This window comes from Bombyx mandarina, chromosome 10, assembly GCF_030267445.1.
Source record: "Bombyx mandarina strain Sakado chromosome 10, ASM3026744v2".
Lineage (NCBI taxonomy): Eukaryota > Metazoa > Arthropoda > Insecta > Lepidoptera > Bombycidae > Bombyx > Bombyx mandarina.
The window spans coordinates 8,165,640-8,282,599 of record NC_143217.1 but is presented as its reverse complement, the minus strand read 5'-3'; the positions used below and the strand labels follow the sequence as shown (position 1 = coordinate 8,282,599).

General features: G+C 37.8%; 1 protein-coding gene across 1 annotated transcript; it reads right to left on the bottom strand.

Moving 5' to 3' along the window:
* Positions 1–1,243: 1,243 nt before the first annotated feature.
* LOC114239609 (fibrillin-like protein dumpy) lies at positions 1,244–112,704 on the bottom strand. Its single transcript, XM_089730535.1, is given in 139 exon segments — positions 1,244–1,967; positions 2,082–2,326; positions 2,406–2,676; positions 2,783–2,965; positions 3,086–3,465; positions 3,540–5,642; positions 5,753–5,947; positions 6,032–6,229; positions 6,314–7,078; positions 7,183–7,371; positions 7,520–7,702; positions 9,320–9,523; positions 9,610–9,966; positions 10,051–10,521; positions 10,666–10,965; positions 11,210–11,524; positions 11,798–12,112; positions 12,780–13,082; positions 13,164–13,472; positions 13,964–14,581; positions 14,768–15,088; positions 15,432–15,743; positions 15,821–16,132; positions 16,219–16,524; positions 16,643–16,963; positions 17,080–17,388; positions 17,502–18,155; positions 18,365–18,661; positions 18,816–19,118; positions 19,463–20,095; positions 20,237–20,878; positions 20,969–21,277; positions 21,632–21,925; positions 22,025–22,357; positions 22,432–22,731; positions 22,822–23,142; positions 23,259–23,576; positions 23,663–23,965; positions 24,169–24,468; positions 24,632–24,958; positions 25,037–25,348; positions 25,918–26,547; positions 26,860–27,165; positions 27,250–27,549; positions 27,665–27,997; positions 28,071–28,385; positions 28,552–29,481; positions 29,595–29,903; positions 29,989–30,624; positions 30,705–31,337; positions 31,412–31,717; positions 31,809–32,108; positions 32,190–32,519; positions 33,998–34,312; positions 34,706–35,332; positions 35,434–35,742; positions 35,837–36,139; positions 36,218–36,541; positions 36,629–36,946; positions 37,125–37,757; positions 37,840–38,145; positions 38,229–38,522; positions 38,641–38,970; positions 39,110–39,424; positions 39,512–40,150; positions 40,235–40,540; positions 40,644–40,943; positions 41,039–41,368; positions 41,458–41,769; positions 41,853–42,479; positions 42,705–43,310; positions 43,441–43,776; positions 43,878–44,189; positions 44,326–44,781; positions 44,784–44,963; positions 45,050–45,352; positions 45,602–45,910; positions 45,993–46,322; positions 46,515–46,829; positions 46,903–47,223; positions 48,000–48,314; positions 48,393–48,701; positions 49,078–49,389; positions 49,777–50,712; positions 50,803–51,744; positions 51,930–52,253; positions 52,397–52,696; positions 52,771–53,103; positions 53,191–53,505; positions 53,635–53,958; positions 54,040–54,354; positions 54,609–54,929; positions 55,123–55,434; positions 55,516–55,842; positions 55,927–56,241; positions 56,406–56,720; positions 56,801–57,112; positions 57,193–57,504; positions 57,586–57,897; positions 57,994–58,311; positions 58,423–58,737; positions 59,378–59,683; positions 59,837–61,099; positions 61,188–61,523; positions 61,655–62,815; positions 62,892–63,182; positions 63,549–63,749; positions 63,841–64,023; positions 64,337–64,552; positions 64,958–73,537; positions 74,387–74,464; positions 75,093–75,167; positions 75,305–75,448; positions 76,482–77,255; positions 77,753–77,890; positions 77,977–78,885; positions 79,649–79,824; positions 79,977–80,697; positions 80,803–80,934; positions 81,238–81,420; positions 81,747–81,938; positions 82,031–82,741; positions 83,094–83,762; positions 84,002–86,806; positions 86,809–86,988; positions 87,101–87,394; positions 87,612–87,821; positions 88,027–89,199; positions 89,277–89,837; positions 89,840–90,011; positions 90,651–90,916; positions 91,377–91,626; positions 91,890–92,005; positions 92,417–92,548; positions 93,180–93,296; positions 94,097–94,201; positions 94,303–94,504; positions 95,202–95,263; positions 112,375–112,704. Coding segments are annotated over 138 exon segments (63,165 nt in total). The 5' UTR covers positions 95,259–95,263; positions 112,375–112,704; the 3' UTR covers positions 1,244–1,580.
* Positions 112,705–116,960: the final 4,256 nt, after the last annotated feature.

Sequence of the window (116,960 nt, the reverse complement as noted above, 5' to 3'; positions counted from 1 at the left end):
CTCTCTTGAGTATGTTTTAACACTTTGACTGCCATGTAAGTCACCGATGCCCTAAGTGGTGCACTGAAGTAATTATGTCGATATCTGTTACTAAGGCCCCAGAGTATCTTTTACACTCTGGGAAAGATGAATACGAACGATACTGAGAATTAACCTATTTCTAAGAGACCTAAAAGACTAAAACTTGCATTACAAACCAAAAGAAGGCACACTCGAACTCGAATTCTCGCTAACTTTGATCTCATAAATAGGTTAGTTTGAAACCTGTAGAAGGGATTATCCTTTTCTTTGTAATCTTTAACCGTATGTTCGTTGAGGAGTGATATTATGATTTTTTACGATGACCCGTAATATACTCCTATACCATTACGTCATTCACTTCTTATTTTCTAGAGCCACAGCGGTCATTCGTTGTGTGTCGTCAAAGACCGTTTCGGTCATAGGTCCGGCTTTAAAATTAATATCCCTTCTCGGTGTCCCTTTGACCTTATAACATTTCCTTCTTTAAGTGAAGTATGACGAGGTCAAAGTCAATAGTCAGGGGTGTGGCTTCGCCCCTACAATTATTGATATCCGTGATGGTGAAGATTCAACATCAGGTGAGCCAGAATTGTCTCCAAAGGCAATAAAAAATAAATCTTACAGTAGCTCTGTTAGATTTATTGTTCTCATTCTAAATTAAGATGGGTCGACGAGCTTACACCCCACCTGGTGTTAAGTGTTTACTGGGGTCCATAGACATCTACCACTCAAATGCGCCACCCACCTTGAGATATAAGTTCTAAGGTCTCAAGTTAGTTACAACGGTTGCCTATGGTCTAAGGACTCCGGTAACCACTTAACACCAAACACCAGGTGGGCCGCGAGTCTGGCTACCCATCTTAAAAAGCCATCATAAAAAAAAAACTTATACTTTATTAAACGATAGCATTGCTTTTAGTTTTATTTATTTATGTTTGAGAAATTACTGGCAGCCCGGAGGCCTTTCCAGTTTCACCAGGACAGATGGGCGAGCACGGGCTCTGCCAGGAGGGATGGGATTTGTCCGATTGCCCGAGCGCCACCGGAAAAGACCTAACTATTCAAGTGCAGCTGCTTCGCGAATGAATCCGTTTAATTATCTAACTAGATTGTTAGTTACTAGTCGAGTTATTAGGCTCACGTACGAGTCAGTATGGATGTAAGGAATTTATGACTAACACCGTAACCGTGTTCCGTGGTTTTAATGAGATAAAGAAAAATATTTTTATTTTTATTAATTGCTTATATTTAGAAAATATTCGATTTTATATTACAAAAATTATGGTGATTTCGAACATTTTTATCATGAATATCACAAAATTCAGAGGAGGCGATATAAAATTATATTCTTAGAATAATTACTATATTATTTTAAATGGAGGGCGTCGTGAGCGCGAGCGAGGGGCCACCCGAAGGTGTGCAGCGCTCGCGACGTCCTCGCCCGGCGGTCCTCCGACAGCACGCAATGATTAAAGCTGAGGATTAAGAAGAAAAGAGCCGACACCGCCCGGCGCCGACGGAGGAGCGGGGTACGGGACTAGGAAGGTGCGTGGCGTACTTCAACGCTGGAACAGCGGATTGGGGAAGTCCGGCGGATGTGGAAGCGGTGCTGGAGGAGGACGTGCACGTCTCCAGGCTACGAGCCAACAAGCGACCGCAGCCGCCACGGCTACTAACGCCAGTAATGCGGTCAGCGCCAATGCGACCGCGAGTCCGGCTGCTGACACGCACACTTCTCCACTGCTCTGACTGGCACCTTCTGCACCAGTACCATCACGCTGCCGAGCCACTTGTGACGGTTCGCGTCGCTGCGTCGTTAGTATTTGGTTCGATTCGACGGTCACCTCCTCTCGAAGTTGACCTACCGGCATCGTCAAAGCGGTGCTTTCGTCGGTCACTTCTCGTTTTCTTCGTTTACCGTATGCGTCCGAACCGCGACAGTTAACCTATAAGAATGTCAATATATTATATTTGCACAATACAATTTATGTAGGAACTATGGCTAATTCACATTATTTGTTTACGGAAAGTTAAAATAGGTACATATATGGATATCTTACCGGTACGCATTTTCCAAAGCAGACGCGAATGTTGCATTGGAATCGTATATTGTCACTACTGGGGAACTTGAAAGCATTGAAAGCGGCACGCAACGCGCTGCCGTCCTCGCTTCGTTCCCATTCACCGAAAATAGCGGGGTCCTTAGCACAGCCGTCCTCGTCTGTTACGAGATACTCATTTTCTACGTTAGTTGATACTTCACTTGTTTTTGCAACGCAGCTGCGTGCAAAACCTCCGTAGATACCTACGAATGGAAAATGTGGATATTAATCGCTATTAACAAAGAATTTACTTCAAAGACTCATAAAAGCCCTTAGACTTACTGGATGGTTGGACATCGACTTGTAAAACTAGGTTCTCTCCTATTTCTGCGGAACTGACTTGGTCTCCAGAACGTGATATTATTCTCATGGAGCAAGTAGGCGGAGGGCCGGTATTGGCGATTGTGCCTGCTGTTGTTAACATGGACACATTGAATGCAAGAGTTACGTTTTGTTCACCAGTTTTATATATGCATTTGATGTGGAATGCTTTTGTGGTTGATGTCACCAGTTTCAGATGAGTTTGCATTACTAGAACGAAGCTTGCTAAGCCCTGCGAATAATGAAAATATTAAAAATAATAATTAACCACAACAAAATTTACATTTTAGACTTTTAAGTTTAAACTGTTGTTGTAAAAGTAAAACTGTTGAGCTCACATTGACATGAACAAGGCCGCAATCTCCGAAATGTACAGTGAAGAAAACAAAACTTTCTTCGTCTTTAGGCATCTCTACAACTTTCCTGCATCTCTCATCCTTACTGTAACTTTTTACGTACAAAAGGCCGTTGAAATCTTTGATCTTAAGTCGTACTCTAACTCCGTCAGCCAAACATTCGACCTAAAGAAAACAAAAGTATTAAATCAAAAACGTAAATTAAGCATGATGACATGATATGATTTTCTTAACATCCGATTGAAATTAATTAATAGTAATATAAATCAATGCATCTTGATTTACCTGAATATCTGGTGTTGGGAAATCGGTTCGGTACATTGTTGTTGTTGCATTACACTGAATTCTAGGATTTCCAGTGTAGCCGGCAATGCAAGTGCAATGAGAGCGATGCCCCACCGCATCACAGGTTGCGTTAATACCACAAGGCTCAGCTTTGCAGGCATCTACACATTGACCGCGGATGCATCGCGAATTATCTGCGCAATTGTCATCAGTGCGGCAGCCGCCAGCGACGCATTTATCTCCTTGAATTATAAAACCACGTTCCGAGTCACAAACGCATCGACCCCTAGAATCTATAATACGTCCTTCTGCTGGTCGACAAGGAATACATTCACCATACAAGTCTAATCCTTGACCTTCGACGCATTTAGCAACAGTTTCTGAAAATGGAAATATATTATGAAAACATAAATACTATTAAATATAAATTATTTTAAATATATTTTACACTTACGATATGGCTTGCATTCTTGTAATGCATTTCCTTTGTATCCGGGTAAACATTCACAAACCATGGTTTTTACAGGCATGGTGTCTACAATCTTGCACTGCGCATTTTCACTACATGGGTTTGATACCAGGCATGGGTTGACACATCTATAATTAAGACATCCTGTTCCCGAAGGGCAGTCTATATCACTTATACATTGTGGTCCTTCAGTTTTTCTACATTCTTTCCCTGTATTGGTGAATCCTGGAGGACATGTGCAATGAGCTTGATGTAAATGTACCTTGCACTGAGCTGGTTCCTGGCAAATATCTGCATTGCAGGGCGTATCACATTTGGAATTGATACATGATTTATCAGATGGACAATCTGTGTCAGTTCTGCAGCCAATGGGAGTGCAAGCTATAGATGGGTTTCCAACTGTACCGATCTTACAGCGACAGGATGCACGATGTTCTAATCCATAACATTCAGCCGATTGCCCGCACGTATTAGCATTTACCGAACAAGCAGGGACACAACGCCTATTTATACACGTTTCGTCGTCAGCACAATGAGAATCAGATTGGCATTGTATTTCATAGCAACCTGACGAAGCATCCCCGATAAATCCTTGTCGACAAGCACAAACAGGCTTGTGATCTTTCATAATACAGTCAGTGTTTGGTCCACAATCACAAGGATTTTTACATACAGATGATATACAAGCATGGTTCGATGTACAGTTGCTATCAATTTCACAAATCGATTCAAAGAATTCAATGACTGGGCGACATATGCCTCCGCCGTTGCTCACAAAACCTGGTGGGCAAGTACATAGCATTGTACGCACTGGCAATGTCGGTGAGACCTCACACGTAGCAGGATTAGCGCACGGTTTTAATGTCGTGCAAGGGTTAACGCATCTGGAAGACAAACAGGCTGCTCTGGACGGACAATCAGCATCGACGTAGCATTCTTGAGCAAATTGCGGCTTACATTCAATGTATGGATTTCCGCCATATCCTTGGTCGCATTTACAGACTGCTAAATGATTACGAACTAGACAATTAGAGTGCGTACCGCATATATTGTCAATGAAGCAAGGATTAATACATCTGTGAGCTTTACATTGCTTATCACGTGGACAATCTCCGTTTGATCTACATTCTATCGCATTACAACCTAAATAGGCGTCTCCTTCAAATCCAACACGACAACGACACAGCGGTTGATTCTTTTGAACGAAGCATTCGGCATTTGGTCCACATGTGCTGTTTGTTAAACAAGGATTTATACAATTTCCATTTATACAAGCTTCTCGGGTGTCACACTCTGAATTTGTACGGCAACCCACAACGCGACAAGTGCGGTAAGGATCTCCTTCGTATCCATTACGGCATGAACAAATAGGTCTATGATCTTTAACAAAACAATCCGCGTTATCACCACAGTTACATGGATTTCTGCAATTTCTGTTAACACAAGACTCTTGGTCTGTGCAGTCATTATCCGAAGAGCAACCAAGGGGTGGTAAATTGGCCGGCTTGCAGCTACCATCTTCAGAAGGTACAAAGCCTTCTGGGCAACGACAAATCAGAGTTCGGAACGGTATACTGTCTGACACTGAACAACGGGAATTTCCTTTGCACGGCTTAAGTTCGGAACAAGCTTCACGGCATTCATCCTTGAGACAAGCATAACCGCTGGGGCAATCGCCGTCCATTATACACTCAGGTTCGTTTAATACCGTCGCTTTTTGGCAATGAACAGAAGGATCTCCGATCGGGAAAGCTGGTGGACATCTACACGATGCCGCATGGTTACGCGAGAAACATTCGGCATTATCTGCACAAGAGCTAATGCCGTTGACAGAACAAGCATTGTAACACGTTCCCTTCGCACAAACACTATCATCATTGCAATCATTATCTGTTTCGCATTCAGCTGCTATACATCTCGTGAATGGATTTCCAACAGTGCCAGATGGGCAACGACAACTTGCACGGTGGTTAACGCCATAACATTCAGCACTAATAGCACACGGGGTATCTATTAGGCAAGGATTAAGGCAAGCTCCGTTGTAACATAAATCGCTGTCCGAGCATTCAGAATCTGAGTCGCACCCAACTGAAAATTTAGATAATATGGTGTTAGATTTAAACAAATGTACATTTACTGGTATTTATAATTTTCTAATTATTAAAAAAAACACTTTTAATTACTATTATATTAGTTACCTTTAGTGCATCCAATATAGGGATTTCCAGAATAGCCTTGTTTACAGTAACAAACTGGATGATGTCTCACAATTGAGCAATCAGCTTGTGCGCCACAAGCACATGGGTCGGCACAAGCACCATTAATACAGGCTTGAGATAATGGGCATTCTGAATTAGCTTTGCAACCAAGTGGAATAAAAGACTTCTCTGATGCTGAAATTAAAAAAAAAGTATAATAATCCCATACTATATAAGATTATGATGTAAATTAATTTCGGATACATTATATTCACTTACGTGGTAAGCATCGAATGTATGCATCGCCCGAAAAACCGTTTGGACAAGAGCACTGTGGCTTATGATCAATCACCCGACATAGAGCTCCAATACCACAACCATCAATACACGGATTGACACATGATCGTTTGATACAGGCGCGTTCAGGTCCACACTCATTGTCTTCATAGCATTCCCAAACTATTGGTTCTTGTGGCACTACAAGAGAAAACAACATACAGATAATAGAACCACAACAGGCTAAAAAACTATTATCGAATTATAAAAATTACGATATTATACCTGTGTTACATTCAAATCTTGGGTTTCCGTTGTATCCAGGTGGACAAACGCAACGTGATGCATGATCAATCGAATCGCATAGCGCGTTCTGTCCACATGGATCAGCTTTACAGGCTTCGACGCAACTACCACGGAAGCACATTTGGCTAGTAGCGCAATCCGAGTCCACGGAGCATTCTACTTCTGGTGGTATGCGACAGCCACTATCCGGTGCAGCTCGACCTCCATCAGGGCATACACAAGCAACTGCTCGTAAAGGAAGCACATCAACTGTTCTACATATGAGACCGCTATCGCACGGGTTATTCAGGCAGAGATCGATACAACGTGCGTCCACACAGGCTAAAGGCGCTGAGCAATCAGCATCCGTTGTACATTCAGTGGTATCTTGCGCAAATGTACATCCACGTTGATATGGATCACCAATATATCCAGGAATACACTTGCAGGTGGGGCGGTGATTCTTTCCTGTACACAAAGCACCAGGAGCGCAAGAGTTGTCTGTACACGCTGATTGGCAGACGCGGTTGAGACGATTACAGAGTTGTGAATCATCGCAGTCTTCATTATAATGACAGGCCGCTGAGATACAGGCGCGACGAGGGTCACCCTGCGTACCGGGTGGACAGCGACAGGTAGCGACGTGAGCTACGACCTCACAGCTTGCATCGCGTCCGCACGGAGAGCCCACACCACAAGGATCCTTACAGTATCCATTGAAACACGTTTTATCGAATGGGCAGTTGTCATCAGATGTACACTCAGCTGTAAAACAAAAAAGAGTGGCAAGTGTTCAATTATAAAGGGTGTTCTATTAATGATTAGGATGTATTTTTTATTTTGGATAGATGAATATATATAATACATACGTGTATAGCATATTCTTGCAGGATCTCCAGCAGTCCCCGGTGGACAGTGACAGCGTGCTCTATGCTGCGCAGCGTCACACAATGCACCCGTTCCGCAAGCTCCAATACATGCCGAAACACATCGTCGTGATACACATGCCTCGGCGCTACCACAATCTGAATCTACGACGCATTCTGCAGTCGGGGTACCTATTTCGAAAATTATTTAAAAAAATATATTTTTGTTTGTAAATGTTTAGAATGAATAGATAAAAAAAAAGAAGAAATTAGAAACAAGAAATAAGAAAGAAGAAAGAAGAAAGAAGAAGAATGAATAGAATAACACAAGTTTACTTACTAGGCATACAAGCTACACGTGGGTCACCCTGTAATGGTGGTACGCAGACACAGTTAGCTCTATGAGACTGAGCGCGGCATTCAGCACCTACACCGCAGGCGCCGTTGCTACAAACATTCACGCAGCGCTTGTTTATGCAGCTCTCTTCTGAACTACAATCGTCATTTGACGTACATTCTCCTCCTGAAATGTATTAGTGCCATTTAAATGTATTGTCAAGATTTAAACGATCAGACAGTTTTAAATTATTAAAAAAAGTAACAATTAAGCTTTACAATAAACTTATATTTTGTACAAATAAATTACTTGGTGTATAGTAACCGGCAAACATCGTGAGCAAATGACCTTGACTGCGCAGAACCGAATTTTAGATCACTTTGGTGGTGAGGGTGAGGCGCGACGGCAGGGGAAATCGTATCGAGCGCGTTATTGGTAGATCAGTCGAACCTTGCATCCCGCACCGCATTCCGCATTCCGCTTGCTCCCAAAAGTACGCTTGCGTACAGTGAAAAGTCTATCGTTATTAATCGTTAAGTTATATTTTGTTATAATTGCTTGTTGACTTTGTTGCCATTGCTATTTGTTGAGTGTTTGTTGATTTTTTATAAAAAATACACTATGCCGCGACAAACTGGTGTAGGATTCAAAAGAAAGGGTAGAAAAATTGTGTACGACGTATATTGCTTCATTATAAAACAGGGGAAGAATGATATTATGGAAAAAGTAAAACAGACTTCGGAAGCAACAAAAACATCAGTGAGTACTGTTAGGTGCATTATTAACGAAGCTAAAGGCTCTGGCTTGCTCATCGTGCTTGGGACTCCGGGTAAGAAAAGATCAGGGAAGAAGAAAGTTACCGGAATGGATAGTTTCGTTCAATCTGTTATAAAAAGATGTAATCATAATAACTACATAACAAGCAGCGAAACTCCGTACCGTAGAAAGGCTTCGAAAATTTTAAAGAACATATACATTTTAATGGCTCGGAATGAAGTTTACGACGAATTATGAAAGAGCTAGGCTTCAGATGGAAAAAAAAAACAGAAAATAATCGGAAGCTGGTAATTGAAAAAAGTAACATTCGATTACTACGAATCGAATATCTTCAAAAAATAATTAATTATAGACAAAAAAGAAGATCGAACCGACCGAGTCGTAAACTACACCGATGAGCCCTATGTCGACTTATCATGATGATGGCGACTCGGGTGATGATAACAGTGAAGATGATAATGGTCAAGATTATGATAACGAAAAAAAATTACAAATACCAGCTTCGCTTCAACTAAACGAAGACCTGGCAACAGCTCTAGTTTTGACTTAATAGAAGGAATATCTATTTTACCCATGATTAAATTATTATAATTATTAACCTATATTTTTTGTTGATGTTCTAATAAATATATAAATAAATACATATGTTGATTTTAATAATTTAATTGCATTATGACGCAGAGTAAATAATGTTTTTGCACGTGAGTGTACCATGCGCAAACTTACCCCCACTACGTCAACAAATGCTCAAGAAGTTTGCCGGCTATTATACCTATGATTCAAGTACTAGGCTAATTGTTTTATGTACAAATTTACAAATGGTGATTTTATTTAACATGTGCTATATAAACTATTGAAAGTTTACCTTACCTAGTTGTTTGACAGTTTAGCAACAGAGGAATTGCTAGAAATAATGAGACTCATTTGAAAAAAAGTAATCTACGAATCTTGTACTTTTTGTAAAGCTAAGTTATTCTTCAATTATTTTATGAAATTTTTTTTTTTTTACTGAAACCGAATAGTTACTTGGATTGCATTGTAGAGATGCGTCCCCAGTGAGTGGTTTCGGACATTCGCAAACCAGGGTGCGGAAAGGTAGAGTATTAGCAACGCGACAGACGGCTCGTGTTCCACACGAGGTTGGTTCGCAAGGATTTTTGCAGTTTCCTTGTAGACATGCCAGACCTGGTCCACACTCAGCATCGTATTGGCATTCCTCTTCGTTTGCCACTGAAATTAAAAATTATTAATTTTAGGAGCATAGAGAAAATTAAAAATTTACACGAAATCTACAAAATAAGTAGACAAAATCAAACCTTGTCGACATTCTATTTTAGGATTGCCATTTGTTCCTCGAGGACATTCACACGTTGGTTGATGTCGTAGTACTGTGCAAACTGCTCCAGGCGCACAAGCTCCAGGACAAGGATCCTTACACTTATTCGCTTTACAGGCTAACCATAATGGGCAATCTTCATTTGCATTACATTCGGCTATGTGACATTCGGTCCAAGGGTTTCCTCTTGCGCTAGGGTTACATTCACATGATGCGGTGTGACCTCTTGCGACGCATCGCGCTTCGATTCCGCAACGAACGCGTGAACAAACCTTCACACATGAAGCGCCTTCACAACTTTCGTCTTCTGGACAATCGTTGTTGCTGTGACATTGCACTGCAGATATAAAAAGGAAAATGAAAAAAAAGTTTATTAATTTACCATATAAATGTATAAATTTGGTATGTAATAAATACTTACCCGAGTAGCATCCAGTGTAAGCATCACCTTCATAGCCCGGTAAACATGTACAACGAGCTCTGTGTTGTTTAGCCAAGCAACGGGCATTAATGCCACAATTGTTGGATCCGCAGACTGGTGAGCATCGTGAATCAACGCAAGCGGCATCATCAGCACATTGATTATCATTTACACATTCAGGTGTCGGTGGACTTGGTTGGTCAATAATTATACGTTCGCATCGTACAAACGCAGACCCCGTATATCCAGATGGACAAGAGCATACCGCTGTATGTCTGATGCCCGTACAAATGGCGTTTATACCGCAAGCATTGACACACGGATCGGCACATTTCCTGTTGATACACGCACGGTCACCAGGACAATCATCATTTACGATGCACTCTGGATATATGCATTGTCCGTCGCGGCAAGTTCCATGAATTCCACAAGGGTTAGGATCGCAAGGGTCAAAAGTAGGTGGAGTGACATCTGAAAATAATTAGAAGTAAAGCTAGAAGCTAAACAATACTTTTTGCTAATGGACACTTAAATTCTTGTATGTAACTTGAAACGTTGATTGAAGCGAACAAAAGGAAAGATGAAGATCGAGACGAATACTCATTATTTCTGTACCTTTTAAAGTGCATTCTGTAAATGGATTCCCGGTAGTAGTCGGTGGACAAGAGCAAATTGGTGCGTGATCAAATACCCGGCACATCGCGCCATTTCCACATGTTCCAATACATGGGTCAATGCATTTGTTGCGCACACATGCTCTATCACGTGGACATTCAGAGCTAACAACACATTCCGGTCTGCATCCTGTCGATTTGGCATCTCCATAAGTTCCACTAGGACATGAACATATGGCACTGCTTCCTGATGTAGTGCACACAGCACCTGGTCCACACGGCGAAGGGTTGCAAGGTGGTGCTGATGACAAAATAAGTAACACTAAATGATTTTGTTTTCTTTACATATGATTAAAGAGATTTTTTGAATACACAAAATACAAGATATTCAACAGTTATGAGTTGAAAAACTTAAGTTCGTAATACAATCATATTTTACGAGACAATTTCCAATTGAATAAATTTCTACTAATCATCGTTAAATAATAAATTGTTATTAATACGACTGACGCAAAAATAAATCTTAAGACTGTGTCATACTATACCTGTAATAATCTTTTCACACTTTTCAAAAGCATTTCCTCTAGTTCCTGTTGGACAAGAACATAAAGGAATGTGGTTGACGGTTTCGCAGTCAGCTCCTATACCACAAGTTCCTTGACAGGGATCCCGGCAATGAGAACGCATGCACGCACGAGAAGGTGAACAGTCCGAATCTGATACACATTCTGGGCGGCAGCCACTGTATGGGTCACCGAAGAGTCCAGGCTCACATTCACATGATGCACTCGCTCCCCTAGCGCTACATAAAGCACCAGGACCACATGGTGATGGGTTGCAAGGGTCATTCGGAGTTTTCTCTGAAAATTTGTCAAGAAATGATGAAACAAACGTCTGCGAATATTAAAACTCAGCATAACAAGCACTTTAATAGCGAAACAAATTATCTTAACACCGCGAAATCATATAGGCTCACCAGGTTTCGCCAATAAAACCCATGCCTAAGCTTTAAGAGCGAGAACCTGATTCACCATAAATATTTGAAAATAATATTTTGAAAATAAATCTTTATTTGAAATTTATTGTGGCATCGTAGAATAAGCAAACGCATTTTCCTGTTTAATTTATCTTACGGGTTGTAACGATGGGCCGACATTCGAAGAACGGATTTCCAGTAGTGGAGGGAGGACAAGTACAATGAGGCTCATGAGCAAGAGATTCGCAAAGAGCGCCTTGTCCACAGGCTCCCCGGCATGGGTCTACACAACGCAGATTCAAACACATAAGGTGCCATTCGCAGTCGCTGGAACTGAGACACTCATGGCGGCAATAGGGTGGCGCTCCAACGTAGCCCGATTTGCAGCTACAGAGCCCATTTATACAGTCTGAATTTGGTCCACAGTTTGTGCAAGATTGAGGTGCTTGAGTCGAAGGCTCTGCTTCAATAGCTGTGGAAGAGAATTAATGAAGAAAAATGTGAATAGGTAACTATTTAATATTTTTTTTTGTTATAATAGCTTCGCTGAGAATAATTTCAAATTTAATTATTCATACGTTGATTTGATAATCTAATAATATATCTTAAGTCATTAATATTTTTTTTAAATATTTTTTTTTTTTAATAAAAACCAATTGGTTCTTTTTCTTGCTTAGACGGGTGACGAGCTCACAGTCTACCTGGTATTAAGTGGATACCGGATCCCCCCAGACGTGAATTCCGCCATCCACCCACAGACGTGAGGTCTAAGTCTCAATTGATTCGTATATCGGTAACCCTACCCTTCAAATCGGGGATCGCATGAGTACTTGGTAGCAGAAATAGGGAAGGTGGTGGTGGTGGTGCACTACCACCGGTAATTATGCAAATTAATTTTGTAGATCTGATTTTTATCATACAATGTTATATACTTTCATCGTGGAAGTCATTCGAAAACATATATAAATGTATGTAATGTACGTGTTACATTTTTTTTTTACCTGCCTGCGGTATTCGAACCCCGGCATAGTAGCATCACTCGTTACGAGTACACCGGAGGTCTTGTCCTTTAGGTAACGACCACTAGGAATAATTCAATACGACATGGCACAACGAAAAATTTAACATTAATAAAATACCTGGGAGACAATGAATAAACGGATCTCCAACGTAGTTTGCTGGGCATGCACATATAGGTGAGTGTGATCTAATGTGGCAAATTGCAGAAGCACCACATGAGCCTGGACACGGGTCGCGACATTTGTTGTTTCTACAAGCACGGTTAGGTGGACATTCTGAATCTACGCGACATTCTGGTCGGCAGCTTGGAGGATCTTCGAACATTGGAGGCCGACATGAACAGTGCGCTACGATTCCTTCAGCACGACAAATACTATTTGGTCCGCAAGGGTTAGGCGTACATGGATCTGATATTGATGGCTCTGTGTAAAAAATACAAAAACTCTTAATTAGAAACCCAAACACAGTTACTGTAAAAACATTTACAAAAAATAGACACATACCAATCGCGTGATGACAGGATATAAAAGCGTCTCCTTGAAGTGGCGTAGGACATTCACAAATTGCAATATGATTGTAAACATTACAGACCGCATTAATCCCGCAAGCATTTTTACAAGGATTAATACATTTATAGTTGACACATGCTAGTTGTTTTTGGCAATCATTGTCACTAGTGCACTCCGGCCTACATTCTATATACGGATTGCCATGATAGTCACTAATGCAAGTGCACGTTCCATTGTCACACGCCGCGTTAATACCACACGGTGATTGAATACATGCGTCGAATGACACCGGTGGCTGAATGTCTGAAAAAAAAACATTATTTTTACTAGCTAAACCGGAACTCATACATTGTCATATTAATGCCACTATCTTGAGACATAAGGTAAGATATAAAAATTGCATCGGTACAACCCTGACTGCACATGATAATCTAAATTTTCTCTTGAGTGTCACAAAAGGCTACTAAAGGTTTCACATAAAAAGTAATCGCATCGTTCAGCTTTCAGAGTATTATACAAACATACTGTGATCGCCAACCGGCATTTTCTGGCGGTGAATCCTATTGTGGCCTCTGGAGAAGGATGATTGGGACCTTGAGGCATAGGATTGTATTGTATAAAGGCTGTCCTACTCTTCAGAAAACAAAAAAACGCAAAATTTGTTCGTTGCAAAAATAGGCAGGATGGTATCACTCACCCATCCGTGTTTTTACTTTTATTAGAAACTATTCATTGTAAATCTAGTCAGATTAATTTAATTAAATTATATTTCATTAAGGTGTAAATTTTTTTACCTTGGTATGAACAACCAATAAACGGATCGCCTCGATATCCGGAAAGACAAGTACAAATAGCTACGTGGTTCATTGCTCGACAGTCGGTATGAGTACCGCAAGATCCAAGGCATGGATCTACACATTTTTCACGAACACACGCTTTGTTGTTAGGGCAATCTTCATTTATAGTACACTCTGGTGCACAGCGAGGTGGAGCACCGATATATCCTGGCTTGCAGCTGCATATTGGGGAACCATTTATGTCTCTGCATGTTGCGAATGGCCCACACGGACTCGGTTCACAAGGCGAGGCAACAGGTGGAGTGGATAAAATTTCTTTAGAGCATCTTATAAAGGGATCGCCTTCATAGCCTGGCAGACAAGTACAATAAGGACTGTGTTGATGTACGCGACATTCTGAATTTTCTCCGCATGTTCCTATGCATGGATCTACACATTTCTTACGAACGCATGCTTTATTCAAGGGACACTCCGAACTAATGATACATTCTGGTCGACAACTTGGCGGATTTCCAACGTAATCTGGCAAGCACGTACAAACTGCCTGGTTGCTTATAGTTTTACAAGTACTGTATGCTCCACAAGGCGACGGTGAGCATGGGTTTGTCGGTTTTTCTAAAAGAAAAGATTAAATTAATATTTTATATAATATTAATTTTATATAATAATTCTATTTCTATAAAATGAATCTTCTATTTATAAAGATATTTTTTGTCACATTCCAGAAATAAATACATTTCTATATTTTTTTAAGTACCTAAAGAGAGACTATAAATATTTACATAGGCATATACAACCTACCTTCTCTGAGTATACAGCTTTCGTAAGCATTTCCCACATATCCATGTATACAAGTACATGATGGAACGTGGTTAGTTGTTTGGCAATGAGCGTTTACTCCACAAAGTCCTGGGCAAGGATCTTGGCATTTTTTGTTTATACAAGCTCTGCTTTCGGCACAGTCCGAATTAACAATACATTCAGGTCTGCAACCTTCGTAAGGATCACCGAAGAAACCATTCGCACAAGTACAACTGCCGATATTATAACGTTCTTGACATATAGCATTCGGACCGCAGGGATTTGGAACACAAGGTTCGGAAGGTGTGACTGGTTCGTGGTCTAAAAATACAAAAAACAATAATTAAAGTTAGTAATGGAGACAGAAATTCATGACGATTGAAATTTTGTATTCAAGTTTTAGTTTTTTCATCATATTTAGAAATAGATATTTAAAAAATAGGTACTAAATATACTGGTAGCGGAAATAACATTTCTCTTTTTCTCTCTATAGACACATATAAGTATCTCTATATACAAATGCATAACATAAACCAAAGCAAAACCCTTTCATATATTAAGAGGTATTCCGGCTGTGCCTTTGATTTCGCCACCATATATTCACCTCTTTTAAACTATTCATCTCGAGTATTTTAGTAATCACACAAAAAAATATAAAAAATACCTCGTTTAGGGTGGCACAAATTGAATGCATCTCCTTCATAGCCAGATTGGCAAGTGCATTGTGGTGAATGACTGATAACTCGACATTCAGCGTTAGGATCGCATGCTCCAAGACAGGGATCGTCGCACTTATTGTTGATGCACGCCTTATTGAAGCTGCATTCGCTATTAGAAATACACTCTGGACGACAGTATGGAGGGGTCCCAATAAATCCAGTTTGACATAGGCACTGTGGCTCTTCGCCGTTTGATTTACAAACAGAGTTTGGTCCACATGGCGATGGTTCACATGGTGCGGTTTTTGGTGGTTCTTCTAAAATGATAATTTAGTTAAAGTTTGTAGTTATATCATAACGAACTTTAAAATGTTTAAATAATTTTTTAACTTACTTTGAATAATTCTACAGTAAGAGAAAGGATCACCAGTAAGTCCATTCCTACAGTAGCATATTGGTTTGTGGTTGTGAACTCTACACTCAGCGTTCATTCCACATGAACCTTGACATGGGTCTACACATTTTTGATTCGAACAAGACAAAAGAATCGTGCAATCAGAATCCACTAAACATTCTGGTCTACAAGATGGTGGCGTACCGATGTAACCAGTTATACAAGAGCACATTACTTGTCCTGAAAGTGCACGGCATACGCTGTTTGGACCACAAGGAGATGGTTGGCAAGGGTTCGTATCCTGGATTACTACTGAAACAATGCAATCAATTGTTAATAATAAAATTAATTTCATGTTCATCTGAAAGTAACTTAAAGTAATCACAATAATATCCTACCTTTAATCGGTGTACACGAGAAAAATGCATTCCCAGTTGTATTTGGAGGGCAACTACACATAGGCATATGATTGTATACTTCACACAAGGCATTTTCACCACATATATTAATACATGGATTTGTACATTTGTTGTTAATACATGTTAAAGATTTTGCGCATTCCGAACTGTGAGTACATTCTGGTCGGCAGCTAAGATAGGGATTACCGAAGTAATTATTTCTACATTTACAAACTCCATCATTGCAATCAGCATTTGCGCCACATGGATTTGGATTACAATTATCATATGTACTTGGAACAGGTTCTGAAAAAATTACAAAATGTCATCATACTTTTTTCGATTTGATAACTCCATCAGCATAAATGTCTGAAACATCAGAAACATTTGAAACATTAGTTGTAGGAGTAATAATGCTTCTTACCAATATTTTGCTTTATTTGACAGCTCTGGAAAGGATTTCCGGTGTACCCTTCTTTGCAACTACATATGGCTGAATGTTGATAAACGTGACATTCTGTGTAAAGACCACAAGAGCCAGGGCATGGATCTCGACATTTCTGGTTAATGCAAGCTTCAGTGCTTGGACAGTCAGAATTAATGACACATTCCGCTCTGCAGTTCGGCGGCGAACCAATATATTTTTCGACACACGAACACATCGGTATTTCATTTACAGCTTGACAAATAGAATTGGGTCCACAAGGAGATGGTATACAAGGATTGGTGATTGGCGTAGGTGTTTCTAAAATTTAAATAAACCAATTTAATATAAATGATTTTTGTGATCTATTTGATTATATAATAAAATAAAAATAGCAGAAATTCATTAACAAATTTATGATGTTTTAATTTACTTACTTTCCTTCTCCATGCACCTAATAAACGGATCACCTTCAAATCCAAGCCTACACGAGCAGATAGGTGCGTGGTTAATAACTCTACATTCTGCATTTTGTCCGCACACTCCAATGCAAGGATCAATACATTTTTGTCTTATGCAACTTTTCGATTTATCACATTCAGCATTGACAGTACATTCTGGACGACAATTCGGTGGTGAGCCGTAGAACTCAGGCATACATGAGCACGATACTTGGCCATTAGAGTAGTTACATATAGTATTACTGCCACAGGGGTTCGGTAAACAAGGATTTATCGGTTTCGGTACTGAAAAAATATTAGTAAATCAAAATGTGTTTCGCGCGTCATTTTAATGGCGTTGTGAATTTTGTTATATAATTAAATAACAATAAACAAAATTTACTATTCAATTCAATTACCTGGTTCATTAATGATGATATGACAGTACGTGTACGGATTTCCGGTGTAACCTGGCGCGCACGTGCAAGATGGTACATGATTAATAACTTCACAATTTGCTGTAGAGCCGCAAACACCGGGACACGGATCATCACACTTGTTTCTTAGGCACGCTTTGTTAAATGGGCAATCAGTATTAACCACACACTCTGGTCGGCAAGATTCGTAAGGATTTCCGAAATATCCAGTTTCACAAATACAAGCAACTGCGCCGCTACTTGTTTCTCTGCATTGAGCATTGGCACCACAAGGTGAAGGATTGCAAGGATCAACTGGTTCATGTACTGGTTGCATCAGATAGCATGATAAAAATGGATCTCCAGTGTACCCGTTTTCACATGAGCACATAGGTGTGTGCAGTCGAACGACGCAAAGCGTGTTCAAACCGCAGGAGCCAGGGCAAGGATCCGAACATTTGTAATTAATGCAAGCTTTGTCAGACGAACAATCATCACTTGTTGTACATTCGCGACGACATAGAGGTGGAGTTCCTTCAAAAGATGGTTGGCATGTGCACACATAAGATTTCCCGTCAGCTGTTGGTTTACATAGACTATTTGGCCCACAAGGCGATGGTACGCATGGATTAGACTGTGGCTCTTCTTCTAATTGAACTAAAAATAAACAAAATTTCGTTGTTAAAAAGATTAAAATTGCTATGTTTTCTTATTTTTATTAGTGTGTATTTTTTATAACAGTAGTTATAATACTAGTTATTGAATATTGAGCTGGTAAGTATCTGCATTTTATTGTGGACTTATTTGAAAATACTTTTAATATTCTGATTATTTAAACGCACTTTAAAGAATAAAAACATATTTACCGTAGCAATAAGTGAATGGAGATCCTGTGTGCTTTGCGGGACAGCTGCATATAGGATTATGCTTGTTAACAATGCATATAGCGTTTCGACCACACGATCCTGGACATGGATCTTGGCACTTTCTATTTATACAAGCTTTTGAGGGAGAGCAATCTGTACTTTGAATACACTCAGGTCGGCAGTTTGGCGGATTACCAATAAAAGATTCGATGCAAGCGCAGATTGCCTGTCCATTTACTTCTCTGCAAACACTGTTAGGTCCACAAGGCGAAGGCTCACAAGGTTTATTGGCTGGTTCTGTAATAAAACATTTCATTATAACAAAGTTATGGATTTTAAGGTATTAAATGCTGTAGATGAGATAAGGTTCTGTAGATACAGATTCTATTAACATTAGAACGTGATTACTACCAAAATTGAATAAAATGAATAGATTTCATGTCTTACTTACTTTCAATGATTTTACAATGAGTAAATGCATCTCCGGTGTGTCCCATTGGGCAACTACATATAGCGACATGGTTGTAGACATTACATTCTGCATTGACTCCGCACATGTCACGACAAGGATCAACACACTTTGAACGGAAACAAGCCTTATCTAGAGGACAATCGGTGCTCAATACACATTCAGGCCGACAGCCAAAATAGGGGTCCCCTTGATACTCTGGTAAGCAGGAACATACGCCATTGTGGCATACAGCATTGGGTCCACACGGAGTTGGCTGACATGGATCTACTGATTGTGGTAATTCTAAAAGTAAAGAAAATAAAGTTTCAGTAGATTCGTAAATCAAAATTAAATAAAACTATAACTTGGCTTGAATTCAAAGAAAACTTTTTTTTAGTGAATTAAGTTAATTTAATCTAATGCCAAATTAAACTATTATATTGACTGCTTGTTGGGTCTTTAGCTCTTTCGGGCAGCATGCAAAAACGACTGAACAGATTGATGAACAAAACCGACAGAAGAAAACTTATTTTAGAATTGGCATAAATACATCTCTCTGGTTATAGAGCGATCGGTTTCGATTCTTCTCGTAGTTAGTTAGATTAAAACATGTTTACTAAAGTTGCAAAATATTGTATGATTATTACCTGGAGGCTTGATGTGACAGATGGAAAATGGATCTCCTTCGTAACCAATAGGACAAGAACAAACAGGAACGTGTTTCACAACATTGCACAAAGCGTCTAGCCCGCATGAACCAATGCATGGATTTTGACATTTCATATTTATGCACGATTTGTCATTACTACAATCCGAATTGAGTATGCATTCTGGTTTACAGTTAGGTGGACTTCCGAAAAATCCATTCAAACAGGAACAAGACGGAACTCCACCGATTTCCCGACACTCCGCATTTAATCCACACGGTGAAGGAACACACGGATCTGTTGGTTCCATTAAGGGTGGCTGTTGCTCAGGTAATGCATAACATATTGTGAATGGATCTCCTGTGTATTTTGGTTTACACACACATATAGGATTGTGGTTTATCACTTTACATTCTGTATTTAATCCACAAGCTCTTTCACAGGGCGATTTGCATTTAAAGTTCTCACAGACTTTATCTAGAGAGCACTCTGAACTAGTGATACATTCTGGGCGACAAGAAGGTGGTGTTCCTTGATAGCCAAGCATGCAAGTACATATCGCCAAGCCGTTTTGAGATTTACATTGGCTGTTAGGTCCACACGGCGAAGGTTCGCAAGGGTCTAAAATTTCCGCTGGAAGTGAAAAAAACAGGATTGCAAATTTGGAAATAAAATAATAAAGCGCTAGTGTAAACAGAATGATAAAACAATAGTAGCATATTTTATTTTATTTATTGAAATGGAGCTATTTTATTTTATTCAAGTTATACTTACATTCAGCTTTAAATGCGCACATCTTGTATGGATCTCCATGATATTTCTCAATACACGAACACGAAGGATTGTGATTAACGACATTACACAAAGCGTTAATTCCACAAGTGCCCGGGCATGGATCTTTGCATTTGTTATTGTAGCATGCAAGGTTCGAAGGGCAGTCAGAATTTTGAATGCATTCTGGCTTACACGCTTCGTATGGGTTTCCGAAATAGTCAGGTAAACAAATACAAGATCCAACACTATTCCGTTCTCTGCATTCAGCATTAACACCACATGGTGATGGTATACAAGGTGTCGGACGTTCCACTACTGCGGATGATACTATTATATTACAGCTAAAGAATGGATCTCCTGAGTATCCATTTTCACACAAGCATATGGGAGTATGGCTTACTACCCTGCATTCCGCGTTTATACCACATGCCCCTGCGCAGGGGTTTTGACATTTTCTGTTAATACAAGCCATATTTTGAGAACATTCAGTGTTACTTGTACACTCCGGTCGACAATTAGGAGGTGACCCAATATATTCTAATGAACATTTGCATTCTGCATTTTCACCATTCTCTGTACATTCTGAATTTGGACCACACGGTGAAGGTAGGCACGGAGTGACCTTCGCAGGCGGTGTGGCAGCTAAAAGATAAGTGAGGTATTTGTAAACTTTCCAATCTATTTTGTCAATCGTTTGTAATAATACCGTGCACATAGATTTGTAATACTTACGGATAATTTGGCATGATGAGAATGGATCTCCAGAAAATCCAGGCGAACATGTGCATATGGGGTTATGATTGACAACAATGCATTGTGTATTGCGACCACATGCTCCAGGACACGGGTCTATGCATTTTTGGTTGGAACAGGCTTCATTTAATTTACAATCAGAGCTCAATATGCACTCCGGGCGACAATTTGGAGGACTTCCGAGATAGCCACTTACACAAACACACACGGCATGTGCATTCAATTCTCTGCATTGACTGTTTGGTCCGCAAGGTGACGGTACACAAAGATTGACAGGCGTGGGTAGCTCTGAAAACGTTTTAATGATTATAAAAATGATAAAATGTAATCTACTAACTTTTAGAAAATAAACACGACTATGATACGTATCCAGATATTTAGAAAAAATACACATATGCCACTTCAATATGAGTTGTTTCTTTTAAACTTAGGAATGTCAGTAGGGAGATCAGGTAGGTATGTAATCCTTAAGAGAATGCTGCTGTTACAGATGAATAGTAAGATTTATATGGAAGTACAACCTAGAGCCACAAACCACGGCTCTTCAAAAACTCGATCGACTTTAATCATGCAAGATCCTTCAATCTTCAAATCCTTCATTTTCAAATTTAAATACATATGCTATTATCTGTTATTCCTTACCTAAAATTTGTGTGCAATAACTGAAAGGCGAACCAGTAAAACCTGATGGACATGAGCACATGGGAATGTGATTAATAGTTTCACAAATTGCGTCTGTTCCACAAGTTCCAATACATGGATCTTTGCATTTACTATTAATACATGCCTTGTCCCTAGCACAGTCCGAATTTAGGACACATTCTGGCTTACATCCGAAATATGGATCACCATGATATTCTGGTATACAAGTGCACAGTCCATCTTCGCAAATAGCATTTGAACCGCACGGTGAGGGAGAACATAGGTCAACATGCTCTGAAATAAAGTATATTAAAACACGATTAATTTCATATAGATGTACATTTAAATTAATTTGTAAGCTAATCTCAGCTTTAAATTAGATTTTTTAATTACCTTCTTGTTTCAGGAAACAGCTACTGAATGGATTTCCTGTATATCCTGGCAAACACGAACATATTGGCAAATGGTTGTTTACAATACACTGAGCATTATTTCCACATGCCCCAGGACAGGGGTCCAAGCACATGTTGTTAATGCAAGCCGTTGCTGCATTGCATTCGGAGTTTATTGTGCACTCGGGTCTGCACCGGGGAGGAGAACCTTTGTAATTAGGTACACAAGTACAACGGGCATTTCCATTTACTTCTTGACAAATGGAATTAGGTCCACAGGGTGATGGAATACACGGGTTAACTTCAGGATACGTTTCGAGACTCGATATGGCAACTAAAATGTTAGAAAATAAGGACATTAATTCCACAATATAAAATTAAGAAAATACCGTATTTGTAAACACTTACTTGGGACGCAATTAGTGAACGGATCTCCTGTAAATCGATCTTGACAAGAACAAATCGGATTGTGAGAAATAGCTCTACAATTTGCATTTCTACCACATTGTCCTATGCATGGATCAACACATTTTCGGTTAATACATGATTTCACAACAGAGCATTCACTGTTGATGGTGCACTCGGGGCGACAGTTTGGAGGAGTTCCCATAAAATCAGCTTGACAACTACATACGGCTTGTGAGTTGACTTCGCGACACTCACTGTTGGGACCGCATGGCGATGGGCTACACGGTGTTGGTTTAACGTCTAGAAAAAGAGGTCATTGAATTATTAGTAATGACAATTTCGTTCAAATTTTATTTATTTCTATTTTAATAAATTTAAGTAAATTCTTACCTTCAACTTTAGTAACACAGTATTGATACGCATTACCCGCTAAGCCAGGTGGACAGTGACATGATGGCAGATGATTAACCACTTGACAAATTGCGTTTGGCGCACACACTCCGGGACAAGGATTTTTACATTTGTTTTGAATACAAGCCAACATAGGAGCGCAGTCACTATTAATAACACACTCTGGCCTACATCCTTCGTATGGATTTCCCATATAGCCATCAATGCATTTACAGGAGCCAGCGTTATTTTTCTGTGTACATTCTGCGTTTAGACCGCAAGGTGAAGGCTCACACGGCGTGCTGTATTCAATGAAGGTTTCTAAAATAATAATAAAAATTAAGTAAGTATTCACGAAGAACAGAAAGTAAATAGTATGAACATTAAATTACTAAAACATAGCTACGTAGTGACCGGCTATTAAAATCATAACTTACCCCGTATTGGACTGCATGAAATAAGTGGATCTCCTGTTTGACCATTTGGACAAGAACAAATTAATGCATGACTTATAACTTTGCAGTCAGCATTATAACCACAGCTACCTGGACACGGATCTTTACATTTCTGATTGATACAAGCCTGACTGCTTGGGCACTCTGAGTTACTGACACACTCTGGACGGCAATTTGGTGGCGTTCCCGAGAAATCCGGCTGACAGGTGCAAGAAGGTGATTCTGCGATTACTTTACATATAGAATATGGACCGCAGGGTGATGGCGTGCAAGGATCAACAGGAGGTAATTGCGCTGTCACTGTAAATAATCAATTGCAACATTTATTATCTAATTTAATTCAATATTTAGAGTATACATTTCGAAATTTAAAATTTTAAGTTTACCTATCGGCTGGCAGTTTGTAAACGGATCACCCGTATACTGTGGTGGACAAGAACATATGGGATTGTGGTTTACAACTTCACATTTAGCTCCATATCCGCAGCTACCTTGACAGGGATTTATGCATTTATGGTTGTTACACGCTTCATTTCTAGGACATTCAGCGCTAATTATGCATTCTGGTCGACAAGATGGAGGAGTTCCAATGAATGATGGCAAGCACGAGCATACTGCTTGGTTATTCACAGACCGACACTGACTGCTCGGTCCGCACGGACTCGGATTGCATGGTTCCTCGTGGACAACTATAAATGTGGTTTGTAAATTATAGATTGATTATATTGAAAATGTGACGTCTCTTCTTGAATTGCAAAGGTTAAGACACAATGACAAACCATTGTGTGTGATCGCTCTAATAAAATTATCAGTTTATAGGAAAACAATCTTAACGTATATTTCATAAGCAACTAGGTTGTTAAAAATATTTCATTTACGTATAAATAAATACCTTGTATAGTATGGCATTCCACAAAAGCATTGCCCGTTGTACCGTCGGGACAAGTACAAATTGGTATGTGGTTATAAACACTGCACTGGGCAGTAGGTGCACATGTTCCGGGACAAGGATTCATACATTTGTTCTTTGAACATACTTTGTTCAGGGGACAATCTGAATTTATCACGCATTCGGGCTTGCAACCTAAGTAAGGATCACCGAAGTACTCTTCTAAACATGTACAAATTCCATCATTGCATTGGGCATTGAATCCGCACGGAGACGGATAGCAAGGATCTTTTGGTATTTCATCTGAAATATGCAAAGACATTAGTTGCAGCGTTATCCTATTTTTAGTAATCTAAAAAGTCCAATCAATCAATCAATCTGTCTCACTGATTTAGTTCAATGGTGAGAATAAAAGTCACGTAAGCTTATGTTATATATACGTAATTTATTAATTGCAATACTTTACCTTGAATAGGTTTCATCAGGAAACAAGCCGAAAATGGATTTCCGGTATATCCTTGGATACAAGCACAGGATGGAACATGATTGAACACTGAGCACTCAGCGTTTTGGCCACAGCTTCCGGGACAGGGATCTCCACATTTCATATTGAAACAGGCTTTGTCAGAAGGACAGTCTTCATTTATAGCACATTCTGGTCGACAATTTGGTGGAATTCCTAGGAAATTCGGTATGCATGCACAAGACGGTGACCCGTTTATTTCTTTACAAATAGCGTTATCACCGCAAGGGTTTGGCAAACACGGATTCTTAGTAACTGGTATATCTTCAGCTGTAATAATGAAGTATGTAAATTAGTTAACTGTGACTTATCAGTTTTACATCTTATAAGGATATGTACACTACTTACGTTGAGGATAACATCTGGTGAATGGGTCTCCGAGGAATCCTAGTTTACAAGTACAAATAGGACTATGGTTTATGACTTTACATTGAGAATTTATTCCACAATGACTTGGACAAGGGTCTGTGCATTTTAAATTGATACATGCTCTATTCTGTGGACATTCCGAGCTAACTGTACATTCTGGCCTGCAACCAGGCGGTGATCCCACGTATTCAGGCATACATGAACATGCGCTCTGATTATTAACTGTGTGGCAGATACTGTTCGGGCCACATGGATTAGGCACGCACGGTGTGATCGATATAGCTGTTGGAACTGAAATAAGTGAAGATATATTTAAGATTAGATTTATGACCTATAAACATCATAAATGTGGCTTAAAATTTAAATTAAAACAAATGAAGATAAATTTTAAGAAGTCGTCGTGGTATTAGACCACGGCTAAGACGTCCCGATGTATTCGTATCTAGCGATGCACCGGTGTTCGATTCCCGCAGGCACGTACCAATTTTGTTAATGAAATACGTACATAACAAATGTTCACAATTGATTTCCACGGTGAAGGAATAACATCGTGTAATAAAAATTAAATCCGCAAAATTATAATTTGCGTAGGACGTCTTGTGAGTGCGCACGAGTACGTACCACTACACTACCTATTTCTGTAGCGAAGCAGTAATGCATTGCGGTTTGAAGAGTGGGGCAGCCGTTGTACTATAAAAACGGAGACCTTAGAACTACCATATCTCAAGGTAGGTAGCGGCATTTACGTTGTAGATGTTTATGGGCTTCGGTAACCAATTAACAACAGGTGGGCCGTGAGCTCGTCCACCCACCTAAGCTATAAATAAATAAAAAATATATATAAAGTTTTTTAAATATACCTTGCATAATATCACATCTTCTATACGGATCTCCGGTGTAACCTTCCAGACACGAGCAAGTTGGTAAATGATTTACAACCGCACACGTTGCTAATGCTCCACATGTTCCTGGACATGGGTCTTGGCATTTGTTGCGAATACAACTCTTACTAGGTTCACAGTCAGTATTGATGGTACATTCTGGTCTGCAACCTTCATACGGATTGCCAATATAATCGGGTAAACAAACACACGATCCGGCTGAATTATGTTCTTTGCATAAAGCATTAGGTCCGCACGGCGAGGGTTCGCATGGTGACGAATGTTCGTATAAAATTTCTTCAATAAAGCATCTCGTAAATGGATCACCAGTATAACCGTTATCACAAAAACAGGTCGGCGTATGACTTATTGTCCTACATAGAGCATTAAGTCCACATGCGCTGGTACAAGGATCAGCACATTTTTGATTTATGCAAGCTTTGTTAACGGGACATTCATTGTTACTAGTGCATTCAGGTTTGCAATATGGCGGTGTACCAAAGAAATCTGGCATACACGTGCAAGATGGAGCTCCAGATACTTCTTTGCAAATTGAATTTTGACCACATGGAGATGGCGTACAAGGCGTCACGTCCGCTGTAGGTACTCCTAAAATAAGTTGTTGTAGAAATTACATATTAGACGACAGCAATTACGGTTTAAAGGATAGAGAGAGGTATTTGAAGAACTTAGTAGATAAAGTATTTCATATTATATTACTTCAGAGCTTTAGAAATTGGTTTGTTTTAAAAAAAATTTTTAGTACACCTTGGATGCTACTAATATGTCGATAATGTATTGATTTTTTCGAACTAACTACATTTACGAACTAAACTACTACGAAACTATCTACATTTTGAAGATTGGAGGATAGTGAATTTCAACACTATCGTCCAATCATTAAATTATGAATATACTCACTGAATGGCACGCATCTTGTAAACGGATCTCCAGTGTATTTATTTGGACAGGTACAAATTGGGTTGTGTTTAACTACCATGCATTTTGCTTCTATTCCGCAAGATCCATCGCATGGGTTAATACATTTTTGGTTGCTGCACGCTTTGTCAGAAGGACAGTCTGAACTCACAACACATTCTGGCCTACATAAAGGAGGACTGCCAATATAACCTTGAATGCAGGTACATACAGCCTGCCCATTTATTTCACGACATTGACTGTTCGGACCACAAGGTGATGGAAGGCAAGGATTTGTCACAACAGGCACTACGAAATGACATAAAATTTAGTACATGTAAATTGTGAAGTAAATTGTATATTTAATGATTATTTACTGATATGATATTATACCTTTTATGAAATCACAAGAGTAGAAAGCATTTCCAGTCATGCCTTGAGGACAACTGCACATTGGTGTGTGGTTTATCACGTCACATATGGCATTAGAAGCACATGTGTCTATGCATGGATTTATGCATTTATTTTTAACACAAGCTTTATCTCTAGGACAATCAGTACTAAGAACACATTCAGGTCTGCATCCAATATATGGATCTCCTTGGTGTTCTTCTATGCAACTACAAACACCATCAGAACAAATGGCATTTGAACCGCATGGTGAAGGATTGCATTTATCAACAATATCTGCTTCTAAAAATTAAAAAAAAAGATTGTAATTATAATTTCGTTTAGAATTTTTTTGCGATTGCTCCAATAACATATATTTTAAGGGTAGCACTTTATAAGTTTTTTATATTATAATTACCTGCTGGTTTTGGCTGGCATATGGTAAAGGCATCTCCAATATAGCCATCAGGACACACACAAATCGGTGTATGACGAGAAACTGTACAAATGGCACCTAATCCGCATGATCCTTTACAGGGGTCTTTACATTTTTGTTGTATACAAGCTAATGATGTTGGACATTCCGAATTTACTATACACTCTGGCCTACAGTTCGGTGGATTTCCTATATAATTATCCATACAAGCGCAGGAGGGAATGTTTCCTATTTCCTGACATATGGAATTTGGCCCACAGGGTGACGGTACGCAGGGATTTCTGTATGGTTCTAAATCAGCATTAGCAACTGGAGCTAAAAGGACAACGTGGAATAATTAACAAATATTGAAAATTGATTAAATTAACAACAAAAAAATTAAACTTACGGGGTATAGGATTACATCTTGTGAATGGATCTCCAGTATAATGCATTGTGCATTGGCAGATTGGATTATGATTTATAACTCTGCATTCTGCATTGATTCCACAGGCATCCAGGCAGGGGTTACCGCATTTCTGATTAATGCAAGCCATGTCTCTAGGACATTCTCCATTAGTTACACATTCGGGGTGACAACCAGGAGGAGACCCAACGTAATTTGGTAGACAAGAACATACAGCTTGTTTGTTGACTTCTTGACATCTACTATTCGGCCCGCACGGTGAGGGCTGACATACGTTATTTGGCGTTTCCAAAATTTCTGTAATTTAATAATCGAATATTCCAGTTGCAATCTATGGTACTTTACAAAATTTAATAGGTAAAACATAAAATTGTAAATTTATGTTCATCAATGTAATCATCATAATCATGTGAATAATTTTAATGGCATTTATAAAGTAATGGGTGTGTTTTAAATAACTTACGTTCTGGTGTACAGTATCGGAAGGGATCTCCAGTATATCCTCGTTCGCACGAGCAAGATGGGTTATGGTTCACTACTTGGCATACTGCATTCGGTGCGCATGCACTTGGACAAGGGTCTTGGCATTTGTTTTGCAGACAAGCTTTGTTTGATGGACAATCCGTATTAATTATGCATTCTGGTTTACAACCTTCATAAGGATTTCCAAAATATTCTTCCAAACACACACATGAACCAGCACCATTGAATTCTTTACAAATAGTATTTGCACCACAGGGTGAAGGTTGACATGGAGTTGTTGCTTCAGATATTATTTGTATGCGGTGACATTCTATGAATGGATTTCCTGTATATTCTAAATCACAAGAACAGGTTGGAGAGTGACTTACTACATGACATTGCGTATTTAATCCGCAAGAACCTGGGCAAGGGTCTTTACACTTCTGGTTAATGCAAGCCAAGTGTAGTGGACATTCAGTATTACTGATACATTCAGGTTTACAGTAAGGTGGTTTTCCAATATATTCAACAAGACAGGAACATGACGGTGCTCCAGAAATTTCTTGGCACATAGAGTTTGGTCCACAAGGTGATGGTGTGCACGGATCACTATACTCAGGCTTAAACTCTTGCACAAAGCATCTTACAAATGGATTTCCAGTCAGAGAAGATGGACATGAGCAAATAGGGTTATGATTAATAACTTGGCATTGTGCATTCACTCCACAAGTTCCTTGGCATGGATTGATACATTTTTGATTGCTGCAGGCTTCGTTAGGAGAACAATCAGTGCTCACTGTACATTCAGGCCTACAAGATGGAGGACTTCCAACAAATCCAATGAAACAAGCACATATAGCTTGCCCATTAATTTCACGGCATTGACTGTTAGGACCACAAGGACTTGGTTGACATGGCTGTGGTTTGACAACTGAAATAAAGCCAAAAAATAATCATCAGTTTCATACCATACACTTAAAAGAATTAAATCATTTAAATTTTGTGATTATTTTACAGTCTATTTTTACAATAAAATCAATGTACCTTCCAGGTGTGAGCATAGAACAAATGCGTTTCCTGTCATACGTTCTGGGCATCTACACATGGCAACATGATTGAAAACTTCGCATATCGCATTAGCGGCACAAGCGTTGCTTAAACATGGGTTTGTACATTTATTCTTTTGGCAAGCTTTGTCTTGGGGACAATCGGTATTCAGTACACATTCAGGCCTGCATTCAAAGAACGGATCTCCTTGGTATTCAGGAAGGCATGTACACTCTCCGTTATTACAAATGGCATTAGGACCACAGGGTGATGGATTACACAAATCTATTTCATCATTAATTTGTTCTGTGGAAATAAAATTCAAAGAGTTAAAATATATTACTTTTTTATAATAATGGCAAATTGACGAAAGGACAAAATGTATAGATACCTTGAAGTTTACATTCAGTAAATGCATCTCCTTCATAATTGTCAAGACAAGTGCAAATCGGCATGTGCTTCTTGACAAAACATTGAGCGTTTAAACCACAAGAGCCTGGACAAGGATCTTTGCATCTCTGGTTCATACAAGCCAAATTACTAGGACAATCAGCATTAATTGTACACTCTGGGCGACAATTTGGAGGAGCCCCAATGTAATTAGGCAAACAAATACATGAGGATATACCTCCGATATCTCTGCATTCACTAAATGGTCCACAAGGCGATGGTAAGCATGGATTCTTTGGTTGTTCCTCGTGCGTAGGTGGGCTAGATACTAAAGCAAAACATCGGCTAAAAGGATCACCTGTAAACCTTTCTATACATGAACATATAGGACTATGATTTATAACTTGACATTTTGTGTTAAGACCACACTGTCCTATGCATGGATCTTGACATTTCAAGGAGACACAAGCTTTATTTGTTGGACATTCAGCACTGACTACACATTCTGGCCTACAATTTGGAGGAGCGCCGCGATAATCTGCCAAACATGTGCAAACTGCTTGTTCGTTAACTTCTTTACATATACTATTTGGTCCGCATGGATTTGGTGAGCAAGGGTTCGTTTCAATTTCAATGTCTGAAATCAAAAGACATATTAATGAAAATATAAAAAAAATTTATAATGCAGTTTTACGTTGAAAAGAATATCATACTTACTTTGAATGATAATACAGCTTTGGAAAGGATTTCCAGTGAAGCCAGGTAAACAAGTGCATATCGGAGCGTGGTTCACTGTGTTGCACTGAGCATTTGCAGCGCATGTTCCTGGACATGGATCTTGACATTTATTTTGTTGACAAATTCTATTCGAAGGACAGTCAGTATTTACTATGCATTCGGGTCTGCATCCTTCATATGGATTCCCGAAATATCCAGGTAAACAAACACACGAACCAGCATTGTTACGTTCTTTACATAAAGCATTGCTTCCACAAGGCGACGGGACACACGGAGTGATATTTTCATGTAAAATTTGTTGTACTGAACATTGTATAAATGGATCTCCAATAAAGCCTGACGGGCAGACACAGTTCGGCGTGTGGCTGACTACTCGGCATTCAGCATTTTGTCCACAAGCGCCGACACAAGGGTCTCCACATTTATTGTTGATACACGCCAAATGGTTTCCACATTCACTATTACTTGTACATTCCGGACGGCAATTCGGGGGTACTCCAGTATATTCCGGTAGGCAGGAACATGAGGGAGAATCATTATTATTTTGGCATATTGAATTTGGTCCACAAGGCGAAGGTGAGCACGGATTAACTTGCGGTTGTATTTCTGCAGCTAAAATATTTATAAAGTTAATGTTTTATTTATTGTTCATTTATCTTTCGTTAATCTAGTGAGCCTATACTTACGTTTCAGTACACATCTAGTAAATGGATCTCCCGTATATTCGTTTGGACACGAACATATTGGATTGTGATTTACCACTTGACAAAATGCTCCAATGCCACAAGCACCATTACATGGGTTGATGCATTTATAGTTATTGCAAGCTTTATCTAAAGAGCACTCTGCACTTGTGGTACACTCAGGCCTGCAAGTAGGTGGGTTTCCTGAAAAGCCTGGTATACAAGAGCATACAGCGACATTCTTAATTTCTTTGCACTGGCTGTTCGGTCCACAAGGACTTGGATTGCAAGGATTAACCGCTATGGGTACTAGAAAAAATAATAATAATTTAGCGTCTTCATTGTTAATACTAATACTTATGATAACACGTTAAAATTAACAATGGGCTTTAATATATACCTTGAATAGCATTGCAAGTAACAAAAGAGTTTCCAGTAAATCCTGCAGGGCAACTGCACATAGGCACGTGATTAATGACTTCACAAATGGCATTCTGACCACACGTGTCAGGACACGGATTGAAACACTTCTTTTTAGCACATATTTGATTCCTTTGACAATCTGAACTGATCGTGCATTCAGGTCGACATCCCAGATAGGGATCACCTCTGTAATCGGGTAAACATGAGCATTCCCCGTTATTGCATTCGGCATTTGATCCGCAAGGAGATGGATTACAAAGATCAGCTGGAACCAGGTCTGTGAAAATATGGAATTTAATGATATATTAAGTACATTTAAAAATAATTTAATTTTAAACAATCTTTTCAAAGTACCTACCTTCTATTGGTCGCGGTGCACATGAAGTAAACGGATCACCCTTATAGCCTTCCAGACAGGTGCAAATAGATACGTGTTCTATAACTGAACATTTCGCATTTTGACCACAAGAACCTGGACAAGGATCTTTGCACTTTTCGTTGATGCAAGCCAGTGAACTTTGACATTCTTGATTTGTAACACATTCAGGGCGACAATTTGGAGGACTACCGATGTAGCCGGGAGCACACGAACAGGAAGGTTGATCACCGACATTTCTACATATTGAGAGTGGACCACAAGGCGAAGGTACGCATGGGTCGTTTCTTTCCTCGTATATGGTTTGTATTACTAAAACAATTCACCGTAAAAATGAAAAGGTATCAATATAAAAGCATTAAAGTAAAACCAAAAGATCAGAGGCAATGATATTTATAAAATTACCATCGTACCGCTAAACTATAAGGAATCTAAGGTGCTATAATAACCGGCAAACTTCTTGAGCATTTGTTGACGTAGTGGGGGTAAGTTTGCGCATGGTACACTCACGTGCAAAAACATTACTTACTCTGCGTCATAATGCTATTAAATTATTAAAATCAACATATGTATTTATTTATATATTTATTAGAACATCAACAAAACATATAGGTTAATAATTGTAATAATTTAATCTTGGGGTAAAATAGATATTCCTTCTATTAAGTCAAAACTAGAGCTGTTGCCAGGTCTTGGTTCAGTTGAAGCGAAGCTGGTATTTGTAATTTTTTTTCGTTATCATTATCTTGACCATCATCATCATCACTGTTTTCATCACCCGAGTCGCTATCATCGTGATGAGTCCACATAGGGCTCATCGGCGTAGTTTACAACTCGGTCGGTTCGATCTTCTTTTTTGTCTATAATTAATTATTTTTTGAAGATATTCGATTCAAAGTAATCGAATGTTACTTTTTTCATTTACCAGCTTCCGATTATTTTCTGTTCTTTTCTTCCATCTGAAGCCTAGCTCTTTCATAATTCGTCGTAAGCTTCATTCCGAGCCATTAAAATTTATATCTTCTTTAAATTTTTCGAAGCCTTTCTACGGTACGGAGTTTCGCTGCTTGTTATGTAGTTATTATGATTACATATTTTTATTACAGATTGAACGAAACTATCCATTCCGGTAATTTTCTTCTTCCCTGATCTTTTCTTACCCGGAGTCCGAAACACGGCGAGCAAGCCAGAGCCTTTAGCTTCGTTAATAATGCACCTAACAGTACTCACTGATGTTTTTGTTGCTTCCGAAGTCTGTTTTAATTTTTCCATATCATTCTTCCCCTGTTTTATAATGAAGCAATATACATCGTACACAATTTTTCTACCCTTTCTTTTAAGTACTACACCAGTTTGTCACGGCATAGTGTATGTTTTATAAAAAATCAACAAACACTCAACAAATAGCAATGGCAACAAAGTCCACAAGCAATTATAACAAATAACTTAACGATTAATAACGATAGACTTTCCACTGTACGCAAGCGTACTTTTGGGAGCAAGCGGAATGAGGGCGCGGTGCGGGACGCAAGGCTCGACTGATCTACCAATAACGCGCTCGATACGATTTCCCCTGCCGTTGCGCCTCACCCTCACCACCAAAATGATCTAAAATTCGGTTCTGCGCAGTCAAGGTCATTTGCTCAAGAAGTTTGCCGATTACTATAATCAAATGTTAATAATGTGAATAGTTCACTGTCATTATGTTTACGTGTTGACAGATGACAGCTGTGTAGAAGCCGTTGGCTCATCAGCCAGCGTAGCATAATATAAATCAGCCCCAAGCTTACCTGGTTTTGGATAGCATCGCGTGAAAGGATCTCCTGTGAAACCTGAATGACAGCTGCAGATAGGATTATGATTAAACACTTTGCATTCAGCTTTTTCACCACATGGTCCCGGACAAGGATTAATACATTTATGATTAACGCAGGCCTTGTTTGAGTTACAATCTGAATTTAAAATGCATTCAGGTTTGCATGAGGGGGGCTCTCCAATATAATTGGACAAACAGCTACAAACCGCCTGACCGTTAATTTCTCGACACTGACTATGTGGTCCACATGGATTTGGAATACAAAGGTTTTCTTGAATATTTTCTTGAGCTAAAAACATATATAACTATATAAATTATCTAAAAAAAATATACAAAAAAGTGCCTAGTTTTGCTATTTGTATCCTATGGCTATATACTGACTATCGTGATTACATGTATACATCAATATAGCGCCAGAAACTTTCCAAGAAGTACCAATAATAATGGTTAAAGTTTCAATCTGATCAATTATGCCTAAATAGGCAAAAATTAAATATTATATACAATTTTCTTTTGTTTCACAACCGATTTTATAAAGCTTAACGACCTTAATTAAATAAAAATATTTAGAAACGTTCACTTATGAAACAGAACAGAAAATACTGAAAATGTATAAATCAGGAAATATGGTCGAATTTTCATAACCGGGCAAAAACTAAATGAAAAAAGAAATTAAACTTACGCAAAATAGGATTACAGCGACGGAGAGCATCTCCAGTGTAACCCTGAATACATGTGCAAGTTGGTGAATGATATACTGTTGTGCATTCAGAGTTAATACCACACGTTCCTGGACATGGATCTTGACATTTGTTACCGATACAAGCTCTGTCGCCTGGGCAGTCGGAGTTAGAAATACATTCAGGACGACATCCTTCATAAGGATTGCCGAAGTAGCCGTCATTGCAAATGCACGCACCAATGTTGTGATGTTCACGGCAAATCGCATTAGGTCCACAAGGTGATGGAGAACATGGAGCAAGAATTTCATCTTCAATTTTAACAGAACATTGAATGAAGGGGTCACCTAAATATCCTTGTGGACAAATACACATAGCCGAATGGCTGACAACACGACACTCTGCGTTTGTTCCGCACGCTTTTATACAAGGATCTCTACATTTTTGTTTGATGCATGCAAGATGTGGTGCACATTCGCTGTTACTTATACATTCTGGTTTACAGTATGGAGGTTGTCCATTGTATTCTTCTTTGCATGTACAGGATGGATTATTATTTTTGACTTCACAAATCGAATTAGGTCCGCAGGGTGATGGTTGACATGGGTCAATAACAACAGGCGGTGTATCTGTATAAAAAATAAAAAGTTAGATTCACTGAAACACTTAGACTAGACTTAGACTTAGATCGCACAAATTTAAATAAGAGTATAGCCAATATTATACTTACTGTATAAAACTTTGCATTCTACAAATGGATCCCCAGAATAACCAGCAGGACAAGTACAAATGGGGTTATGATTGATGACATCGCACGATGCTCTCGAACCGCATGTACCAGCGCATGGGTTAATACATTTTTGTTTCATACAAGCCTGATTTTGTGGGCATTCGGCATTAACAACACATTCGGGCCTGCAAGCGGGCGGTGTGCCCAAATACGATGGTAAACAAGAACAAACTGCTTGATCGTGTACCTCTCGGCATTGGCTATTTGGACCACATACCGCTGCACTGCAAGGATGTTTGATAGTCGGTTCTAAAAAAACAATTTTTTTGTTTATTTACATTATGCATGTAATTATTGATACAAAAATTTAATTTCAACGTGATATGTAAAAACAAAATATTACCTCTGACTGCATTGCACCTGACAAACGCATTACCAGTGAAGCCATTATTACAACTACACATCGGAATGTGATTGAAAACTTGACAAATAGCATTCTGTCCGCAAGCTCCAATGCAAGGATCCACACATTTCTTTAGTATACAGGCTTTGGTTTCATCACAGTCGCTGCTAAACACACATTCTGGTCGACAACTAAAGTAAGGATCACCGTGGTATTCCGGGAAGCATTGACATTGACCGTTAATGCATTCAGCATTGGAACCGCATCTTATGTTTGTACAAGCATCTGTCACACTTGGTTCAACTGAAATTAAAATTAAAATGAAAACAAGCAGAAGAGAATTACATATATATGTCATAATTGAATGGTTTAAGTTTTTACCTTCTAAGGGTTTAGGTTTACAATCGGTGAATGGATCACCTATGTATCCCTCAATGCACGTACAAATTGGTATGTGATTTTGAACGTTACAGGTAGCTGAAATACCACATGATCCTGGACAAGGATCTAGGCATTTGGAACCAATACATGCTCGATCACCAGGGCAATCAGAATGTATAATACATTCTGGTCTACAGTTAGGTGGACTGCCTGTATACGTTGGAAGGCAAGAACATGACGGATTGTTTCCAATGTTTCGACACTGCGAATATGGTCCACATGGGGAGGGTACGCAAGGATCGCTCGTATCTGGTACAGGTTCATCTGAAAAATATTTTTTTAATATTAAATGTGTTAACGATGATAAATATTTTTGAAGTATCTGTTGTAGGCAATCACTTTTTAACTCACGTTTTATTGCCGTGCAAACAGTAAATGGATCTCCAGTGTAAGCATTTTTACATGAACAAATTGGACTGTGATTAATCATTTTACAGTCAGCATTGACACCGCATGGTTTAGGACAAGGATTTACACACTTATTGTTGACGCATGCTTTGTCGTGCGAACACTCAGAACTGACTATGCATTCTGGCCGACAATTAGGTGGAGATCCAACATATTCTATCAAACAGGAACACACAGCTTGGCCGTTAATAGTTCTACATCGGCTGTTAGGTCCACACGGCGAAGGGTTACATACGTCAACCGGAGCTAGTACTGGAGAATCTGAAAATATTCGAAAATCATTAAGTTCATAGTTTTTTTTAATCGACCTAATTAGGTACATCTGCGTAGTTTTAGGTCACTGGAGCTAGTAGACAATAGAGCTGTCCGACATGAGGTCGATATCTCACTTTGGTTACAGCGGCTGTAAATAAATACTAATACAAAATACATTGCTTACCTTGATAAACACAGTATCTAAATGGATCACCAGTATAACCATTAATACAAGTACATAAGGGCACATGATTAACAGTCTGACATTCCGAATTGGTACCACAACTTCCTGGACACGGATCATTGCATTTATAATTAACACAGGCTCTGTTTGACGGGCAATCAGTATTAACTACACATTCAGGTCTACATCCCTCATATGGATTACCCATGTAACCATCGATACATGAACAGGACCCTGCGTTGTCACGTTCTTTACAAATAGCATTAGCTCCACAAGGTGATGGCGAACAGGGAGATGTGATAGGTTCTGTATATAAGGGTTCTTGAATACATTCGAAGAATGGGTCGCCAGTAAAACCATATTGGCACACGCAAACCGGCGAATGGCTCACAACTTTACATTCAGCGTTTACAGCGCATACATTTTCACAGGGATTTTTACATTTATTGTGAATACAAGACAAGTGTGGAGAACATTCTTCATTGCTACTACATTCGGGCTTGCAATAGGGAGGTTGACCCTTGAATCCTTCTAAACAAATACATGATGGCGCCCCGTTTACTTCTCGACAAACCGAGTTTGGACCACATGGTGACGGTGCGCACGGATTCGTCGGTTCAGGAAGTCGTTCAGCTGGAAGTTTAAAAATTAATTGAATAAACAGCAAAATATAACTATGTTTATTTACATTTATATGTAAAACTGGATTACTCACGTTGCCTCATACATCTTGAGAATGGGTCTCCTGTGTAAAATGTTGGACACGAACAAATTGGATTATGATTTACAACTTTGCATTCTGCATTAACACCACATGAACCGACGCAAGGATCCACACAACGTTGATTACTGCAGGCCTGATTGAGAGGACATTCAGAACTAATTGTACATTCAGGACGACACGACGGCGGAGAACCTATGTTATTTGGTGCACATGAACAAACAGCTTGATTATTCACATCTCTGCAGCGACTATTAGGCCCGCAAGGTGATGGTTCACAAGGATTTGTTATAACTGCTTCTGTGAAAGATATTCATAAATAGTATTATATTTTATATAAATAAAGAGTAAATTAGTGTTCGAACTCAAAGTTATTGTTATACCTATTATTGGACGGCACTCTACAAATGCATTGCCAGTCATTCGTTCAGGACAGCTACACATAGGTATGTGATTGATGACATTACATTCAGCATTCGACGCGCAGGTTCCTGGACACGGATCTTTACATTTATTTTTAATGCAAGCTTTATCCCGTTCACATTCTGAACTTTCCAAGCACTCCGGTCGGCAACCAGTGTATGGATCACCTTGGTACTCCTCAAAGCAGGTACATTTTCCGTTTGAGCACTCAGCATTTATACCACATGGAGATGGATTACAGGGATCACTTTCTTCTGCAAGAAAACACGTGTTGTTGTTGTTTTTTATAATAAATTAAAATTCATCTCATCTCAAATCAATAGGTGTATAATCTGAACATGAATTTAAAAAAAAAAAGTTGATAAAACTCACCTATAAATGGTATTGGTTTGCATTGCGTGAAAGCATCTCCGGTAAAGCTTTCGATACATGAACAGATCGCTATATGATTTTGAGTCTGACAGTTAGCATTAATACCACATGAACCAGGGCATGGATCTTTACATTTTTGATTTATGCACGCTAAATTACTGGCACAGTCTTCATTGATAGTACACTCAGGTCTGCAGTTAGGCGGATTCCCTTCAAAGTTGGGTAAACAAGAACACGAGGGAATACCTCTTAGGTCTTGACAATAGGAGTTCGGCCCACAAGGGGAAGGCACACAAGGGTCTCTTTGTTGTTGAGGTGGAAGTTCCGTGACTGAAAATGAAACGAGACATTTATTATATACTGGTAAATAATTGTTGATAAGTGAGAAGAGTACACATATTATTATGTATTATAGTAAATTATCAGGAAAATACACAATCAACGACTTATTGTTTCAAAATATACTTACTAGTTACACGGTAACAACGTGAGAATGGGTCTCCAGTGTATCCGCTTTGGCAAGAGCATATTGGACTGTGATTAATAACTTTGCAGTTCGTGTTTTGACCGCAAGGGTCGGGACATGGTGACACACATTTTTTGTTTCTGCATGTTTTTTCTGAAGGACATTCTGCGCTCACAACACATTCTGGTCTACAATTTGGAGGCGATCCGCTGTACTCTGGTAAACATGAGCAAATGCTCAGGCCATTCGAAACCTTGCATTGACTGTTTGGTCCACAAGGAGATGGCTGACACGGATTAACTGGTAAATCGAGTTGAGCTGCAATTATGTAATTAATTTTAATAATGAAAATAAACAAAATACCAATAAACAATTGCTCTTGATATTATAAATATTACAACTTACGTTCGAGTTTGCATGCGGTGAATGGATCTCCAATGTATCCCGTTTTACATGTACAAAGAGGCGAATGGTTAACAACTTGACAATTAGCGTTCGATGCACATGTACCAGGACATGGATCTATACACTTATTTCTTGTGCAAGCCTTGTTACTCGGACAGTCCGAACTTACAACACATTCTGTATGACAGCCGTCATATGGATTTCCGATATATCCTTTTCGGCAAATGCAAGCACCTGCACTAGCCCGTTCTTTACACTCTGCGTTTGCTCCACAAGGCGAAGGTTCACAAGCTGAAAGTGTTTCGAATGGAACAACAGCATTTTGTGAACACTGAATTGCTGCATCACCGCTATATCCTTCTGGACAAATGCAGACCGCTGTATGACTCACAACTCGACACTCAGCGTTTGTACCACATGCTTTTTCACATGGATTTTGGCATTTTTTATTGATACAGGCTAAATGAGGAGCACATTCACTGTTTGCGAGACATTCAGGACGACAATTCGGCGGTGCACCAATGTATTCGGGCATACACTGACAAGAAGGTATTTGGCTGCCGTTTTCTTGACAAATTGAATTAGGACCACACGGTGATGGTTGACAAGGATTTATAGGGGCCGTAGGTAACTCGAGAGCTAAAATAAGAAAACATCAACTTCAACTACACTTATTCTTCATTATTCAATTTAATGAAAACTTAAAAAAAATTAACTACTTACGCGTAGCAGTACATCGTGTAAATGGATCTCCCGTAAAACCTGTAGAACACGTACAAATGGGGTTGTGATGTATTACTTGACATTGGGCTGCAACACCACAAGTTCCCTGGCATGGGTTAATACATTTCTGATTGCTACAGGCTTTGTCCGATGGGCAGTCAGAGCTTGCCACACATTCTGGGCGACAATAAGGCGCAGTACCCCGATATCCCGGTAAGCATGTACATATTGCTTGACCATTTAATTCTCGGCATTGACTATTTGCTCCACACGGGCTTGGTTGACATGGGTTTACAATGGAAAATTCTGAAAAATATGTTTTTTTTTAACACATGTTAAAAGACTTACAATTCTGTTATATCTTACACGACACTACTAAGTGTGGAATTGTAATAACTATTATTTTTACCTTTTATAGGGTTGCATTGTATAAATGCGTTGCCAGACATCCCTGCCGGACATGTACACACTGCCATGTGATTTATTGCTTGACAAATGGCATTAGTACCACATGTATTCGGACATGGATCCACGCAATGATTTTTAACACAAGCTTTATCCATCGGACATTCTGAACTTATCGTGCACTCTGGACGACATTCAAAGTACGGGTCACCTTGAAATTCAGGTAGACAAGAACATATCCCGTCATTGCAAATGGCATTTGGTCCACAAGGTGATGGATTACAAAGATCAGAAGGAACAGGATCTGTTTAAATAAAAAACAATAAATTGAAATATTCAACAAATTTTTTAGAAAATTAAGTTAAAAACAAGAAAAGGTATATAGAATCAAACACTTGCCTTTTTGTGGTTTCAGTACACATGCATTAAAGGGATCTCCTGTGTAACCCTCAAGACATGTGCAGATTGAAACGTGATTTTGAACTCTGCATTCTGCGTAGATTCCACACGACCCAGGGCACGGATCTACGCATCTTTCATTGATGCACGATTTATCGCTAGGACAATCGGTTTTGATAGTACATTCTGGTCTACAATTTGGAGGTTGGCCAATATAGAGAGGTAAACAAGAACATGAAGGTGATCCACCTATATCACGACATTGTGCAAATGGACCACACGGAGATGGTAGACATGGATTTGTTGGCAGAGGAATAATCTCAGCAGCAACTAAAATAAATAAATAAAATTGTCGTGAATATTTAACCTATCAACTATAGTTACATTTGTTTTCTATATTATAGTAAAATAACACATACCAATTTTAGAACAACCATTAAATGGATCGCCGGTGTAATGTACACGACATGTGCAAATGGGACTATGATTGATAACTTTGCACTCAGAGTTCTGTCCGCAAACACCTTCACAAGGATTTCTGCATTTTTTTTTAATACAAGCTTGTTGTTGCGAGCATTCAGAGCTGACCACGCATTCGGGTTTACATGATGGTGGTGTTCCAATGAAATCTTGTTGACAAGTGCACACAGCCTGTTCATTATTAATCTTGCATATACTGTTGGGACCACACGGCGAAGGCGTACAAGGATTTTTCGTAACCGAAGGAGTATCTGTGTCAAGAAAACATTGTTTTAATAATCTCTACTTAAATGGAATACGATTCATCAAATACGAAAAATCAATTAACACAAACCTGCGCTTTGCTCATAGCAGTTTTGGTATGGATTTCCAGTTAATCCCGGCAAACACTCACATTTTGGTGAATGATTTATGACATTACATATCGCGTTGAGGCCACAAGCGCTGTTACATGGATTTTTACATTTGTTTTGAATACATGCTAGATTGGTTGCACAGTCAGAATTAACTATACATTCTGGACGACAGCCCTCGTATGGATTTCCTAAATATTCTGGTAAACATACACAAGCGCCGGCATTTCCTTGCTGCTTACATATTGCATTCGGACCACAAGGTGAAGGTTGACATGGCGTCAAAGGTATGTCTTGCACTATACAAGCTATGAATGGATCTCCTGTATAACCAGGGGAACAAATACACTGCGGCGCGTGACTCACAACCTTACATTCTGCATTAGATCCGCAAGAACCGGGGCATGGATCTTTGCATTTTTGATTCATACATGCCATACTATTAGGACATTCTGAATTTGCGATACATTCTGGTCGACAATTTGGTGGATGGCCTAAGTATGTTTCCAAGCAAGCGCAAGATGGCGAGTTACCAACTTCTTTGCAAATTGAGTTCGGTCCACAAGGTGATGGCTCACAAGGATTTACATATTGAGGTATTTCTTCTTCTGTAATGCGACAAAAAAAAATGTTATATTATGACAAGATCAATAAATAAATAAATATTGGAACAAATGAGCTATTGGATGCGGTTACACGGTTAGATATTTGCCGAATTACAATCCATGGCATTGCAGTGTTACACCATGATGACGCAATGATCTTGAGGTATAAATTTGAAGCGTTTATTGGTGATTCAAACTCTAAAAATATTGTTGATAAACAAAGGCTACCTTGAACAGAACATCTCGAAAATGGATCGCCAGTGAATCCTCGTGGACACGAGCATATAGGATTGTGGTTAATAACTTGACATGTGGCCGCTGTACCACAATTTCCTTTGCAAGGATCAATACAACGTTGATTAGAACAAGCTTTGTTTAATGCACATTCAGCACTCGATATGCATTCTGGTCTGCAAGTTGGAGGAGCTCCGAAAAATCCGGGGAAACAGGAGCAAATCGCTTGTCCGTTAACTTCTCGGCACTGACTATTTGGACCACAAGGCGAAGGACTGCATGGGTTTATTTCTTCAATATTCTTTATAGGTCGACATTGTAGAAAAGCATTTCCTGTAAATCCATTTGGACACGAGCACATTGGCAAGTGATTATACACGTTGCAAATTGCGTCTGTGCCACACGTATTAAAGCATGGGTCCACACATTTTTTCTTCACACAAGCCTTTTCTTGAGGACAGTCGTTGTTGAGCAAACATTCAGGCCTGCATCCAAAATACGGGTCACCTTGGTAATCAGGCAAACATGTACAAATTCCATTATTGCATTCTGTGTTTGCTCCACAGGGCGATGGGTTGCATGGGTCAGGTTCCGAGAATTCTAGAAAAAATATTCAGCAATACAATTATTTTGTTTGATATTGCAAAATTAACGAACATGCTTCATTTTATAACATTTCAAAATTTCACATTTTGTATTTTAACGGTTTCATATTAAAAAAAACACCCACCGTCTTGTTCTATTGCAGGTGAGCAACGAGTAAAAGGATCTCCAGTGTGTTGTTCAATGCAACTACATTGTGCGACATGATTAAATACAGAGCATTGAGCATTAATTCCACAGGCACCAAGACACGGGTCGCGGCACTTTTCATTAATACACGCTTGGTTACTAGAGCATTCAGAGTTTATAGTGCACTCCGGTCTACAGTTAGGTGGAGTTCCAACATAATTCAATTTACAAGCGCAAGATGGAGCATTTTCTATATTTCTACATTCTGCGTATGGTCCACATGGCGAAGAGATGCACGGATCTTGTATTGGTATATTTTGAGGCGGTTTAGAAACTGTAAGAAAATAACATAAACTTAAACTTCAAACAAAAATGGAACAAGAATTTGATCCTGTTATAACAATTTCATAATTTTTATAATAAATTGATACATGCCTGTTATTGGATAGCATCTTGTAAAAGGATTTCCAGTTAATCCTTGCTTGCATACACAAATAGGACTGTGATTAATTACATTACAGCGAGCGTTTTCTCCACATGCGCCTTCGCAGGGATTAATGCATTTTTGTGAACTGCAAGACAAATCCGGTGGGCATTCCGAGCTTACAACACATTCTGGTCGGCAGTTCGGTGGGGAACCACTAAATGAAGGTAAACAGGAACATACAGCTTGTCCATTTATTTCTTTGCACTGACTGTTGGCACCACAGGGCGTAGGGTTACAAGGATTTGTTTCCACTACTTGAGCTGAAAATAATAGGGTATAAATCAAAAAATTTTCAGAATTTTAAGGATACTAAAACTACATGTTTTAAATTTTATATTTACAAAAGAAGCGTTAAGTCAGAAAAAATATGAGGAATATAAAAAAAATGGTACTTACGTTCTTGCATAATAGTACAATATCCGAACGGATTTCCGGTATATCCCGGCTGACAAATGCATGTTGGCATATGATTGTTAACTAGGCATAAAGCATTTGAACCACATACTCCTGGACAAGGATCGACGCACTTCATCCTCGAACAAGCTTTATTAAGAGGACAATCGGAATTGACGACACATTCTGGTCGACAACCTTCATAGGGATTGCCCGAATAACCGTCCAAACATTGACATGATCCAACTCCTTTTTGTTCCCTACAAATAGCGTTAGCGCCACATGGGCTAGGACTGCACGGTGTCAGAATTTCTGTGTAATCCATTACTGCTAACATACTACAGTAAGCAAAAGGGTCTCCAGTATATCCTACTTGACAGATACAATTTGGGGCATGACTAACTACTCTACATTCTGCGTTAGACCCGCAGGTACCAAGACACGGATCAATGCATTTTTATTTTGACAGGCTAGATGGTACTCGCATTCACTGTTACTGATACACTCTGGACGACAATTTGGAGGAGTCCCTTTGTAATCTTGTAAACAAGCACAAATTGGATTCTCTCCACTTATTTTACAAATAGAGTTAGGTCCACAAGGTGACGGCTCACACGGGTTTACCGTTGGTTCTACCGCAACTGAAAATAACCAAAAGAAACTAATAAAGTGATCAACCAAATTATGCCGAGAGTAAATGAATTACGTTCGTAAAAAATATGATTACCTATGACTGAACATCTAACAAATGGGTCTCCAGTAAACGAAGGTGGACAGGTGCATATTGGGTTGTGATTAATTACATCACAGACAGCTCCAGCGCCACAAGCTCCAATGCAAGGATTAAGACATTTTTGGTTGTTGCAAGCTTGATTAAGAGGACATTCCAGGCTGACTACGCATTCAGGTCTACAAGTAGGCGGACTGCCTTTATATCCAGGTACACATGAACATACTGCTTGTCCATTACTTTGCTGACATTGACTATTAGGTCCACAAGGAGATGGACTACACGGGCTTGTAGCTGTCACTGAAATAATATAGGGACATATTAATGTTAAGATTAAATATTGCCAACTTATTAAATAAAATATTGTTAGCATGTCATCAACAGAAACATACGAAAACACGTATCTCATAATAACACCCACTATCGTAGGCTGAGAAAAAAATTAAAATGATAATTTTCGATCCAGCGACTTCTCATTTGATGATAACAAGTAATAATTTTAATTTAAAAAGAAACAATAATATTAAGTCATAATAATGTGTACTTTACCTGCAACAGCTCTACACTCCACAAATGCATTTCCGACCATTCCTTTGGGGCAAGAGCACATTGGAATATGGTTCATCACATCACAAATAGCATTCACTCCGCAGGTGCCAATACATGGATTGATACATTTATTTTTCTGGCAACCTTTATCGGAGGGGCAGTCGGCATTATAGACGCATTCAGGTCGGCAACCTAAATTAGGATCTCCGTGATACCCATTTATACACGAACAAACGCCATTCCTACACTCAGTATTGGGTCCACAAGGACTTGGTTGACATGGGTCTAATTGAAGAGTTGGAGTTATTTCTGTTAAAAATACATACATTATATGAACTGATTTCAATAAAAAAAATTGTTACGAATAGAAAGGTGTGAGTTAAAGACTCACCTTTCACAGGCTTTTCCACACATTGACTGAATGGATCTCCCGTAAAACCTTCCGGGCATAAACAAACCGGTACGTGGTTATTTACGAAGCATTTCGCAAATAAGCCGCATGAGCCCTCACAAGGATCTCTACATTTTTCTGAAATGCATCCCAAGTTACTCGGACAATCCGAGTTAACAACACATTCTGGTTTGCAAAACGGTGGAGACCCAATGTAGGTTGATAAGCAAGAACAGCTTGCTAATCCGTTGTTGTTACGGCATTCAGAGTATGGGCCGCATGGCGACGGTGAGCATGGATTGGACGTTTCAACTACACTTGGTAAGGTCTCTGTGAAAATAATGAAAACTAGCATCATTGTTTTGCGTAATTTTATTTAATGCACATTTACAACAGGTATAAAATTAAGTAATTAAGACATGGAAAATTATTTTGAATTGTATTATTTTACGTTGAAAACAGTAAAAATTATAATAATATGTGAATCAGATATTTACGTTTATATGATAAAAGTATACTTACGAAGAACTAGGTTGCACATTGTGAATGGGTTCCCACTGTAGCCTTGGCGGCAGCTGCATATGGGACTGTGGTTGATTACCTTACATTCACTGTTCTTTCCGCACGGTTTTGGACAAGGATTGATGCACCTCTGATTTATACAAGCTTTACTAGGTTTGCATTCCGAATTAACAATACATTCTGGTCGACAATTTGGCGGAGATCCAATGAAATTCGCCAAACAGGAACACACAGGCTGTTCGTTTATATTTTTACAAATTGCATTGTTACCGCACGGTGAAGGATTACAAACATTTTCAATGTAAACATCATTTTCTGAAAATTGCCACATTTGATATCACGAAACGTATACAAAATAGTATTCCTCAAATTTTTGTGTGAAACTCACCTCTTAGTGCGGAACATATAGTCATTGGATTTCCTGTGAAACCACTCTTACAATTGCACATCGGTTTGTGGTTGTTAACGAAACATTCAGTATTAACACCACATGCACCGAGACAAGGATTTATGCATTTGTTTCTGCTGCAAGATGATACCAGTGGACAATCAGAATCTGTTAAGCATTCTGGTCTACATCCTTGATATGGATCACCAAAATATTCAGGCAAACAAGTGCACGAACCGGCATTTCCTTGGATTTTACACACTGCATTCGCGCCACAAGGCGAAGGTTCACAAGGATTTAAATATTCAATCTTTGGCGGAGCTGAAAAGTAAATCAAAATTCACTTACCAGATTTTTAACCACCGTGGAAGCACTTCCTTTATCCGAAGCGTTAGTTGAAGCTGGGCTGGGCTCGGCGTCATTTAATAACTTCCTTATCCAAGTCCGGGAACAGCGTCACTATCTCTAGCGGCACTGTCCAAAGCGACCATCACGACGAATGGATCAAGCTTACTGTAAGTGCTAGGTTATCTCCGCGTGCTCCGATCTCAAGCATAGGCATTATTTTGTCATATAATTAAAAATGTGTTACAACCCGTTTGAATTCTTCGAAGAAAATATCGTTTTTATTATCGTAACAAAACCGTAATTATTTTTCCAAAAATCCTTATGTTTGAAGCACATAAATAGGCACAACATTCATGAAATCACCACTGGGCCCTGCGGCTGGCATGGTCGTCACAAAGCCCTAAAGTAATAACATTCATGGAGGCCTATTAAAATTAGTAACCAGGTGAGGCATGATTTTACAATTTAATTTTGTTTAACAAAAGCACATGTTTCAAGCCTGATTTTCCTGTATCACGCTTTGCAAAGCTAAGTGTTAAATGCGATTCTTTTTTTGTAACATGTTTTAGGATTAATGTCACATTTATTTTTTGTTTACCTTCATTGTACATTTTTACATTTAAAATAAGTTCTTGCAAATATCATATTAATTTAACTGTCCTCTCCTTGTTTTGAAATTCTGTTTTTTATCTGTAGGTCTTAAATCTCGAAAAAATATTAAATCATATTTTCACATTTTAATATCTTACCTCGTGCTGGAGAACAACCCTGGAATGGGTCACCTTCTAATCCGGGTTCACAAGCGCAGGTTGCACGATGATCAACCACCGAACAGAGAGCACGTGGACCGCAAGCTTGTTCACACGGGTTTTTACATTTTTGTCCAACACACGCCAGAGTGGCAGGGCATTCTGCACTAATTGTACACTCAGGTCGACAGTTTGGAGGCGTTCCTATAAATCCTGGATGACAACTGCACGCAGGTGTTTCACCAGAATTAACGCACATCGAATTGGGTCCACATGGTGATGGTTGGCAAGGGTCAATAGGTGTGGGTGGGGTGGCTAAAAATCACATTTTTATTTATTTAAAGTATGCAACGAATTTTGTTTTATTTAACTTAAACATTTTTGGTACAATACCTGGTGCCGGGTAACAATATGAGAATGGGTCTCCGGTAAAACCATCATTACAGGTACATATCGGGGAATGTGCGATTACTTGGCAGCGCGCACCACGGCCACAAGCACCTTCACAAGGGTCACGGCAACGGCGATCGATACAAGCTTGTTGAAGTTTGCATTCCGCACTAACGAGGCATTCAGGTCTACAAGATGGAGGCGACCCAACATGACCTGATTTACAGGAGCAGGCAGCAGCACCGTTTGCGCTTACGGAACATTCACTGTATGGACCACATGGCGAAGGAGAACACGCCGAAGTAGGTGTATCTGAAAATTAATGGAATATGATAGTTTTCAGAAATATATCATCTCGGTAGCAGCATTTAGTAACGGATACCGTTGAGCAATTAACATTAGGAGAAACTCTGGTCATCTTAAAAATGAGGGAGGTGTCAAATGTGTATTCGTTCTACGGTATTTCTCCGAAGTTTCTATCAGATATTACACTGGAGCTCCAAATCACCATTGGTCTTGTGATGTTGGCGACTCCAATGTCATCAGGATGTTATTATAACTTATATCCGGTGGTGGATTCAGTGAAGCACTGCACTTGCTAGGGCTAGTGCTAACAATTTTTCTTCGAGTGTACTAGCATTTGGTAAGGAAAAAAATACAGAAGTTGATAAAATTGCAAAATACCAACCTTGGTGAACGACTTCAGTACAGAAAGTGAACGGGTCTCCGGAAGTATTCGGTGGGCAAGTACAAGACGGGATATGATTGTTGATTGAGCAGATAGCATTAGTACCGCAAGCTCCCGGGCATGGATCAACACATTTTCCTCCTTGACAAGTACGCGTAGGTGAACATTCACCATTGGTCGAGCATTCAAGCCTACAACCGACGTATGGATCTCCGAAATAACCATGTGCACATGTACAGAGACCAGCATTACATAAAGCATTACTTCCGCAAGGTGATGGGTTGCAAGGCTCTGGGGAAGGTGTTGGTGTAACTGCAAAAACATTTAACACTTAAATCTGAACAGGTAGCGTTTTCAGGTAACTTTATGATCGTAAGGATGTATAATAAACAGATGGCCTATTCCAACCGCGAAGCAGTCAGGCAGCTATTATACAGTAAAATGAAACTACGACCTCATATCTCAAGATGGGTGTTGGCATTGACGCTGCGATTTCTGTGGGTTCCGGTAACCACTTTCCATCAGATGGGCCATTGATGCAATAAAAGAAATTGAACTGTTCACCCATTTATGCAATAATAAAAAATCCTAACAGCTTCACTTATTTTCCAAGTATGAATAAAGTAAATTTATTAAACTTCAAATAGCTTTAAAAATGAGTTCTTTTTTAAAATGTCAAGTATATTTTAGTTTTCTTACCTATAACTTCAGAACATTGGATGAATGGATCACCGGAATATCCAACTGAGCAACTACAAATCGGAATATGGTCTTGCACTCGGCATTCTGCTTTAAATCCGCATGATCCTTCACAAGGATTTGTGCACTTTTCAGCGATGCACGCTTGATGAGAAGGACAGTCCGTATTCACAAGACATTCCGGGTGACAGTTTGGAGGTACACCTGCATATCCTTGCATACAAGAGCATGATGGATTTTCATTAAGAGCACGACACTCACTGTATGGGCCACAAGGATTTGGTTGACATGGTTGCACCGGCTGTCCTGGTTCATAAAGTACAGTTTCAAAGCATCTCTTGAAGGGATCACCAGAAGTACCAGCTGGGCAGCTGCATAATGGACTATGATTAACAACTTGACAATGTGCACCTATACCGCATGTACCTCTGCAAGGATCCGCACATTTCAGTTTATGACATGCGCGATCTGATGGACATTCGTTACTAACGGTACATTCTGGTCGACAGTCTGGAGGTGCACCAATATATTCTGGTAGACATTCACAAGATGCTAATCCTCCATTTTCTCTGCAGACACTATTAGGCCCACATGGTGATGGTTGACATGGTCGACTAAATTCTATAGGTTCATCTTTAGAGCATTGGGTAAATGGATTTCCAGAGTATCCTTTAAGACATGCGCAGCTTGGTACATGATTGATGACGTTACATTCTGCATTAGTACCACAAATTCCTGGGCATGGGTCTGCACACTTATTTCTAATACATGATTTATCAGCTGGACAATCTGAGCTGAGCACACACTCGGGACGGCAGCCTTCGTAAGGATTTCCTTGATAACCTTCCAAACATGAACAGGAACCAGCTCCTTCTCTTTGGGTACACAGAGCATTAGCACCACAAGGTGAGGGATCGCAAGGCTTCGTGACAATTTCTAGAAAAAAAGTTGAGTTATTTAAAAAATATATTAATGACTATGTATATTTTTTATTATTATTTATGTCAACCGATATTTCATATTTACCTTCTTGTGGAACACATTGCATAAAGGGATTTCCAGTATATTTTTCTCTACAGATACATGAAACTGTGTGACTTACTATCACACAATCAGCATTAATACCACAAGAACCTGGACACGGGTCAATGCATTTATTTCTTACGCATGCTTGATTAGATGGACAGTCGGGATTGATAACACATTCGGGTCTACAATTAGGAGGCTGGCCAATGTAATTCTCCAAACATCTACAATTGGCTTTTTCGTTACGTTGGATGCACTGAGCATTTGGTCCGCAAGGAGAAGGATTACATGCATCGATTGGTTCAGGTGGTGTGTTTACAACATCGTAACAGCTCTTGAAAGGATCTCCTGTTTGTTCAGGACTGCAACTGCATATAGGGCTATGATTTATAACTTCACAGCGTGCTGACACGCCGCAAGCGTTTATACAAGGATTTATACATTTTTGATTAACACAAGCTTTGGTTGATGGACATTCTGAACTAACAATACATTCAGGTCTACAAGCTGGCGGTGTTCCTTGGAAAGATTCTAAACAGGCGCACACTGCAGCGTTATCAACAGTTTTACAGATACTGTTGGGTCCACAAGGCGAAGGATGGCAGGGGTCTCTTGGTTTATCAGTTTGTTTTCCTTCTATTCTGTTACAGTGTGTAAATGGATTTCCAGTAAAGTCTGATATACATGAACAAGTCGGAATGTGGTTTATAACATCACATTTAGCATTAAGCCCGCACACTCCAGGGCAGGGGTCCCGACATTTGTTTCTAAAGCAGGCCTTATCCCTAGGACATTCTTGACTGCCGGTACATTCAGGTCGGCATGATTCATAAGGGTTTCCACTATAGTCTGGTAAACATGTACAGAATCCGTTATCACAACGAGCATTTGGCCCGCATGGTGAGGGATTACATGGATCTGATGGTTCTGGCGTTGTAGGTGCTGAAACAATACTTGATATTGTAAAAAATGTATCATTTATTTTACGATATGCCATGAAATTTACTTTAATCTACATTACACTACATCAATACAGAAAAACATGATTTATTCCTAAAATCAAATGATTAAGTGTATGATAAATGTGTAATATGTCTAAATTTTCCAATTATATTTGGAATACTCACTTCCACTTATTGGTAGACATCTTGAAAATGGATCACCGGTGAAACCTTCATTGCAAACACATATGGCAACGTGATTTAGAACATGGCAATTTGCATCTACTCCACATGAGCCAGGGCATGGATCTTCACATTTCTGACGCACACAAGCTAATGAAGCAGGACATTCAGAATTAATGGTACATTCGGGACGACACGAAGGTGGTGAACCCACATATCCTGGTAAACAAGAGCAGGCTGGTCCACTGGCTAGCAACTGACATCGAGAATGTGGTCCGCATGGAGATGGAGTACATGTTGGAGGTCGTTCAGTTGTAAGCGGAATCTCTGAAAATATAATAAAAGTAACAAGTTACATCAAATTTAAGTGCTAAGGGCAAAAAAATATTGATTATATTGTCCTACTAAGTAGTCCGATAAAGTATGGATAGAATATAAAATAGTGAATTCTAAACAATTAATATACTCACGATAACATTGTGTAAATGGATCCCCTGTCATTCCCACTGGACAAGTACAAATCGGATTGTGGTTTTTAACCAAACAATGAGCTCTAAGTCCACACGTGTTTGGACAAGGATCGTCACACTTTTGATTAATGCAAGCTTTCGATGTGTCACATTCGCTGTTTACAACACATTGTGGTCTACATGATGGTGGAGATCCAATATAATTTGGAAGACAAGAACATACAGCTTGCATGTTTACTTGTCTACATTGACTGTTGGGGCCGCAAGGCGTTGGTTCACAAGGGTTCTTCGGAGGGGATGCTAGAATAGACAAAACTCTATTAAATGAATTCTAAAATAAAATCACGTTAAATTTTTGTTTGAAAGACACTTACGGTCCATTAATATTTGTTTGCACTGGAAGAATGGATCTCCAGTATAACCACGAGGACAACTGCAAACTGGTGCATGATTTTCTACTATACATTGCGCCAACTGTCCACATGTTCTTGGACATGGGTCAATGCACTTATATCGGGTGCAAGCTAGATTAGGTGCACATTCATCATTACTCTCGCATTCCCTTCGACATCCTTGTGGACTATACGGATCTCCTTCATAGCCTTCGGAGCAAACACATGCTCCGGCTCCGTTATGTTCTCTGCATTCAGCATTAGGCCCGCAGGGTGATGGAGTACATGGACTTGATGTCGGCGTCATTTCGGTTGCTAAAATACAGAGAACATTAGCTTAGTATGAATTCTATTGTTACTAAACCATCTCATCATCATTCAAATTTGTTTATTGATACCTACATGATATGATAAGTTGATCACAACTTATAGATGCGTCACCTGTAAAACCTTGCTGGCAAGAACAAATCGGTTTGTGATTTACAGTTAAGCACATGGCATTTACACCACATGCACGCTCGCAAGGATCTTTACAACGCTCATTGATACAAGCCGCGTTGCTAGGACATTCAGCATCTATCGTACATTCGGGTCTACAGTTTGGTACTCTTCCAATATAATTCGGTAAACAAGAACAAGCTGCTTGATCACCGATTACTCGACATTCTGCGTTCGGTCCGCATGGTGATGGTTGACATGGATTTGATTGTACCATTCCTGAAAATATGGTAAATCCATAACAATATTGTTGCTTATTAGTATCAATACATATATGCAATATATAACTAGTGCACAAAAATGATCAATGACCAGTTTTAGTGTTTTTGTAACTAAAAATAAACTTACGTTCTTCAGGATTACACTTAGTGAACGGATCTCCCGTAAATCCAGGCGTACAGCTGCATACAGGATTGTGATTGATTACTTGACAACGAGCATTGAGGCCACATGTATTGGGACACGGATCCAGACATTTTTTCCCTATACATGCTTTATCTTGGGAACATTCCACACTCACAAGACATTCTGGACGACAAGAGGGTGGTGTGCCAATATAACCAGTATCACAAGTGCAAACGCTATGACCGTTCACAACTTTACAAAGACTGTTGGGGCCGCAAGGCGATGGTTTGCATGGATTCTGAACTGGTTCATTTTTTTCCGTTATAGCTGAAGATTTTAAGTAATATTTAATTAATTCACATTTTAATAAAAAGGAAAACACAAAGTAACTTAAGTTTATGGTCTTACTTTCAAAGTCACACTTCACTAAAGGATCTCCGGTGTATCCCGTTAAGCAAGAGCAGGTTGGAGAATGGTTTACTGTTCTACATTCAGCGTTAATACCACAAGTACCAGGGCAAGGATCTTTACATCTGTTATTTGAACAAGCCTTATTACGGTCGCAGTCAGAATTAGAAACACATTCTGGACGACAACCAGTGTATGGATCTCCGAAATATTCTGGTAAACAAGTACAAGAGCCTACTCCATTCCTTTCCTTGCAAATAGCATTAGCTCCACATGGAGAAGGACTGCATGGATTGGGTGGGGGTTCTGGTATATCTGTAAAAGTAAAATAAGATTTGTAAAATCAAAATAGCACAAAAAAACATGTAAAAAGTCCCGTGAATGCAGCAAGAACATTTTTATTGGAACTTAAATGAATAAAGTATGTCCTTGCTTTGTTTGTAGAATCGATTTCAATTTTTTCATTTCATAAACATAAGAAAAGTTTCTTCCAATTTTTAAATGCCATACACATAAATTTTTAAGATTCTATTAAATTGAAAATTTAATATACATCTGACAAAACTTACGTTGAAATAATGAACATCCACTGAATGGATCACCAGAGTATCCGGGTATACAGTTACATAATGCTACGTGATTTGCTACGGAGCATTCAGCGTTAAAACCACAAGACCCAGGACATGGGTCCACACATTTTTCATTTTGACATGCAAGACTACCCGGACATTCAGCATTTATCGAGCATTCAGGTCTACAGTTTGGTGCAACACCAAGATAATTGGGCAAGCATGAACATGCAGGCGCATCTGCGATTATTTTACATTGAGAATATGGACCGCATGGCGAAGGAATGCATGGGTTTCCTTTAGGCCCCTCTATGATAGGTTCTAAGAAAGAAAGAAAAACAATAAAGTTCAGAAAATACATATATACAAATAAAAGAAAATAATAAATGAATCAGGCAAGATAGATTGAAATAATGAAACATAAGCAAAATTGAAATAGTATTTGTAAAATCAAATAAATCAAATAAATTTTTATTCAAATTTTTATTTTTGCGTGTGTGGTGGTGTTTCTTACTTTGTTCTAATTGACAGAAATTGAACGGATCTCCAGTAAAACCAGGTTTGCACGTACAAATTGGATTATGGTTTATCACTAAGCATCGTGCATTTGTGCCGCAAGTTCCAGGACATGGATCCTTACACTTTTGTCGAATGCATGCCTGATTTTGCGGACAATCTGTACTTGTTACACACTCCGGTCTACATGCAGGAGGCGATCCAATATATCCCTCTTGGCATGAACACACTCCGTGGTCATCGACCACTTTACAATGACTATAAGGTCCACAAGGCGAAGGTATGCAAGGATTTGTATCCGCAAGTGGAGCTAAAATAGAAGATCAATCACATAATTAAACTGTTACTTCAATTTAATAATTTAAACTTCAAATCATATCGAATAACCTACGTTTACGCTGTGGATGACAAGATACCGCAGGATTGCCTTCATAACCATCTACGCAAAGACAAACTGGATTATGGTGTGCTACTGTACATTGCGAGTTTATGCCACAAGCTCCTTGACACGGGTCTACACACTTGTTATTCGAACAGGCTTTGTCGAAGGTGCAGTCGTTATTAGTGACACATTCGGGTCTACATCCTAAGTACGGATCTCCAAAGTAATCAGGTATACAAGTACATGATCCAGCAGAATTTCGTTCTTTACATAGAGCGTTTGGACCACATGGTGACGGATTACATGGATTTGTTTCTTCTTCACTCGGTACGGTTACTGGATAAACAGATTATTATAATTACAGAATGAAACCTAATTACGAATATATTTTTTTCAATATTTTCTCTACAAGGAACTCACCTATAAAGTAACATCCACTGAAAGGATCGCCAGTATAGCTCTCACGACAATGACAGACTGCTTTATGATTGATGACAACACAATTAGTGTTTGACCCACATGAACCTTCGCAAGGGTTAGCACACTTTTCTCGGACACACGCTAGATTACTAGGACATTCTTCATCGAATATACATTCAGGCCGACAGTTAGGAGCACGACCAATAAATCCGAGTTGGCAAGAACAAGCGGCCGTCTCTCCTATTACACGACATTGCGAGTGAGGTCCGCAAGGGGAAGGAATACACGGATTTCCTGACGGTTTTGGTTCTGGTCCTAAAATGTGTGTTTGAAAATTGTATTGTTCCAAAATCTGGAGTACATCTAGTTAAAGTGGAAGCTTTTGTAATTGTTACTAAGCATTATTTCATTAAATCTCACAGTTATGTTTTATTAAACGATTATTTTGTTATTTTTATCAAGATCATTTAAAAACTCACTTGTTTCATAAGAACAGTGTACAAACGGATCGCCTGTGTAATCTTTGGGGCAGCTACATAACGGATTATGATTTACGACTGTACATTTAGCGTTGTTGCCACATGCACCTGAGCATGGATCCACGCATTTTTTATTAATGCAAGCTTTATTTGGCATACAATCGCTGCTGACCATACATTCGGGGCGGCAAAAAGGCGGTGAACCAAAGTAATGTTCCTGACAAGAGCATATTGCGTGTCCGTTATTTTCACGACATAAACTGTAAGGACCACAAGGTGACGGTACACAAGGATTTACTGGATCTTCGAAGGTACCTAAAATTTAAATTTTGTATGTACTCAACCGACTCGATTCAATAGATTCAATTGACAACTATATTAATTAAATGTCTTACTTATGTAACATGAAGAAAATGGGTTTCCTTCGTACCCAGGTAGACATGCACACGAAGGCGCGTGATTATTTACGCGACATTCGGCGTTCATACCACAAACACCAGGGCATGGATCTTTACACTTGTTGTTAATACAAGCCTTGTCTTTAGTACAGTCTGAGTTCAAAACACACTCAGGGCGACATTCAATATATGGGTCTCCGTAATAATCAGGTAAACATGAACATGATCCAACTCCGTTCCTTTCCTTACATATTGCGTTAGCTCCACACGGTGAACGAGAACAAAGACTTTGCAGTTGAGGTTCTATTGCTAAAATTTTAAATTTGTTTCAGTAAGCGAGCTGTTTTTCATTGTAATTTAATATCGAATTGCTTTGAAATATAACTCACAAGGAATAGATGAACATCCAGAGAAGGGGTCACCTGTGTACCCATGATCACAAGTACACGTCGGCACATGATTCACAACAGTACAAATCGCATGGAACCCACAAGAACCAGGACAAGGATCGCTGCATCTTTCCGCTATACATGCTAAATTCCCCGAACACTCAACATTCATGACGCATTCTGGTCTACAATTAGGGGGACGACCCACATAATTTTCAATGCATGAGCAAACTGCTACTCCGTCTACTTCCTTACATTGTGAATTTGGACCACAAGGGCTTGGAACACAATTATTTATCGGCGTCATTTGGCCTATCAAAAACATGATCATTAGGAAAAAAATATTAAATAAAAACGAATTTAATCACGGAATTAAATAAGTAAAAGACTTACGGTCATCAATATAACACCGGACAAACGGATCGCCAGTATATTCACTTAAGCAACTGCAAATTGGATTGTGATTCACCACTTGGCATTTCGCGTTAATGCCACAAATGCCAGAACAAGGGTCCTGACATTTCTGATTTATACAAGCTTTATCTGAGCGGCAATCAGAACTAACAATACATTCCGGATGACAATTAGGCGGAGAACCGATACACATGTCAAGACATGTGCATACAGCATGACCGTTTGATATTCGGCATTTACTATATGGTCCACAAGGCGAAGGGTGACAAGGATCCAGATTATCCGGAAAAGCTACATAAGAAATAAAAGGTAAAAAGATTATAGAATATAAAGATAGAAAAATAATATAAAAATGTACATAAATAAAGAAGAGAAAAATATTCTTACGTTTAACAGGAACACATGCGTGAAGAGGATTTCCCGTAAATCCAGATAAGCAGTAACATGAAGGAGCATGATTTACAACTCTACATTGAGTGTTTTGTCCACAAGTTCCAGAACAAGGGTCTATACATCTGTTATTAAAACAAGATTTTTCCCTAGCACAGTCTGTATTCATAAGGCACTCAGGGCGACAACCACTATATGGGTCACCGTAAAAATCATCTAAGCATGTACAAGAACCAGCACCATCCTTTTCTCGACATATCGCATTAGCACCGCAAGGTGAAGGATGACAAGGTTGACGAGGTGCTTCTTTAGAAACTGAAATAATATTTGAGCATGCATTTTATATGTACAAAAAGATTTACAGACAAAAAGGCAAGCAGTTTGATATAACACAAATAATTTAAACATGCTGCTAAATGTACTTACTTTCAATTGGGTTGCATCCTGCGAATGGGTCACCAGAGAATCCGTCGTCGCATGAACACACTGGACGATGATTTTGCACAGAACATCGGGCATTAAATCCGCATGAACCAATGCACGGATTTACACAATTACCGCCGAGGCAAGCCAGCGCTAAAGGACAATCTTGGTTAATAACACATTGTGGCCGGCAGGATGGTGGTGCTCCAAGAGTTCCAGGTTCACATGCGCATATGGCACGTCCATCTTCATTTCTACATGCTGCGTAAGGTCCACACGGTGACATCAAGCACGGATCAGTATGTGTCGGCATAATGGCTAAAAAAAACGTCTAGTATTAAGACGCATTAAGAAATGTCGATCTAACAACACGGCTCACTTTCATGGTTATTTATCTATATGTTTACCGTAACCCATAGGCAACACGTTAATACCTTCACTGTCTGTGAGCTGTTAGACCCAAATTTGTATTACATTGAATAACGGCTGTCCTATCTTTCATACCAAAACGCGTAACTGCTTCGCGGCAAAAATAGTTGGTATGGTACCAGGCTAGCTCAACAAAATGAAATATGCTTTACCATCAATAATTACGCAAATTTATAAATATTTACGGCTTTTACTTTTTACAAGATGCTATTTCTTCATCGTAGAAGTAATTCGTGTGATCTCGTGTTTAATAGGTATTTCGGCCTTCGGATATTGGACTTAATATTTATTCGGAATATTGTAGTAAATGTCTAGTGACTCAAAATATCTAGAATCGTATATTCGAATCTTATAATTAATAGCAAAGAATAGGACAATAAAGCCGCGAATGTTAAATTATTATGAACATTAGTTTTAGTTTCTTGAGTTTTTGCTATTATTTTCTGGCTTAACAGTAAGCAGATCAAAATCACTTCATTGCTGAAATTGATTCAAATTATCATGAAATTAAGGCATAATAAGGACTCACATTTTCTGGTGCACTTAATGAATGGATCACCTTCCGAGAGATTTTCGGGACACGTACAAATAGGATTGTGTCCAACAACATGGCAACGAGCGTCAATACCGCAACTATTTATGCATGGATCTTTGCATTTGTGATTAATACACGCTCTAGTAGCAGGACAATCTGAGTTGACTGCACACTCAGGACGACAAGCTGGTGGCGCGCCCAAGTAGCCCGGACGACAAGAACATGCCGCTCGATCGCTCACTATATGGCAGTCACTGTTCGCTCCGCACGGAGAAGGCTCACAAGGACTCTCTGGATTTTCTGTGATACGAAAAATGTCTTCATTAATTAAATTTGGACTGAATAATGTTCCTTGCTATTCTAAGATTAAATTGAAATTCAAAGTTATCGAATGGAACTCCATTTGAAAAATTATCATAGTTTAAAATAAGTTACGCTTTCAATTAGACTTACGTGGTTTTTGTTCTTGACGATTGCATGCAATAAAAGGGTCTCCTTCGTGGCCTCTAAAGCATGTACATACAGGTACATGATTAGTCACTATACATTCCGCATTAACACCACATAGATCCTTACATGGATCCCTGCAGTGGTTTGACAGACAAGCCAAATGATTCGGACAATCTGAGTTTAATGAACACTCTGGTCGACATCCCCCCGCATACGGGTTTCCTATGTTGGGCGGAATACATGAGCAGCGTGCAATATTGTTTATTACATTGCAGATTGTGTTCTCTCCGCATGGTGAAGGATTACAAAGAGTCTCGGTATCGTCCTTTGAAATTGCATTGCATCCTACGAATGCGTCGCCTTTATATCCATCTAAACAGCTACATAACGGCGTGTGATTAATTACAACACATTTGGCATTATTACCACAAGCCCCTGTGCATGGGTCTAAACATTTTTCATTGATGCAAGCTTTGTTAGAAGGACATTCTTGACTTATGACACACTCAGGTCTACAGTACGGTGGAGTACCAGAGTAGTTAGGTCGACATGAACATACTGGATGATTCGACTTAATTTCACAAACGGAGTTCGGCCCACATGGAGAAGGTACACATGGATTTGTTTCGGAAGGCACCACTTCTGTTATATCAGTACAGGCTACAAAGGGGTCACCAGATTTTCCTCGACTACAGGTACATATTGGGTTGTGATTAACAACAACACAATCAGCGTTAACACCACAACTACCGAGGCAAGGGTTTATGCATCGTTGATTAACACATGTTTCCATCTGTTGACAATCTGCATTACTGACACATTCTGGTTGACACATAGGGGCTATCCCTTTATGTCCTGGTAAACAGGAACACATTGCAAAACCGTTAGATGAAACAAGACAACGACTGTAAGGCCCACAAGGAGATGGATCACATACAGATAAAGAAGGAGGCAACGCTGGTGCGTTTTGACATCTAACATAAGGATCTCCAATTTGTCCAGATTCACAATAGCACACGGCATGATGATTGACTGTTTTACACAAAGCTCCTATGCCACACACATTTGTACAAGGGTCTTCGCATTTATTGTGGAAACAAGCCAATTCCGGTGAACAGTCGCTGTTAACAACACATTGCGGTCGGCACGAAATATAAGGATTTCCATAAAAGTCGGGCAGACAATGGCAAGCTAAAGCACCATTGAAGTCTCTACAAATTGCATTTGCACCGCATTGCACATTGTTGCAAGTTTCATGTGTGATAGCTGCAAACATAAATTTATTAGTTTAATATGGCTGCAAGTTGTATGAATAATTAGCTAAGAAATAATAAGCTATAAAATATGTACTTACGCCGGACACTTGGCTTACAATGTTCGTATGGATTCCCTTCGAAACCATTCACGCACTGGCAAACCGGATCATGATTGTAAACTGTGCATTCTGCATTTATACCACAAGAACCAGGGCAAGGATTCAAGCACTTGTTCCTTAAGCAAGATTTATCAAAACTACAATCCGAATTCAAAACGCACTCCGGTCTACACGAAGGGTTATTTAAAGAATTCAGTCCAACACATGCGTCGCAAATTGCAAACTGGTTACCATAAGTATCACAAGGCGCATTTTGATCACATGGATTTGGTGAACAAGGTTGCGCTGTAGAATTATCTGGTACAATTATTATAGCTGAAAAAAGAAAACTTAATTAAATATGTGTTTATCCATAGTAAAGATTTTGAGTATAATATCACGTCAGACAATTATAATCTATTTTATAAAACACCTTCAAAAGTTAATGGTAGGAAAAATTTACTTACGTTTGTATATACATTGAGTTAACGGATCTCCTATATAACCATCGGGACACAGACAAGAAACAGTATGATCTGAACATAGGCAAACAGCATTTATTCCACAGATGTTGGCAGATGCACAAGGATCAATACATTTTTTGTTAATGCAAGCTTCGTTCGAGGAACAATCGGAGTTCATCATACATTCCGGCTTACATTCTATTGTTGGATCACCAATGAAATCAAGTGGACAAGAGCAAACGGCTCTATCTCCGACTTCTTGACAGATTGCGTTAATTCCACATTGTATTTTGTTACATGGTGATATTGATTTCTGATCTTCGGGTGGAAGACAACATATTAATGGATTTCCGATGAAACCTTCTTCACAGAAACATACTGGTCGATGAGCCTCTACGTGACATTTGGTATTCAACCCACATACTCCAGGACAGGGATCTTGGCAACTATATCCAATGCATGCTTTATTTGTGGGACAGCCATCATCGACCTCACATTCCCGTAAAATACAGCCTTCAATGCTATAAGCATCACCCACACTTCCTTCAGGACACACACAGAAGGCTTGCCCATCAAACTTTACTTGACAGATTGCTCGTGGTCCACAAGTGTTGGGAGCACAAGGACTTATTTGATTTTGGCAACCCAGATATGGGTCACCACTAAAACCAGTTTTGCAATAGCACACTTCTCTATTGCTACTAACAAAACAATCCGCATTTGGTCCACATGGTCCTGGCTGACAGAGAACATTTGCAACTGGTGGAAGATATCCACGGTTACTGTCGCATGATTTGTATGGATTTCCAACAGTATTTTCTGGACAGAAACAAGATGGAGTTTTGTTTGGATCACATCGAGCGCCGACTCCGCAGGGACTCGGTTCGCAAGGGTTTCGTGCTTCAATACATCCACGAACAGTATTCGGGCTTTCGACATAACCAGGTAAACAAGAACATTTTGAAAATCCATTAGACAGTACTGTACATTGAGTGTTAGGACCGCAAGGTGATGGATTACAGGGATTGTTTGGTAATTTGCATGGCATTCTTGGCGGACTCCCTTCGTAATTTGGTAGACAGAAACAGGCTGGCTTATCATCTATTAGTCGACATCCTGAGTTTGGTCCACATGGATTTGGTTCACATTCGTTTCCTTCTGGGACTAAAATATTTCAACGAAATAAATACATATTTCAAATAAAATTATGAATTTAACATCATAAATTATTTATACTTACTGCAATTCTTGAAAGGATTTCCGGTTAAGCCTTTTGGACAGTAACAAATTGGATTCCCGTTGTCGATTTCACATAATGCATTTATTCCACAAGGGTTCGGACTACATGGATTTGTTGGTGGTTCACAACCAATTTGTGGATTACCGGTATATCCTTGTAGACATTTACAAGATGCTCGATGGTTAATCACGTCACAGACAGCGTTTATACCACAACGGCATGGAGAACCACATTTACCATTTATACACGCTTCGGAATTGGCACACTCGTTATCTGAACGACAGCCTTGAACTGAAACATACGAAAATTCAATGTACCGTGCATTACGCCTGAATAGTTCGCAATATAATTCTCCTTATAAAAACATAGAGGAGACTTTGCCTTTTAATAAATAAAAACATATTTAAATAAACTGTAGCGGTAGCCCAAATTACGCCAACGACATTTACAAGTAAGCTGGCAGGTATAACAAGTACCAAGGAATGATACCCCATCGGTACCCCTAAAAAATGATACTCTTTACATGGCCGGAGGTAGGCCATGAGTCACTACCTTTAACAAGACTAAAGCATGACACAAAAAAAACTGTTTAAATTCTATCACTGCTTTTTACTGAATCATTGAAATTACATATTTTTTTCCAAAAACAATAGTTACCTTGATAGCATTCCAGGAAGGCATTACCAGTAAAACCAGGGGCACATTTACATTGTATACCATGATTTGAAGGTAAACATTCAGCATTATCTCCACATTTGTTAATTGCACAAGGACTAATGCATTTTCTATTTAATCTATCGCATAGTAATTCAGGCGGACAATCCTCGTTATATTGACATACTGATGTAGATTCCACAACTAGAAAATTAAATGAATTATTTCCAATTCGTAGTTTGTTACTTTCGATTAGATCGATCCATGACACATTTTTGTATGTTTTTATATTTACCTGGTACACAACCAACGTATCCGTTGCCTTGAAAACCTTCCACACAGCTACAGTCAGACCCATGGTTTGTGTTTATACATACAGCATTAGGTGCGCATGGGTTGTGTATGGCACAAGGGTGTTGACATGCATTATTTATACAAGCCTCTGTAGATTGACAGTCGTCGTTTCGCGTGCATCCAACTACGTAAAACAAATATTCTATAGTGCATTTACTCATACTATTCAAAAGCTTATAAACATTTGCTACATACAGTAAATAATGGTTTACTTTTAAAATTAAATGAAATGAAAGCGCAAATTTATGTTTGAAATAACGTAATTTAATGTTTGAAGTAAATGAATATCATATTTTTAATATTTTCGTCTGATAGTAGTATTTACAACGACTTCTTACTTACAATTTAATCGTTATTATTTTGTTAAGATTATTTCTAGACATATGACACATAAAATGAATAAGTAATTGCTTAAATTAGTATGAGTTAAAGCTTACATATTTTAGGTGAACATTTAATTGCAGGGTCTCCATCGTAGCCCGCAGGGCAGGAACACATAGGCCTGTGTTTTACGCGCTGGCAGTTTGCTTGTATCCCACAAACATTATCAAACTCACATGGATCTTGACATAGTCCCATAAAACAGGCTTCAATTTCTATACAATCTCGATCGGAATGACACGGCTCTGGTACTTTTGGCGTTCCAGATGATTCTAGTGCGTTAGATGTTAATGAAATTTAGTATGTTACAGTGCTATTTACAGTAAAAACTCGTTACATATTATTTACAAATTACTACTTTTGTATTTACACATTTGTCCGATAAGATGGCCACTTTTGAATAAAATTTACCCATCACAATTTTTATATTTTTGTTTAAATACCGTACATTTTATGGATCGACAAGCTCGCGGTCCTTCTAATGTGAAGCAGTTACCGGAACCTATAACGCGAAAATATTAATACTGTTGCCCACCGAGAGACATAAGTTAGAAGTTTCAATTTGTAAAAATTCGAGTTCAAATAATGCTTTGAACTAGATCACAATTGACTCTTACTCAACTAATTATAACAGAAGTCTGGTAAAACGTGGTATGCAAAACATCTCAAAAGCATACCTCTTACACAGTTGTTTCCAGCTGAGTCACAAACACAAACAGCAGCGTGGTTGACAACTTTACAGGAAGTATTCTGGGCACACTTCATCTCAGGCAAATCACATGGGTTCTGGCATGTTCCCTCTTGACACGTCATGTTTAACGGACAATGTGAATTTACTCTACATTTAAGATTAAAAGGTATGTCAGTAGTAGTCGTCATTTCAGTCAAAGTTGACTCCGTCGTAGTTGTTATATCTGTTATAGTTGATAAGTCAGTCCAAGCTGGAATGTCAACGTTTTTTCTTCGCGATGACAAGCTCTCTGTCGAAGTACTCAAACTACTCGAAGTTTGTTTACTACTTTTTGCCGTACTCAAAGAACTTGTATGGGTTGAAGACACTTTTTCTTTATTGAAATTCAACATGGAAGATGTTACCGTATTTTGACCGTATTCCGAATTTTTCAAAATCGTACTATGTTTTGCTGTCGGAGGTGGAATAGTACTTAGAGGATTATTTTTTTCATAATTTACGTTCAGATAATCAATCGTTGACGGTTCTGTTGTAGTAGATATTTCCTGTGTTAAATAATCATCATCTTTATCTGCATTAAAGTCATTTTCAACTGTCTTAATATTATGAAACACTGTAGTGAAATCGACTTCAGAATACGGTTTAAAGGTGGTTTCATCTTGTGCTGTTAATATAGTTGTAGAATGTTGACTCTCCGAAAACTTGTTAACGTTTTCGTCGATCAAAGTGGCTAAATTTGTTACTGCAGTAGATGTGAATGAATCAACAACGTTTTCTGTTGATAATGATTCTGTAGCATCAACTGTTGTCTGATAATGATCCTGATTAGATTCTATATTTGTGTCTTTTCCAGTAGCTATTCTTTGCGTAGCTAAAGACTCTGTCCGGGAAAGGTCAGATTCGCTGTTATAATATAACGTGGTGAAAGCAGTAGTCAATGGCAATTCATATTTACTGTCATACGATTCTGTATACGTTGTATCAGAACTTTGTGTATTATGTGATTCTCTTTGGGAACCTTTAATTTCGGTGTTGTGGTACGACTCAACGATCGGGGTGTTCAATGGTATTCTAGTTTCATTAGTTTGTATGCTTGAATGTTGATTAGCAGCTGTACTATGGATACTTTGTGATCCTGTTTTAAACTCATCAGATTCATTGTTATAAGGTACCGTAGTGACAGATGCGGTTGAGGGTAATTTGTTTTCATTGTCATTAGCATATATGCTAGTGGCTTGGTTAGTGATTGTACTTTGCGGAGTTTGTGATTCTAAATTGGAATTCTCAGTTTCACTGTCATAATGTGACGTAGCGATAGAGGCAGTTGATGGTAATTTGTTTTCGTTTTCATTAGCATATATGCTAGTGGCTTGATCAGTGGTTACGCTGTGTGTACTTTGTGATTCCGAATTATAATCCTGCGTTTCAGTGTCATAATGTACCGTAGTGACAGAGGCGGTTGATGGTAATATGTTTTCATTGTCATTATTTTGTACGCTAGTGGCTTGGTTAGTGATTGTACTTTGCGGAGTTTGTGATCCTGAATTGGAATCCTCAGTTTCACTGTCATAATGTGATGCAGTGACAAAGGCGGTTGATGGTAAATTATTTTCATTGTCATTAGCATATATGCTAGTGGCTTGGTTAGTGATTGTACTTTGAGTACTTTGTGATTTTGAATTATAGTCTTGCGTTTCAGTGTCATAATGTACCGTAGTGACAGAGGCGGTTGATGGTAAATTATTTTCATTGTCATTAGCATATATGCTAGTGGCTTGGTTAGTGATTGTACTTTGAGTACTTTGTGATTCTGAATTATAGTCTTGCGTTTCAGTGTCATAATGTACCGTAGTGACAGAGGCGGTTGATGGTAATTTGTTTTCATTGTCATTAGTTTGTATGCTAGTGGCTTGGTTAGTGATTGTACTTTGAGTACTTTGTGATTCTGAATTATAGTCTTGCGTTTCAGTGTCATAATGTACCGTAGTGACAGAGGCGGTTGATGGTAATTTGTTTTCATTGTCATTAGTTTGTATGCTAGTGGCTTGGTTAGTGATTGTACTCTGCGTAGTTTGTGATTCTGAATTATAGTCTTGCGTTTCAGTGTCATAATGTACCGTAGTGACAGAGGCGGTTGATGGTAATATGTTTTCATTGTCATTAGTTTGTACGCTAGTGGCTTGGTTAGTGCTTGTACTTTGCGGAGTTTGTGATTCTGAATTGGAATCCTCAGTTTCACTGTCATAATGTGACGCAGTGACAGAGGCAGTTGATAGTAATTTATTTTCATTGTCATTAGCATATGTGCCAGTGGCTTGGTTAGTGATTGTATTTTGAATAATTTGTAATTCTGAATCGAAATCCTCCGTTTCAGTGTCGTATTGTGACGTAGTGACAGAAGCGGTTGATGGTAATTTGTTTTCATAGTCATTAGAATATATGCTAGTGGCTTTATCAGTGGTTATACTGTGCGTCCTTTTTGATTCTGAAATAGAATCCTCAGTTGAACTGTCATAATGTGACGTAGTACCAGAAGCAGTTGATGGTAATTTGTTTTCATTGTCATTAGTTTGTATGCTAGTGGCTTGGTTAGTGATTGTACTCTGCGTAGTTTGTGATTCCGAATTATAATCCTGCGTTTCAGTGTCATAATGTACCGTAGTGACAGAGGCGGTTGATGTTAATTTGTTTTCATTGTCATTCGTTTGTATGCTAGTGTCTTGGTTAGTGATTGTACTCTGCGTAGTTTGTGATGTTGAATTATAGTCTTGCGTTTCAGTGTCATAATGTACCGTAGTGACAGAGGCGGTTGATGGTAATTTGTTTTCATTGTCATTAGCATATGTAATAGTGGCTTGGTTAGTGATTGTACTTGGCGGAGTTTGTGATTCTAAATTGGAATCCTCAGTTTCACTGTCATAATGTGACGCATTGGCAGAGGCAGTTGATGTTAAATTATTTTCATTGTCATTAGCATATGTGTTAGTGGCTTGGTTAGTGATTGTACTTGGAGGAGTTTGTGATTCTAAATTGGAATCCTCAGTTTCACTGTCATAATGTGACGTAGCGATAGAGGCAGTTGATGGTAATTTGTTTTCGTTTTCATTAGCATATATGCTAGTGGCTTGATCAGTGGTTACGCTGTGTGTACTTTGTGATTCCGAATTATAATCCTGCGTTTCAGTGTCATAATGTGACGTAGTAGTAGAGGCGGTTGATGGTAATTTGTTTTCATTGTCATTGGCATACATGCTAGTGGCTTGGTTAGTGGTTCTGCTGTGCGTTGTTTGTGATTCTGAATCAGAATCCTCGGTTTCACTATCATAATGTGATGTAGTGACAGAGGCGGTTGATGGTAATTTATTTTCATTGTCATTAGCATAAGTGCTAGTGGCTTGGTTAATGATTGTACTTTGAGTACTTTTTGATTCTGAAATAGAATCCTCAGTTTCACTGTTATAATGTGACGTAGTACCAGAAGCGGTTGATGGTAATATGTTTTCATTGTCATTAGCATGTATGTTAGTGACTTGGTTAGAGATTGTACGTTGCGTAGTTTTTGATTCTGAATTGGAATCCTCAGTTTCACTATCATAATGTGACGCAGTGACAAAGGCGGTTGATGGTAAATTATTTTCATTGTCATTAGTATATATGCTAGTGGCTTGGTTAGTGATTGTACTCTGCGTAGTTTGTGATTTCGAATTATAATCCTGCGTTTCAGTGTCATAATGTACCGTAGTGACAGAGGCGGTTGATGGTAATTTGTTTTCATTGTCATTAGTTTGTATGCTAGTGGCTTGGTTAGTGATTGTACTCTGCGTAGTTTGTGATTCTGAATTATAGTCTTGCGTTTCAGTGTCATAATGTACCGTAGTGACAGAGGCGGTTGATGTTAAATTATTTTCATTGTCAATAGCATATGTGTTAGTGGCTTGGTTAGTGATTGTACTTTGCGGAGTTTGTGATTCTAAATTGAAATCCTCAGTTTCACTGTCATAGTGTGACGTAGCGATAGAGGCAGTTGATGGTAATTTGTTTTCGTTTTCATTAGCATATATGCTAGTGGCTTGATCAGTGGTTACGCTGTGTGTACTTTGTGATTCCGAATTATAATCCTGTGTTTCAGTGTCATAATGTGACGTAGTAGGAGAGGCGGTTGATGGTAATTTGTTTTCATTGTCATCGGCATACATGCTAGTGGCTTGGTTAGTGGTTCTGCTGTGCGTTGTTTGTGATTCTGAATCAGAATCCTCGGTTTCACTGTCATAATGTGATGTAGTGACAGAGGCGGTTGATGGTAATTTATTTTCATTGTCATTAGCATATGTGTTAGTGGCTTGTTTAGTGATTGTACTTTGCGTAGTTTGTGATTCTAAATTGAAATCCTCAGTTTCACTGTCATAGTGTGACGTAGCGATAGAGGCAGTTGATGATAATTTGTTTTCGTTTTCATTAGCATATATGCTAGTGGCTTGATCAGTGGTTACGCTGTGTGTACTTTGTGATTCCGAATTATAATCCTGCGTTTCAGTGTCATAATGTGAGGTAGTAGGAGAGGCGGTTGATGGTAATTTGTTTTCTTTGTCATTGGCATACATTCTAGTGGCTTGGTTAGTGGTTCTGCTGTGCGTTGTTTGTGATTCTGAATCAGAATCCTCGGTTTCACTGTCATAATGTGATGTAGTGACAGAGGCGGTTGATGGTAATTTATTTTCATTGTCATTAGCATATGTGTTAGTGGCTTGTTTAGTGATTGTACTTTGCGGAGTTTGTGATTCTAAATTGAAATCCTCAGTTTCACTGTCATAGTGTGACGTAGCGATAGAGGCAGTTGATGATAATTTGTTTTCGTTTTCATTAGCATATATGCTAGTGGCTTGATCAGTGGTTACGCTGTGTGTACTTTGTGATTCCGAATTATAATCCTGCGTTTCAGTGTCATAATGTGAGGTAGTAGGAGAGGCGGTTGATGGTAATTTGTTTTCATTGTCATTGGCATACATTCTAGTGGCTTGGTTAGTGGTTCTGCTGTGCGTTGTTTGTGATTCTGAATCAGAATCCTCAGTTTCACTGTCATAATGTGATGTAGTGACAGACGGGGTTGATGGTAATTTATTTTCATTGTCATTAGCATATGTGTTAGTGGCTTGTTTAGTGATTGTACTTTGCGGAGTTTGTGATTCTAAATTGAAATCCTCAGTTTCACTGTCATAGTGTGACGTAGCGATAGAGGCAGTTGATGGTAATTTGTTTTCGTTTTCATTAGCATATATGCTAGTGGCTTGATCAGTGGTTACGCTGTGTGTACTTTGTGATTCCGAATTATAATCCTGTGTTTCAGTGTCATAATGTGACGTAGTAGGAGAGGCGGTTAATGGTAATTTGTTTTCATTGTCATTGGCATACATTCTAGTGGCTTGGTTAGTGGTTCTGCTGTGCGTTGTTTGTGATTCTGAATCAGAATCCTCAGTTTCACTGTCATAATGTGATTTAGTGACAGAGGCGGTTGATGGTAATTTATTTTTATTGTCATTAGCATAATTGCTAGAGGCTTGGTTAGTGATTGTACTTTGAGTACTTTGTGATTCTGAAATAGAATCCTCAGTTTCACTGTCATAATGTGACGTAGTACCATAAGCGGTTGATGGTAATTTGTTTACATTATCATTAGTTTGTATGCCAGTGGCTTGGTTAGTGATTGTACTCTGCGGAGTTTGTGATTCTGAATTATAATCCTCCGTTTCAGTGCCATAATGCACCGTAGTGACAGAGGCGGTTGATGGTAACTTGTTTTCATTGTCATTGGCATACATGCTAGTGGCTTGGTTAGTGGTTCTGCTGTGTGTTGTTTGTGATTCTGAATCAGAATCCTCAGTTTCACTGTCATCATGTGATGTAGTGATAAAAGTGGTTGATGGTAATTTATTTTCATTGTCATTAGGTTGTATGCTAGTGGCTTGGGTAGTAGTTGTACTTTGTGTTATTTGTGACTCTGAGTTGGAATCCTCAGTTTCGCTGTCATAATGTGACGTAGTGATAGAGGTGGTTGATGGTAAATTATTTTCATTGTCATTGGCATACATGCTGGTGGCTCGGTTAACGTTTGTACTTTGCCCACTTTGTGACTCTGAAACGGAATTCTCAGTTTCGCCGTCATAACGTGACGTAGTGATAGAGACGGTTGATGGTAATTTATTGTCGTTGTCATTCATTTGTACGCTAGTGAGTTGGTCAGTGGTTGCACTCTGCGTACTTTGTGATTTTGAATTGGAATCCTCAGTTTCACTGTCATAATGTGACGTAGTGATAGATGTGGTTGATGGTAATTTATTTTCATTTTCATTTGTTTGTATGTTAATGGGTTGGTCAGTGGTTGCACTCTGCATACTTTGTGACTCTGAATTGGAATCCTCAGTTTCGCTGTCATACTGTGACGTAGTGACACCTCTATAGGTGGTTGAAAGTAAATTATTTTCATTGCCATTCGTGACTTTATTAATATCCGAACTGTGCATATGTTGTGATTCTGCCGGTTCTGATTTTCCAGTATTGTCATATGTAACCGTAGAGGTTAGAGGAAATTCGTTTTCGTTGTCATTGTATTGTGAGGTCGTCTCTTGATTATCATTTTTATCAGTCGCCTTATAGTTGATTGTGGCTATATTGGGGTGTAAAAATAAATTATCCTGATCTAAAATGACGTCAGAGTTCGTTGTCGAGAAAACTTGTGGTATTGATGAAGTGAATTCATAGCTTCCAGATTGTGTAGATAGACCTAAATTGGGTATTGTTTCATGTATATCAAGAGTTGATATTGTTGATTTCGACATTGTCGTTAGTGAAGAAGTAATCTCAACACCTTCGGCGTCTGTTTGAGAAGCCAGTGAACTACCAGTAGTTATTCTTTCATTTAAAATATTAAACTGTTCTTTAGGATATTCAGAAAGCTGTTTGATATCATAATTTGATGATTGCGTAAATTCAGTAGTCGTCTCATATTTTATAAATTGAGTGGGTTTCTGTTTGTTTAGTGGTTGAACAGGTTTATGTGTTGTTTCTTCATTAGAATTGAATATTGTATAGGGTTCAGTTGAAATAGTAACAATAGTATCATCTGATTTTGTTGCTTTATGTGTTAAAAATTCTACTATACCTCCGGTAGGTATTGTTGTAGTATCGTTTTGTTTGTTTAAGTCATTTATGTCTGTTAATTTAAATTCATAATTTGTTTGTTTAAGCTGAGCTTCTGTAGTAGTTTCAATTAAATCATTTTCCGAACTATCCCATTTTTCTTCCATTGTGATGACAGTATGATAATAGTTTGTTGTAGTTGGGTTTAAGCTAGGTGCGTTTTTTGTTGTCTGATAGGCATTTTTTTCTGAATAATTGATCTGATCTGATTGATTGTCAATGATGTGAACTGTAGGTGATGTTGTGGTAGCAACTTTAAAGTCAGTTGAAACAGTTTCATGGCTATCAGACATGTCATTCTGAGTACTATATTGTATTGTGCTAGTATAAAAATTAGTACTTTTGTTATTCTCTTCCGCATTGACACCTGTATCCATTTCTATACCTGAAGTTAATGTTTTCATACTTGTAGCTGCAGTGTCTTGATTTGTCAACGTAATTTCTTCACTAAGAGTACTCTCAACGCTACTACCTTCTGTTGTATAATAATTGATCGTAATTTCAGAAGCCGTTAATGGTAGGTCCGATGGATTTGTTGGTTTAGTTTTTGGTAGTGGAGTTGTCATTTTCGTTGCTGATTTCTCATTAACCGAGTGTGATACAGGACCGTATCCATCGGCAATGTTTGTGTAATTACCATTCAGTTTTCTTTGATTTTCAGGAGTTTTAGTGTTCTTATTTTCAATTGATATTGGTTTTTCAGCAACTTGTGTTGTCTGTTTAACGTTGGGTTTAAGGGTACTTTCTTCATGAATTGTACTGCTACTCTGTACAGGTTCATCACTTTTATCTAAATAAAGTGGTTTACTAATCGGCTCCTTAACTAAAGAGGAGAATATTGTTGTTTTCTCATTAATTGTAGTGTCTATATATTTTTGTGTAGTAAACGCAGGTTTTTCACTGTCGTATATTTTTTCGGTATTTATTGGTATTGTTGCGTAGCTCTTTTGATCAGCTTCGGTAACATTTTGAAAATCGTAGATGTCAGTTAACAAACTATCAGTAGTATGGAACTTTGTGGATGTGTAATTGAATAAGGAAATGTTAGTATCAGCCGTAGCGTTTAATCCTGACCGTGTTATACTTTTTGTGAGATAAGTTTCATCAAACGAATCCGTTGTAGATAAATCATCGGCGAGTGTACTTTTGGTTGCTATATTATCAATATGTAATGTAGATGGTTTTTCAGTAATAATATTGTGATAGTCCGTAGACAGTTTTAAGTCGGATGATGTCGTATCAATTTGTTCGTCGTCAATATTAGTCGAGTACGTAAGATAATTTAAAGAATCATCTTTTGTAGAGGTTTCGGTGTCTTCGCTCGTTGTAGTACTTGTGACATCAGTTAGTGGGACATTTTTAGGTTGATCATCTGTTAATTGGAATGGAATAATAACATGGTTAATAATTCAACGTTTCTATATTCTTCCTAATAATTTAAATAGTTAAACATTACGCTTTTTCATCAAAATTAAATTAAATTCCAATTTGAAGTTGAACTATTACTAATAATCTGAAGCATTCTTATATGATATATATATGATATTATAATAAATAAATAAATTAAATGATATAAACATTTGAGTAGGACATCAATCTACTTCAAGTGTGTCAGAATAGAATATAAAAGCCGACACCAGAGTATAAAACTAAAAGATAGGTAAACTAAATGCTATGTACAAATAATAGGATAGTCCAGCTGAAGTCTATAGAATATAGATATTTTTTTATAATTTTATTTTATTTCTGTTTTAAATAAGCCATTTTAACTAAATATGTTTTGCATACCGTAAAAGAAATAGTAACTTACACTGTCTCAAAGTGTTTCAATGTAGAAAGGTACCATGAAATGTTTTCCATGTAATGTAAAACAAGTGTGTACGTAGTTCGGGTCTGCCAGAAATTCAGAGCCAGTATTTTGTGGCGTTTTATCGGACAAATGGTATATACACTAAGTAATAGCAACGCCCAGTTCATCTGGAGTTAGTTTTGCTAGTTGCACAATACATTTAATATGTATGATATATAAAACACCGATTTGTAGGTGTATTAAACAAGGCTGCAACTTTATAAAAGTATACAATTTACATATTCTTTACAAATTATACTTATTACATTTACCGACGATTGTTATGTTTGTTTAGTTTTCATTATATAAAAACAAATTTAATTAATAGTGAATGAATTATTCATTAGAACTGTATTATTTGTGGTTACTCACTTTCCATACAAGCTCCAGAGAAGGGATCGCAAGGAACACCTGGTCTGCAATGAGCGCAGTTCGTCTTTGGTTTATCGCCTGTTAAAAATGTAGCGGTCAGATGTTGTGATCTCGTGTGGTAACGGCAGTTATTCAATTCCTATATATTAAGTTACTCCAAAGTGAATACGGAGTTAGCTCCGTATGTCCAGGAATGTAACAGAGTTCGAATTTTGATCAAGTCAATTATTTTGCTAAAATATTGCATATTATGCATTAAATTTATCGATAATTCAAAAACTTCATCAAAAGATTTAACACGTCGCTTTGTAGTAAAAGATTAACTTCATGAAAAAAATAGTGTACACGTAAGATGACATATTTAAGAAAAACACGAGATTAAACTGTAATATATTTATTAACTCCGCTTTTTTACTCTAAAAAATTTGATTGATTCGCTGGTATTGTAATTAGCGATTTTAATTACTGAGTCTAGATCGTGAAGTCGATTCCCACATCAGAAGTTAACTATATTGTATATGAAAATGGATATTATATTAGAACGAATAAGTTTATTGGAAGTAAAAATCCGTTGAGGCAGAGACTGATTTTGACTATCGAGTGGGAGTAGGAGGTATACTAGTTGCCCATGTGTCCTACATAGTTTTGTGTGATTATTTATTTACTGTAATTATTTTGATTTCTGTTTAATTTATTTTATGCTTACCCAGAACACAATTACAGCCATCGCAGACAGAATTTGAATAGCTGGCACAATCCGATGAGGATTGACACTGACAAACTAAACAATAAAAAATGTTAATTAGTATGATTCCATCTGCTAAGTCAATTGCAATATCTCTAGAAATTTAACGAAACGTTTTCAGAATTATTATTTTTTATCTTCGATAAAAGCCATGACACTGAGTTTTCATTTACCTTTAGAACATACTGGCTGATGATTTAAAACAGTGCAAGACTGCCCAGGAGTGCAAGGTCCACCTTGAGAACAAGGGTCGGCGCAACGATCAGCCATGCACGCCATATTGCTGGGACACTGCTCGTGATCGCTGCATTCTACAGCTGTATTGAAAAAGAATGTCACTACAAATCTTAACAACACATAAAACTTAATCTCGTTATTAAAAACGTCGAAACTTAACTTCGGTCATCACAAAACTACATTGTTTTAACATTATCAACTAAACCTTTTTAAAATTGTAATACTTTTATGACATTAATTAAATTTACTTTCTGTGCTTTTGTGCACGATCTGCCAGACTTTTTTAATTCTAAACCAATTATTAAATTAAAGCTCTATTTCTAAAGTACATTATTACTTTAGATATAACAAATTAGCAATAAATTTATCAAGATTCAATTTTGTTTTGTAATTATTATTTTTTATTGCCTTTGTAGGCAGCCGAGCATACGGCCCACCTGATGGTAAGTGGTCACCGTCGCTCATGGACGTCAGCAATGCCACGGGGCAGAGCCAAGCCGCTGTCTACCATTAAGTACTCTCCGCAAGCCTAGTTTGAAGAAGAACATGTCATAGCGACATTGACTCGAGAGCTCACAAACAATCTATACTAAAATAAAGAAAACAAAGAAGTCAAAAGTAATAAATACTACAACAAAAATGAATTAATTAAATCTAAAACAAATCCAACAATACCATATTATTTTTAAAAGAGTAAATAATAATTTTGATAAAGGCATTAATGATAAGTTTTGCAAACTGTCTCGTGGCGGTTTTTTGCATTCAAATTAATGATAAAGCATGGAAAGCGTTAGTAGTAAGAGTAATAATTATGATTAGCACTTCCAATAGCAGTGTGAAATAAATGCATGTATTATGAATGATTAAAATATTTATGTACAAAATTACGTCTATAACTACCTGCTGCAGTAGATGTTCAAAACTGTGAAAAAGATAAATACGAACATGCCAGAACACAAAGAAAGGAAACAGAAAGAGCTGCACAAGAAATAGAATATAGACTGATATATTTTTCCTGTAATAATGAGGAACAAAAGTTTATTAAGTGTCGTACAGATACTTTCATACTAAAAAGAAATCTAAATATTGTATTTTGTTTTCACTAAATATTACCTTTGATACAGCCATGTTTTTCGTCATGTGTGAACCCATGTGGACAGAACTTGCATACAGGGTGGTGGTCTTCTACAGTGCACGGAGCACCTCCGCAAGCACCATTACATGGATCCTTGCATTGATAATCTCTGCAAGCTAAATTGTTTGGACACCCTTTGTCTGTCCGACATATCGATACGGATGGATTACAGTCTTGTACACATAAACACATGGCACGATGATCAAGTACTTCGCACTGTTTCCCTTTTGGACAAATTGGTTCTTTTGATGTCAAACAAGGATTCACACATTTGTAATCACGGCAGGCCGCATTTGATGGACATTGGTCATCTCTTGTACATTCTGCGTGCTCTGGGGCACATGTTAGCTCACCTTTTTCATTTAGGGCGAATCCATTACGACATACACATACGGGCTTATGATCTCTTACTTCACATTTTTGATTTAGCTTACAATTTTGATAACCGAGACAAGGATTTCGGCATTGATTACTGTTGAGATCACAGGCTAGTTTTGGCGGACAAGGTTTATCTTCGGAACAACTGAATGTTGAGTTGTAGTCTGTTGTTGGTTTGCAGTTGGGATCGAGTCTACAAGAGATCCTTGGCTGGCCAACATAACATTGCGGACACGAGCATTGAGCCATGTGCATCAGTGGTGCACAAAGAGCATCTTCCCCACAGGCGCCTCGCAGCGTGCACGGGTCCACACAGTGTAAGCTCAGACACACTTTATCGACAGCGCATTCCACGTCACTCGTGCATTCGATACCTAGGAAGATGTGAAAGAAGAAAGCATAGTCGAAAGAGCTGTACCTTCAGCCGCCAAGAGGAAACTTTCTCACGAGACAGTGCATGCTTTTTGATAGTTTATGATCAGAAATATGTAAATAACGAAAATAAAACAAGCAATATGTACATGAAGCCGAACAAAATGTTACTGACGATTTGAACTTCAAGCACGAACGGTGAGAATGCTTCCTACTTTACATAAAGTACAGGTTTTTTTTTACTTTTTACATTTAAAATACAATTCTTTACAACAACTCGAACAAAATACGTTGTAAATAAAATGAGAGACGTACGGCTATTACTTCAATTTCTCAGTTTGAGAAGCCTTTTTATATTTGAATGGAAATTATGTACACAACTTTTTTTTGTAAAATTAGACGTTAACGTATTCGTACCTAAAAGACGGTACTAAATACAACGGTGCATTTTTACACAGTGTCAAAACGGTTGATGTTTTCGAATTATATTAATACTCACTAGTATGACATTCGATATCGGCTTGACCTTCAGTTCCAGGTACGCAGCGACACACAAATTCCGCACCTTCCCTTAAACATTCACCATTAATTCCACAGCCCGTAGTTCGACAATCAATCACACTGCGTTCTTGGGCACCTGAACAAGAGGAAATATTTTCAACTTAGAATTGAAAACTTTTCAGACATTAATTTTCAAAATTATGTTATATCTAAAACACTCACATTCAATATTGGGATCTCCATTTGGATAGTTACGGGGACAATAGCATTGTGCTTCGCCGATACGATTCACGCGACATTGCGCATTAGTACCGCACGGTTTGTATGCACACGGCTCCATTTTGCCACAAAAACACTGTCTCTGTGGATTTCCAGCACAATTCGGTGGACATGTACATTCATAACTACCATCGTCCAGGTCACGACATCTTGCATTTACGCCGCACGGATTACGTAGACAGCTGCCTGTTGTTGGTTTAGTACACTCAATTTGTGGGTTACCTTGATAATTAGGTGGACATGAACACTGAGGTGATCGGTCGACTGAACGACATAAAGCATTGAGCCCACAAGCCCCCGAACACACATTTTTACATTTGCCGTCGGTATAACACTCCTCATCGGTGCCACAGTCTTCGTTATTCTGGCATTCGAATTGATTACATTCTTTTAAAGGATCACCGGAATATCCACTTGGACAACTGCAGACAGCACGATGTCTTGTAGTAAGGCAAAGAGCATTTATACCACAAGACTTCTCTTGGCATGCATTCACGCATAAATTGGAAGAACAAAACATATCATCGCTGCAATCTTTGTCGTTGTTACAGCCAGGAGTACAAACGCCTTGCTGACAAATTTGTCTCTCTGGACATTTATTTCTAGGAGAGCATCGAGTCAGGCATCCTCCTTCGATACATTTATCACCGCAAGGGCAGTCCGAGTTTTCATCACATAACGAAATACAATAACCACTCTGATCGCACGGACAAAAACCATCACACAAAGTCTTTTTCCTTCGGCACTCTACAAGGGGGTTGCCTGTATAGTTGCTGGCACAGCTGCACTGAGCACGATGATTCTGAACTTTACATTCCGAACAAATTCCACATGCACCTTGGCTACATGGATCTGAAAAAAAATATTTATTAATCACTATCGAAACTCGGACTCGTTGTTGCGAAATGTTTTCTGAAATAGGCCCGTCAATAAAAAACACCTGAGTTCTGGGAAATTTATACTATATAGACATACTACACAATTGAGACTTAGACCTAAAATCATTAAAGCATTCACATGGTTATGTCTACCGCTTCTAATTTCTTGAAAGAAATCTGAGGCTCTAACTAACCTAAATTGGTGGTTGGTGTTATCCCGGAGGTGCAAACAACATCTGTTCTACTTATGCTTTTCTATACTTAATATTATACTTATACTTATACTTATAATATTATAAAGAGGAAAGATTTGTTTGTTTGTTTGTTTCGAATAGGCTCCGAAACTACTGGACCGTTTTGAAAAATTCTTTTTCCATTAGAAGCCGACATTGTCCCTGATGAACATAGGCTACTTTTTTTTGTTTTTTTTTTTATTATTATTTTTTTTTTTTCATGTGTCTTTTAATGTTTCCGAAGCGAAGCGAGGGCGGGTCGCTAGTAATAGTATAAAGAGCTCGTAAACATTAAACTTTATTAACTTAACCCAGAACACGAACAAACATAGATACGTTTGTTTTATATATTCGACAGAAAGAGATAATACGACGTTTTAGCTAGCTAGCTCTGGTCGGGTGCAAGTAATTACCACGATTATAAAACCAAGGTTTGTAACCTTGAAATAAATAAAAATATTTTTATACTTATTATTAAATAAAAATATATTCTGTGCATTTTACCTTTGCATTGTCCTTTGACACATGCATGTGTTTCTTCGCACGCATTATCATCGCGACAGCCCTGCTTACAAATCCGATTCTCGCAAATGTAACCCTCACTACAGGCACTGTCACTATTACAAATTGTTCTGCAGATACCTCGTATACATTTTTCGTTAGACAAACAGACATTATCGCTGAAAATGATTTAACGTTATAGTATCTTCCAAACAAAATTTCATTACTTATAATTTCAATTAGCGTTCCTGATGATTACCTTACATAGAGGCAGCCATATAGTGAAAAAAAGTGTAAAAAAATTAATGTAATAACATAGAAATTCGCTCACCTCCTGCAGGACGGATGGCATGTATCTCCATAACAACTAAAACCATCCGGACAGTTTTGGTTAGAACCACAAGAAGTGGTGACTCGCGAGCACACTAACTTAGGGTCACCTGCTAACTTTAGTGGACATGTACAAACAGGTTGATGATCTTTCGTGGCACAGATCGCATTAATTCCGCAACTTGCCGGTTCGGTGCATGGGTCCCGACACTGTCCTGATATACAAGCTAATTTACTTGAACAATGTGAATTCGATCTGCACCCTATGGTGCATGAGCGTCCGTCACATATTTCATCATCGGAACAATGTTCATCTGAGGTACACGCATAACGACAGACACCTTCGTCGCACCTTTCTCCTTGCAAACATTGTGAGCCATCAGCGGTGCATGCAGGTCTGCATCGGCTGTCCTCACATGTCCATCCATCAGTACAATCAGTGTTTTGACGACACTCTGAAGACGGAGCACGGATACAACCAATATTTGGCGTTGGATTCGGTATCAAGCCCTCAATACACGAACAATGTGCTATTCTCTCCAAGACTGAACATACAGCATTTGGTCCACAAGGATTCACATCAATGTCACAAGGATTTTTGCAAACATCATTCTTGCAAAATTCTTCAGGCCCACAATCATCGTCGTATCTACAGCCATATTGACAACTTTGTTCTAGACAAATGTGTCCTGGGAAACAGTCATTATCAACCCGACAAGTCACTGTAAATTAAAACGCAAATTTTAGTAAATAAGGAATATTTTAGCCTGACTTCCAAACTCTACTTTGTATAATAATGCGTTTTAAATTATAATATGTATACTTACATAAACATCCGCCTTTCGTGCACCTTTCGTTCAAAGCACATTCTTCATCAATGTTACATCGAGGAATGCACATGGAATCTTTGCACATGTGGCCATTTTCACAATCACCAGCTGAACCGCACAATCTCGGAACTAGAAACAATTACATATTTTTTTTAAATTCCGTACGATGAAAAAAAAACAAGCGAGTGCTCGTGAACGTCACCTTTAATAAAATCATAAGAAATCATTTCAGTTTTTTTTTTTTTATATTATAGTAACAAAGTTGAATCAAATAATGAGGAATTCAACAAAAATTAAAACATTTCTCGGATATTCAACAAGCGAATGAAAAACGCACTTGATGTGCTGACATATTATGACCATACTAATAATAGTCATTTACAACATATTTAATGTTCACTCCTAATATCAAAATTATTCTGAAACACCTACTTCGAATGCATTCCATGTCTTGATTTCCTGTAAAACTTTGAGGACAGCTGCATTGAACAATGTGGTTATCAGTCCGACATATAGCATTTAAGCCACAAGTTTTTTCTAACTGACATGGATTAAGGCACTGTCCGCCGAAGCATTTCTCGTTGGATGCACATTCTTCGTCCAGGAGGCATAAAGCTAAAAAAATAATGAATACGCTTCAAGTTGAATTTCATACGATTAGGTTTTAAATATTACTAATTTAGTTTTAGGCGCGTTAAATTTATAGCATTGTATGCGTATCATTGGTCAGTAAAAACTACAATTACACTAGCTGTAAATTAAAGAATTTTATATATAAATTTTAATATTACGTAAAAGTTTTTAACAAACAACAGTTGGGAACCAACGATCTACCGAATGGGTGGAAAGTATTCACTTGACAAAAGTTTGCAGCATTTGCTTAAACTAAATGGACAGTTTTAAGGGAAATGCTTAATTTGCATTACTATTTAGATTTTTACCTTTGCAAATTCCCCTGTGGCAATACTGATCATCGGGACAATTTGATCTAGAAGTGCACGATATTTCACGTAGATGACATCCTTTCTCACTATTAGCGTTTCCTATGAATCCAGTTTTACATCTGCACTGAGCGCTATGTCTCGAAGCGAAACATTCTGCATTTAATCCACATTTTACATTTTCACAGGCATCTACCGAAGAAAAAATATCGTTTAGGAACTTGATGTCCAAATATTTTATCCTATTAATAATTTATTATTTATCTTATGCAATATAAAGTTACCTGTACACTTCCTTGTACCATCGATAACGGTACAACGTGCAGCAGTTGGACAATCTCGGTTAAACCTACACTCTTCAGCCTTCCGACATCCTTCTTCGTACGGATTTCCCACAGTATTTGCTGGACATGTACATTCTGCCCGGTCTCGCGCACTTTTACATTCCGCTCCATTTGCACAAGGGCTTAATTTACACCAATTTATTTCAGTACATCCTTTTATTGGATCACCGGTATAGCCAGGTTGACAATAGCATACATTTTTATGCTTCTCTGATGAACAAATAGAATTTTCGCGGCATTCGTTTTTAACTAGACAGGCTATTTTACACATGTTACGATCACATACTTTATCTTCAGAGCATTCTGTGTCCGTGTCGCATTCTTTTCGTTGGCATCCTTCCAACGGATCACCGAAGAATCCTAAAGCGCAAGAACAAGTTGGTTGATGATTTTTTCCAAGACATTCAGCCTGTCGGCCGCATGGATGTTTATCGCAAACTTTAATACACTGAGGTATTCCATTTTTCCCCGTCGAACACTTTTCGTCATCCAGACAATCATCGTTAGATATGCACTGAACTTCTTTGGTACATATACTATTGAGACAATATTGAAATTCTGGACAAGTATCGTTGAGACTGCAACTTACTCGACATGTATTTTTTATACAAACTTGGTTGTTCAAACAGTCTCTGGAGTTTTTACACAGGCCTGAAAAAAATAAATGTATAAAGTTGTTGACATAAATAAACTTGCATTGGAAATAAGTACGCTGGTATCCTTATTCCTTTTTGCAATACTTTTTAGCGGACTACTCAAACTATTTTCCTGTGCACAACCATTCACCCGAATCACCCTTAAGAGTAATGATTAAAATTTAAAATAGCATGTTTTTCTCCTCAGCCTTCGAAGAATACCGATCTCAAATCTCATCAATAACAATTTAGAAGTAGAGTTGTGAAAAACGAACAGTCAAACAGATTTCGCTTCATATTTAAACTATTAGTATGGATAACATCAATCAATTACCAAAAATGTGACTTACTAAAAATGCGAAACTTACCAACGCATAAATTATCCACGCATTTTGTTCCTGAAGAGCATCTGTCATCAGTAGTACAGTATTGTATTGGAACACAGCCAAGAACAGGATCCCCGGTATAACCAGGCGAGCAGATACAGTTCCCAACGTGACTTTTGGAGAAACAATCCGCATTCCGGCCACATGCCCTTGGCAAACTGCATGCATTTTTGCATTTGTTATTAACGCACGCCTCCTCTTGTGGGCAGTGGTTGTCTTTTGTGCATTCAAACTTAATGCATTTCTTGTAGGGATCACCTTGACTATCAGACGGACACTCACATTCAGCTTTATGTTTTGTTACAAGACAATTAGCATTTTCGCCACAAGGTGACAATTTTTCGCAAGGATTGACACAATGGTTGTTGAAGCATTTTGTTACTTGAGTACAATCGTCATCGGTAACACAATCTCCTGGAAGCTTACAGCTGCCCGTGATTGTATCTTGTACTGTTCCATTTATACATTCGCATTTGTAAGATCCGAGTGTATTAAAACACTTCGAATTAAGCGGACATGGACTGCTAAGACATTCATTTAAGTCTACGCATTTTTTATCTTTGAACAAATATCCTGTTGGACAGGTACACAGCATTTTATGATTCTCTATTTTACAGCTGCCACCATCGCAGATTGACGGTTCGCATACGTCTGTAAAAAATAATTTAGGTATAAGTTTCATGTTTTTGTGCTTACAAACTTGAATGTTTTTAAATATATTGTTATTCTAAAGAACCAACATCTGATCTTATAAATAATTACGACATGTAAACAATAATTATAGTAAAATTTTATTTTTAAAGTGTTATCAGTAAACTGTTTGTGATTTGACCTTAAAGTTTTTTTTTTTTATAATTGAGTAACTTTGTGTAAGTTGCATTAAAACTAACCTGAACATTTATTGAATTTTAAATCACAATATTTTTCAGTATTGCAGTCTGAATCATCCACGCATTCCACCTTAAAGCATCCTATGTTTTTGTCAAATGGATTTCCGAGATATCCTTTTTTGCAAGCACACATTATATTGTGATTCATAACAGAACATTCTGCATTTGTGCCGCAAGTGTTGTTTTGACAGGGATTTGAACATTTTCCTTGTATACAAGCTAATGAATTGTCACACTGTTCATCATTTCTGCATTGATTAGGCAGTAAACAACCGCTTCTGTAAGGATCACCAGCAGCTCCTACTGAGCAGACACATTTATAAGATCCTGGAGTATCAACACACTGAGCTGATGGATGACATGGATATTCCAAACATTCGTTTAAGTTAGTACATTCTTCGTTCCGTAGTTCGAATCCAGCAGTACATTGACATTTCATGTTATTGCACACTAGATTGTTCAGGCAATCTAAATCTGATTTACAACCCGGTACACATACGCCCGCATTGCAGTGTTCCCCGTGTAAGCAATTAGTACTCGAATGACAAATCCTTAAACATTTATTGTCACTACATTTTTCTCCAATAGCACAACCAGTGCTGTCTTTGCATGGTACTTGACACAAAAGCCCTATGCACATATGATCCGGTGGGCAATCAGATGTTCTGTCACAGACACTTGGTTTTCGGACGCAGCCTTGTTGAGGTGTCGGTGCACCTTGAAAACCTAGAGGGCATTCACAATTTGTACTGTGGTTTATTCTGGAACAAATAGCGTTTGGACCACATGGTTTTGTTGTCAGACAGGGATTCACACACTTGTTGTTTACACATGCTTCTTCGGAAAAACAATCTTCATTATTTCTACAACCAATTAAACACTGTCCGCCAATGCATGCCTGGCCATGTCCACATTGTGTATGCTTATTACATTGAGCAACGCAAAGGTTATTTTTGCATATATCTCCAAATTCACACTGACTTGAGTTCTTACAAGCCGTAAAACATTGGCCATTGTTACAAATGTCTCCGCCGCAATCTTTTTCACTCGAGCATGCCAACAACTTCTTTTTACATGCATTGCCTTGTATTTTTTCATATCCCTCTGGACACATACAAACGGCCTTTCTATTGATAATTTGACATAATGAATTGAGCCCGCAAGCTCCATCACAAGTATTGACGCAGCGATTTTCGACACAGACAGCTTCTCTGGGACAGTCACCATCTCTGAGACAAATATCTTGTTTTCGACAGCCGTCTTTAATTGGATCACCTACATATCCATTAGGGCACTGACAACTAAAGGAAGAGAAGCTGGGCTCGCAAATCGCTGACGGGTGACAAGGATTTGAATTACAAGCATCGTCTTTTTGGCAGCTTACTTCAGGTTTCGGATCGGGACTGTAACCATTAGGACATTGGCAAATAATTTTATGATTTTCTGCTATACACACTGCATTATCACCACAAGAATTTTCAGTACAAGCATTGATGCATGTGTATGTCATACGGTTACACAATTGGTGCGACAAGCAATCATCATTATGTACACATGGTACAGATTGGCATCCTTTTTCTAAATCATCAGGACTCCCAGTAAATGGTCCAGACGGACATTGGCATCTGGCAATATGATTTTTAGTAATACAAAAAGCATTAGGACCACACACGACGTTTTGACATGCCGATACACACTTTTTATTACCACCAAAGGTCCTACACACTTCGCTTTCTCTGCACTGTGCGTCATCTGAGCACTCGTTTTTATCTATCGCTAAACAGCCATCACGATCATTAGGATTTCCGATAAATCCATTAATACATTCACATTTACTTTTATGATTTTTTGTTACACATTTAGAATTTTCAGGACAATTGAAAACAGAGCAGCTATCCTCACATTTTTTGACACCTAGAACATCTTTATTACACGATTTATTATCATCGCAATCATCATCTTCTTGACAATTTGGCGTTGAAGGTTGTTCGCAATTCGAGGTAACAGGATTCCATAGAAAACCATTATCACACTCACAACGAGCGCTTTCCGCAACTACTCTGCAAACTTCATTTGCACTACAAGCTATCGTGGTACATAAGTCTATGCATCTTTTCGTAGATCCTTCTAGTGACATACAAACAAAAGGCTCATTGCAATCGCTATTGTCATTACATTCGAATTCATTTGGCTCTCTTTGTTCTAAATGACAGCCAACCTTAACGTCTGTGGGTTTTCCAATGTATCCATCTGCACAAATGCAATGGGCTTGATGGTTGGCACCAATACAAAGTGAATTTGGTCCACATTGTAATTTACTACATGAGTCAACACATTTGCGAGTGTTTTTTGCTACTTGAAAACAGATTTCCGAATCTTTGCAATCTCCGTCAACTAGGCAACTATCATCGGGTACGCAGCCTTTTCGTAGGTCATTAGGATCTCCAGTATGACTTGGTAAACAGTGACATACGCCTTCTTCGCAAACAGATTTAGGTCCGCACGCAAGTTTCTCGCAAAGATCAACACACTTAGATTTGTCACAAACAAATCCATGAGGACATGTAGTATTATGTGAACAAGTACACACAGCGCCATCAGTGCATTTTGCAACTGAAACTTGTGAGCACAATTCATATGGGTTACCGACGTATCTGCTCCTACATATACAACTAAAACTTCCTGGCGTATTAATACAAAGTGCGTTCTCACCACATGGATTTGTACCACATTCATCTATATCTTTACATTGAATATTAGGATTCCCTACATAACCTGGTGGACATAAACATTCTATGGAAGATTTGTTTGTTGACACACAGCATTTCGACCGCAGGAGGCTGTGGCGCATGTTATTTGTTTACGTGATAAACACTTTTTATACGGATTTCCTGTGAAACCTTTATTGCATTTGCAAATGTTGTCTTTTCCATATACGCAATGCGCATTGGTTCCACAATTGGGTTCACAAGCTGGTGGAGAGACAGCTGTAATAAGAAATATAAAAATATTTACTAATAAATAACCTACTGCAGTAAAAATATTTACAATTTACAAATATTTTGTTCGATACAACTAAACAAGAAAGATATCACTTACGTGGCATGCACAACAAATCCGGATTTCCAATGAAGAATGGATTACAAACACATCTACCGGTTTGAGAGTCACAAGTCGCGCCAACACCACAAAGAACTCCCTCACATCGTTGTCTGCAACGTCCAGCCACACAGGTCAAAGGATCTTCACATGGAATCCCTGGTCCACACTGGTCTCTACTGCACGAACCACCAGGAAACGGATTTCCTACAAAGCCCTCAACGCAAACACATGTCGGTCCCGTTTTCGAAATAATACACTGAGCTCCTGGGGCACAATTATATGTGTCACATGCTAAAATTAATAAAACTTGATTAAATTCACGCCATTAAATTATTTGTGTACATACCTATTCTAATTATAATATTTTAAATTTAATTTAATGAATAAAAGCTCTACCTTAATTAGGTTTTTAATTTATGTTTTACCCGTTTAAAACAAGCAATTACTAAAAGATATACTACTAATTATTTATTTAATTTAATTTAAGTGATAAACAAAACAAAATTACCTGAAATACATTTTCCACCTTCAGGTTTGGTGTAACCTGGATCGCATCGACACCATGCTGCATGATTTTCAACTTCACAAAATGCATTTGGTCCACAAGAAATGGTGGCACATGGTGAGTGGCATGTATGATTTAAGCATGCTAATGTATTAGGGCATTGATCATCAGAGCTACATAAATGTTTTTGTGTTGGTTCCTCTTCAAATACACCTACAAGATTATGATAATAATTATTTATTCTTTATTCAATTTACTAGGCACAATTTAATAACCAAGCTAATATTAAAAAAATCAATTTAAATATCGTTTCCAGAAATATAATATCTTATTATTAGCAAAATAAAAGTCTTAAATTAATATTTAACTTAAATAATTTCAAGCTGATACAAAAAGTAAAACATAAATAAATACTCACATCCACTCCTGTATGGATCTCCGATCATATTCGGTGGACAATCGCATTTATAACCCCCTTTTTGATCATGACAAATAGCTCCGTATGCGCAAGGAGAACTGTGACATTCGTTTCTTTTCGTGCAACCGGTGTAAGGATCGCCTTCATAACCAGCCATACACATGCAACGCGGTGGATCACTTGGAGTGCATTTAGCGTTAATACCACAAGTAAAACGTTCGCAAGGACTTTTGCACTTTTGCCCATCTGTGACATCTAAATAAAACGGCGGAGGGCACATACATTTACCTGGTTGAACGCATTTTTCGTTAGGGAAACAATCGGAATCACTAATGCATCGTTTTTGGTTTAATGAACAGTGTCCTTCGATCTTGTCTTTACTATATCCGGGAGGACATTTACATTCAAAAGAGCCCACGGTATTTATACATTCTGCCCCAAATCCACATACAGGTGTGCCTGAGGTGCATTCATTAATGTCTTCACAAGTACTGTCACTGGTCTGCGTGTAACCGGCTGGACATGCACAATAACTAACTTCATCAGAAATTACAATGCATTCTGCGCCTGTACCACATTTATTATCTTTACCGCAACCAGAAAGGACACAGCTTCCGTCTATCATTTTATATGGTGGTTGACACTGGCATGAAATGTCATCACAAAGCTCGCAAATTTTATATGGGTTACCACTATAATCCTGAGGACATTTACATTCATAGCTTCCAGGTAGATTTTTACAAATAGCATTTAAACCACATGGAGAACGTCCGTGTTGAACACATTCGTTAATATCTTCACATAATCCAGTTTCAGAATTACGTGTGAATCCTTGAGGGCAAATACAAACATTTCCACCATCATGTAAAATACATTGTTCACCTTCTGGACAAGGATTTAAGTTGCTACACTCGCTTAGTATTTTACCAGGATTACATCCTTCAACGTATGGATTTCCAGTGAACGTCGCAGGACATTCACATTGAAAACGTCCTGGTAGATTTTTACAGACAGCACCTACGCCGCATGGTTTTTCATCACACTCATTCATATCTTGACACCCTAGTAGTGAAGATGGATCACCTGTGAATCCACTCTTGCAAGTACATTGGGCTTCTTGATCACTTAATAAGCACTCTGAATTAGTGCCACATTGCAGAGATTCACAAGGATCTGTTAAAAAAATATAAATATTAAATTGACAAATATGTATGCATAAATGCGGAATAGCAATTAAAAAGAATACTTACGTCGGCAATCATTTCCGATATTGGGCTCGGGGCACAAACACCTAGCATTAGAATCACATACTGCATTTCCAGGACAGTCCTTGTCTCCTTTGCAAGCAAGAATTTCAGCGCATCGTATGTGTGGGTCTGGATCTGGTATAGTACCGTCGGGACATTCGCAACTATAAGATCCATCTCGATTCAAACAATCGGCTCCTAAGCCACATGCTCCTTCTAATTGACATTCATCAATATCTGAACACTGTTTGTATGCATCACCAGTATATCCTTCGGGACAATTACATGAAAAACTTCCAGGAGTGTTTGAGCAAATGGCATTTTTTCCACAGCGGCCTACTGGACCCAGTGATATGTCGCATTCGTCTAAATCAATACAACCAGCTGCTATATCATGGGGATCAAATGTCCATCCATCTTCACAAACACAATACGCCTCGATTCCATCAGGCTTACAATAAGCATGTTTTCCACATTTAACATCTTCACAAGGGGCACGACATCCAATCTTTGGCGGAGATCCAACAAATCCCGCAGCACATTGGCAATTGTAGCCCCGGGAATATTAATACATAAAGCATTCTCGCCGCATACTGATTTATTACTTGAACACTCATCAACGTCTTCGCAGATGGAGCCCTTGGCATTGAAGCCTTCCTTGCAGAAACATTGATGATCAATACATTCGGCATTATTAGTGCAATCAAAGTTTGATTTACACAGAATATTGACGTCAACCTAAAATAATAATTAACGTTGGAATTAACGAATCAAACTAAAACGGAAATCATTGAATTTTTAACGAAAACCGTCATTTAATTTATTTGTTCTTCAAGCTTAAAAGCTATCTAAAATTAAAACTTTGTCGGAGCCCATACATACCACAACATAAATTCTATGACCCATTTCTTTTTTAACGGTTAGGTATGCCACACTTGCATCAGGAACGCATGACAACTTTGTAATACATCCGGCTTTTTACTGACATTGTTGACAGTCGAGCTTGCGGCCCACCTGGGTGGTCACCACCATCGTTCATGGGTATGGGCCAGGGGCACAGCCAAACCAGAACATAAAAAGAAGCAGCATCACGTAATGTTCCCAGGCGGTTACCCATCCAAGTACTGACCACGCCCAATATTGCTTAACTTCGATAACCGAACGAAAACCGGTGTATTCAACATGGTATTGAAGTTAGCCTTGCATCAGTTTATATGTTCTTAGATATTGTAATCTAGTACGCAATACCTATCTCCTAATATTTGAAGTATTTTTAGTTTATTGTACTATGCTTAAATCAGTATGTCAAAATTACTATTGCATCACAATTGAACTACACGCATGTTTCATAAAAAAAAATAGTTTTACATATTTTACCTGTTCACATGCAATTTGAGGGTCTGGTTGTGCTGCGAATCCTTGAGGACAGACGCAATTGTAGCCTGGCGCAGAGTTTTCACAAATAGCATTTGTTCCACACGGCTTCTCTAGCGTCTGACATTCGTCCAAGTCCAGGCAACCATCTTGCGCGTATGCGTCTCCGGTGTATTCAGGCGCACAAGTGCACACATAGCTGCCTGCCGTGTTCGTGCAGACAGCATGTGCACCGCACACAGTCTCGCTACTCTTACATTCATCCACGTCTGGTGTAACAAACAACGCACGACAAGTTCAATATACCGCTGGCAAGCGGATCTATGTATATCAAATCCAATACGTACACGAACAGCCACTACGAAGAAGAAAACAAAGACACACAGACGATAGTGAGCAGGAAGAAATAGAAGAAGAAACATTTCTTTCCAAACGATTCACCGAAACGATAGTATGAAAACGAAAGTCGCCGAAGTTGTTCAAGGTCGACGATAGCGAGGTGGACTGTCGCTGAAAATGACATCTCTGTTCTAAGGTTTTAATTTCATTAGTGTTAAAGTTTGTTACATTAGTAGAAGCGTGAGGCTACCGCGCGTCTTTCGACGGTAGTTTGGGCGCGAATAGTTAGATTCAGCGCGTTTCACTCGAAAGACAATGTCAAGAAGCGTTAGTCCACACTGAATAAAATAGCGACGTCACACCAGTGCCGTGTAACGATGCTAAGCTTACCGGAACAGAGAACATCGGGGTTTCCATCAAAACCTGGCGGGCAGACGCAGCGGTATGCTCCCGGAAGATTTTCACACAAAGCGCCGCGACCGCAGGCAGCGCGAGCGCACTCGTCATGGTCATGACATGCGACACGTGGATCGCCTTCGTAGCCAGGTGGACAGCTGCACTCGTAGCCGCCGTCTATGTTGCGACAAATGGCCCCTTCGCCACACGTTGATTCATTGATGCATTCATCAACATCAACGCACTAATAAATAAGAAAAGTGGTAAGTGGACTTCAATAGATAACACAAGAGCTACTTAGCGATCTTAATTAACATAATGAGAGATACCATACGACAAATACCAATAATTGAAAAAATTGTCTTACTATAACTGTCTATTAAGATATCTTCTCCGCGAAACATTAATATAAAATTATTTCTTGGAACGCAACAGGAATTATTTTTTTGTGAATAAAGTTAAAGTGGTAAAGTAAAAAATACATTACAATCGAAAGGAATTACGTACACCATCGAATGGATTCCCAGTGTAGCCGGCTTGACATGAGCACGTGTAGTTTCCAGGATAATTACGACAAATTGCATGCGTTCCACAAGCACCAGGTCGACGACATTCATCGATATCTAAAAACATGTAATTTGTTAGAAAAAACATAGCTTACCGCGGAGCGGATGCGGTGGGATACCCTAACCGGGAAAGAACGTCCGTAACGTAAATTTTTTATTATTTATTTATAGTCTTAGTATGATGGCTATTATTATTATTCATATAAATAGCTTTTTCTTTGTATACTATCATTATATATTTTTTATAAATCATTGTCAATAAAATAAAGTTGATAACTTTGTAAAGTAGTTTTTTTTTATCAATAAAAAAATCATAATAAAAAATGTATACACGAATAATTATTTTCTTTATACCTCGAAAAAAATTTAAAATTAATATTTTTATTATATAATAAGGAACTTCGTTCCTATCCGGTGTCCCACGACACCACACATCTTTTTTTAATTTATTTTTCATACAAAATTTACCTCTGCATTCTTCTTCGCCGTCGCCTTCAAAGCCTCGGTTGCATTTGCAGATAAAGTGAGCTGGCAGATTACAGCATTCCGCGTTTTCAACACAACGAGATGCTATAGCCGGATCTTCACATTCGTTTATATCTGTAAAACCATTACATTTTATTATTCTGTTCAAAATGTTAAAACGAATATACTAATAAAGTACAAAATTGATTTTTAATAAATAGGCAAATTTTTTATAAATAAATAATATTTTTTTAATAAATAGAACTTGATAAATAACAAGACTAAAGTCTAAAACGTGTATTAAAAGAATTGATTTTCTTATTTTATCAGTTTATGCATAATGAATGAATTTAAATTAAATTAAATTAAATGCGTTTATTTCAGGCCACTTAAGCCCATAAAATTTCACACACAATTACATAGCATCTAAATCAAATTACAATAAAATTAAAATTACAATTTATCAGAATGACTAAAAAATATAAGCAAACAAAAATGAAACCAAATCAAATGAAACCGAATCAAAATTATTAAAAATAATGATCTCCACAATGGTTGATACAATTCATATGCAGTTCAGTGGCGCTTCGAGACAAACTTTGGCTAACTTCTAGTTCTTGTTTCATTTAATTTCCTCAATAATAATAAATATATAACGACCTATATGAAATCGCAGTTGCACGCTCCTATATAAATATTTTTATTAGTTACAATTTCGACACGAAATCTTGGGAGGTTCTTTTAAAGTCGAATAAATCTAACTTACCTCTGCAAGTAAAACCGTCGCCCTCATAACCGGGAAAGCAAGAACATTGAAAACTGCCGACGGTGTTTGTACAGTGTGCAAAAACATCACAGGGCCTGTCTTTGCATTCATTTATATCTGTGAAAAAAATTTACAAAAGTAACAAAAAATAAAATGTTCCCGTGAGATAGAGATAGTATCTAATAGTCTGTACCTAGAGAACGGACGGACTGTTAGATAAGGCGATAGACAATACAACCTGAATGCTACCACACTTCTTAATTTATTATGTCAAAGTATCGATTTCATTATTTTTTTTATTTTTTTTATTGCTTAGATGGTTGGACGAGCTCACAGCCCACCTGGTGTTAAGTGGTTACTAGAGCCCATAGACATCTACAACGTAAATGCCACCACCCACCTTGAAATATGAGTTTTAAGTTCTCAGTATAGTTACAACGCCTGCCCCACCCTTCAAACTGAAAGATATTACTGCTTCACGGCAGAAATAGGCAGGGTGGTGGTACCTGTACCTATCCGTGTGGTACTCACAAGAGGTCCTACCACCAGTAATTACGCAAATTATAATTTTGCGGGGTTTTTTTATTTTCATTTCACGATGTTATTTCTTCACCGTGGAAGTCAATCGTGAGCACTTGTTAAGTACCTATCTCATTAGATTTTTTTTTTAAAGCGCTATCGAAATCTGTTATTCAAATACGGTCTAATTATTTATTATTTGACATTGTTTTTTCCGGTCTATTCGTTGGTAGCCTAAGGGGCTATTCCAGGTACGCGATCTAGGTATGCTAGGTGAAATCAGGGGTTCAACCTGAGAGAATTTGCTAACACTAGCCCTAGCAAGAGCAGTCTACCATCGGATCGGAATTGCGAGCAACTGAGAAGATCCGACGAGAAACTAAGTAAAAATTACTTACCAGGGTCTTGGCAGTTGCAGCCGCCGAAACCGTCATTACAATGGCACACACCGTTTAGACAAGCACCGTTCACACACTGGGCGCCATCTTCTTTGGTACAATCGTCTTTAACAAAAACGGCATATTAAAAATATCTTGCTGTTTATTTGAATTTAACAATGAAACTCAACAGGCAGACTGAAACTAAAAAGTCTAAAAGCCCTCACCTGAACATTTTAACTCCGACTTCAACTCATCAGAGCCTTTGTAACAATCCGTAACACCGTCGCATAGTTTCGATAGTTCATATAATTGCAAAATTTGTGTTGATTCGTTAACTTGACAACCAAAGTAGCCGTCTTCTAAATTTAAGAAAAATACTTCTCGTTTTATTCCTAAGCCTATTCCATACTGGCTTTGTGTCGCTACCTGAGAATCAAAGAGAATGCAGTGTAATACTACCCAGAAATTTACGTAAAACTTTGGCCATCAATATTGACACCAAGATAACATTGCTGTTTTCCTATATATACATACAGAAAACACTAATTATTAAAGTATTTGAGATATTAGGTTTATTCATAAAGCCGTGAACTTCTATTTTGAGCAAGAATAGAAGTTCACGGTCAATTTCTATTTCGAACTATTTTGAGCAAGTATCCATCAAAGATAGGATAACGGTTACCGCGTCATTTATTCTCCATACTTTTGAACCCTGCCATGATTCGCTCCGTAGTATTCAGTACTATGACGTGTTTCTTTTCAAATATACTTTTAGGACGAAATATTTAAAATATATCTTCTATATTAAAGCAATATAGAAGGCGACTAGAAGCGGTCCAGCTGTACTCCGGCACTAGCGGTGATCATGGGCGTCGGTAACCAATTAAAATCAGTTGGGTTATCCTATTTTCTATCATCGACAGCAAGAAAAGAAAGAAAGGTAATAAGTTCCGTAAAGTTTTTATATAAAATTAAAGATTTTATTTGTTGGAGAATGTTGATAAACAAATATTCAATAAATTATTTAATACTATAGTAGATACTTTTTAAACAAACGTACGGCAAATCGTTTATTTCAATAATACTAACTAGTAGGTATTATCAAATTCTAGATTTAACTCACATGTGTCGTTGTGACTAAGAGCGTCCAAACCACGAGCGGTAGACTGTCTATATACATGGTCTCTGGAACAAAAGAGAAATTTATTAATTTTGATTAAAAACCAAAATACAAAACAAATGACAATCTGAAACTATTAAATATGTACATAATAAAAAGAGTCCTCCAAACCGGTTTATAAATGACGAAATTTCGAAGTAGCAAACATAAAAATACCTACAACCAAATCGAGGACCCCCTCCTTTCGCATACTTTACAAGTCAATTTAGTTGAAAATTAACAAAAAAGTTAACTTCACTTAAATAATATGAAGCGACCAAATTTATAGCTATGTGAAAGTAAAACTAAAAAAATCTGTGGGTTTCCTTTCAAAAGATTGATTGATTGACTCGATTTTTTTCAAGCCAAGCGCTATGGATACACAACAAACTAAGTGCATTGAGTAATTAATTAATGATCATTTACTCATACGTGCTCCAACGAAATGGTTTTTTATAAAACACTAGTGAAGCCCAGTCACGCTCCGCTAATCGTATGAAAAACATCGATTTCTTGAAAGTACTCCCCACATCATACGTCGACAAAACTAGAACATAAACCTTCTCTAGCACTGCCAACAACAACTGCAGCACGTTTCATCATAATTCAAAAAGATTTAGAAACGTATAGAGACCACATGTATGTACATATGTGCATACAAACATTTATATAGACAGATAGATGAAACGTAATAAGATATAACGTCATATTATAATGGTTTCCAAATATTATTTTTCTCCTACCAGGCCGAAAGTTCGTGGAGTACCGAGCCGGGGTCCAGGGGCGAAGCCCTGGCCGGGGGTAGAGGGGAGCCCCCCCCTTACTCATAAAAAAACAATTTAACTGTTTCTTAATTTATAAATAAAAACTACTAATTGAATAAGAACTGTCTGTCTGACACCGCGTAGTATGTGCGCCGCGGGAGAAAAGTTGGACATTTCCTCCAGCGTGTTTTTTACATTTTACACGCAGGAGGAAATGTCCAACTTTTCTCCCTTGGTGCACAAAGTACTATTTTTTCGCATTACTTAAACCTGATATCTAATCACCGTATTATTTGTCATTACTGGAACCTTTAGATGTAGTGAAGTGAGTGCCTCCACCTGATGGCTCGAGACAAGAAAGCAAAATGAACAATCCAACCTTCGTTGGCTGTACTACTTAATCCTGCGGGCGCTTTTTTTCCCTTATCTAGCCGTTGATAGCCTAAAGAGCTATTCCAGCTTGGCACGATCGGGTAGGTGAGCCTGTTGAGCTCACGTACTCAGGCAGGCAGACAATTTCTAACACTCGCGCTTAGCAAGAGTGATACTTCGCTGAATCTACCTTCGGATCGGAATCGCGACCCACTAATAAGATCCGGCGAAAAACTCAGTAGGTTGTATCTATGGGGTAGGTTGCACTTCTAACTCTCTGTTCGAAAGTCGTGGTAAGAACCCGTTAAATGTTTATTAATAATGCATGTAGCCCCGAAATTAATACAATTGAAAATTTAACGCTACTGATTTTCTCTTGTTGTTTTTAATTTAATTGCGTGCAATAATTGCGAGTATTCTGTTGAGCATAATAGGAAATGCCAATAGTAGGAAATCCATGAATTGCAAAATAGCAGTGATTTCATTAGTCTACTACAATAATCAATTTGCTACGCGTAAAGACAAATTCTAAGCCTATCTGTATTTTCTATATAAGTACTTGTGTTTATTTAAGAAAGGTAACGTATTATTAATTTATATGCAACTACCAACCTGCCTGCCTAGGCTTTGCACGGATGTATCATATAGCGGTAGCTATCATAGAATAGAAGATATTTGAAAGATGCCTGAATCGCGGTAACGACATTTTCAAGATAAACTCGCATATATAAAAATTCCGAATATGAATATTTGAACTATCGTTCTACCGAGAAATTTCACTCGCTTTTTTTTCCCTACCTATCCGATGTTGATCTAAGGGGCTATTCACACTATGACGACGGGACACTCGCTTGGCAGAAGATATTCTCTTTGTCTGAAAGAATCGAGAATCTACCTAACTAACACCTACCTAATTTACAAATTTATATATAACTTACTTAATATTATTTTAATTTTTATATTACTTTGGCTTCATAAAAAAGATCGAGCTAAGACTCTTCATTATATTTCATATTATTATACTTCATTTGCGTGTCATTTTTCAAACGCCGATTTCTTCTAGGTAATTTCATTAACTGGTATCCAGAACATAGATTCCGTGAATATAATTTGCATGTATGTTAGATAAATCGTCCGGAAGAAAGTATGATTAAATGATACAAATATTATTAAAATCCGTAGCACGGTTTAGAAGTGCTAACAGCATTAAAGAAATAATTAGAAACTATTTTTATACTCGAACTATGAGTAGTATAAACCAATATTTTTGATCATATATTCATTACGTCACTGAGATAATTAGTCTATTAGCGATGAGTTTCACTACCATTATCGTTTTGATTAGAATTGGATTAATTTTTTGATTATTTCCATTTCAATTTGAAATGGATTCTTAAATTGTTGTACACACTAAAATCTATAAGATCTTTGAATCTTTCTTCAAACTGTGCCTACTTGCTTTTCTTTTAAGGATCTCAAAATTATTGTATCCGTTTTTTACACAGTCGCTATTTCATGTTTAGATCTTAAAATGAGGAGGGGTATTCACATAAACAATAACAGTAGTTTGTCAGATCAAAGCATTTAGCTGCCGTTGGACACCTTTGATATTGAGTCATACATTGATCGTCTACTTTACTTACTAAAATGCTGGTATCTATTTTAGTCTAAATATCTACAATTAATGTTCAATACATTTAATTTATTACAATAAACATCGTCTCCTTTCTAAGTGATCTCAGAAATAAACTACAATATAGGCTTAACATCTGAAGGCGCAGGTACCTTGGAAGGATATGCTGGACAGAAGATCCCAGTAATAATTTAAGATTACATTTGTAGTCGTCATGCCCTAAAGGATAAAACGTCCGGTGCATTCGAATCTAGCGATGCAACGGTGTTCGAATCCCACAGGCGGATACCATTTTTTTCTAATGAAATATGACTTAACAAATGTTCACGATTGACTCCCACAGTGAAGGAATAACATCGTGTAATAAAAATCAAACCTGCAAAATTATAATTTGCGTAATTACTGGTGGTAGGACCTCTTGTGAGTACCGCACTGGTACCACCACCCTGCCTATTTCTGCCGTGAAGCAGTAATGCGTTTCGGTTTGAAGGGTGGGGCAGCTGTTGTAACTATACCGAGACCTTAGAACTTATATCTCAAGGTGGGTGGCGCATTTACGCTATAGATGTCTATGGGCTCCAGTAACCACTTAACAACCAGGTGGGCTATGCGCTCCACCCATCTAAGCATTTTTTTTTTAAAACATAAAATTAAAAACCTGGTGGTTTCAGTCACATCAAACTAGTTGGGCACCAATTTACTAAAACGAGCCTATCGCTAAGATTCCTTAAATTTATTAAATTTATTTAGGTTAAATTTTTCGGCTGTCGGCGAATTCAATTTTCATTCCGAGATGAGAGGATAGTTTTTGTAATGTAACTAACAGATACACGTGCTAACACTTAATGAAAGGCGTGAACTCGTCTATCTAAACAAACAAAGGAATAAAAAAAAACCTTAATCTTACTTCTCAGGTTTTGAAATTGGTCTCATGATGCTCATGAGCAGCCTACTCCCAATAAATTAAGAAATTAATGACAGTTTTCTTCAATTAACAGAAAAATTTACCGTAATTTCTGTAAACGTTCAAATATTGTCTTTACGTTAATACAAAATAAAACTTCTTGTCCGTTAACATTTAAACCCGCATTTTGTAATCTTTATCTAAACGTCTCGGTAATGGTTCAAACGTGCACGAAGCCCATGCAATAGCTATAACTAATAAAGTTATTTTACGTGCTGCAAAAGAACACTTGTCCTCATTCCGATTAATCGTTTCGTTTGCTTCTGATTAGCTTTTAAATGTTTATTGATTTGTAGTTTTGAATCTTTTTAAGTTTCATTTATTTCTTTCGTTTCATGCTCATTGATACATTAGCAAACTATTGTACATCTATCTATTATCTATCGTCTATCTATCTATACTAATATTATAAAGAGGAAAGATTTGTTTGTTTGTTTGTATTGAATAGGCTCTGAAACTACGGATCCGATTTGAAAAATTCTTTCACTGTTTGGAAGCTACACTATTCCCGAGTGGCATAGGCTATAATCTTTTTTGAAAAAAATGAGGGATCTTTACTAAATCTCCAACAATGTAACCTAAGGTGTCAAAAAATTACCTCAAATATTTTTTACATCGCGCGCCCTGCGAAAACTATTGATGATAGAATAAAATAATGTACTACGACTTTGTAGAACACATGATTATTTACAAAAAGTGTCACGACAGCATATGTCTAACTATTATAGTTATGCCGCAATAAGTGTTCTTTTATTTAAAATTATAAAACAGCGGCAAATATCGTTGAAATTTTTGTAAGAGATCCGAGCGAAGCCGGAGCGAGCCGCTTGTCTTCTATATTTCAGCTCACGGACGTCCACTGCCGGACTTAGCCCTCCACCAAAACTCGCCACAACAACCGGTCTTGCGCTGCCTGCATCCAGCGGATCCCCGCGGACCTCAATGGGTCGTGGGTCCACCTTGTAAGAGGTCTACCCACGCTACATTTTCCGGTGCGTGATCGCCACTCGAAAATGTTGTACATAGGTATTAATTACAATAATTATCATAATACTAGTTTTTGCCCGCGACTCCGTCCTCGTGGAATAGTTACTTTGGCATAACGCTAAATTTTACCCCCCACTTTATTTACGTAGAAAGAAAATATTTTTGAATTATAGAATGCTAAGGAGCTGTTTAAACCTCGATTTTGAAACATTCTTTATTGGTGCTCTTATCTTATCTTATGTCGTGATGTTATACATGGGCTATCTAACTCTGAAAGATTTTTTCAAATCGAACCAGTAATTCCTGAGATTAGCGCTTTCAAACAAACAAACTCTTCAGCTTTATAATATTAAAGTATAGTATTGATGTAACTTAACCATACACAGAAACTTACATAAGATCCCACAAGTAATTATTATTAGGGTAATAAACGCAATAAATGCAAGTCAGAAGATTGTCATTGTTAATTCTTACACATTATACAGTGCAGGTTTTCACATAGGTGAAACGGCCTCGTAGAGACTCGGCATTAGTTTGACCTGATATTTTTAAATATCGTCAAGAAATGATAAATTCAAAATTAAAGTTCCACGTTTTATAATTAACTAATAAAAATACAACAAATTTTATTTAATAATTAATATACTTTACGGATACTTAAACAGAGTTTCAATATTTTCGTGGTATTTTTTTTATATCAAAACACTAATCAATTTAGTTCGTCTGAAAACATACAACAAATATAATAATATTTTCACATATATACATATTTTATAAGATCATATTAGTTGACTGCAAAACAGTGTTGCAGGTGGTAGGACCTCTTGTTAGTCCGCACGGGTAGATACTAGCACCTTGTCTATTTCTTCTATTATCTATTTCTATTTAGATGTATATAGGCTCCGGTAACCATTTAACACTAGGTGAGCCGTGAGCTCCTCCACCCACCTAGATAATAAAAAATAAATAAATAAAAATTAACAAAAAATACAAGCGCATTTTAGGGAATTCGAAACAGACTAGGGCCGCAGTTTTTTTAAATAATCGGACATACAATTATTATCATTTAAGATCTTCTGACCAGATCTTAGGCTTCGGTTAATTAATTAAATGAATACTCTAAAATTACTTGCTTTATAAAGAAGCAGAGATTATGTATTCGTAAAAAAAACTCAGACTTAACATTCACACTTTTCCAACGGATAAATCCACCCACAGGTCCGATATCATTGCAGAGCTTCAGTAATGAGTCTTACGTCATGAGCTGTCCGTTTGTACGTACTCCGATATAAAAATACTCGCGTGTGCGAATGTGGTATCAAATCGCCCGTAAAACGCGTCCACGAGTCCATGCGAGCATGTTCGCGTTGCGCCATTCACTTTCACGTCGCGTTCGCTCGATGCCGCTGCACACTTCGCTTACACGGAAAGTAGGCTGCGAACAATGCCCACATGCCGGTTTCTCTCTTGGGAATTATTCCCCAGTCTTTATTGTATGCTATACCTCATAACCCACCTACAACTGAAAGTTACAGTACGAAGCGACAATAAAGCATATTATTATAGCTATAAAACATCGACACCTGTACTGACATAGCAAACGAGATGTTACATAAATTATAACATGAGCCTGTAATAAAAACACATGTTTATCACAGTGTCATTGAGCTGACTCATTAAGGTCACAATTATACCGTATGTATATGATCATCCCTACTTTACTCATTGATTTCAGGCCTAATATAAATAAAGCCTTATGTGATAAATTACATTTATTTTAGGCGGATCTAATTTTTTTACCCCTCTTAGGGCATATTATATATAAGCCCGGACCTGTATGTTCACTACCCTGCTCATTTCTGCCGCAAAACGATCATGCTTTCTGGTTTGAAGGATAACGAGAGCAGTCAAACCATTTAAGACTTAGAGCTTGTCTTAATTTAAAAATTCTGCTGCTGCTTTCACAATATATCACTAACATAAAGGGCCCGTTGAAAATGATCAATTTATACAAGTCAATTCAATAAACCCATCATTATGTAAATTATACAAAGCAATCGTGCCTACTTAATTTGAACGCGGTCTTCAGTAATAATTTCATACTATTATTCCAACTGTGATTTAAGCATTAAAAAAGCTTTAGGTCTGGCGGCCTATCGAGATAATGCTTTGTTTGAATATTAAAATGTTTTGCATCCATCACATGAATTGTAACGCGATCTCATAAAGAATTGAATTCACTTCACTTAAAATATTTGCAACATCATTACCCGTTACTAATGTGAGAAATTTAGAGTTGAAGCTTTCAAAATACCATGGAAACTATAATAATGTGTATATGCTTATTTTATATTATTTGGCACGACTTCTCTCAGCCTAATATATAGTTATAATAATATAAATTCTGTCTTTCATTCACTAGACGTACTAGTAGACTCGAATCGTCCAGTACATCACATTATGCTCCATGGATACATAAACGTTCATAGAATGGGTAATTAATTTAGTTTTATTGAATAACTAAAAATCAATAACTCAATATATTGGCGGATGCTTGCCGTCTAGAAAAAATAAAACTGACGTGACTGCTGTACATAAGTAGCGATTTCCTGGGAAATTTTTCTTACTCATTATTTAGCGGGACAACTGACGTGGCCTTTGAAAGGAAAATAATATTTCAATTAGATTTTTATTGCTTTTATTCATTAATATTACAATTTTCTGAATTTTTAAACCTGTATAAATATCGTTTACTACTCGTTAAAATAGACTTAATAATCTTAAATAGTCTTAAATGGATTTAATATTATAAGCTTCAGGAGTTGGTTTAAATTAAATGTCAACAATTTAAATATTTTCTTCAATTTTTTATCACTTTAAGACTTGTACATAATATGTATCTCATGTTGTGCAACTTTGTAAATTAAATATTATATCAGACTTGTAACATGATAATAAACAATAATTATAATACACGATGATTCTATGAGGAAAAATAGTTTATACGTTTTTGTGGAATTTGCGGAAATCTTGTTGTAAGGTCATCTTAGAAATCCAACAAATGAAGACTTTTTATGAAGATTTTAGCTAGTTCATAATCCTTCTTGTATTAGCAAATTTGTAGTTATCAAATTCACAGATATAATAACGTGTATGGAGACACGTTGGATGGATCTTAAAAGTTTCAATTGTAATGTAGAATCACTATCCCAGTCTTAAAACCGAAACGTATGACTGGACTACCTACATACTCTTCCAATGGATATCCAAGTTTACAAGTCTTTACAGTTTTCGATATTTATCTAACAATTTTATTCATACATCCTTGCTATCGTTTGTGAACAAAATTGCGTCCCTAGATACGTTAAGCTAAGCTACGTGTTTTTTTTTTTCTACAGGAGAAAATCGCCGGATCTCTACCCACACGGCAGGTGGGGTATGTGGGAGTCGAACCTCACCAAAAACTCCTGCCGCTCACAGCCGGCGCTCTACCCCGGACAGGGCGGGAACCCAGTCGGAGCTATTGAGACGGCGAGACAGGGCTTACGCAGAGCATATTACATCCATCCCGCCGTCCCCCAGACGCCGCACCGGCGGCCGCCAGCGACACGACCGCCGGTTCCCTCGGTCAACGGGCCAAGAGCCCTACGTGTCAAGTACTTAGGCTATAACGACTTCAAAATTAGATTTCGCAAAAATTCTCTTTTTCGTTTATCGAGAAACCATATTATATTCATACTAGCTGTATCCGTCCGCTTCGCTGGGCATTTAAAATTAACATTATTATTTCTCACCCCCACAAAGATTCTCATCATCGACGCCCCCGCAATTGGTGTAGGGAGTCCAACACTCATATAAATATTAGCCTATCCATTAAGTACATGTATTTCCTACATGGATACTAAGTTTCAAGTCAATCGGATACATGGTTCAGTAGTTATAACGGAACATCCGTAAAAACCACTGTAGATTTATTATTAGTATAGATCTCGATCACACATCGATCCTTAAGCTCTGGGTTGGTGTTGCGTAGGTACAATTACTTTCTGATGGTCGAGAATAGAATTGCATTGGTAGATAATAATCGATTGGCGTGTCGGGCGTGTCATTGAGAACGGGACCAGTAGTAATGTTAGCGGTACAATCCAACTGTTTCAACAATAATAGCGGATTTATATAGTGCTATTGTATTGAACATTAGCTCACATGAGACATTCATCTACATGCAGTTCTACTGACTGAATTGAAATACTGTACAAATCAACGGTAAGAAATTCACAATGTTGCCATTTGAATAATGCTTCGCCTGAGAATATGCACATTCACTGGAGCACTCAAGCGTTTCTTTTAAGTTAACAGTTAAGTAAGTACCAAATAAACGAATAATTTTCATACAGAAATATAAATTTTGCTTAAATTTTTTTGTTTAATTGCTGACATCACCTTAATACAAATAATTCGCCTTGCAGTGATAGCCAACGGCATTTATAACAAAGAAATTTCTAACAAAATATGGCAATGGCAGCATTTACTAAAGTGGAAGGAGCCAGTGGCTTATGCAGCACCAAGTTCCGGTGACGGCGACTAACCGTCGCGACCGCCGAGTGCTGGTGGTGTGTCACGAATATTAAATAATCCTTAATGTAAATGTTGACTCGAGGGAACAAGTAGAACGGGCACGATGTCCGTGTACAGAGAAAAAACGTCGCTTTTAACCATATTCGTTTTTTTTTATTTAGTTCTGTTGAACCATGCACGAGCACCGCATTCGTCAAATTAACGAGAATCAACTAGCTCGACAATGTGTTAGCTTGCTAACATACAAAACTGGGACTTTATAGTAAACTGGAGACATTTACGCGTACACACATTGAGCCGTTAATTATTTTGCCCTACCATTAAAAATTAATAATTTTCTTTCAATAATATTCACCTCATTGAAAACTACGTAAGTTGACATCTGTCGTGTGATAGATGCTTAAATGACAAATGAATAATTTAAACTCGTACTTAGTATATAAATATAAATATAAATATTTACTAACAAGTCAGTATATGAGGATTAGTGACTAATAAGAAATCGACAGGTGTGAGTGCGAGGGTACGTCTTATTACTACCTGGATTAAACAAACATGGCGTTATCGATAAAATTTCATTATTATAAAATATAAAACAACTTGAAACGTATTTATACGGATTCATATTTACCTGTAAAACAAAAGTCACACAATAAAACTGCAAATAGCAGAACAAAGCAGCTACATATTGCTATTGGTATTTAAATTTTGCAATTCTGTAGCATCACTTTAGTCATACTTTAAATCATAATTTGCAAACATTGAGTGCATCACTTTCACCGTCTACTTTATGAAGTCTATGTTGCCTCAACCTAATTGTATATTTTATTACAGGACGTACGCTGTGCGAATGAACGTAAATTAAAGAATCGTGTATATTTCGAAACTGTAAAAAAACTCCTCTGTACATTGTTCACAATAAATACTGTGTGGGAATAGATTGCATTAAGAACAAAGGGGCCTTGGTACTACCGCCACGGTTGGGTGCAGTCTCTTCAACTCATGCTAAAGTAAGTCTGGTTAACAATAATCAACACATAAACGCTACATAGTAATTCGAATTTGCTAATGAACAAAGATTGCTGTACAATTTATTCGATTACGTCAGTGAACATCTGAAGCCAAAAGTGACACAAAAACACATAACAGTGTATCAATGTATTTCTAGCTTGGATTTATATTACACAGGTGAGCTTCCAACTTTGTACACTATAATTTAAAATGGCTACTATACATTAACCCATCCGAATAATATTATAGGAAAAAAGAGGTTTTCAAAGAAAAGAATTCTCTTCGAAGGCTTTCTCATATCATTAGCATATACTACGTCACTAGGATGAATAAACATGCATTGAATTCCAAGACATTAACTACCATAGCAACTATTTTACTAATTACCTACATTTAAACGAAGCACATAAATCGAAACAATTGAATTGTTTCCAAACACGTTAAATACTAGACTATATAGAATAATGTGACATTTCCAACTAAATATTCAAATACAGTAAAGAATAACCAAGGCTAACGACCACGTCATTTGTGTCGCAGTGATTTTAGCGCCTCAACTATGTAACGTTACTTGAGCAATTGGTGTCTGAATATATATTAGTTTTGCCCACACACTTATCGTTTTGTAGATATTCGAACACCTACTCGTTTGAGTAAAGCTACAATACAATCTTACAAATGAACTGCCTTGGCTGACTTTTCGCTGGTTTCAAATGTTTATCGTGTAATTACTGCCTGTCCTGGTTTCACAAATACGGAGCTAACGTTTGGTTACTATGTTAATATTCTATGAAATGTATTTTTTTATTGAAATTGGTTTTTAAATATTTTAGACTAATTTTTGTTACGTGTTTTTTTTCTTCTTTTTCTTTCAGGAATGTATTTAAGTTGACCATCGATCTATCAGCTCTAGCAGATAACTTTTTATGATTGCTTATAAAATATAGCTTAGATTTGACCAACTTGGTGGCACAGTGGTTAATACCCTTGACTGTTGATCCAAGAGGCATAGTTTCGATTCTCACTTGGGAGTAATATTCGTATGAGAAAGAGGCTTGGTCAGTTTCTGGGCGCTTAATATCTATAAATGCATATACACATTTAAAGGTATGTATATCATTCTCCGATTCCCAGAATAAAGAGAATTCTTGTTTAGGGTTAGATGATCATGTTATTTGTCCCCGATTTTGTACATATTTGCTAATATTTCTTTACGAGAAGCATCAAAGTGTATTTATTATTCAAACCTCCGAGCAAAATTACAACAACGAACTAGGACTGTAACAAATTCTGTAAATGTACAATAGTCACCTGTAAACTCAGTTGTTTATATTTAATACAGAGAAAATTTAACACCGTAATAAATTTCAACTTTTAACTGACGCTTTCGAACATAAATTTTGTTAATTTATCGGCATCCTAATCGACATTATGATTTTCCCTTAAAAACAATGCTCATAAGAGTTAGCATTTCAATTTTTTTTATCGAAGCAGTGTATTTCGAAATTTATTTACTTTCAATATTTATCTAAGCTCTGATCCGTAGTTCAAGTAACCTCCTATTCTATCAATAGTTCTAGAAATAGATTTTGCCATTTATCACCTCGCTCTGTAAAGAACTCCCCTTATTTGCTGAGCGCATGCTGTCTAACTCGATAATATAAGACTAGAATTACTTGGTAGTAACTCGGCGGTGACCTTATGCTTGTCAACGTCCTTAAGCGACAGTGACTAGTTGCGATCCATTAGCAGTAGACACATCTGCTTTCAAAGATCATTTAAAAAAAGTAGAAAACATACATAATTTTTTTTATTGCCCTTGTAGGCAGACGAGCATACGGCCCACCTGATGGTGAGTGGTTACCGACGCCCATGGACTTCAGCAATGCCAGGGGCAGAGCCAAGCCGCTGCCTTCCGCTTAATACTCTCCACAAGCCTCGTTTGAAGAAGGACATGTCATAGCGCTCGGGAAACACCGTGGAGGGGAGCTCATTCCATAGCCGGATAGTATGTGGCAAAAAATACCTCTGGAAACGCACTGTGGATGACCGCAGTGGGTCCAGGTAGTATGGATGAACTCTACTCCGGTGGCGGGTGGTGCGATGGTAAAAACGAAATGACGGTATCATCTCGAACAATTCCTCAGAGCACTCCCTATGGAACATACGCTACAAAATACCTACATTTATTTCAGTGACAAATGAAATCTAAATTTTTACAACAACAAAACGCTTTTAAGCTTTTATATCGAGTTCTCTGGCCTCAAACCATTACTCTAATCGAATAACGGCCGGAGCACCTGTCACGGAACATTTTTTTAAAATAAAGACACGAATAAATCGGTTCCTGAAATAATAATTCGTCAAGGCATAAATCGCTTATATGATTTAATAAGGAATATATCATAGCATGTTTATGTGATAAAATAGATATAACAAAATTGTAACAATAAGTTTCATAATTTTACCTAAGTTTTCGTTTGTTTTAATTTAAGGTCATCGCTTATAAAAACTTTACCGCCACACAGTGGGTCGATTCTATGACTTTAGTGACTTAGGGACCAACTTTGTTTTTTTATAATTTTTTTTATGTAGATAGATAGAGCTCGTTAATCTCAATAATAATCGTTTTGGGCAAAAATTACAAAAACTTTATAGTTTGGTCAGAAAAATGTGTTTTGTGATTTTTTTGTATGGAACGGGTCACATTAAATTAAATTCCTGCTAAGTACCGCGAGGTCCCGCTTTGAAACTTTATTTTCCTTATACCTTGTCTAGTCTACTATCATTTGATGCTATGAACATGTGCATAAAGTTGCAACTCTGCCAAATAAATGGATCGAAAAAAATTAATAAATACATAGAATAAAAACCGTTTTTTTTCTTTTTCGTAAGTGCTTTTAAGTTAAATTTGATATGGATTAGTAAGTAAAAGCACGTAATGATACCCATAATTACATAATACCTAACAACAATACATTTAGTAGGTCTCTAATTATGCAATCTCTCTAAATATTATATATTTTGTTTCACCTTTCGATCTTTGGGTCAGAAGACGAAAGAAGATTGTGTAAAATATCCTCATTAGTCGACGTTCTACTTCTCATTCTTGAATAACATCTCTCTGTATATTTCCGAAAATCTTTATTGCGAGCTTCCGCTGCCTCTTCCGAGAGTTTACCTATACGAATGGCACCAAAGTTCTTCATTATTATATATCACTGCCATGTGCCAACAATTTATGGATACTGGAAGGCATATATAATACCAGGGATATACATTAACATACAATTCTGCAGTATATCTAAAAAATTCCGAAAAATTGGAAACCTGCTCTCCAGATGCAACAGAGTGAAGAATCACGTGAAGCCTCTCTATTAAATCTTTACGTATTCCTGTTATGCGGGCTGTTTCTTCTGCATCCCTGAAAAATCTTCTGGCAGTATTGCCATCATTGGTTGTTCCTACTCCTTGCTTGACAACATCTATAAGTAAACCGCATTCCTTTTTAAACGCTTGCTGTATAGCGCTCTTTCTGATTGATATTTTTTCTTTGTCATCCCCCCTTGCAACCCCATTTCTTGAAGTCCAAACGATAAGACGCAAACAAAAAAGTGTCATATAAAAAATAATCTCACAGGAAACTACATACGATGAAAAAATTGTGAAGTAATAAAATTATATTTACCGATATGAAGTAAGCACTCCATGCATCTTATCCAGGCATATAAAGATGGCATTCCATACTGGAATATTTCTTCATTATTTTCTCTTTGATAAGCAAGTCACTTCAAAAAACTCTGACGGTTTTGCTTTGCAAATATCACAGACAGCAGAAAATGTTTCTGAAAAATATGAGGTTATTTTGCCGTCTATCATCATCATGTGCAATTGATGCTTAACTTCAACTTGTTTGATTTTTGATGGCTGAAGTCTTTCTATTTCTTCTGTTATGCTAGCTTTTATAATTGTCACTGTTGACTGCGTTCCTTTTGTAAATTTAAACATTATTGGACGGCAATAAAAAGTTGATGAGGTCGTTTTCCCAAACAATTGTTCCATCAAATTTCTGAAGCCTTATAGGAACTAGACTGACCATGAAAATAGATGAATCATCAAACTCTGTTTCAGTTTTTTGTTTATAATTACTTTGACCTGGGGCTCTATCAAAGCCTATTTGCTTATAAGCAGTAGCTCTCTTGCAGAGTCCAAATCCGAAGTAATCACATCTAAAAGCCTATATAGCGCCAAGTTTAGTAATGCTTGCATTTTAATAGTAGCTCCTTCTTCAGTAATAATTACCTCGTCTTTCCCTGGATAACATTTGGTCTTTTCTTGCTTAATTTTATATTAAGAAGGGTATAAATCAGACCCATTTTCACTTGCTGCTTCTCTTAGGTTTATATACTGCCACTTAATTTAAGTGAAACTAATATTGCCTTATCGGGAGAATATGTACTACTTTTCACTTTACTTGTAATTAAATACTCATTAACTTTTTCTAGATCTTCGGGGTGATTTGACAAGTGGTTCATTATTTCTCCTACATCTTCATTTCTAGTGTTTCTCAAACTAGTAATTGTAGTAGCTTTCATTTCATCCGGGGATAACGAAAGCGATTGGTAAATTTGTTCAGTGCGTCTTCGTTTTTGCCTGGATCCCAATTCTTCAAAAGGTTTTCGAGGTGCAAAAATAGATGTCGAGGCTTCTGTAGTACATTTGAGGGTGGTACATTTTCAACATCTTCAGTATTAGAAATCTCGAGCCTTTCATGTGCAGTGTTGATAGCTTCAGGTATCATTCCTTCGGGCCAGTTTATTGCACATTCTAACCAATCACATTTTTTTCTTATAAACTGTGCTAACATGCGACTACTTCGTTTCCATATTGCACTTATATTTGAACAAAATTGCGTACTGAATTTTTGGAGCTCAACATTTTTCTTTTCGGTCACGTTTATTTGATTTTGTAGGAATTGAAAGAGTTTTTTATTATCAGACAGCGACTGTAGTTGCTCTCTTAAAATCATAAATAATCCTAAATTGTTAACAAAATTATCAATTATAACGGAAACAGCAAGATCACAACGACAATCACGAGATGTTAGTAGTAGTACGAATAAACGAACACTAGTTAGTATATAATAAACATGGTCACTTTATACTTCCAGAGATAAACAAATGTTTACTATATTTTCTACTACCCAGTAATGGCTACTTAACTAATTATCCTCATTAAATAATGTTAACTATCTTAATAATTAGAGAGATTGCTTAATTAGAGACCTACTAAATGTATTGTTGTTAGGTATTATGTAATTATGGGTATCATTACGTGCTTTTACTTACTAATCCATATCAAATTTAACTTAAAAGCACTTACGAAAAAAAATATAAAGGTTTTTATTCTATGTATTTATTAAATTTTTTCGATCCATTTATTTGGCAGAGTTGCAACTTTATGCACATGTTCACAGCATCAAATGATAGTAGACTAGACAAGGTATAAGGAAAATAAAGTTTCAAAGCGGGACCTCGCGGTACTTAGCAGGAATTTAATTTAATGTGACCCGCTCCATACAAAAAAATCACAAAACACATTTTTCTGACCAAACTATAAAGTTTTTGTAATTTTTGCCCAAAACAATTATTATTGAGATTAACGAGCTCTATCTATCTACATAAAAAAATTTATAAAAAAACAAAGTTGGTCCCTAAGTCACTAAAATCACAGTATCGACCCACTGTGCGCCATCTTAATTGGAGATTTTCTTGTTTTTGCATGCTAACAGAATAATAAACATCAAACTAGTTGAGCTCTACCGAAGGTCTACTCGTAAAGAGAGACAGTCAACAAACTGAAGAAAAGGGCCGCGATTATTAACATGGAAACAAATGGGAAGAACTATCTTCAATTAATTGCATCTTTTTAATCTAGTACAAAATGACACCACATGCTACAAATTAGGGATGTCAAGATTAGAAAATTTGCAATATCGATACATGCAAAATTATGGGCACGAGTTACAAGTATTTGTATAAATTAATTTTAACAAAACATAAACTGGTCCAGCTCGTAACTTACATAACCCCTCCTTTTCATACTGAGAACGGCTTCGTAACCGGCTACTTTTTGTCCGACATGACTTTCAATCTGATGACTAACTAAAATTTCCTTTTCCAGTACTTAAACCATCTTTTTTAGGACTCGATGACCGGTGAATACGAAATCGATGACTTCATGAGAACTCAAATTTTTAGTAGTTCAGAACTTTGTATATATTTAATTTTCCACAAATCAAGCTTAATAAAGCTACCGTCAATAAATATTGCTTTCAGTATACCGTTAGACGTTTAAAGATTATTTTCTTGGCTTTAGAATGCTTGTCTTGTAAGCCCTGTCAAACAGGATATAGACATTCACAATTATAATTTATAACACAACGATCAGGCTAATCGTGAAATATTTCCTTTATGAATTACTGATCTGTTATATACAGTATTTTAATACAATATAATATTACATAACATACAATATTATATTAAAAATTGTCAGCAAAAACTATGGAAAAACTTAAAATAGGTTATAACTTAAAATCTAATTAGAATATTCCATTCATGATAATTCAATTTTAAGTTAATTTTGCAGCACAGAAGGAAGTGAACGGTTGGCCAGTATTGGTCAGTGAAAATGAATGTAATGAGATCAGAACAAGGTGTACGTAAAATGCGAGCGCAATCGTGGGGTCAAGTCGTGCATAGTTGTCGTTGTGCAACTGCACTCTACACGACAGAAGACAAGCGGAGCGATAGCTGAGGAAATACCAACCTTGAGATCATCGGTGAGTGCGGGAACGGTAATGTACGGGGCTCATTCCTCCCGATAGCAACGACGATCCGCCTTCCCTCGCTGTCAGGCGAACAGCCGTTAGGTAATTCCGAGGAATTCGCCACACACCGTCGATAGTAATACTTGTTAGCAATACACTTGCAATTGTATGGCTAAAAACACACTATCACTCAACACTACACCTATACTCCAAAGATCAGAGTTCACCGTTCGTTCAGCGGACACTCGAACGACAACTGTGGTAGCGACAAAGCCGGTCGACGTTGGATGTGCGACCGAAATGTTGGTCGGACAATGACTGAACGCGTAGTCGCAGGCTTTGGCGGCGGCCGCGCAGGTTGCGCAGTGCAGCGCCCCGCACCTCCCCTCTCCCCTACCCGCCTGACTTCTCGCGCCCCTCGCTCCGCCACATCTTCACCCTCGGACGTGTTTCCCGTCGGTCGAAAGCTTTTGCAAGCCCTGTCCGATCTATACCAAAAACTAAAACGCCAAGAACAATTGAAACAAAACCAGTTTTACCATTGGCCATAATGAAATAAACGTGAATTTTCGTGGATTACATTATTCCAAAACCACAATACTATAATCGATCTTAATGTTTTGCAATTCACATTTACTGTTACATAAATGGAGTTCTTGAAAATATAACATAATCACAATTCCTTACAACACAAAGTAATGTACTTATTAACCTTGCTCGGTGATACCAATATAATCCATATGAATAAATATTGTTTACCATCATTAAAATATCGAACGCTGTACCGATTGTTGATATATGTACATACATACATACATACATACGTGCTGATGAATTCATTTCTACAACATAAAAACGCAGCTTCTGTGTGGTTATTAACAACTCATGCTCGAGAGCGCAGTCGCACCGACTCGGGGTTCAATAAGTACCTTTCGTTTTTTTTCTCATCACCAATTACGACCACATCTATTTTTGTAAGTCTATTGAAATAATAAAATCGTAGTAATAGCTCTACAATTCGATTGTACGAAGGGGCAGCGTCGGCGTCGATGTTCAATTGAAAAGAATATAAACGCAACCATAAATACTAAACGACTCGAAAAAGTAAAGTAAAGATTGGAAATATTTTTATTTTATTAGTCGTGAGGGCTTTATGCTTTAAAGCTTTGTGAAGGTTTCAACAATAAAGAAACAACTTTTACTCCCTTCACAATTGCCATCACTGGTAATTCATATCCATATAATCAAACTTCGAAATAAAGTAAGAAAATGTCGGTACGCCGTATTTGTGATCCCATGCTAATAGACACTGTCCTTCCTGTTTCTACCGCAAAGCAGTTATACGTTCCGGTTTGAAGCGTTTATAAAATACAATGCATTTGAGAATTCAATCCCAAGCCTCAAGGTGGGGGTGCATTTCACGTTGTGGTGTCTATGGGATCCAGTAGCCATTTAAATCATGTGGGCCGAGAACTTGTTCAGCCAATTGTACAGTAAAAATGTCTGGATGGTAATTGCTGATTTCTGTAATACAATAAACTGGCATAATAACCCGTCACTAGATCAGCTACAAACACCGCTTTTGTAGAGCCACCATATTATGACATATTGAATCTAGTAGAAAGGTTTAAAATAATATTGTAATGTAAATAAAAGTGTGAATCCTAAATACATGATAGCTAGATTATAATTAAATTTAATTATACATACACACAAAAATATATACACTAATACATATTTAATTTTATATATAAATACAATGTTCAAAATATAAAGTCATATATTTAATTTGTTTTCTTAAATATATAAATACTATGCTATACTTGAACTCTATGTGTCTACGCAGTAGATTATGCTAAAATTTTGTACAGTTGACGGGACTTCGGGGAAGGTTTTACCACCAGCGCTGGTGGAGGTGTGCCCTGAGTATTCATTAATTGTGTGTCACGTATTTCATTTATCTGGTCAGTCAGTCTGAATAGTCAGACCGTGGCTAAGAACTCGAGCTATATTAGGACAACGAGTGTAAAAGAGAAAGAAATACGAAGATAAATAACAGAATTGGTTCTAGTATTCGTGGAGATTCCAATAATTTTAAAAGTTTTTTTACGTAGATAGAACTCAAACAAGATGCTTTATGCAAAAACATTTGCTTTACTCTCAATGAACATTTTTTGTGGTCTAGTTGACAACTTTTTTTTTTATTGCTTACATTGGTGGACGAGCTCACAGCCCACCTGGTATTAAGTGGTTACTGGAGCCCATAGACATCTACAACGTAAATGCGCCACCCACATTGAGATATAAGTTCTAAGGTCTCAAGTATAGTTACAACGGCTACTCCACCAACTCAAGTCTTAACCCACATAACAGCTATGGTGAATGTCAGCAACTTTGGGACATGATGTTTAGTTTTAATTACCCTGAAATACCATTTATTATATCCTGATAGTTTAACGGTCCACAAAGACTAAACGGCTATATGACGAACGGACTTTGCGAACTTAACCTTACTACTAGTCTATAAAAATATCTGCTTAAAGTATTTTACGTCCAACGAGCATGGGCTAATCTCACGGCGTATAACTAATTTTATTTAAATTTGGAATTATTAAATTGTTTGATGTAATGGGAACACCGTCGAAGCTGTAATAATGTTCCCTGTATTAGACATCAACGCGCGGACTTTGTGCGTTGCATTTGTGCGGTGCGTCTGATAACTCTTGCTCTAATTTAAATCGCTTTTTTTTTCATATCAGATCGCTCTCTACTTTAGCGCGTTTATACAGTTACCATTATTTCTGAAAAAAAAATCAAAATATATTAAAGTTATTGCTGATACAGTTCAAATTTTGAAAGTTTCTCCTGTACAGCGATAGATTCCACCTTAAACCTAAAAAATAGAAGAAGCGGAGATAATGACGCTATTAATTTATTTGCGATTTTTTTTTTTGGGTATGTATATCTCTGGTACCCATACAGGGAATATTAGATTGGGGCATCGTTTTTATGAATCCTGCTTTTTTTTATTTTTATTTTTTTACACTTTTTATCATTTCTGCATAATGAAGAAATAGCCATGGCCTGATAGATAAGATGCTTGATGCATTCGTATCATGTGGAAATACTATGCTGGTTCTCCTGGCTGAGCCTTTGCTCGCCTACCTGCCCTAGTAAAACTGGAAAAGCCTCCGGGCCACCAGTAACTTCTCAAACATAAAAAAAAAACTATGCCGGTTTATAATTGCACTAACAGGTTCCCATTTTTAAAAAAACGTACCCAACACAACTTGCTTTCACGAGAAAGAAATGCCATTCTGGTTATTTCTGTAATATTATTATGGAACTAACATATTCCCTCCCCGATAGTCCCTTATAATATCCCAAACAGACAAACAATATCTTCAACCATTACACAAAAACCGTACATAAAAATATAATGTATTTTTACAATGCTGTCATTTTATATTTATTCCTTAAAATCCCTTGTTAAGAAGAAAATAGTTCTTAATCTAATATAAAAAAACGCTACACTATAGTGTGATTCAAATGAAAGTAGCAAAATTTCAAAATTTGCGGAACTAACGGTTGCAGGGCGGGTCACAAACATGTAACAGGACGTAGTTACTACAATATTATTTGAATCCATCCACCATTAAGCCTCTTGGAAAAGACGAAATCAATCTACTGGAGCTAGGACCTCTTGTGAGTCCACACCGGTAGGTACTACCGCCCTGCCTATTGTTGCCGTGAAGCAGTAGTGCGTTTCGGTCTGAAGGGTGGGGTAGCCGTTGTAACTATACTGAGACCTTAGAACTTATAGCTCAAGGTGAGTGGCGCATTTACGTTGTAGATGTCTATGGGCTCTAGTAACCACTTAACACCAGGTGGGCTGTGAGCTCGTCCACACATCTAAGCAATAAAAAGAAAAAAAAAAAAAAACTTAGAGCTGCATTTAAACTTAAGTGAAAAATGATCACAAACTTTTAAAATACTGTCTTTTTGCCGACACTTTCTGTGTACCGTAGGTTGTTTAAAATAACGAGTGTCACGCACGTGACTGATGCAGTAAATAGCCAAGAGAGAGGAGAGCGAGACCTCGAGAACCGAACAGTCACGATAGAATCGACCAGAAAGTTTTTAGTTTGCTTTTAATTCAACGCAGAATTTTTCCATTGTATTTTAATAAACAAATGATTAACGTTTAATTAGGCATTCCACTAATTATACGGTAAAAATCATTGGCATTTCTGTTTTATATTATTACGTATTGACAGACAAAACTAAAAGATAACTTTATTGTATTGGTTTTACGATATTTTATCCGGTAATTTCAGACCAAGCGGGCCGTGAGCTTGTTAACCTAAACACGCAAAAAATATATGTAAAAATATAAGCATGAAGGTATTGGTACACTGTGAAACATATTTAAATGTTCATTCTCGGATACAGTTGAACTTAAGTGGACCTCGGTTCTATGAAAAGAGAATAGCTCTTGTTCCAAGTATTTAACTTTTTGAATGTAATATTTTCCACGGTGCCAGATCGGTGGCATGCGAAGCGACGCCGGCGTAGCGGTGACCAG